The sequence below is a fragment of the Ruditapes philippinarum genome, unplaced genomic scaffold, assembly GCF_026571515.1.
Source record: "Ruditapes philippinarum isolate M1 unplaced genomic scaffold, ASM2657151v2 ctg593_1_1_1_1, whole genome shotgun sequence".
Taxonomy (NCBI): domain Eukaryota; kingdom Metazoa; phylum Mollusca; class Bivalvia; order Venerida; family Veneridae; genus Ruditapes; species Ruditapes philippinarum.
This window is the reverse complement of record NW_026866874.1, coordinates 95806-239984: the sequence shown is the minus strand read 5'-3', so window position 1 is coordinate 239984 and position 144179 is coordinate 95806. Positions and strand designations below refer to the sequence as shown.

General features: G+C 31.5%; 10 protein-coding genes across 13 annotated transcripts in view; 3 read left to right on the top strand and 7 right to left on the bottom strand.

Annotated features, from left to right (window-relative positions):
• Positions 1 to 1255, bottom strand: part of LOC132734089 (uncharacterized) — a 1579-nt gene extending 324 nt beyond the window's left edge. Inside the window, exons 1-2 of the mRNA XM_060720807.1 lie at positions 834 to 1255; positions 1 to 188 (exon numbers count right to left, since the gene is read on the bottom strand). The exon at positions 1 to 188 is cut by the window's left edge and continues 324 nt beyond it. Coding sequence (XP_060576790.1) covers positions 1 to 188; positions 834 to 1125 — 480 coding nt within the window. The 5' untranslated portion in view covers positions 1126 to 1255. The remainder of the gene's footprint in view (positions 189 to 833) is intronic.
• A 9531-nt stretch (positions 1256 to 10786) lies between these two features.
• Positions 10787 to 12832, bottom strand: LOC132734097 (uncharacterized). The gene is made up of 2 exons (XM_060720814.1): positions 12445 to 12832; positions 10787 to 11827 (listed from the first exon to the last, which is right to left on the bottom strand). Exons 1-2 carry the CDS (start codon positions 12734 to 12736, stop codon positions 11400 to 11402), a joined length of 720 nt encoding a protein of 239 aa, XP_060576797.1. The 5' UTR covers positions 12737 to 12832; the 3' UTR covers positions 10787 to 11399.
• A 5978-nt stretch (positions 12833 to 18810) lies between these two features.
• On the bottom strand, positions 18811 to 20813 carry LOC132734098 (uncharacterized). Its single transcript, XM_060720815.1, has 2 exons — positions 20432 to 20813; positions 18811 to 20168 (listed from the first exon to the last, which is right to left on the bottom strand). The coding sequence occupies exons 1-2, from the start codon at positions 20550 to 20552 to the stop codon at positions 19939 to 19941; spliced, it is 351 nt and encodes a 116-aa protein (XP_060576798.1). The 5' UTR covers positions 20553 to 20813; the 3' UTR covers positions 18811 to 19938.
• A 7584-nt stretch (positions 20814 to 28397) lies between these two features.
• On the bottom strand, positions 28398 to 34024 carry LOC132734095 (uncharacterized). Its single transcript, XM_060720811.1, has 2 exons — positions 33577 to 34024; positions 28398 to 31443 (listed from the first exon to the last, which is right to left on the bottom strand). Exons 1-2 carry the CDS (start codon positions 33854 to 33856, stop codon positions 30992 to 30994), a joined length of 732 nt encoding a protein of 243 aa, XP_060576794.1. The 5' UTR covers positions 33857 to 34024; the 3' UTR covers positions 28398 to 30991.
• Positions 34025 to 40814: 6790 nt separating this feature from the next.
• LOC132734088 (uncharacterized) lies at positions 40815 to 42409 on the bottom strand. The gene is made up of 2 exons (XM_060720806.1): positions 41999 to 42409; positions 40815 to 41549 (listed from the first exon to the last, which is right to left on the bottom strand). The coding sequence occupies exons 1-2, from the start codon at positions 42288 to 42290 to the stop codon at positions 41101 to 41103; spliced, it is 741 nt and encodes a 246-aa protein (XP_060576789.1). The 5' UTR covers positions 42291 to 42409; the 3' UTR covers positions 40815 to 41100.
• An 11221-nt stretch (positions 42410 to 53630) lies between these two features.
• Positions 53631 to 55214, bottom strand: LOC132734075 (uncharacterized). Its single transcript, XM_060720792.1, has 2 exons — positions 54791 to 55214; positions 53631 to 54266 (listed from the first exon to the last, which is right to left on the bottom strand). Exons 1-2 carry the CDS (start codon positions 55080 to 55082, stop codon positions 53821 to 53823), a joined length of 738 nt encoding a protein of 245 aa, XP_060576775.1. The 5' UTR covers positions 55083 to 55214; the 3' UTR covers positions 53631 to 53820.
• Positions 55215 to 60078: 4864 nt separating this feature from the next.
• LOC132734082 (uncharacterized) lies at positions 60079 to 65094 on the bottom strand. Its single transcript, XM_060720798.1, has 2 exons — positions 64700 to 65094; positions 60079 to 62819 (listed from the first exon to the last, which is right to left on the bottom strand). The coding sequence occupies exons 1-2, from the start codon at positions 64974 to 64976 to the stop codon at positions 62353 to 62355; spliced, it is 744 nt and encodes a 247-aa protein (XP_060576781.1). The 5' UTR covers positions 64977 to 65094; the 3' UTR covers positions 60079 to 62352.
• Positions 65095 to 75150: 10056 nt separating this feature from the next.
• LOC132734073 (putative methyltransferase NSUN7) lies at positions 75151 to 117665 on the top strand. 3 transcript variants are annotated; one of them, XM_060720787.1, is made up of 13 exons: positions 75238 to 75291; positions 83142 to 83252; positions 83615 to 84220; positions 92485 to 92543; positions 98510 to 98793; positions 101999 to 102182; positions 103545 to 103746; positions 106296 to 106439; positions 108319 to 108420; positions 109019 to 109269; positions 110525 to 110952; positions 113599 to 113620; positions 115138 to 117665. In XM_060720787.1, the coding sequence occupies exons 3-12, from the start codon at positions 83803 to 83805 to the stop codon at positions 113618 to 113620; spliced, it is 2094 nt and encodes a 697-aa protein (XP_060576770.1). In that variant the 5' UTR covers positions 75238 to 75291; positions 83142 to 83252; positions 83615 to 83802; the 3' UTR covers positions 115138 to 117665. The 3 variants fall into 3 exon arrangements, with proteins under 3 accessions (XP_060576768.1, XP_060576770.1, XP_060576769.1); XM_060720785.1 differs by lacking the exon at positions 113599 to 113620 and having other exon boundaries at positions 75151 to 75291; XM_060720786.1 differs by lacking the exons at positions 75238 to 75291; positions 113599 to 113620 and adding an exon at positions 78941 to 78959.
• A 2810-nt stretch (positions 117666 to 120475) lies between these two features.
• LOC132734085 (torsin-1A-like) lies at positions 120476 to 129073 on the top strand. 2 transcript variants are annotated; one of them, XM_060720800.1, is made up of 5 exons: positions 120476 to 120912; positions 121252 to 121514; positions 121723 to 121898; positions 122726 to 122850; positions 128261 to 129073. In XM_060720800.1, the coding sequence occupies exons 1-5, from the start codon at positions 120600 to 120602 to the stop codon at positions 128554 to 128556; spliced, it is 1173 nt and encodes a 390-aa protein (XP_060576783.1). In that variant the 5' UTR covers positions 120476 to 120599; the 3' UTR covers positions 128557 to 129073. The 2 variants fall into 2 exon arrangements, with proteins under 2 accessions (XP_060576783.1, XP_060576784.1); XM_060720801.1 differs by lacking the exon at positions 128261 to 129073 and adding an exon at positions 123307 to 124022 and having other exon boundaries at positions 120481 to 120912.
• A 5589-nt stretch (positions 129074 to 134662) lies between these two features.
• The window catches only part of LOC132734079 (torsin-1A-like), a 17943-nt gene continuing 8426 nt past the window's right edge, over positions 134663 to 144179 (top strand). Inside the window, exons 1-3 of the mRNA XM_060720795.1 lie at positions 134663 to 135111; positions 135419 to 135681; positions 138740 to 138915. Coding sequence (XP_060576778.1) covers positions 134706 to 135111; positions 135419 to 135681; positions 138740 to 138915 — 845 coding nt within the window. The 5' untranslated portion in view covers positions 134663 to 134705. The remainder of the gene's footprint in view (positions 135112 to 135418; positions 135682 to 138739; positions 138916 to 144179) is intronic.

Here is a 144179-nt window from a genome sequence, read left to right as displayed (position 1 = left end):
AAGAGAAACTGCTGAATGCAATACAATAAAACATTTCCTCAATGGTTGAAGTTGTTCTTTGTCATTTACATTTGCGGCTGTTTTCACTGCTTTTGACAACATCGACTTCATAACAGCCTTACATTTTGTTACAATCGCAGTCACTAGATATTCATCAGCTAAGGGAACAATACGCAGCACATTCAGTTCTGAAAAAAAAAAATCAAAAACGTATAGTTAATGTTTATTGTCATATAAGATCATTTTCTGTCAATTGCTTTTGATTGGATTTGTTAAGTATTTATATGTATTTACAGTTTACTGTTATATTACTTAAAATATAAACATGTTGAATTTATGATTGACTAACTGTCAGAACGTACAAAAATAACATGTAAGTAGTTTTAATATTACATTTGCTTTAGCATATATATTTAGCATGTGAAGATAGACTTAACTAATGTATTATGCAGATGACTGTCAAAACATTCAGAAAAAAAAAAAAACGTTTACTCTACAACTAACCTATAAACTAGCTTATACTTTGAGTTTTTATATTTAGACTGTGTAATCCCACATTCTTTGTGTATTAGTTTAAATATATTTATTTAAGCTCGATTGCGAAACAAATTCTTACAACTTATATTAATCACTTTCGAGTCCACTTCCTGGAACCAACCAGTACTGATGTCGTTTGAAGGAACATTGTCATGACCCAAGCAGGGCTCGAACCTATGATCCCTGGGTTGAGAGGAGGCAGACACATTAACGACAAGGACACCTCCCAATTTTACATGTAACTTTGTATATTGACAGGTCTTGCTTCTAGTGAAACTTATCCAAGTTTAACTTACCGTTTACTGCTTTTTGATATCTTGGATGAATACACAGTAGGAAGTCAAGGAAGTCTTCATATGATTTCCCTGTCATCACCACGATTTTCTGTTTCTTCTCTCTAAACTCATTTCTAAACATTGCCTCGAATACTGGGGAGGCTAAACATAAAAGAAATTGAGGGACGTAAAGTTTCTCCTCTCCAAAATCCAAAGTAACTTCGTCATCATGTGACCCTTTCTGTGTGAACGGTTCTGGAGCAGAAGCTGAACTGTCATCCTCAACTTTTAATTTCTTTGACACAGGCTCCATTGTATTAAAAGCAACACTTAGATATCTACCATTCAAACTTTTAAACTACATGTACATATATATCCAAATCTATATATACGTCTACCTTAACGAAAGTTAACGATTCACGCTTTGAAGTTTCGTCATATGACTTGCGAGATTTCACGATACTTTGAACTTCCGGGTACAAACAAATATCAACATCATTGTTTATCTATATCGGGTAATACTTGTATGGCGGTGAGAAAGTAAACTTTACACGGAAAAGCGAAGGATGTGTGAAAATTGGCAGAGCTTTTTTGTTTTGCAGGGGCTGAGCTAGGCCGAAATTGGTGTTACGCATGTTCACGCGGGGGGTTAAGCGGGCCGCTATAGGCCCCCTTACAGGTCCAGGGCAGAGCCCTGGTAGGGGTCCAGGGGGCAAACCCCCCGGAGGCTCCTCGATTTTCACCATTAAGAGATGTTTAAATTATGCATTTCCATGTCCATTTGAGGTCCATAAAATAACAAATTTAAGTCAAGGAATGAAATATGATCATAAATAACTTTTTATGTAATAATATGACTTGTGTTAATATGCGACGTGTTTCAGAGAACGTCTTAAATACAATTGCTACATCATATAATAATATTTCAAGGTATTTGATCAACGTTATATAAGGAAATACATTGCATAAACAGACGAAAACAAATGACGTGTACGCTTTCACTAGTCAGCAAATAAAAGTGACAAACAGCGATTTTTTTGTACAAATGTACGTCAGCCTAGATCACCCTGTTTTCTATGGATTTGCAAAAAGTCCTAAGCCAGAGAATTGAGAGTACCATAAAGTATTTAGCCTTCTCACGCTGATGAATAAACGTTGCTGACACCTGTTTACATTTTGGATATTTTGCAGCACAGATTCGACATAGTGGACGGAGCCTGAAACAGTGAAGTTTCACAACGTGTTATAAATAGACAGAAAATAATGCGTTTCCTTCATTTTTAGATTTTTTCTCAATTTAAATATCGCTACTAACTAAAATCTAAAGATGTTATCAGTTAAAACGTAGCGATGATTAATTGGCGTCCGCGCCGAAGCGCTGCGCCCTTATGGAATGAAATCAGATTTTGTGAAAGGGCGAGACTTTAAAGAGTCGGTCATAATAAAAGCCGATCATTCCAATCGGTATGAGGGTGCTTGATTATTGATTAAGAATGAAATGTCGCAATATTTGAACTGGAAAATTTCGCAATGCAAACATTTTCAAATGAAATAACCTTTTCTGTCAATAACTCGCGCTCTACGGGTTTTTTTTATTTATCATTTTGTAGTACACAGATGGTTATCATGGTATGTTATTGTTGTACATGTATCTGATGACCTAAATATTCCGAAAATCTATTTATAGATATATCTATTTATCACTCCTATCGGTAATTCCCGGTCTCTCCGGTGACCGGCGAATAGTACCACACGTTTATTGTCCGGTCTCTCCCGGTTTTGGAGTAGATGTTTGATATCGTTACAATTAAAAAAAAATAATAATAAAAACAACAAAAGCATGTTTCATTTTAACTATATGTGATAAAAACAATAAATATATGTACAATAAAGAAAAAGGTACATATTTTGAAACATTTTATTTAATTTGTTATCCGTGTTTTGTAAAGATGGCGAGGAATTATTCAAAGTTACAAATTAGATTTTATGAATTATTCAAATGATTGATAATTTAAAAATGATAAAGAAAAATACAAATGTACATGTACATGGTTTAAGAATAAACAATATCATATATTGAAAGATATTCCAAAATTTACTGACTTTTTCCAGTTAAGTTTTGACTTATAATCGTCGGTCAATATGACAATTGAATTCTTAAAATTTATTTTACAATTTTAATAAAATAGTGTAGTAAACATATAATAAACATTAAAATAGCACATGAAACACACAAAAATGAAAAGAAAACAATATTCATTAAATTTATATTTTTTTATTAAAATTAATAGATATTACAATTATTGTATAATAAACAATTATGCTCAACATGATCAACATGGTAATATAACCAGTGTCATATTGTGTGAACAGATACCTTAAGAGGGGGTCTTCGCTAATAGCGATAACATAATAAGGGACAATTACAAAGGTGTGGTACGTGTTGATCATGCGTTATAAATGATTGTATACATGTATATCCGTTGCTATTAATAACCACGATCATAAAGAAATAACAAGTAATATTCTAATCTCTAGCATGCCAATCAAAGTTCATAATGAACAATGTCTTTCGTCCGCTCATTCATAAGTGATATACATTTCTGGTAATTTATAAGAATATCTTGTCATCCTATGTCTACTAGTTCATCTTCACTTGCTGCATTTCTTGCTTGGACGCACTTTGATGCTTTGCATCAATGTTTTCTTGTATTTTAATTGACATGTACTTTTGTTTGCTCAATGTGAACATCTGATATCATCACTGTTTCTTGGTGCTTTTATGAAACCGGTCGTACATGGCTGTCATTTACTTATAATAGGCACGCAGCAAGAAAACTGATTTATTTTGAGCTACATTTTTGATATGCTATATATTACACTGAAAAGTGTGCTTCGCTTTTGTGAAAATATTGCAAATTTTCATTTCTCAGTGTGATATATAGCATATTTAATCAAACATTTATCATATATACAATTTGGTTAAGCAGTAAATTTTCGTTATTTGTTTTTTTAATTCAAAAGAGAGGTGACTTTACATAATGCCATTGTAATAAAACATAATATTGTTTTATTACAGGTTCTATGATATATACATTTATAGGATCTCACATGAGTTGTCATGTGATACAAAATTTGATGTAAAAATACATGTGTATGATGTAAAACGAGTTAAAGAAAGAATTACAAACCTTTGACGAGAATTTAAGAATTTTTTTTTTTAAAATGACAACTAATGTTAGTTTCTTTTTATTACACACCAAATGGCATTCAAATTAGCAAAAATAAATAAAGTTAAATTTAAGTTATATCGCCTGCACAATATAATTTGTTTTTAAAGACTTCAATCAAATATAATAATGATCCCACACGAATATATCTTGAAGATATGATCGTATGGGATTAGATCATTGGCCAATGCGTAACTGATGAAAGAAATTATAAAAGTTAAAAAAGGACATAAAAATAAAAGACTTCTGGAGCATAGTATGATCCTTTAAGGTTATACTTTAGGTGCGTCAATGAAAAAAGTATTAAATACAGTTAAAGGGATTTAGTATTATTTATGGAAGTCAAAATACTACTTTGTTTACATTTTGCTACTCTTTTTATGACAAATATTTTCACATTAAGCGCTACTTTCTTCATGTTAAAAGCATTTTACATGATCTGAAACCATTATATAATGTTTTAAAACTTGATCTCGATTATGTTTCTCCTTTTTACAGAAGAAATAATTTATTTATTTCTGAGCCATAATGTGCCCCTTTTCTCGACAGAAAAAACGTGGTTAAAACAAGCGACGTCGTGTGATTTATCTATGATAATATTATGTTATTTTTGTATGGATATGTTTATTATGACGTTGACAATGTTCAACACATATTTACTTTAGGTATTTAAAATGTGTTTTAACGATGTTCCCACACTCTTATAGTTCACCATAGATTTTACAAAATAAATTACTCAATCATAGTAAATATTGTACTTGGGCAGTCATTTATCTTCCGTATAATTTAGTATAATATGTAAGTATAGGTTATACCCTTGTGTTAAGTGTTTTGAAATCTTCATTATCAGCTTTCAAAGGTTTCATAAATATGTTTTTATGACATAAATAGCTTTGCCTGTTTGCAGCCACATAAGATTAAGACAATTTATACCAATGTATTTGTACATTGAGGTATTATTTACCGGATCGTCGATGTATAGCTATGTTTTCAATACCATTTTTAAATACATCATTTCGGTTTTAGATTTTTGTAGACATAATTCATATCCATCATTGTGTGTGTCATTAACTTTAAAATATCTTAACGATTGTTATTGTTACAACCATTACTAATATCAATCAATAAAGCAATCAAACAATTTTTGCTATTATTATTATATACCACATTTCTATAGCACTCTTTTCATAATAAATGTTCAAGAGTGCTTTACGTAAATCTGATAAAACATAATCATATATATATAAGACATAAGGTACAATATTAATTAAGTAAACCTATTAAACAATAATGATAATCTAAGACAAGTAAAGGATGGTAAGAAATACAGACACATTTAGTTTAAAGTCAAGGCTCAATTATATTATCCTATAAAAGATTTGAACGAAATAAGAGTGTTAAAAAAGTTACAAACAAGAGTAAAAAAGAAACGAATTATAAAGTAAAACCCTTTAGACATAAAATCAAACACACAATTTACACTGATAATATAGCAAATGTAGTACATGTATGTTGTTTTATGAAACTAGCGTCCATAGAACTTTATGAAATAATGTGTTTTGAGAGCTCTCTTAAAAATTGGCTCTAATGCCAGGTGGTAATGCATTCCATAATTTCGCTATGGCTGTCTGGAAGCACCTGTCACCACATCGTACTGTCCGAGATTTAGGCAAAACTAATGTCATTGAGTTATTCTGGGACCTCAAATTCCTGACTGGGATGTACACGTTTATCATGTCTTTTATATAGGCTGGTGATTGATCGATGAGGGATTTATATGTATAAGTCAAAATTTTATATTCGACCCGATACTGTACCGGAAGCCAGTGAAGTTCACGTAAGATAGGTGTTATGTGGTCATATTTGAGTGTTTTGGTCACAATTCTAGCTGCTGTATTTTAACATGTTGTAACTTGGTCATTGACTGCATCATTATCATAATCACAAGTATCATGATCATCAGTTTGTATATCAGTCGCTATCCACCATCTAGCATCATCATTCCCGCAATTTTTATGATTATCATACTGCTATAATATGTTTATCATTTTCAATGACATTTTTAATGAATAAAATCCATTTTGTTTACATGGTACAAAATATTTTTTAAACATTCTAGAGTTGATTAATCAAAAGATATATATTTACACAAAAAAAAAAAAAAATAAAGTTTTAAAATCGAACAAACTTTTATTAAAGAGAATTGGTCTATTATGAAAGTCTTGCCCTGGGGCGTGAGGGATGTTGCACATGTTGAATATCCCTCATGTAGTGACTCAATCATACCGAGTCTACAATTTTCATGTAATTTTGCTGTTTTTAATGCTTTCAAGGGATCACTTTTTTCGAAATATTTATACATCACAACAACGAATTTTAAATGATGTGTGTCAGCCATTAAAAGTTGCCCTGTACTTCACTTAAGTGTTGTTGTATTTTACTGTCTCTTCGGGATCATTGATATGAGCATTTTGTTTTGTATTGAAAATTGAGAACGGCTCAAACCGGTGCTAGGGACGTGAGGGATGTTGCACGTTTTCGTTTACTCAATTACGGATCCAATCCAACTAAGCCTGCAATTTCCTTGTAATTTTGATGGTTTTAATGCTTCACGGATCAAGTTTTTCCAGATATTTGTAATACCATAAATATTATGTAAAATAGACAAATAGTTGAAAATATTTAATATCATACCTGAAAACCACCTACGAAAGAATGTTGTTGATACAAAATCCGATGGCAGGAATAAAGTGTTCTTGAACAAAATATTATTTATCATATGTCAATAATGACCATTGTAGACCAGTTCTCTAACAATCTTTTCATTCATTATGGCCATTGTAATTTATTTTGATAGTCAATGTTACTCATATATGTACTCAGTATATTGTACTCGTATACTTTATGAAAACAGGATTTTGATATAATATTTTTGATCATAGATAATAACGCCGTGTAATTTGGAATTTTAGATAAAATCCTTGTCATTGACTCTCATTAATCTTTCTGACAGAATTTTGTTGCGGACCTCAAGAGAGAAACTTCTGAAGAGAGCATAAAAATCTCTATATAAATCACCGTATGTCGTCTTTTTGTAATGGACTATTTTGCTGTCTAAACTTGAATAAAAATTATAGGATAAATTTTCAGAAGGATCAGCTCCGTTGTACAGACAGTATCCAAACCTAGCAATAGATTTGACAGCTCAATCTATTATGTCTGTGTAATTTAGAGAAGTTGCAGATTGCTATACATTTAAACATTTCTTCAATGGTTCAAGTATGACTGGATCGAACTTATGGTTGGACGCATTTGCAGTATTTGATGCTGTTTCTTCGGCATTTGACAACATGGACTTCATAACAGCCTAACATTTAGTTATAAACGCAGTCACTTGAGACTGCTCAGCTAAAGGGTCAATACGTAGCACATTCAGTATCATCTTGTAAAATCATAAGTCAATAAGTAAAGTGTCTGCCATTCATCGTCATTGTCTTATCTACATAATTAATGTGAAGATTAAAAGCATAAACTTGTCATTAAATATTTACTGATAGGTAATGAAAAAGAAGAAAATAAGCAAAAACTTACCCGACTTTTGCATCAATGGAATTTATATTACTGTAATCTGATTGTGACATTCTAATAATGCCTATACCTATTATTCCAACTGCAGGCAAACATGCTTGGAGGTCAAAGGCCGACATACAACATAAAAATACTGATCTAAGAATTTTAATTAAATTTATCAAGCACAGGTGCACAGGCGCTAGACACTTTCAATATAACTTTACACAATTTATACACGTTTGCACGTATCTATAATATATAAGCGTATAAAAGATATATTGATAGTATGTCTAACATAGGTGCTAAAATAAACAAATGATAAGTAAATAAATGTCTTTTTTGATATTTTTTATTATTGATAGTAATTGTATTTTAAAGAAATTTTCCCGAGAAGAAGCAGCCTTAATTACATACTGCTTTTTGGCATTGGAAACCTTTTTCTTGAAATTGCTATTTTACAGCTGCTTGTAATACAAGAATTTGCATAAAGGAAGCTGGGTAAACAGCTGTTTTATAAGGCAAGGTCGGAAAAGAAATGTATTTTTTCAAACGCTGGCTTCGTTTTAAATTGGATTTGTCTACTAGTTTCAGGACTTTAAATATTAATGTAAACAATGGAAATGTATCGTTTGGATATTCTTATAAAATATATTTTGAAGAATATTTTGGTTCTATTGTAAGTGATTAAGTATGAACATATTTATATAATGAAAAACAATATTGTTATTCTAGAACACTTCACTATTATTTATCTTCTGTATACAGTAATGCAATATCGGATCATGTTCCCGACACTTTACAACAACATGTCACGTATAATCATAAATATACAACTCAATATTTTTCCTTTGTAAAGATATTCCTCTTGTCTGAAATGCATGTATTCACAAACAAAACAGTAAACGCAGTCATGGTTGTGCCTTCAAAATATATAGGATATTTACGATGTTTTTTTTCTATAAATACAGGATTTATTTTCAATGAGTGGTATGAAAGAAAAAATAAAATGAGTTGCGATAGCCACGAGTAGACTAATTTTTATTTCACAATTAGTTATATTGTTTACATTATAAATGGCACTCGTTTAGAAAAGTAAAGTCAAGATATTATGGAGTTTGACCAGCATAGATTGTTAATACTCATTGTCACTGATGATCTTAAGATTCATAGGAATGTCTTAAAGGCTTACTTACACGCTTATATCCTATATAACCTATGATTACACTCTAACAATTGAGATATGAGATTTCATACTCTTATAACCTCAATTGACTTGTTTTACATAAAAAAACTAGTTACAAATAATTCTATATTTATAGTCATTGTTCAACATACCGTTTACTTCAATGAAAATTCTTATGGATACACAACAGGAAATCAAGCCAGCTAGTCTTCTTGTGATTTCCCAGTCAACTGCAGACGTTTCTATTTTTCTCTCTGAACTCATTTTAAACATCACCAAACTTCATCGAGACTATTAAGTCTAACGTTACTTCATCACCGTATACAAAACCGTTCCTGTGTGAACGGTTTTTGAGAAGACAAATTACTGAAATCCCAAGCTTTGAATCTCAGGTTCCATTATCTTTAAAGCAACCTTTTTGTTTTTTTTCCTACCGTTCTAATTCATGAAACTACATGTTTACCCAAACCTATATACACCTGAATTATCGAAAGATTGTATTTTATTATTTCAAATCATTTACATGTATTTGAAATGCTGCAAATATAACCTGTTGATAATGTAAATCTCATAACAGAATGATAAACTTATTTTCAAATCTCATAACAGAATGATAACCTTATTTTCATTTAGTGTTTTAACACGGTATAAATAAGAAGATTTTTTAACCTACTAACCTAAACATTGGAATAGAAACATATTTAAAACGCAAAACGTTTTCCGTTATATAAGTAGCTATTTCTTGAAATTGAAACTTGTGTTTGTAAGACTAGATTTTGAAAGTTTCAGCTAGTGTATTTTATGATACAACGTTGTTAGCTGTTTCTTCTATTTTTCATTTTATCTGTGAGACAGAAAAATAGGGCTCCTTTTAATGGCGTTAGTTATTTCAGTTTTGTACGGAAACGAGCTTCTAGCCTTAATCAAGGGTAGTCAATACATTACAGGACTACTTGGGGCGATTCCTTATCTTATAATTATTACATCACATTTTAACACATCTTACATTAAGTTTACCAACAAAATTTTTAAAAATATTCCCTTATTACATTGACTACCCCAAGTGTTGCAATTCTGCATGACAAAAACCTGCATATTTGATGAATGACATGCAAACAGAATAAACAAACAAGCATGTTCATTGCAAGAATTCCTCTCGAATTTCATCCGTTTACTTTACCATTGTATCTGTTTATTCAACTAAGTTTGAAGATGTTTTTCCCAATTTTCATTTTGAATCTGACATTTCACTGGGTGCAAGATAAACAATGGCCTTTTTAACAATTGGTCCATAGATGAGGTGACGTTTGAAGAAACTGTTTACATACTCACGCACGTTCAAACAGTCAGAAAGACAAAGGATGATCACAAAACGTCATTTCACATGTGAGAATTAATTACACATCATTAATTGATACATTTTCTCGAAGATGAAATTAAAATCCTGGTCATTATCAAAATTGAATCACTTTGACAAAATACAAGGAAGCCAGCGATTATCCGGCATCTTCAGAAAAGGATTGATTTAAAGTAGTTTTTTTTTGCAGAAAAGTATAAGTATAATGTAAACGTTATGTTTACTAACAGGGGAACAATAAGAGATCTTTTAGTCGTATTTTACTCATATAACTACCCAAAAGAGGTGGAAATTTACAAAACTTTGTAGAGATGGTCAAAATGTCCACCTTCTTTGTTGATTTTCACTTTGCTACAGAAGAAATAGCAGTTTTGTATTGCTAGCTGTCAATCAATACGAATAAAAAATACTAACACAGAATGATGCGATACCTTTTCCTATATACATGGTTATTATTTATTAACACAACTATTATAACATTTAAACTATTATAATGTTTCTTTAATTATTATAATAGTTTTGCTGATAGATACTTACAATGTAAAAAGGAAAATAAATCACATTATTCTTTTTTTCCCGTTATATATATATTTAGATAAAATTATAATGTTTAAGAAATAACAAACTCTATGTAAATTCTTTAGCGCTTTCAATGCTTTCTTCGCATATCTTCAGCCGAAACTTTTGATATATATATATTATATGTAATGAAAGACAATGTGTAAAATACAAATTCGTTGTTTCTTGATTTTTACAATTAGCATCAACTATTAGTTAAGACATTTTTGTTCAAATAAAATTTTCTTACTTCTCTGAAGCTTTTTTTCTCATAATCGTTTTACGCTTTATTATCTACACACGTGTAATTATATCACATTACAATGTAAATGTCGTTGTTCTTTTTACTTTGACGATCAAAGTTACTATCATTTCTATGCATTATAAACCGCCTCCGTGGTCGAAGGGTTAGAGTCGATGACTTCTAATCCAGTTACCTTTCTGGCATGGGTTCGATCCCCGGGAGATGCTTTGGTAGTTTAGCGCGGAGGAAGGTAGTCTAGTACCTGGACTCTCCAGGAACGATGGTTAGGAAACTACCCGCCTATATAACTGAAATACTGTTGCGAAAAGGCGTAAAATGATTGAAACAAACAAACAATGTATTATAGTTCAGTGAATTGTTTCTTTAAAATACTCAATTCAACAGTATCGTCACGATGACTGTGTGAAATCTTTTTGGTTACTATCTATGACTTGAAACCATTGTCATTGACTTGCTTTAACCTTTCTGAAAGAATGTTGTAGCGGGTTTCAAGTGGAAGACTTTCAAAAAGAGCTTGACATTCTTTACGGGCTTCTCCTTTGTCCGGCTTGTTTCCACCGTACGTAGTGAATATAACAAACTTATCATAATCAACGTCATTGTACCAACAATATCCAAATTTTGCAATAGATTTTACAGCTAGGGTCGATATATCTGTGAAATTAAAAGAAACCGCGGACTTCAATACATTAAAACATTCACTCAATGGTTCAATTTGTGAGTCTTTATGTGCGCCTGACCCTTTGTTTTCGGCTTTTGACAACATCGACTTCATAACAGCCTTACATTTTGTTACAATCGCAGTCACTTGATACTCCTCAGCTAAGGGAACAATACGAAGCACATTCAGTTCTGCAAAGAAATCAATTACACGTAGTTAATATTCATTTGCTTATAAGAGTATTGCCCGTCAATTGATATTGACTTGATTTATTAAGTACATATATGTACTTACAGTTTACTCTTATATCACTTAAACTATATACATGTTGAATTTATGATTGACTGACAGAATATACAAAATAGCATGTAAATTGTTTTAATATTATATTTGCTTTAGCATATATTTAGCATATGCAAGATAAACTTAACTTATTGTAACCTGCATATGACTGTCAAAACATTTAGAAAATATGAAAAATAAAAACGTTTACTTTTGCATTTATAACCTCTACAACTAAACAATACACCGGCTTATACTTATAAGACTGTGTACTCTCACATTCTGTGCTCATTAGTTTAGACATATTTATTTAAGCTCGATTGCGAAACAAGTTCTTGCAACTTATATTAGTAACTTTCGAGTACGTTTCCTGGAGAAACATAATCGCGACCCAATCACGGCTCAAACCTATAAGCCCTGGGTTGAGAGGCAGACACCTTAACCACTAGGCCATCTCCCCATTTAACATGTAACCTGTATATTGACAGGTCTCGCTTCTAAAGAAATTGGTCCAAGTTTAACTTACTATTTACTTCTTTTTGGTATCTTGGATGAATACACAGCAGGAAGTCAAGGAAGTCTTCATATGATTTCCCAGTCATCGCCACGAGTTTCTCTTTCTTCTCTCTAAACTCATTTCTAAACATCGACTCGAATACTGGTGAGGCTAAACATAAAAAAAATTGCGGGACGTAAAGTTTTTCCTCTCCAAAATCTAATGTAACCTCCTCATCATGTGACCCTTTCTGTGTGAACGGTTCTGGAGAAGAAGTTGAACTGTTATCCTCAACTTTTAATTTCTTTGACACAGGTTCCATGGTTTTTAAAGCAACACTTTGTTCTCTATCATTCAAACTTATAAACTACATGTATACCCAAATCTATATATCCGTCTGCCTTTATTAACGAAATATATCAATCCACTTCACGCTTTAAAATATTGAATTAATTTAAAGACCGATTGTCAATATAAAACAATTAACAGAATGATAAGTGTATTGTAGTGTTTAAAATACGTTGTAGGGCGATAATAGTGATTGTTTGAACGTCAACGTTTTAAATGTATTTTTTTATTCTGAAAATCGAGGTATTATATTTTATGTATACATTGATATATGACCCGGATAAAATATTTGTTACTTTAGCATTCAATATCACATATCAAATATCTCATTCGCTTCTTCTCATATACTAGTATTTAAGTTCATATAAATATGCCACATCATAAGATTGAAATGATGCCCAGTTCTTTTTAAGAATGTTACAATTCAACGATACGAGCAGTCTCCAAATGTCTTTTTACGGTATCTGTATTCATTTCGAATAGGTGAAAACTTTATTATTCATAAACCAGGGTACATGATCTGTATATATAGAATGATAATTGTTTGTCCTTTAGAACGGTTTAGTCTGTTACAGCTTAGCTTATTTCAATACTTATATCTTTATTTCTGTGCTTCTGTGTATGTGATCGTGCGTGCATGCACAAAAGAAGTACAGATCCCGAAACGCTTATTTTGATATGATATACTTTACACAGAGTATTATCCAGAAAGGCAAATAAGTCACTGTACAATTACAGAATATATTTATCCTAAGGAAAATTGATAATATAAAAGCATAGTTTATGATCAGCTCTATTAATGGATGATTATAAGATTTTGGTGGCAGTGACTCTAATGTAGTGACAGACAATTTCACGTGTCATCCTACCAGTGTTCTTTTTTATCAGCGTAGATAAGTCACTGGAGTTTGCAATTTATTTGTTGTCATTTTTCTTTGACGGTCTTTATTTAAACAAATTTCAACATTCACAAAAATTAGTAATAATATATTTATGCGACCGTATTTGATTTATCTCGACGGTGTTTTTCAATGTTATTATTATTTTATAATCCTATTGGATCATTGATTCTAAAAAAATTGCAATTTTGAAATTGAATGTTGCTTGAGTCAGTGGAAGACTTGTATTTATTTGCCCGTTTGCTCTGCTTGATGGCCTGCTGGGCTCCATGACCGTTGTCTTGTGTTGTGGGATGAGTATGTAGGTTAAAACATATTTATTTAAGCTCGATTGCGAAACAATTTCTTACAACTTAAATTAATCACTTGCGAATCCGCTTCCTGGAACCAACCAGTACTGGTGTCATATGAAGAAACATGGTCGTGACCCGAGTAGGGCTCGAACCCATGATCTCTAGGTTGAGAGGCAGACACCTTAATCACTAGGCCACCGCTCCCCTTAAATGCGTTTGTTGAATGCAGCCCTTCCTTTAAGATCTTATTTTTTAATATTTTCTTTTTGTAGTGTTTTTAAAATTATATTCATTTTACTGTTACTAAAAGGTCTCCCAATAACAAAGTATACTGCATTAAGTGTTTGTGGCGGTTGATCTTTTAACTTAATCTCTTTTAAAGAATTATTACCTGTTATGTATTATAAATACACTATCCAGAAAGAACTGACAACATATGAAGTATTTCAATTGTATTAAAACTTAAATTACAAATGTTTACATTTTGGAAACATACAGTTTGAAATAAGGTTATCACATTTTAATATATTGCTTTACAAAATAGCCGACCCTCGATTTTTAAAGATTAAATTCGAAAGAAAATCAACAACAGGAAAACGTATTTTTTAAAGTTTCATCTCCGTCTCCTTCGGAAAAGGGACAACAATAAAAAGGCATGTTACTATTCAAAAGAGGTTAAACACGCATTGTTTATTTTGCCTACGTAGAAACCGCCGTGAACGGTGTCACGCTACATCAGGCAAATGTGGTGGAAGTCTGTATTGAGAAGGTTCATTTTCTGGCGCGATTCGAGGTGATCATATGTTTTTATCTCGTTTTATACTGATGTTAGTCGCTCTTTACACGAGGGCATGTGAACTAAAAGAACACCCTCATAACGGTATCAAAGATGTTTGATTTATTATATTATCAAGTTACGTTTCATAGGGGCGTCCATGGCTTGGTTGTTTAGGTCTTTAACTTCAAACCAAACGTCGACGTTTCTACTCAGGCCGTTTTTCCCTGAAATGATGTACACAGGTGCACCTGGGGTCTTCCTCCGCCATTAAACCTTGAGAGTTGCCATATGATTTATATTTTGGTGCGACGTAAACCCCAACCCACGTTTTATCTATCTTCCGATAGAGCTAACAACAAAATTAATGACCGATAAGAAGGCTGTGGTTGAACACTAATAACATTTGAATCAGGAATCACCGAGCATAAAATCAAATTGTAATGATTACGATTACATGATTTCATGATTATAACTTTTCGTCATCTATAAGAATGAAATCCTTCTCAATAAGCTCTACTCTTCCCTAAAAAGGATCAAAATATCTAAAGAAAAGGTATTATTTGGGTAAATGCTGATCGCAAGATAAGATTTACTTTGTTGAAAACCTACTCAATCTCTACTTGCACAAAATGGTTACTATCCCCATTGGAGGCGAAAATGTTCTTTATTTTTTCCTCTCATTTACATTTGTACAAAGTTCTAATGGCCACCAATATAAGACAGACCCCGTATATCATGACATTTTATGTTTACAAAGTAAAGTACTCGACAGAGGTGTTGTGTCTGCTACAACTTATTTTGGAATATCGACACCATTGTATGTTAATTTGGATTATTTATGCCTGAAAAAGATGTCACAAAAATATAATGGTTAACCGCTTAATTAGCACACTTATTCCAACATATCCATGTCTTCCATCAAGAACGACCTTATCTTCTTATGTTCCATAATTTGTTGAGGTATTAAACAATGTACATTGTATTTGTGTATTGTATTTATTTATATGCAGATCTGCATATATATATATATGTATTGAATAAATTGAATATGCTGTGTTCAATATGTTTCAGTCCTGGGAAGCTGGTCACAGATGAGAAAGTGTGGTGAGCTGTAATTGAAATTCTTGGCTACAACACTTACGTCTCCTTCTACGGTGGATGATTTCGGATACGAAATGGCCATAGAAATCAGTTCTCACCATCTAATGTACATTGTATATAATTGTTAGAATCGAATGAAATTATTTATCTTTATTTTTTATTAAGGCATGTAATTATACCAATAGCCTTCTCAATTGTTATCATATTTCATTTGTAAATAACTTTAGATAAGATTACTGTTTAAGAAAAAAATGCAAACTACTTACAGTGTAGGCTATTTGCAGACTATGCTATATGCAATGAATCTTAATATCGTTTTCGACATAATCCTTTAAATGGAGAGCAATCCGTTCCTGTGACTCTTAGAGTATTAGTCATATATACAAAAGTCTGAATGAGATAAAAACACGGGGTGAAGGGGGGGGGGGGGTAAACCCCATATGGATCCAAAAATTGAGCATATGTTAAAGATATAATCCAAATGGCAATATATAACACCATACATGCAAGAGAAAATGGGTCAGTCATAGGGTAAGCTTTTAACTTTTCAAACATGTATGTAAAATTCAAATCTTTTATTAAAGAATTACAATGTACCCTCGTGACTTTTCTCTATATTTTCCAATTTTGTTTTAGATTTTATGCGGCCTTCGTCGAGATATTCATTCCATGCAATGTGTATGAAGAAAGTGTCAATACACGGATTCATAATTATACAGTTTTTACGAAATTTTACCACCAAACGATGATTAGCATTTAATAAATATTAAAATATTATGAGATTTGGCTCCAAACGTAGGAATTGCCGGTCAAAATTCCAGACGAGCTCCATATATGCTGGAAAGACAGCATAAAAATCCAAATCAAAAAGCGGGTAAATACAAAGAATATATATAGAATCACATTTCGATATTCTTAAAGTAAAATATACTTGTTATCGATGCTTATTTTTGACTTCCATATGAGGTCCAACCCCGGCCCTTGAAATATAACCAGCTCCGCTTACGAATTTATCTTATTGCACATATTTCGTTGCACACTTTGTTCAAGCGAGCAACATGGTTTCAAAATTGTCAAAATTGATAAATATATTTTCTTTTCTGGATCCATTTCAACCATTTTCGTATAAACAATCTGGCTTGCATGGCTTTATTTTATTAAACTTATCATTAAAGCACCAATACGTGTGGTGTTAAAAAATCATTAAAGTATGTTGCGGTTATTGTAGACAATTTAATGTGATGCTGTCATTATGAAATGTTATTTTGAGGTTTTCGCGCTTTTTTTCTTTTGTTGCTGTCGTTTCTTTTTTTCTATAATGATGATTGTAATATTATTATCATTATGCATGTATCAATCATTCCAATTATCCTTTTTATTTCATGAATTAACGGCTACATTTTAATGCTGTCAACATTCTGAGCATTATTTTTCATTAATATACAACAATAAAGAAATGTATACTCAAAAGTGCAATCTCCATTCATTGAAAATAATTAACATACAATAATGATTTTAAAATTTCAGTTGACTGCTATTTTCGTAATATAGTTTCCTTCTAACAAATTTCACAATGTACAATCAATTATTCTTCGTGTCAAATGATCAATAAATAGACGATTTTTACAATGCAAAACTAGTAAAAATAAAGTTATGTTTCACAGAAGCCTTGGTTGCTGATAATATCAGCTTTGTAAGTTAATTAAGAAATATAAATATATGTCGAGACGTACAAAGATGTGTATATCAATATTTAAAAAAAGCAAAAACACTTTTACATGATGATAAATAAAACAAATGGCATCCTTCCACACTCTTAAATTCTAGTGCGACGTATTCATTATTTTACAGAATAATATATACTTAGTAAATCTTTACAAAATTGTACTTGGGCAGTCAATTTTCCTAAAACATGTTCATCATTTTACAGAATAATTTACAATTAGTAAATGCCTACACTATTGTACTTGGGTAGTCACTTCTCCTCCAATATGTTCATCATTTTACAGAATAATTTACACTTAAATCTTCACAATATTTTGGTCTCACTTAAGAATTTAAGATCCTTCTCTTGCATAGATTTTAGTACAAAATATAAGTATGGGTGTTACCAGTAAGTTAAAAATAAATATCAGATTTTAAAAGCTTTCAAAGGTGTCTTTAATATGTTTGTATGACATAAACAGATATGCCTGCTTGCAGCGATGTAAGATTAAGATAATATAGTAGTAAATAGAATACGAAAATATTTGTACTTTGAGGTATTATGTACCGATCGTCGATATATAGCTATTTTCAATATGATCCAAGCGGTCCACCATTTTTAAATACTAGTACAATTATTATAGTTTTAGATTTTTGTAGATATACTTCATATCTTTTATTATGTATGTGAACATCTTTACACAGTATCTTAACGATAGTTATTGTTACAACAACCACCAATATCATTCAATCAATCAATCTATCATTTATCACTATTATCATCATTATCATCATCACAATCATTATAATCGCCAGTTCGTAAAACAGTCGTTATCCACCATCTAGCATCATTATTCCCGCAATTTTTATAATTATCTTACTGTCATAATATGTTTATCATTTTCAATGACATATTTAATGAATCAAATACATTTATTTTTTACTTTTTGTCATTTATCAAAAGAAATTAAGACGTTTGGATTAATGCATACGAGTAGCACACTTCAGATACTCAGATGTGGGTACAGACTATTTTGCAAACATTCTAGAGTTGATTTATTGAAAGATATAATATATTTACAAAAAAAGGACTGAAGTTTTAAAGCAGCACGCCTCCAGATTCAAGTTCATTGTCCTGGAAATTTTGGAAATGTAATTAAAAGTAAAGTTAGGTTAACAAATTAAGGAATTTACATATTGCAATCGACACTTATAATTCAAGAAAATTACTAAAAAGTCGTCAACATATGCAAAAATAGCCTTTACTGCGTTAGTAACTCAGTAGAAATATTGTAATAAAATACTGCAAAGTCAGTCTAAAACCGCACATAACATGAAAAAAAAGTTTGATCTTCTTGAATGTTTTACCTTTCATAATTTAAGTACATTTTTCTCAATATGGATTTTCTTGAAATAGTTTGGCTCATCTGGAGGCGTGCAGCTTTAAACTCGATCAAACTTTTAATTAAAGATAATTGGTCTATAATTTAAGTCTTGCTCTTGGGCGTGAGGGATGTTGCGCATTTTGATTATCCTTCATGTATAGACTCAATCAAACCGAGCCTACATTTTTCATGTAATCTTGCTGCTTTTAATGCTTTCGAGGGATCAGTTTTTTTTCAGAAATTTATACATCACAACTGCTGTGTGTCAGCCGTTAAAAGCTGCCCCGTACTTCACTTAAGTGTTGTTATATTTTTCTGGTTCTTCGGGATCATTGATTCCAGCAATTGTTTTGTGTTGAAAATTGAGAATGGCTCAAACCGGTGCTAGGGACGTGAGGGATGATGCACGTTTTCATTATTTCACATTTACGGACTCAATCAAATCAAGCCTGCAATTTCCATGTAATTTTGCTGGTTTTAATGCTTCCGAGGGATCAGGTTTTTCCAGATGTTTGTAATACCATAAATATTATGTTGAATGGACAGATATTTGAAAATATTTAGTATCATACTTGAAAACCACATGCACATACGAAAGAATAATCATATCTAGATGTTGTTGGTAAGTGTTAGATACATGATCCGATGGCAGGAATAAAGTGTTCTAGAACAAAATATAATTTATCATATGTCAATAATACTAAATGGAAAATGTGACCATTGTAGACCAGTTCTCTAAGATCCATTCATTCATTCATCTTGAATTTGATCACTATAAATTACTTAAAATCTTTGTCATTGACTCTCATTAATCTTTCTGATAGAATTTTGTTGCGGAGCTCAAGTGAGAAACTTTTGAAGAGAACATTACAATTTCTATATAAATCAACGAATGTCGTCTCGTTGGTATAGCTTATTTTGCTGTCTAACCCTGGAACAAAAGGACTGGATACTTTTTGAGAATGATCCACTCCGTTGTACAGACAGTATCCAAACCTGGCAATAGATTGGACAGCTCAATCTATTATGTCTGTGTAATTTACAAAAGTTGCAGATTTCAATACTGTTAAACATTTCTTCAATGGTTCGAGTTGGTATGAATCGATCTTATCCTTGATAAAATATGTACTTGATGCTGCTTTTTCAGCATTTGACAACATCAACTTCATAACAGCCTTACATTTAGTTATAATCGCAGTCACTTGATACTCCTCAGCTAAAGGGACAATACGTAGCACATTCAGTTCTGCAAAGAAATCAAAATAGGTCAGAAGTATATGCCTACATTAGATTATCACTGATATAACTTGTTCAGTCAGTTGACCCTCATACAAGCTAAATTCAGATTACAAGGATGAAATTCACTGGAAACAATGAGAATGTTAACTGCCTATCATATAAATTCAATTTCAAATTAACAAACTATTCTCATATCCTTTTTAAACTATTAAATCGCACATCTTTTCGACCTTTGTCAGTGTTCATATCAAGGTCTACAGTTTAACTTACCGTTTATTTCATTCAGATATCTTGGATGGAAACACAGCAAGAAGTCAGGGAAGTCTTCATAAGATTTCCAAGTCATTGCCACACGTTTCTCTTTCTTCTCTCTAAACTCATTTCTAAACATCGCCTCGAATACTGGGGAGGCTACACATAAAAAATTTTTCGAGACATAAAGTTTTTCCTCTTCAAAATCTAATGTAACTTCGTCATCTTATGACCCTTTCTGTGTGAACGGTTTTAAAATGTTATCCTCAACTTTTAATTTCTTTGACACAGGTTCCATGATTTTTAAACGTTAAAATCTAAATGTACACAAAATTTTACAGTATACGATAATTTATACACGCCTAACTTATCGAAAGAGTACGTGTATTGATAAATATCCATTTACGCTTATTATACAAATAGTGTATTTCTTCAAATCAGTTATTTGATTTAAAACTGTCAATATAACCGTTTGTCAATGTAAATATAATGATAGAATGTTAAGCGTATCATTTAGTGTAAAAAGCTAAAAAACTAATTAAAAGAAATATGGCTATATATAGTGCAATTGAAGGTCAGCTTTTCAAACGGCAAAACTGATCTGTTAATGACACGTAGTCCTGATATTAGATTTTCTGAAAATCAATACAATTTTTTATACAAAGCTTTATTTTAAATACCCTTCGCCCACTTAAAATATATTGCGGATACCGGATTAACCTTTTTAGCATTATATATAGCATATCAAATATCTCATTTCCTTTTTTTATACCTTTAGTTTTTATATAAATATACATAAATCATAGTTTTAAATGGTCTGGTCCAAAGACATAATGTATTAAGTCAACAATTTGATGTTTTCAAATGTCTTTTCAAAGCTTCTGTATTCAATCTGAATAGGAGTTACATACACCTGAGTAATGATCTGTAAAGATAAAATGATATTGTTTTGTGCAAAACTTTCAGTACTTAGGTTATTTCATCACTGATTTCTTTATTTCTATTTTCCCTACAGTACGTATATTTTTCTTATTTCATCTTGTGCTTCTGTGTGTGTGATCGTGTCAATTGAGGGGAGAGTGCTTAAAGGCACAAGAGTAGCTTGTAATCGCATGTCAAACATTTACAAAAAAGCACTTATGCAAAGCATCATAGGGCGTCTTAATATCCAAAATATACCCCTATATGGTTGAGTTTATTTATATTATTATATAGAGGGTATTTTTGGATATTATCATTAATATTTGTTATTTGATAGTTTATTATTTTCTTTGGAACATACAAAATAGTAGTCAAAATGAACAAAGCTGTTAATTGATTTATTGGGAGGCCGATCTACTCTTTTAATGAATTACTTTAAAAACATCATCTGACCCACCAGTGTGTTTACATTCCTATCAATAAACCCATAACAACTCATGTTAAAATTGCAGACGAAGTGAAATGTCACAATATTCGGCAAATGAACATTCCACTCAAACTACCATAAAATCGATTGCCTTCAAACAAAATATAGAACAGTTACCTAAAGAGACTTGACCAGCAATTGGTTTCATAGTACTGTTAACTCTCGCACAACGTCAAGAAAAGCAACATTTAAAGTTATGAACTAGGTCTTTCAAGGTAAAAATGTCATCAGTGCAATCAGGGCCGTAAAAAGAAAACCGGAGACACCTACGAAAAAGACAATTTCAAAATGATAATACAATGATATAACAATTCGTAATAACAACCTTCTTAATTTTTTTCTATTTATGTTTAAAGAGTGCAATTAATTGTTTGAATATTATTTTTCTGCAATTCTCCAGTTCGTTATTTATTACCATAGCGCGACACGAATGATCGTTTCGTTTAACTAAAACTACTTCTATAAATAGATTTTCGGACTTTCACAATATTAATGTCATCATTCTATATATAGGTACAGCAGTAACATACATAATAAGTTAATAACCCACATAATTAACCAATTACTGCATGAGCATTTTGTGAAAAATGGCTGTTTAAAATGGCTATAACACTATAAAAACTGTTTCAATACTAACCAAACTTGGCACAAATGTTATCTGGACCATTGCCTTTGAAACTTCATGGTCAGTCTTAAATTTCCTGTTACCATGGCAACGAGGGGAAATCTCAAAATTGCCAAAAATCACTTTTTTGCGTTGATTTTTCCATCAAAATTGATTTCAAAGTGCTGCAACTTCTAAATGGATTGAGATAGAGTCAAAGGCTTTTCAGCGTTGGTTACACGTTACCATATAATCGATCTGGGCTCATTTTAGCCTCTCACAAGTCCAAAATTTTCTTGGCGATGAGGGAACTGCTGCCCCCTTCAACCCCCCAAAACAGAAGGGAGCACATCCCCCTTCTGACAACCCCTGATGTATCATTTGGTTAGGGGGCGGCCCCGAAAAAGTGGTCACTTTTTAAATAACATTTCTCAAACAAGTGTTGGGGCCTAAATAAGTCATTTTGTAACATTTGAGACAACAAAAAGGGGGGCGGCTGATAAAGGCGTTTAAAGGTGTGTATATCGAGTAATGGGTTAATAAAATATCCGAAGAGCGCTATTAATTGACGGATAAGATAATTTCATTTGAATATGTTTGCATTGCGAAATTCTCCAGTTCGCTATTCATTGTACATATCGCGACATTTCATTTTTCCTCATACCAATCGGAATGATCGGCTCTTATGACAGACGAAAAGGCCCGAGATTTTGTAATTGATCTTCACAAATCTGATTTCATTCCTTAAAGGGCGTCGCGCATCGGCGCGGACGCCTATCATTATCTAGACATGAATTATAGACAAAAATACCTGTACTATAATATTATGTCAGTCTTCTTTGTTGTAGATGTACTGAATGTTGTAATCTTTATTATTGATTGTAATATGTACATTGTTATCTTTATAAAAGGCCGTGTTGTAAATAAGATTTTGTATTATATGTGTTATCTCTAATGCTTTGATGCATTGCCTTAATAAGCTACCTTCGTTAAAAAATAATGACTTTGTTATAGTTATTATTGTTAATATTATTATTTTTATTATTATTATAATTATTATTATTATTATTATTATTATTATCTGATTCGGACCTCAAAATGTCATAAATCATGCTCATTAAGCGCTTATTTATGATAATTTACCTCCACAACTCCACTCTGCAACTTCCACAGAGTTTCAGCCAAAAAGATAAATTGGTCATTGTACAGTGACCGCAAAAACTTAAGTGCTTGGAGGTGTCCTTGATTAGGACTGAACATTGGCGAATGTTCTGCTTTTTTGCTCTCACTTGGTAATTGTTACTTTGTATTATTGTTTGTTGTTTTGTTGTTGTTGAATTTTGTTGTTGCTGTTGTTGTTGATAATTTTGATTCGGATTTAAAGCAACATTAAATGAAATATGTAAACATATTTTTCCGTCGGCTTAAAACCAAGCGTTCTATAGTTTTGTTAATATCTTTAACAGTATTGTTGTAAATCACATTGAAATTTGTTCATAAGTTATGATTTTAAAAGGAAACCCCAAGTTAACAATAAAGTTCGTATACGAATTTTAACATGCAATTGAAGACTTGTATAATTAAGCTTGTGTATGCGCTACGTCACAATGGTAAAATCAATTGTAACCGTGTGGAACACAGCAAACAAGAGACGTTATTGTGCAAACAAACGTGTACCGTTTTAGTTTCACGGTGCATTAGCTCTGTCATTTACATATCACAAAAAGTAGTGAATTCATATTAAAACATCAGTTATATAATGCGGAAATATACCGGTAAATTCGGACTGCTATTGAAAAATGTTTGGTACGGATGACCCAAAGGTGGAGTTTCTCAGGCAAAAAGAAATTGTACTTCCGATTTCAACACAATGAGGTTGTAGATTTATGGCTTATAAAACTCATTTTTGTTGTATGAACACCAAAATAAGAACGGGAGCCGATATGAAACATATTTAATTAACGAGATGTAGCTAATTCATTTTTTATGAAATTTATTTAATCGATGTAGCTTTAAGTCGCACACTGTAACAGTCAAATGGCAAACTCAAGCTTTATTTATGGTGGAAAACAAAAAGTCCGATCTTTGCAATTTTTGAAACTACAAAATATTTGCCAGAAAATACATGAAATTCATTGGTTAAAAAACATTTGAAAATATCTTTTAATTAGTAGATCAGCTCTATTGATGGTTAATATTAAGATTTTGGAAGCAATGACTCCAATGCAGTAACTAACTATCAAAGAAGCAAAGACACTTGATGACTCTGTCTGGTTAGTTTCGTTTTTAAAATGCTACGTTAACTAAATATTTGCTTTGTTTTTATTTCCAGCTTTTCATGTACTCATATTTCACATGACCGTCTTCTAACTATCAGCACAGATAACTCACTGGAGTTTGCAATTTGTTTGTTGTCATTTTTCTCGGACCAACTTTGTATAACAAATTTTGACATTCACAACAAACAGTGGCCGTATTTAGTTTATTTCGATCATGTTTAATTTCCCTACTCCTAAGGGATAAAAGTTTAAACATTTTCATTTCATTGTTATCAAAAGTTCTCCCAATAACTAAATACTGCATCCCGTGTTTGTGGTGGTTGATCCTTATTTTTATATTTTCTGCAATAGAATTGCCAACTTTGATGTATTATAAATAGTTATCTAGAATATTTGACAAAATATGAATTACTTGTATTGAAACGTTCAAATGTTTACATTTTTGAAAAAGGTTATAACTTTAAATACTATTTATATAGGTTTACAAAAAAGCCGACCCTTGTTTTCGAGAAATGAAATTTGAAAGGAAACCGACAACAGGAAAACGTCTTTTTCAAAGTTTCATCTCCGACCGCTACGAAATAGGAACAAAAAATATATTAAAAAAACATATTACTTTAAAAAAAAAAAAGTAAAAATAGTAAACCACGAATTTTTTTGTCTGTATAGAAACCATCGTGGACGTTACGCTACATAGGACAAATGTGATGGAAATCCGTATCGGGAAGGCTCATTTTCCGATTCGATTCGCAGTGAACATTTGTTTCCCCCCTCGTTTATATACTAATGTCAACCGCTGTTTACACGAGAGCATGTGAACTAAAACAATACACCCAATGTTTGATTTGTAATTTAAGTTAAGAAAATTGATTTACATTTCATTGTCGTTGATTTCAACCACTCGCCTCTTTGAGCCAAGCATGCGTCGTCTGATTCTACATGTGAGAAAAATATCCAGCTAGCTTACTGAACGTCTACACAGGCCGTTTTTCCCTAAAATAATATACACAGAGACCTTAGATCTTCCTCCACCATTAAACATTGAGAGTCGTCATATGATTTATACTGTGTTGATGCATTGAAAACCCAATCAAAAACAACACCACGTTTTATCTCTGCAGCTTCGTATAAAGTTAACAACAAATTTTATGACAGATAAGAAGGCCAATATGGTTGAATATTAATATCATTTTGAAACACGAACAACCAAACATAAAACCAAATTGTGATTTCATTATCTATATGAATGAAATCCCGCTCAATGAACTTTGTTCATCTATAAAAACGATCAAAGGATCCAATAAAGAACTGTTATTTGTGTGTATTTTGATTACTATACAAAGGCATCAAGTTTTTTATCAACTGAATTTGATTGATAGTTGCAAGTTCAGCAATTCCTTCCTTGAAAAACCTACTCAACATCAGCTTGCAGCGAATGATTACAATTCCCAAACAGAGGCAGAAACGCCCTTTATTTGATTCTCGCTAAAAAGTCATTTCATATACATTTTTACAAATCTAGATTTCTTAAATCACGACATTGATTTTCAAAAAATAAAGTAGACAGGGTGTGGTGTTTGTTATAAAGCAATTGTGAAGTTCAACACTACTGTATGGGAAATTGCGTTAGCCAGAAAAAATATGTCACCAAAAATGTAATGGTTAACCGTTTAAATGCCACCTTGATCCCAACATAACTATGTCACCCATCAAGAACGACGTTATCTACTTCTTGTCCATAATTGGACGAGTTTTTTTAAAACAATGTATTTGTGTAAAGTATTTATAATGCTAATATCTATTTGTATGAATTGAACATGTTCTGGGATTCTGGTTACGCGCGAGAAAATATGATTAGCTGTAATTGAAATTCTTGGGTACAACTCATACATTTCCTTTCTTGGTGGCTTATTTCTGACACTAAACGGCATAAAACATCCACCAAAGAAATCAGCCACCTTGCCTTCCTACAGTTATCACCATCTAATGTATGTTATTGTTAGAATCAAATTTAATTATTGATCTTTATTCATATTGGTACATGTTATTTTAGCAGTATTCTTTAAGCTTCTCAATTGTTTTCTTTTATTTCATGCTTTCCAGTGTTTTATTGTAATATATCAGATGATTATATTCTGATAAACCACTAGTGAAATTTATAAAATATAATTTTCACTGTAGCCGGACTATATCTGAATGCGGATGAAAAGAAAATCATAACTAAATGGAATAACAGGCAGAAATTAATGCCGTCGTGCGTAAATTTTGCTTCTTTAGGAAAAGAAAGTCGATGTCATCATACATCATGTTAAAAACGTAACAAAATTAAAGAAATTTAACAGAACTATATTTCAAAATTGATTATGTGACGTCATGATGTTATGACGTCACAAAGGAGAATGCGTGACGTTACGCGGCAAAACCAGTAAAAAATACTTAAAATCACTTAAAAAGCATGAAATAAAAAGAAAATTTATTTGTTTTACATATAAGATTGAAAAATATTTCATTCGTGAACACCAGCTATTATATTTTCACTCGTGGCTACGCCACTCGTGAAAATATTGCATCTGGTGTTCACTCAGTGAAATTATATTTCAATCTTACATGCAAAACAAACAAATATCCTCTATATCATATTTCATTTGTTAATAACTTTAATTAGATTACTGATTAAGGAAAAATGCAAACTGCTTACATCGTAGGCCATTTGCATAGTATTGAACATGCAATTAATCTTAATTTTCTTTTCGACATGATGAGAGCAGTCTATGGCATTTAAAGTATATTATTAGTCATATACACAATTGTCTGACGGGATATATGGGAAAATATAGTCTGAATGATGTGTCGAAACCATGTAATGCGTACGAAAGAATATCAATAAAGGGATTCAAGATAATGATTTTTTATGAAATTTTATCAACATTAAAAAGAGATATTGAAAATTTACTGAGATTTGGCTCCAAACGAATGAATGCCGGCCTAAATATAAATTCCAGACGAGCTCCATATATGCTGAAGAGACAGCATAAAAGTCAGGTAAGTAGAATCACATTTCGATTTTCGTAAAGTAAGCTTTAAATTTTACACAACTGTTTAAAAGTTGAAAACTTTGATTGACATGCGTGTATTTTCTCTTCCTATATGGTGTTAAAGTTCAAATCTGAATCAGCGGAAGTTCTCATAGACTTTATCGATGCTCAGTTTTGATATTCGCTGTGAAATAGAACCAGACGCACTAACAAATTTATAATAACGCAAATAACTTGACAATATCGTTACCTTTTCATGAATATTTTTAACGCCCCCACGTATTTTCTCAATGTAAGCTTGTTTGAATGTTATTTTGAATTTTTTTCGAACCCGTTTTCATTATTTCCGTATAAACAAAATCGGCTTGTATGGCTTGATTTTATTAAATTTATCAATAAAGCACCAATACGTGTGGTGTTTAAAAAAAAAACCATTAAAGTATGTTGCGGTAATTGTAGGGTACTTAAAGTTATGTTTACACTGTTAAATGTTATTTTGTGATTTTTTTGTTCTTTCCTTTTGAATTTGTTTTTTACAGATGCTTTGCTATAAAAGGGATACAGCGTACGTTGATTTTGAATAAAAAGGCTAGGACTTAAGTCGTTGCGCCATTGTTAGTCGTATAATTGCAAGTAACTCAAATTAGCTCTATTCAACTCAATATATTTATTTGTAAATCTGAAATACATGTCTACAAACAAAACAGTAATAGCACTAAAAACTCGTAATTATAATTATGCATATATCAGATATACCAATATAAATGTAATTCTTATTACTAACATTTCATGAATCAACATCAATATTTTTAATGAGTTGTTCATTAAATTACAACAATAAAGAAAAATAAACTCATAACTGCCATCTGTCTATCAGAAATCTAAATACATAGAACTCATCTTTGATAAAAGATTGCTCAGTTTCGGCAATGCCAGTACTAGTCTTTTTGCGGTATACCTTAACGGTGGGATACACGTGTGATTAACGCACTATTTTGAATGTTGGTAGATTATATAGACAGAATCTCTAATTTGCCGGATTTAATTTGTACAGGTATATAACCCAAAGACATACGTACATTGTAATTTGTGACTATAACAATAATTTATTTAAAATTCAACATTTGATTTGAAACATTTAGTAGGATTCTGGATTTCTTCCAATAAATTTTACAGGGTACAATCAATTTTTCTTTTTCATTTTAAACAATGCAAAATCAGTAAATATACTGTTATGTTTGACGAGGTTGCTGCTGATATCATAATCTTTAGTTAATTAGGAAATCTATGGTTGTGTACATCAGTATCAAAATCAAAGCATAGAAGGCGCTGAATTTGTTTGGGTCTCAGAATGTCAGAAAGGTGAAGGTTGTGAGATTATAAACCAATTTGTTTTTGTATAGTGCCACCAATGCTTTCCAGTGTTTTAACTGTAGTAAATTGGCTATAAGACTAATTGCAACACTGATATTCAATTCAATAACTTAAACCATTTTTGAAAAAATAGTTGCCTGAACTGGGATTTGAACTCCAAACCTTTCGATTCTTAAGCGAGCGTGCAAACCCCTCGGTCACGGTGAAGTTATGTATTCACGGTCTGAAGAAAAAAATTATTCCTTATTAGGGTTTGTAACTTATTATTTCGACGCTAAAACAGATGTAAATAATCATGGAGCTTACTATAAGCATGTATATCTGTAAAGAATAAAACAATATTAGAAATCTTCGACCATTCGGGAACTATTTTGCTTGAAAATTAATGCGTATGTCATTTGACAATCTTTACACAGTGATCTCCCCTATTTTTCGGCGTTAGTGTACATATAAAGGGAAGTAACCGCTTCAAAAAAGCGGACTACTTTCGGCATTTGCAATTAACAGCATCAGAGTCTGAAATTTCGCTATCATTATTTGTTTTGCCTGACGACTCAAACAAATAAAAACCTTTTCCATGATATCTAATCAATATACAATGACTTCCTTCCATACTTCTTGTGCAAGATGTGTGCATGATTAGTTTACAGAATAATTAACACTTAGCAAGTATTTACAATATTGTAAAAAGTTTTATATGCCAGAATCATTCATAGATTTTAGTGCAATATGTAAGTATGTAATTACCATTTACATGTAGTTAAATATTTTAAAATCATCATATTTTAGAAGCTTTCGTATCTTTCTGGCTTTAATATGCTTGCATGACATGAACATATTTTGCAACGATATGACATTAAGACAATGAAGGAGTTTATTAAGAGGATATTTTTTCGTTTGAGTGAAATATGGAATATATTTTCACGAAACATGATAAAAGGCCACATATTTTCACGAGCCGGGACGGCGAGTGAAAATATGTGGCATTTTATCATGTTGAGTGAAAGTATATACAATATTTCACGAAAAACGAAAAAAATAACCTTTTCATTTAATTTCATTATCAAAGAAAAATGGTTACGAACCCCCTTACTTGCTACGCAACTGCAATAGTACAGCGCGCAGTAATATAATAATTGTCTTGTTGGTTGCACGCGATATTTAGCGCTACATTGTGACGTCACGTAAACAATTCCTTAAACGTCTGTATAGCGTTAATGACTGAGGTAAGGTACTGGTGTTCGGATTTATTTCTTAGTTAGACCATTTTCTATCATTCTAGATAGTTTTCAAAACAAAATTCAACAAAAAGTTGTTTTGTATTTATCAGAATTTTCAAACAAATTGGCGAAAGAAGTCCTATAAAATAGATATGATTTTTGACTCCGCCCACTTTCATATTTATATTTCATATCTATTTTTTTTAAAAATATGAAATATATTTAACTGATATAGCACCATATTCAATAGGTAAAATTAAATAAACCAGTATATTTTTACATGGAGATATTATTTACGGGATCGATGTTGTAGAGCTAGTCTTCATAAAAGCCATTCATATTTTTTTTTCATATTCACCATTTGTAATTACAATTATTTTATTTTAGATTTTTTGTAGTCAAACTTCATGCCCATCACATTATATTTCAATATCTTTAAACATTATCCTAATGATGATGATTATTATTTATACAACCACTACCAATATTCTGCCTATTATTATTATTATTATTATTATTATTATTATTAAAATAATGGTCCGTGTACTTTATTTTGATTGTCAACGTCACTCATACATGTACTCAGTGTATTGTGTACGTTATAAAAAATCAACTCCTTTTGAAAGTAGAAAATGAAGCCGTGTCTGATCACTATAAATTACTTAAAATTATTGTCACTGACTTTTATTAATCTTTCTGACAGAATTTTGAAGCGGATATCAAGCGAGAGACCTTTGAAGAGAACACCACACTCTCTATATAAATCACCGTATGTCGTCTCCTTGGTATAATCTATTTTGTTGTCTAACGCTGGATAAGTACGACTGAAAAAATCTTTAGACTGATCAAGTCCGTCGTACAGACAGTATCCAAACCTGGCAATAGATTTGATAGCTAAAGCTGTTATGTCTGTGTAATTTAGAGAAATTGCGGATTGCAATATATTTAAACACTTCTTCAATGGTTTTAGTTGCGTTACACTTATACAAACGTTTGATGCATTCTTTTCGGCCTTTAATAACATCGACTTTATTACAGCCTTACATTTTGTTACAATCGATGTCACTTGATATTCCTCAGCAAAGGGAACAATGCGAAGCACAATCAGTTCTGAAAAGATATCAAATAAACGTAGTTTAAAATTATTTGCATATTAAGTTATTCCTGACCGTCAGTTGCTATTGATTTGACTTATTATGTACTTATATTATACAGTGTATATTATCAACTGTGTACTCTTATTTCTTTTAAAGCATATACATGTTGAATTTATAATGGACCAACTGACAAAACGTACACTAGCATGCACGTAGTTTTCTTGCATCTCAGACAGGATTATCTACCGTTTACACCGGTGCTAGAAAACTCTGTCTTACACCCCCATGTAAGACAAGTCGCGTGCTTTAAATGAAGTCATTGACGCGCGCCTTTTATGAATGAATCGCGTTCTTAGGATGACGTCATTTTTCCGTTATGAATGAAGTTGTAAGTTCATACGCTACTATAAAAAAAGTGCGTAATGAGAATATCAGTTTTCATAATTTCTGTTCCGAAAATTATTGACATGTAATATGCAAGAAAAAGAATCAAACACCGGCTGTTGATACAGACGGGAATATCTAGCTCTCGGGTAACTGTTTAGCGGAAACTCGGCAGAGCCTCGTTACCGCCGTAAACAGTTACCCTCGAGCTAGATATTCCGGTCTGTACCGGCAGCCGGTGTAAGATTCTTTTAATAATATAATCTTAGCTTAGGATATATAAGCACATGCAAGATAGACTTAACTTCATATGAGTGTCAAAACATTTAGAAACAATAAGTGTCTTAAAAAGGATGTTGGCCAAAGTAAAACTAGTTAACTTGATAAATGTTATTTCTAAGTTTTCAATACATATAGAAATGTAAACAATGATTTCATAACAATGACATAATTACTTGTTTGTAGCTAAGAGAAAAAAAAACCCATTTTGTAAACAAAGAAATTAAATTATAAGCATATTGATATTGGTGTCTCTTCAAAGTGGGACGACTTTTACCTATTACTTGTTTTTTTTTACGTTTTTTTTTTTCTGAATAACTTTGTTATCATATACAATATTAACAGTACTATTAAAATAAGAAATTTAACCGACCTTGATTTCAGAAACAAAAACAGTTGTGAATAGACTTTAAAACGGTTCATAACCGGTAAACGGAAAAAGGGATCGAGTGAGAGTACACTTTGCATATTTAGCCCCGCCTATAAATTAAGAACGAATTTCTGATAAAGCGTCATCATCCTGATTAAAATAGACTTTATCTATGGAAATCATCAGCGTCACTGTGAAATAATGCATATGCTTAATCCTCCTAATAAATATATGCATATGTCTAAAAAAATGGAAACAGGCTTTAAACTTCAGGACATATAATTCTACAATAACGGTTTTTCATTCATATGCCTAATAATTTAATCAGCATATGAGCCTGTGTTAGGATATCAAGTAAGATGATTATAGGATCATCTGAATGCACATGTACACAATGTATACTTATGTTCATTAAGAAGATATATGAGGAATCACATTATAAGAGTACCAAGAGATCATCTACACGAAAATATACTCTAGTTTTGATAGAAGATGCACGAGAGGTTAATGTAAGATGAGCAGGGAATCATCTAGTTGTAAATATACATTAGTAGTGATGGAATATATTTGAAGAAGGGTCATCTGGTCTTTAAGGTGCATAAACACTGTAGTTCTTAAAGAACATATATGAGGGAAATACATATAAACATCTTTATTATGGAACAGATATAAGGGTATCTCGTTAGATGACCAGGGAATTACTGTATTCCTAGAAATGTTTGCGGATACAATATTTCGCGTTTTTCACAACGTCGGCATTTTCGCGGAGACAAAAGGACCAATAAAAATTCTTCTTATATTGATTTCTTACTTGTAAATTTTACAGGAAGTCAAACTAATTTTAGATGGCATTCGGCCAAAAAAACATCCTTACTTATGCATTCATTACCTATATATACACGCAATTTAAACATCTGTTTATAATATAAACTTTGTCAATGTAGACATTAGATGTTTTCTCTTACACCATTCATGTATTGACAATATGATAAACAAGATCAACAAGGAAAGGCGGCGTTCAATGAACGCAACCCCCACACGACCCAGCAACAAGTTTCGCATCAAAATGATCACCTCTAACTAACTTTTATTGATATCCGATGTTTCACTTACCGTTTACTTCTTTCAGAATTCTTGGATGAATACACAGCAGGAAGTCAATGAAGTCTTCATATGATTTACCAATCATCTGCACGAGTTTCTCTTTCTTCTCTCTACACTCATTTCTAAACATCGCCTCAAATACTGGGGAGGCTAAACATAGAAAATTCTTCGAGACATAAAGTTTCTCCTTTCCAAAAGCTAATGTAACTTCGTCATCGTGTGACCCTTTCTGTGTAAACGGTTCTGAACAGTTATCCTCAACTTTTAATTTCTTTGACACAGGTTCCATGATTTTTAAACGTTAAAATTTATATGCACACATAAATTTACAGTGTATCATAATCTATATACGTATAACTTATCGAAAGATTGTATTGATAAATAAATATCCCTTTACGATTATTATACAAATAGTGTATTTCTTCAAATCAGTTATTTGATTTAAAACTGTCAATATAACCGGCATCGTCGGATACCCACGATTGATAAACATGTCACATAACATGCAATCAACCGTGGGTAAAATGAATCGATTTGCGTCGATATACAGCAACAGGTGCGTAAAATATCTACCAATGACATCGCGTTTAACAAATCTATATTCTTCAGCAGCGGAGGTAAAAAACAATAAGAAACAAAATGGCAGCGCCCACGGTTAAATACTGTTGCACGTGTTTTGCTAAAATCAATGTCAAAAACTATCGCCAAATCAGTTCTTCTGCAAGCAGATATCAATCAGAAAGGAAAACATCAAAGTAAATTATCTATACTTTCTTGCTGAAATCGTTTAATTTTTCGATGTTGAACTTTTCACGTCGTCTATGGGTGTCGCAATATTGTTTGTAATACCGAACGTCGTACAGAACGAGCGTTTTGATTGGTTTTAATCGCCTCATGAAATCGTGAGGCATCCAATGAAATAGCTGCCTTTGACACACCCCTAATCGACTGAATATCGGCAAAAAATCCCACGGTAGATAAATGTTAATGGTTCGGCCGTGGGTATCCGACGATGTATAACCGGTTGTCAATGTAAATATAATGATAGAATTATAAGCGTATCATTCAGTGTAAAAAGCTAAAGTACTTAAAAAATATATAGCTATATGCAGGGCGACGAATATTTATTGCTTGAAGGTCAGCTTTTCAAACGCAGAAAAATGATTTGTAAATGACACGAAGTCCTGATATTAGACTTTCTGAAAATCAATACAATTATTGTATACATTGCTTTATTATGAATACCCTTCGCCCACTTAAAATATATTGTGGATATCGGATTATCCTATTAGCATTATATATAGTATATCAAATATCTCATTCCTTCCTTTTTATATCTTTAGTTTTCATATAAATTTGCCCATATCATAGTATTAAATGGTACAAAAATCTTGCCAAGGTCATGATGTAACTAGTCAACAATTTGACGTCTACAAATACCTTTTTAAAGCTAAGTACTGTATTCAATCTGAATAAGAGTCAACTTTATTTTCATAAACCAGAGTAATGATCTGTAAAGATTAAATGATATTGTTCTGTCCTAAGCTTTCAGTACTTAAGTTATTTCATCACTTTCTTCTTTATTTCTATTTCCCTACAGTATGTATATTTTTCTTATTTTTTCTTGTGCTTCTGTGTATGTGATCGTGAAATAAGATTTTGCGTTATATGTGTTATCTCTAATGTTTTGATGAATTGTCTTAAGAAGCTTCCTTCATTAAGAAAATAAAGACTTTAATATTATTATTATTATTATTATTGTTTTTATCATTATTATTATTATTATTATTATTATTATTGTTGTATGAAGGAGGTGGCATTGATTAGGGCTGAACCATGGCGAATAGCCTCTCTTGCAAGCCCTACCTGTGATGTTGTTTGTTTTTTTGGTTTATTTTATTTATTTTTTTGTCATTTATCATTGGGATTTAACTCGCCCATATAGATCAAATGACAATTTCCAGCTTAACTTATGGTGGGAACAAAACTCCGATTTTTGCAATTATTGAAACTACAAAATATTTTTCTTAAGACATGAAAATCGATAATTTAAAAACATTTGAAAACATTTTTTAATTAGTAGATCAACTATATATAATGGTTAATATTAAGATTTTGGTAGCAATGACTCTAATGCAATTACTATTAAAGAAGCAAAGAAACGTGAAGACTTTATGTGTTTCGTTTGGTTTTGAAAATTTTACGTCACTACCTAAATATTTTATGTGTTATGTTTGCTTGTTTTTTTTTTTTAGGTTTCCGTCACAATCCGTGTACTCAAATTTCACGTGACAGTCTTCTAACTATTAGCATAGGTAACTCACTGTTATTCATTTTTCTTGGACGAGCTTTGTGTAAACACATTTCGACATTCACAACAAACAGTGATAAGTGACAATATCTAGTTTTACTCGATCTTATCTAATTTCCCTAGTCCTGCGGGATAATTTGTTAAAGCTGAATGTTGCTTGAGTCATTGGTAGACGTGTATTTGTAAGTGCTTACCATATTTAGTTCACTGTTATCAAAAGCTCTCCCAATTACAATACATACTGCATTACGTGTTTGTACTGGTTGATCTTTATTCTAATATTTTCTCACAAAGAATTAGTAGCTTTGACTTATTCTAAATACATTACCTAGAATCAACTGACAAAATATGAAGAACTTGTATTGAAACAAAATACTATTTTTTCCAAATGTTTACATTTATGATACATACAATTTAAAACAAGGTTATAACTTTTTAATATATTGGTTTACAAAAAAGCCTTGAATTTTGGGCAATGAAGTTCGAAATGAAAACAACAAAAGGAAAATGTCCTTTTCAAAGTTTCATCTCCGACCGCTTCGGAATAGGGAAAAAACAATAAAAAACGTTTATCTTTAAATAGTAAAACTCTCATGGTTTTGCCTTAGTAGTACCGCAATGCATAGAAACTATCGCGTACGTTGTCATGCTACATCAGACAAATGTGGTGGAAATCAGTATCGAGAAGGCTCATTTTCAGCTGTGATTCGCGGTGACCACTTGTTTTCACAAAGACATGCGATGTCAAAAATGTTTTATTTAATATATTGTCAAGTACACAAATGTACACAGGAGCACCTTAGGTCTTCCTCCACCATATGATTTATACTGTGTTGGTTCGACATAAAACCCAACCAAAAAAACATCCCTACGTTTTATCCAGCGTCCGATAAAGTCAACAACAAAATTCATGACCGATAAGAAGGCCATTTTGAATCAGGAACAACCGACCATGAAATCAAATTGTTATGATTTCAATTACATGATTTCATGATATTAACCTTTCGTCATCTATTAGAATGAAATACTTTTCAACAAACTTTGTTCATCAGTTGAAAGGATCGCAATATCTAGAGAAAAAGTATTATATGGGTGTATGCTGATCACTATGCAAAGGCATGATTTGTTTATCAACTGGATCACAGATTTATGGTTGCATGTTCCAAAATTTACACACTTCTTTGAAACCTACTAAATCTTTACTTGAAGCAAATGGTTACTATTCCCATTAGAGGCAACAATGTCCTTAATTTCATCCTCACTAAAATGTACATTTGTACAAAGTTCTAATATGTGCCTTTATAATATCCTTATATCACGACATTGTTTATCACAAAATAAATTAAACAGGAGTAAGGCGTCTGCTACAGTCAAATTTGGAAATTCAACATTACTCTTTGACACATTAGGATAGCCTGAAAAAAAATGTCACCAAAATGCAATGGTTAACCCTTTAATTCGAACACTGATTAAAAATTATCTAGTTCTATTCCATAATTGGATGAATTAATAAACATCGTATGTGTGTATGGTATTTATTATGAAGATCAAAATATCATTTTGAATTGTATGAATTGAATATGTTGTGTTCATTGTGTTACTGTCCTGGGAATCTGGTCACGTGCACGTGAGAAAGTGTGTTGATGTGTAATTGAAATTCTCAGGTACGACAAAAACATCTCCTTTTTGCGTTGGCTGATTTCTGACACGAAATGGCAGAAATCAGTCACCATAGAAATTAGCCACTATACCTTCTTACAGTTATAACCTTCTAATGTATATAATTGTTAGAATCGAATGAAATTATTGATCTTTTTTGATTAGTGCATGTTATTTTAAAATAGCACTCTCAATTGTTTTCTTTTCATATTTCATTACTTTAATTTCATATTTCATTTGTAAATAACTTTAGTTAAGATTACTAATTATTATAAGAAAAATGCAAATTACTTACAGTGTAGGCCATTTGCAGACTATTGAATATGCAATAATAATATTATTTATATTCAATGTCACTGATGATCTTTAAAGACCCATTAGGCCTCATAAATTAGTTTCAAAATAGCTTAAGATGCATAGGAATGTCTAAACATTTAGAAAGGCTTACTTATACGGTCATATCCTATATAACCTTTGATTACATTCTATTAATTGATATATGATATTTCATGCTCTTATAACCTTTCTGAATTAAATAGTTTTACATCAAAATAATTACTACAATTAATTCTATATTGATAGCTGATAATGATAGGTAATGTGCTGACGTCAATAACAGGCAAGAAGTCTGGAGAATAGTGAAAAAAGTACCGTCAGTATTTCTACTCTTGTCCTTTATTCACGATGATTTTAATCCCGTTTCTTGATTGACATTGTTCGTAGCATACATTAGCAATATAAAACTATATGGAATTTTGCAGGAAGTCTCTTTTTCATTGTCAAAATGAACAAAGAAGGTGGAAATTTTGACCTACTTCACAAATCTTAATAAATTTTCTACCACCTTTGAGGTTGTTATGTGAAGAAATTATAACTACATTTTGCATCTGATACTTTTTAGTTCCTCGGTTGTTTAACAATCACATTATGGTAAAACTGTCTAAGTGAGATGGATAATCGCTTGCTTCTGCTGGCTTTTTATCATTAGCTTTAAGTCGCACATTTTATTTCCTTCAAGTATCCATCTATGATCTATGGAAGCGACCTTCATATTTATATTTTTTCAGGACCTCAAGTATATAAAAATGATATCTAAAAAAAACAGCATACTCAAACATAATAAAATATATAAATTTTCTAATAAGAATATTCTCTCTGTGCCTACTAACCTGAACATTACAAAAGTAACCTATTTAAAACACAAATCGTTTTCTGTTATATATTAGTAGCTATTTGTTTAACTTGTGTTTGTAAGACTAGATTTTGACAGTGTTATTTTTATGATTCAACTTTGTCAGCTGTTGTTTCTATCTTTCATTTTATCCATCAGACAGAAAAAGGGCTCCTCTTAAATGCGTTTGTTATATAAGTTTCGTACGGAGTCGAGTTAATTCTTTTTACATCTAACCTTATACGAGGAATTGTCAATATATTACAGGACTACTTGTGACGATTCCTTGTCATATAATTATCACATCACATTTAACATATCTTACCTGAATATTTACCAACATAACTATAACAAATTCTCTAAGTACATTGATACCCAAGTGTTGCAATTCTGCATGTGAAAAATGAACTACTTTCATATTTGATGAATAACATGCAAAAAGAATAAACAGGCATCATGTTCATTACGATAATTTCTCAAGAATTTCATGGGAACTTAATGGTTGTTCGTTTACTGTATCATTTCATCTGTTTAGGTTTTAAGGTAGTTCCCCACACCAATACGCTCATTTCCGTTTCACTTTAAATATAACATTTCTATTGGTTTAAATATATACAATGTTTACATTAGGTCCGTAGATGAGGTGGCGTTTGAAGAAATTGTTGACATATTCACGCACGTTCAAATAGACAGACAGACAAAGGATTATCACAGACCGTCATTTCACAAATAAGAATCAATTAAAAAAATCATTAATTGATACATTTTGTTGAAATGAAATTAAAATCCTGGTCATTATCAAAATTGAGCCACTTATTATCTTTGACAAAATTCAAGGAAGCCAGCGATTATCCGGCATCTTCAGAAAAAGATTGATTTAAAGTAGTTTTTTGCAGAAAAGTGTAAGCATAGTGTTATGTTTACTAACAGGGGGACCATAAGATATCTTATAGTTGTATTTTACTCATATAACTAGTATTAACTACCTAAAGGGGTGGAAATGTACAAAACTTTCTAGAGTTGGTCAAAATTTCCACCTTGGTCGAGGGGTTAGAGTCGATAACTTCTAATCCAGTTACCTCTATGGCGTGGGTTCGATCCCCGGGATATGCTTTGGTAGTTTAGCGCGGAAGAGGGTATTCTAGTACTGTTGTAACTCTCCAGGAACGATGGTTAGGAAACTACCCGCCTATATGACTGAAATACTGTTGGAAAAGGGCGAAAAATGAAACAAACAAACAAACAAAACCTTCTTTGTTGATTTTCACTTTGCTGCAAAACCAATAGCAGTTTTGTTTTGCTAGCTGTCAATCAATACGAATAAAAATACGAAAAAGGAATGATGTGATGCCTTTTTTATTTACATTGTAATTGCTTATAACAATTTAACTACACTCAGCAAAATAAAAAAAATTAATGGACTTAAAATAGGCATATTTCAATTACTTTTTTGTGTTTCCAGATAAATCTAATAACATTTTATTTATTTGAGTTTTTGCTTCGATTTATTCACATTTTTGCCGATCTAACCAAAAGAAACAGTTTTTATAAACTAACAAACTCTGACCTAGGAACCCAAATAAAAAATCAAGGAATGGGAGGCGATAGTAAACGAGACTTTTGAGATTCTGAATCTTTGAAGTAACGCCAATAATGTTTATCAGAACAACTCAGTAACGATAATGTTGTTTCTTTTTTCGAAGTTGTGAATGAGTGTTAAAAGTTTTACTCAATATTGACATAAGATTATTTGAGACGTGCTCTGTGTAAAAACCGGAAATCGGCGTTTAGGTCGCCCGTGCATGACACAACTGTACGAGATTATCAGGTCTGTGCAGTGTATCAATGAGGTAGACTTGCTTATTACACGCATGATGAGTACGCGCTGAAATTCAGGTTTACATAATGTAAAGTGTCTTATTATATTAATTTTCTTGAATTGTTATAATAGTTTTGTAAATGAATAATTACAATGTAAATCGGAAAATAAATCATTTCATCATTTTCCCCTTTATATATATTATATGAATATAATAAAAGACAATATATAAAATACAAATTTATGGTTTTCAAAAAGAATAATAGGAATATCTGGAAGACCTGAAGTCTTGTTTCTTTCTTTATTCTTACAATTCGCGCCAGCTACTAGGTAAAACATTTTTGTTCAAATCAAATTTTCTAAATTTACTGAAGCTTCTTTTAAATAATTTTTGTTCGCCTTTATAATCTACACCCATGTATTTATATCAGTACTGGTCATTGTTCGTTTGGCTTTGACTATCAAAGATATATAAATTTATATACCTTGTTGTTCAGTGAATTGTTTCTTTGAAATACTCATTTCAACAGTTCAATCACTACGACTGTGTGAAATCTTTATTTTGGTTACTATCTAATACTTAAAATCATTGTTATTGACTTTCTTTAATCTTTCTGAAAGAATCTTGCAGCGAATATCATCTGGCAGACTTTTAAATAAAGCTTGACATTCTTTTCGGACTTCTCCGTATGTCGTCACGTTGTTTATTTTGCCATCTAAGGTATTATTACGGAATACATCATTCTTACTATAATCAGTGTCATTGTACAGACAATATCCAAATTGGGCAATATAATTGACAGCTAAAACCGATATGTCTGTGTAATTAAGAGAAACTGCTGAATGCAATACAGTAAAACATTTCTTCAATGGTTGAAGTTGTAATTCTATGATAAATGCGCCTCCTTTGGCTGTTTCCTCTGCTTTTGACAACATCCACTTCATAGCAGCCTTACATTTTGTTACCATCGCAGTCACTTGATACTCCTCAGCTAAGGGAACAATACGAAGCACATTCAGTTCTGAAAAAAATCAAATGCACGTAGTTAATATTTATTTGCATATTGATTATTGCCCGTCAAATGCTATTGATTTGATTTATTAAGTACTTATATGTACTTACAGTTTACTCTTATATCACTTAAAATATACATATTGAATTTATGATTGACTAACTGTCAGAACGTACAAAAATAACATGTAAGTAGTTTTAATATTACATTTCCTTTAGCATGTGCAAGATATACTTAACTTAATTAATATATTATGCATATGTGTCAAAACATTCAGAAAAAAACGTTTACTCTTAAACTAACCTATACACTAGCTTATACTTTATCAATTGAGCTAATTCTCACATTCTTTGTATCTTAGTTTAAATATAAACCACAAGGCCACTTCCCCATTTAACATGTAACTTTGTATATTGACAGGTCTTGCTTCTAGAGAAACTTATTCATGTTTAACTTACCGTGTACTGCTTTTTGATATCTTGGATGAATACACATCAGGAAGTCAAGGAAGTTTTCATATGATTTCCAAGTCATCGCCACACGTTTCTCTTTCTTCTCTCTAAACTCATTTCTAAACATTGCCTCGAATACTGGGGAGGCTAAACATAAAAAAATTTGCGGGACGTAAAGTTTCTCCTCTCCAAAATCCAATGTAACTTCGTCATCATGTGACCCTTTCTGTGTGAACGGTTTTGGGGCAGAAGCTGAACTGTCATCCTCAACTTTTAATTTCTTTGACACAGGTTCCATTGTATTAAAAGCAACACTTAGATATCTACCATTCAAACTTTTAAACTACATGTGCATGTATACCCAAATCTATATATATATACGTCTACCTTAACGAAAGATATCGATTCACGCTTTGAAGTTTCGTCATGTGACTTGCGAGATTTCACGGTAATTTGAACTTCCGGGTACAAACAAATATCAACATCCTTGTTTATCTATATCGGGTAATACTTGTATGCCGGTGGGAAAGTAAAACTTTACACGGAAAAGCGAAGGATGTGTGAAAATTGGCAGAGCTTTTTTGTTTTGCAGGGGCGTAGCTAGGCCGAAATTGATTTTACGCATGTTCACGCGGGGGGTTAAGCGGGCCGCTATAGGCAGGTGCAGAGCCCTGGTAGGGGTCCAGGGGGCACCCCTCCCCCGGAGGCTCCTCGATTTTCATCATTAAGAGATGTTTAAATTATGCATTTGAGGTCAATAAAATAACAAATTTTAGTCACGGAATGAAATATGATCATAAATAATTTTTTATGTCATAATATGACTTGTGTTAATATGCGGCTTGATTTAGAGAACGTCTTAAATATAATTGCTAGATTGTATGATAATATTTCAAGGTATTTGATCAACGTTATATAAGGAAAAACATTGCATAAACAGACGCAAACAAATGACGTGTACGCTTTCAATAGTCAGCAAATAAAAGTGACAAACGGCGATTTTTGTTTGTACAAATGTACGTCAGCCTAGATCACCCTGTTTTCTATGGATTTGCAAAAGTCCTAAGCCAGAGAATTGAGAGCGCCATAAAGTATTTAGCCTTCTCACGCTGATGAATAAACGTTGCTGACACCTGTTTACATTTTGGATATTTTGCAGCACAGATTCTACATAGTGGACGGAGTCTGAAACAGTGAAGTTTCACAACGTATTATAAATTGACAGAAAATAATGCGTTTCCTTCATTTTTAGATTTTTTTCTCAATTTAAATATCGTTACTAACTAAAATCTAAAGATGTTATCAGTTAAAACGTAGCGATGATTAATATCTTAAATGACATGTACTTTTGTTTGCTCAATGTTCGCGTAGCATTCGAACATCTGATATCATCTCTGTTTCTTGGTGCTTTGATGAAAACGGTTGTACATGGCTGTCATTTACTTATTAATATAGGCACACAGCAAGAAAACTGTTTTATTTTGAGCTACATTTTTAATATGCCATATATCACACTGAAAAGTGTGCTTCGCTTTTGTGAAAATATTGCAATTTTTCATTTCTCAGTGTGATATATAGCATATTCAATCAAACATTTATCATAGTTAAGCAGTAAATTTTCGTTATTTGTTTTTTTAATTCATAAGAGAGGTGACTTTACATAATGCCATTATAATAAAACACGTTATTAATTGTTTTATTACAGGTACTATGATATATACATTTATAGGATCTCACATGAGTTGTCATGTGATACAAAATTTGATGTAAAAATATGATGTAAAACGAGTTAATGAAAGAGTTACGAACCTTTGACGAGAGTTTAAGAATTTTTTTTTAATAATGGCAACTAATGTTAGATTCTTTTTATTACACACCAAATCGCATTCAAATTAGCAAAAATAAATAAAGTTAAATAAAAGTTATATCGCCAGCACAATATAATTTGTTTTTAAAGACTTCAATCAAATGTAATAATGATCCCACACGAATATATCTTGAAGATATGATCGTATGGGATTAGATTATTGGCCAATGCGTAACTGATGAAAGAAATTATAAAAGTTACAAAAAGCTTTTGAGACATAAAAATAAAAGAATTCTGGAGCATAGTATGATCCTTTAAGGTTATACTTTAGGTGCGTCAATGAAAAAAAAAGAAAACAAAAACAACAAAAACACAAGAAAAACGTTTAAATTACAGTTATATAGGTACATATTTTTCTTCTGTTGCATTTTAGCAATTATTAAATACTCTTTTTATGACAAATATTTTCACATAAAGCGCTACTTTCTTCATGTTAGAAGCATTTAACATGATCTGAAACCATTATATAATGTTTTAAAACTCGATCTCGATTATGTTTCTCCTTTTTACAGAAGAAATAATATATTTATTTCTGAGCCATAATATGCCCTCTTTCTCGACAGGAAAAAAACGTGCTTATAAAAAGCGACGTCGTGTGATTTATCTATGATAATATTATGTTATTTTTGTATGGATAGGTTTATAATGACGTTGACAATGTTCAGCACATATTTACTTTAGGTATTTAAAATGTGTTTTAACGATGTTCCCACACTCTTATAGTGCAACATAGATTTTACAAAATAAATTACTCATAGTAAATATTGTACTTGGGCAGTCATTTATCTTCCATAAATTTAGTATAATATGTAAGTATAGGTTATACCCTTGTGTTAAGTGTTTTGAAATCTTCATTATCAGCTTTCAAAGGTTTCTTTAACATGTTTGATATGTTTTTATGACATAAACAGCTTTGCCTGTTTGCAGTGACATAAGATTATACAATTTAGGAGTAAATTTAATACCAATGTATTTGTACATTGAGGTATTATGTACTGTACAGATCGTCGATGTATAGCTATGTTTTCAATACAATTTTTAAATACAATCATTTTAGTTTTAGATTTTTATAGACATACTTCATATCCATCATTGTGTGTGTCATTAACTTTAAAAGTATCTTAACGATAGTTATTGTTACAACCGTCACTAATATCAATCAATAAAGCAATCAAACAAATTTTGCTATTATCATCATTATCATCATCACAAGTATCATGATCATCAGTTTGTATCCACCATCTAGCATCATCATTTTCGCAATTATTATGATTATCATACTGCTATAATATGTTTATCATTTTCAATGACATTTTAATGAATCAAATCCATTTTGTTTACATGGTACAAAATATTTTTTAAACATTCTAGAGTTGATTTATCAAAAGATATATATTTACACAAAAAAAAAGAAATAAAGTTTTAAAATCGAACAAACTTTTTATTAAAGAGAATATGTCTATTATGGAAGTCTTGCCCTGGGGCGTGAGGGATGTTTCACATTTTGAATACCCCTCATGTACAGACTCAATCATACCGAGTCTACAATTTTCATGTAATTTTGCTGTTTTTAATGCTTTCGATGGATCACTTTTTTTCGAGATGTTTATACATCACAACAACGAATTTCAAATGATGTGTGTCAGCCATTAAAAGTTGCCCCGTACTTCACTTAAGTGTTGTTGTATTTTACTGGCACTTCGGGATCATTGATATTAGCATTTTGTTTTGTGTTGAAAATTGAGAACGGCTCAAACCGGTGCTAGGGACGTGAGGGATGTTGCACGTTTTCGTTTTCTCAATTACGGACCAAATCCAACCAAGCGTGCAATTTCCATGTAATTTTGATGGTTTTAATGCTTCACGGATCAAGTTTTTCCAGATATTTGTAATACCATAAATATTATGTTGAATAGACAAATAGTTGAAAATATTTTATATCATACCTGAAAACCACCTACGAAAGAATGTTGTTGGTAAGTGTAAGATACATGATCCGATGGCAGGAATAAAGTGTTCTAGAACAAAATATTATTTATCATATGTCAATAATACTTAATGGAAAATGTGACCATTGTAGGCCAATTCTCTTCAGTCTAACAATCCATTCATTCATTATGACCATTGTAATTTATATTGATAGTCAATGTTACTCATACATGTATTAAGTATATTGTATACTTTACGAAGACAGGATCTTGATATACTCTTTTTTATAATAGATAATAAAGCCGTGTAATCTGGAATTTGATCACTATAAATTACTTAAAATCCTTGCCATTGACTCTCATTAATCTTTCTGACAGAATTTTGTTGCGGAACTCAAGTGAGAAACTTCTGAAGAGAGCATCACAATCTCTATATAAATCACTGTATGTCGTCTTTTTGTAATGAACTATTTTGCTGTCTAAGCTGGATAAAAATTGACGGATACAAGTTTAGGAGGATCAGCTCCGTACAGACAGTAGCGAAACCTGGCAATAGATTTGTCAGCTAAATATTTTATGTCTGTGTAATTTAGAGAAGTTGCAGATTGCAATACATTTAAACATTTCTTCAATGGTTCGAGTATTACTGGATCGATCTTATGGTTGGACGGATATGTAATATTTGATGCTGTTTCTTCGGCATTTGACAACATGGACTTCATAACAGCAAAGTAAAATTTCTGCCATTCATTGTCATTGTCTTATCTAGATAATTTATGTGAAGAAGTTCAAAAGCATAAACTTGTCATTAAACATTTACTGATAGTTAATGAAACAGAAGAAAATAAGCAAAAACCTACCAGACTTTTGCATCAATAGAATTTATAGAACTGTAATCTGATTGTGACATTCTAATAATACCTATACCTATAATTCCAACAGCAGGCAAACATGCTTGGAGGTCAAAGGCGAACATACAGCATAAAAATACTGATCTAAGAATTTTAATTAAATTTATCAAGCACAGGTGCACAGGCGCTAGACACTTTCAATATAACTTTACACAATTTATACACGTTTGCACGTATCTATAATATATAAGCGTATAAAGATATATTGATAGTATGTCAACATACGGTGCCCTAAAATAAACAAATGATAAGTAAATAAATGTCTTTTTTGATTAATTTTATTATTGATAGTAAATTGTATTTTAAAGAAATTTTCCCGAGAAGAAGCAGTCTTATTTACATACTGCTTTTTTGGCATTGGAAACTTTTTTCTTTAAAATTGCTATTTTACAGCTGCTTTGTAATACAAGAATTTGCATAAAGGAAGCTGGTAAACAGCTGTTTTAATAAGGCAATGTCGGAAAAAGAAATGTATTTTTTGAGTCAAAACGCTTGCTTCGTTTTTAATTGGATTTGTCTACTAGTTTCAGGACTTTAAATATTAATGTAAACAATGAAATGTATCATTTGGATATTCTTATAAAATATATTTTGAAGAATATTTTGGTTCTATTGTAAGTGATTAAGTATGAACATATTTATATAATAAAAAATAATATTTTATTCAAGAACACTTCATTATTATTTATCGTCTGTATAAAGTAATGTAATATCGGATCATGTACCCCACACTTTACAACAACATGTCACGTATGATCATAAATACTGTCAATATAACTATCATTCTTAACAGTTCTTTCACATTATGTCATTACATAATTGTTTGTTTCATAATCACACAGTCACTCATAACAACTCAACTCAACCCAACTCAACTCTATTCAACTCAATATGTTTTCCTTTGTAAAGATATTCCTCTTGTCTGAAATGCATGTACTTACAAACAAAACAGTAAAAGCAGTCAAGGTTGTGCCTTCAAAATATATAGCATATTTACGATGTTTTTTTCTATAAATACAGGATTTATTTTCAATGAGTGGTATGAAAGAAAACATATAATGAGTTGCGGTAGCCACGATTAGACTTATTTTTATTTCACAATTAGTTATATTGTTTACATTATAAATGGCACTCGTTTAAAAACGTAAAGTCAAGATATTATGGAGTTTGACCAGCATAGATTGTTAATACTCATTGTCAGTGATGATCTTAAGATTCACAGGAATGTCTTTAAGGCTTACTTACACGCTCATATCCTATATAACCTATGATTACACTCTAACATTTGAGATATGAGATTTCATACTTTTATAACCTTTCTCAATTGACTTGTTTTACATAAAAAACTAGTTACAAATAATTCTATATTTATAGTCATTGTTCAACTTACCGTTTACTTCAATGAAAATTCTTATGGATACACAACAGGAAATCAAGCCAGCTAGTCTTCTTGTGATTTCCCAGTCAACTGCAGTCTTCTTGTGATTTCCCAGTCAACTGCAGACGTTTCTATTTTTCTATATGAACTCATTTTAAACATCGCCTCAAAAACACATTTCAAACTTCTTCGAGACTATTAAGTCTAACGTTACTTCATCACCGTATACAAGACCGTTCCTGTGTGAACGGTTTTGGAGAAGACAAATTACTGAAATCCCAAGCTTTGAATCTCAGGTTCCATTATCTTTAAAGCAACCTTTTTGTTTTATTTCCTACCGTTCTAATTCATGAAACTACATGTTTACCCAAACCTATATACACCTGCCTTATCGAAAGATTGTATTTTATTATTTCAAATCATTTACATGTATTTGAAATGCTGCAAATATAACCGGTTGATAATGTAAATCTCATAACAGAATGATAAACTTATTTTCAAATCTCATAACAGAATGATAAACTTGTTTTCATTTAGTGTTTTAACACGGTATAAATAAGAAGATTTTTTAACCTAGTAACCTAGACATTGGAATAGAAACATATTTAAAACGCCAAACGTTTTCCGTTGCTATTCTTGAAATTGAAACTTGTGTTTGTAAGACTAGATTTTGAAAGTTTTATGATGCAACGTTGTTAGCTGTTACTTCTATTTTTCATTTTATCTGTGAGACAGAAAAATAGGGCTCCTTTTAATGGCGTAAGTTATTTCAGTTTTGTACGGAAACGAGATTCTAGCCTTATACGAGGGGTAGTCGATACATTACAGGACTACTTGGGGCGATTCCTTATCTTATAATTATTACATCACATTTTAACATATCTAACATTAAATTTACCAACAAATTTTTTAAAAATATTCTCTTATTACATTGACTACCCCAAGTGTTACAATTCTGCATGTCAAAAACCTGCATATTTGATGAATGACATGCAAACAGAATAAACAAACAAGCATATTCATTGCAACAATTTCTCTTGAATTTCATTGGAACTAAATGGTTGTTCGTTTACCTTATCATTGAATCTGTTCAATCAACTAAGTTTTAAGGTGTTTTTCCCAATTTTCATTTTGAATCTGACATTTTACTGGGTGCAAGATAAACAATGGCCTTTTTCACAATTGGTCCATAGATGAGGTGGCGTTTGAAGAAACTGCTGACATACTCACGCATGTTGAAACAGACAGAAAAACAAAGGATGATCACAAAAACGTCATTTCACAAGTGAGAATTAATTACACATCATTAATTGATACATTTTCTTGAAGATGAAATTAAAATCCTGGTCATTATCAAAATTGAGCCACTTATTATCTTTGACAAAATTCAAGGAAGCCGGCGATTATCCGGCATCTTCAGAATAGGATTGATTTAAAGTAGGTTTTTTTTGCAGAAAAGTATAAACATAATGTAAACGTAATGTTTACTAACAGGGGAACAATATGAGATCTTTTAGTCGTATTTTACTCATATAACTACCCAAAAGAGGTGGAAATTTACAAAACTTTGTAGAGCTGGTCAAAATTTCCACCTTCTTTGTTGATTTTCACTTTGCTGCAACATCAATAGCGGTTTAATATTGCTAGCTGTCAATCAATACGAGTAAAAATACAAAAATGAAATGATGTGATGCCTTTTTCTTTTTACATTGTAATAATTCATTAGCAAAGTTTTCTAACATTTTAATACACCTAGCAAAATAAAAAAAAGTACATGGACTTAGAATTGGCATATATCAATAACTTATTGGTGTTTCCAGATAAATCTAATTACATTTTATTTATTTAAGATTTTGCTTCGATTTATTCACATTTTTGTCGATTTAACAGAAAAGAAACAGTTTTTATAAATTAACAAATTCTGATTTAGGAATCCAAATAAAAAATCAAGGAAAGAAAGGCGATAGTAAACGAGACTTGAGATTCTTAATCTTTAAATTAAAGCTAATACTGTTTATCAGAACAACTCAGTAACGTATGGTGGCTGATTTGTGCCATTTCGAGTTTTCGCCCAGCGACCCCGCCAAGCGAAAAGTCGAGAATTAACAAGTTAAAATGGTGGGGGCGCGGAGCGAAAACAGGCTAATTAGCGAAGTCGCGGGGCGAAAAGCGAAACATATTATTGTTATAGGGCGCTAATTATCGTGCTGTTGTTCGCGCTCCCGCCAAATTAATCTTAAAAACCTCGACCCCCGCTAATTAGCGTGTTTTTGCTCCGCGCCCCCGCCGATTTTTGAAGTAAAAATCTCGTCTTTTCGCCCCGCGCCCCCGCTAATTAGCTAATCCGCACCCCCGCCGTTTAATAAAGTTATTAAACCTGGTTTGGCGCCCCCGATAATTAGCGTGTTTTCGATCCGCGTCCCCGCCGTTTTATTTCTTTAATCTCGCCCGCGCCCCCGCTAATAAGCGTGTTTTGCCCCGCAACCACCGCCGTTTTATTTCTTAAATCTCGCCCTGCGACCCCGCGGGGCGAAGTTTTTTTTCTTAATTTTCGTCTTCCGGTTTTTGGTGGGACATGCGTAGTTTGTTTTACACAGTGTGTTAACACAGGCATGAATGCATTCTATCTGTAAACTTGTGACATTTTAACAGGTAAAACAAAAATTCAATACAGTATAAATACCAATTCACTTTTGATTTAGAGATATTTTCTTCTATTATTCTGTGGAAGACGAAAACACGAAAATTAAAAATTAAAAACTTCGGCCCGCGTGGGCGCGGATCGAAATTTAAGGAATTAAACGGCGGAGTCGCGGGGCGAAAACACACTTATTAGCGGGGGCGCGGGGCGAAATTTAAGAAATAAAACTTCGCTCCGCGGGGTCGCGGTACGAGATTTAAGAGATAAAAAGGCGGGGTCGCGGGCGAAAACACTCTAATTAGCGGGGGCGCTGGGCGAGATTAAAAAATAAAACTTCGCCCCGCGGGGTCGCGGAGCGAGATTTAAGAAATAAATCTTCGCTCTGCGGGGTCGCGGTTCGAGATTTAAGAGATAAAACGGCGGGGTCGTTGGCGAAAACACTCTAATTAGCGGGGGTGCGGGGCGAGATTTGAGAAATTAAACTTCGCCCGCGGGGTCGCGGAGCGAGATTAAAGAAATTAAACGGCGGGGGCGCTGGGCGCAAACACACTAATTAGCTCAGGCGCAAAACGAGGTTCAAAGAATAAATAAAACCGCGGGGGCGCGGAGCGAAAAGACGAGATTTTAACTACAAAAACGGCGGGGCCGCGGAGCAAAAACACCCTTATTCGCAGGGGCGCGGAGCGAAAAGTCGAGTTTTTAAAGAATAATTTGGCGGGGGCGCGAACAACAGCACACTTATTAGGACCTATGACAATAAATATTTCGCTTCGCAGCCCCGCGGTTTTACAATAAAATCTCGACTTTTCGCCCCGCGACCCCGCTTATTAGCGTGTTTTCGCTCCGTGCCCCCACCATTTTAACTTGTTAATTCTCGACTTTTCGCTTGGCGGGGTCGTGGGCGAAAACACTCTAATTAGCGGGGGTGCGGGGCGAGATTTGAGAAATAAAACTTCCCCAAGCGGGGTCGCGGATCGAGATTTAAGAAATTAAACGGCGGGGGCGTTGGGCGAAAACACACTAATTAGCTCAGGCGCAAAACGAGGTTCAAAGAATAAATAAAACCGCGGGGGCGCGGAGCGAAAAGACGAGATTTTAACTACAAAAACGGCGGGGCCGCGGAGCAAAAACACGCTAATTCGCGGGGGCGCGGAGCGAAAAGTCGAGTTTTTAAAGCTGTACAGTGACAAATTAGGCTAATTAGGCCCTATGACAATAAATATTTCGCTTCGCAGCCCCGCGGTTTTACAATAAAATCTCGACTTTTCGCCCCGCGACCCCGCTTATTAGCGTGTTTTCGCTCCGTGCCCCCGCCATTTTAACTTGTTAATTCTCGACTTTTCGCTTGGCGGGGTCGCGGGGCGAAAACACGAATGGCACAAATCAGCCACCATAGTAACGTGTGCGCTCCCCCCACCCCCCGGAACTGGTAATACACGCTCAATTCTCCTCCTAATGAAGTTAACGTAGTGCCTGATTAAGACGTTAGACAGGGTCCGCCATTCCATCTGCAGTACCCGGGCGAGTTAGTTCACGTTATCTATCTGGTGATTTGTCTTCACTTTTCATCCCAGATATGTTCAATGGGATTCATATCCATGAAGAATGCGAACCAGGACAATAAGTTAATGTGGTTGCGAGCTAGAAAATTGGCTGTTCAATGGGGGCAGTGTGTGGTCTTGAATTGTCTTGTTTGAAAGTTAATCCAGGACCATGAGCCTTCATGAATGGTAAAAGAGTGTTTGCCAGATTATGCATATAACCTTGTGCTGTAAGGCTGAAGCACACAACCGCAAGCTCTGTCTTTCGGTCCCCCATAATTCCTCCCAATACAATCACACTTCCCCCACTTAACATATCCCGTCCCGGACAACATTGTGCGAAGCGTTCATTTCTGCGAATTTCTGTTAGATTCGCACACTGTCGTAAGCATGACTTTTGTCGCTGAAAATAACCGGACCCCACTGATTTCGTGTCCAGCGTAAGTGACGCTGTGTCCAGGCCAACCTGCCGACCCTATGGTGGGGTCTCAGTATCTAGCCAGTATATGGTCGTCGGGCACGAATTGAAATGTAGAATTGCATAAGGCGATTGCGGATAGATTTGGCACTGGCATGTAGCTGCTGAGCAGTAGCTGTAACAGCGAAAATCGTTTGCGATGGTGATTCAGCCTAATGACGTGGTCTTTCCTTAGTGACGTCACACGAAGTGCACCAGATGTTGGACGATGATGAACGAATCCAGTACTACCGAACCGTGTACTAAGATTATAATTATGAATTGTTTGCCTAGAACAGCCAAAATGCTGTGCAACGTCCAAAACCCTAGCACCCGCTTGCAGCATCCCAATAGCCTGATGACGTTGATTTTCAGAGAGCATGGCATGGCTGCTGAAAGCACTACGATTTAACAATAATATGTTTCTTTTGTTTTGAAGTTGTGAATTAGAGCGAAAGTTTCTGTGTAAGAATTTTTACTCAATATTGACATAAGGTTATTTGAGACGTGCTCTATGTAAAAAAAACCGGAAAGCGGCGTTTCGGTTGCCCGTGCATGACACAACTGTACGAGATCATCGGGTCTGTGTAGTGTATCAATGAGGTAGACTTGCTTATTACGCATGACAAGTACGCGCTGAAATTCAGGTTTACAAATTGTAAAATGTCTTATTATATTATTTTTTCTTTAATTATTATAATAGTTTTGTATATAAGTAAATGCAATGTAAATCGGAAAATAAATCACTTCATCATTTTCCTCATTATACATAAAATACAAATTTATGGTTTTCAAAAGGTATATTATATGATAGGAATATCTAGAAGACATGAAGTCTTATTTCTTTTTATTTCTTTCAATTCGAACCAGAAACTAGTTAAAACATTTTGTTCAAAATCAACTTTACTAAAGCTTCTTTTCCATAATCTTTATTTGCCTTTATAATCTACACATATATATTTATAAAATGTATCAGTAATGGTCATTGTTCTTTTAACTTTGACTATAAAAGATATATCAATTTATATGCATGCTTGTTCAGTGAATTGTTTCTCTCAACAGTACCATCACAGCGACTGTGTGAAATCTTTATCGTGGTTACTATCTATGGCTTAAAATTATTGTTATTGACTTTCTTTAATCTTTCTGAAAGAATCTTGCAGCGAATATCATCTGGCAGACTTTTGAATAAAGTTTGACATTCTTTATGGACATTTCCGTATGTCGCCACGTTGTTTATATTCTGATCAAATCTAGGGTAACGGAATTCATCATTCTCACTATAATCAATGTCATTGTACAGGCAATATCCAAATTTTGCAATATAATTGACAGCTAAATCCGATATGTCTGTGTAATCAAGAGAAACTGCTGAATGCAATACAGTAAAACATTTCTTCAATGGTTGAAGTTGTTCTTCTTTGTAATTTACATTTGCGGCTGTTTTCACTGCGTTTGACAACATCCACTTCATAACAGCCTTACACTTTGTTACAATCGCAGTCACTTGATATTCATCAGCTAAGGGAACAATACGAAGCACATTCAGTTCTGAAAAAAAATCAAATACACATTGTAAATGTTTATTGTCATATAAGATCATTTTCTGTCAATTGCTTTTGATTGGATTTATTAAGTATTTATATGTATTTACAGTTTACTGTTATATTACTTATATAATCAGTTCAATAAAAACAAACGCTTTTCTTCAAATATCTGGAAGACCTGAAGTATTATTTCTTTTTAATTCTTTCAATGCATCAGCTTCTAGTTAAAACATTTTGTTCAAATCAAATTTTCTAAAGCTTCTTTTCCATAATCTTTATTTGTCTTACAAATTCTCAAATTCTTACAACTTATATTAATAACTTTCGAGTCCACTTCCTGGAACCAACCAGTACTGATGTCGTATGAAGAATTATTGTCGCGACCCAAGCCGAGCTCGAACTAAACTAATGATTCCTGGGTTGAGAGGAGGCAGACACATTAACCACACGGCCACCTCCCCATTTTACATGTAACTTTGTATATTGACAGGTCTTGCTTCTAAAGAAACTTATCCAAGTTTAACTTACCGTTTACTGCTTTTTGATATCTTGGATGAATACACAGCAGGAAGTCAAGGAAGTCTTCATAAGATTTCCCAGTCATTTGCACGAGTTTCTCTTTCTTCTCTCTAAACGGATTTCTAAACATTGCCTCGAATACTGGGGAGGCTAAACATAAAAAAATTTGCGGGACGTAAAGTTTTTCCTCTTCAAAATTTAATGTACCTTCGTTATCATGAGACCCTTTTTGTGTGAACGGTTCTGGAGAAAAAGCTGAACTATAATCCTCAACTTTTAATTTCTTTGACACAGGTTCCATGACTGTTTATAGTTCTTTTTATTTCCAATCGTTTCAATTATAAAACTTTGTTTAGTATACCTAAATCTTTATATACGTCTGTTTTAACGAAATATATCCATTAATGCTTTAAAATATGTTATTTCTTTAAAGACCAATCAATATAAATCAATCAATAGAATGACAGTGATTTTGTTCTTTCGTAAATTACACAAAAGGTTGTTAGATTTTCTGAAAATCGAGTTATAATAGTCTTAGCGTTCAATAAAGCATACCAAATATCTCATTTCTTTCTATTCATATTTTTAGTTTCATATTAATATGTATATATTAGTTGGCAATGGTGCACATTTCTTGTCAAGGTCATATAAAGATATGACGTTACAATTCGTCTTCAAATGTCGTTTTACGGCTTGTGTAATCATTTTATGTATATTATTCATAAACCAGAGAACATGAGATTTGTAAAGATAATATAGAGTGATATTTTTGTGTCCTTTAGAACGGTTTAAACGTTCAGTACTTAGTTTATTTCATTACTTATTTCTTTATTTCTATTTTCCTTATAGTATGTTGATTTTTCTTAATATTTCTTGTGCTTCTGTGCATGTGATCGTGCGTGTGCGCGCGTGTAAATGGGGGTGACTAAAGGCACAAGAGTAGCTTGAAACCTCATTTAAACATTTATTATTATCTAAAGAAATGTCACAAATCATGCCCATTAAGCGCGTTTTTCTTAAATCGCAATGCTTTGGTAATTTACCTCAAAGTATCAGCCAAAAAGGTAAATTGGTCACTGTACAGCTAGCTGTCAATGACCGCAAAAACCTAAGTAGCATGTAACAATAATGATGGATGTGGCAACATTGGCGCATGAGCTCTCTTTCAATCCCTTACTGTGTTGTGTTGTTTTTTGTTTGTCGCCTTTTTTAGTCATTATTTAATTTATTTCAGTCAAACACTGTATAGGTCAAATGGCAATTTCCAGCTTTTCTTATGGTAGAAATGAGCAGTCCGATCTTTGCATATTTTTAAACTACAAAATATTTGTCCTAAGACAGGAAAATCAATAATTTAAAAACATTTGAAAATATCTTTAGTAGATCAGCTAAATTGATGGATAATATTGAGATTTTGAAAGCAATGACTTTAATGCAGCTACTAACATTTCAAAGAAACAAAGACACGCGATGAGTCTTTGTAGTTCGTTTGGTTTTGGAAATGCCACTTTAACATACATTTTATGTTTTCTTGTTGTTTTTGTTTACATGATTCCGTCATAACTCGCGTGTACTCATATTTCACGTGACAGTTTTCTAACTATCAGCATAGATAACTCACTGTTTGTTGTCATTTTTCTTGGAAGAGATTTGTATAAACAAATGTCAACATTCAAAACAAACAGTGATAAGTGACCGTATTTTTTTTAATTTCGGTCTTGTTTAATTTCCCTATGCCTACGTATGGTGGCTGATTTACGCCATATCGTATTTTCGCATCTTCACCTCAAAATGCGAAAATGCGATACAAGAAGGGAAACAATAAACTAATGATACAAAAACTGTCATTAGCTGTAACATTTAGTTATTTCAGATTGATGTCTCCATGCGAATGTACAACCGGAATGCGAAAATGTATCAATCCGAAGAAGCGAAAATGCAACAATGCTAAAACGCAACAATGCGAAAATGTAACATTGCGAAAAGCGTACATACGACAGAAGAAATGCGAATATATTTTATGTGTCGTATTCTCGCCCTCCTCCTTTGGTATTTTGGCTTTGTTGCCTCGAAAATGCGAAAAAAGCGAAAAATAAGGAGAGACGACAAAATCCAATTTTGTCGTTCCTTCGTGTTTTCGCATTTTCAGACGAAGAAGAAAAAATAAGACATGTCGTAAACCAGCCACCATACCTACAGGGTAAATTTTGAAAACTGAATGTTGCTTGAGATATTGGTAGACTTGTATTTATATATATATTTATGTACCATTTTTATTTCACTGTTATCAAAAGCTGTCCCAATTACAAAACATACTGCATCGGTTGATCTTTATTCTCATATTTTCTCCCAAAGAATTACTAACTTTGACGTATTCTAAATACACTGACAAAATATGAAGTACTTGTATTGAAACCTTGCACTATTATTTTCAAACGTTTACATTTTTGATACATACAATTGAAAATAAGGTGATTACTTTTTAATATATTGGTTTACAAAAAGGTGACCCTTGATTTTGGGAAGTTAAATCCTCATTGTTTATTTTGCCCTCGTAGTACTTCAATGCATAGAAACCATCGCGTACGTTGTCACGCTACATCAGACAAATGTGATGGAAGTCAGTATCGAGAAGGCTCATTAAATTTATATTTTCGGCCGTGATTCGTGGTGACCACTTGTTTTTCCCTCAATTTTTTACTGATTTCAGTCGCCCTTTTTTACGAAGACATGCGGTATCAAAAATGTTTGTTTTAATACATTATCAAGTTACGTTTTATCATATGGGCGTACGTGGCCGGGTGGTTAATGTCGTTGACTTAAAACCATTTGCCTCTTACCGCTGTAGGCTTGAGTCCACCTTGCGTCGTCTGATTCTACATATGAGAAAAATATCCAGCTAGCTTATGGAACGTCGGTGTTTCTACTCAGGCCGTTTTTGCCTGAATGCAATGTACACAGGAGCACCTGAGGTCTTCCTCCACCATATGATTTATACTGTGTTGGTGCGACGTAAAACCCATCCAAAAATCCTTACGTTTTATTCAGCTTCCGATAAAGTCAACAAAATTTATGAATGATAAGAAGGCCTTTTTGAATCAGGAACAACTCAACTCAAATTGTAATGATTTCAAATAATACATGATTTTATGATATTAACCTTTCGTCATCTATAAGAATGAATTACTTCTCAACAAACTCTCTGTTCATCAGTTAAAAGGATCACAATATCGAAAGAAAAAGTATTTTATTGGTGTATGCTAATCACTATGCACAGATATGATTTGTTTATCAACTCGGCCACTGATTTACGGTTGCATGTTCCAAAATTTACGCAGTTACTTCACTGAAACCAACTCAATCTTAACTTGCAGCAAATGGTTATTATTCCCATTAGAGGCAGCAATGTCCTTAATTTCATCCTCGCTAAACTGTCATTCCATGTACATTCGTACAAAGTTCTAATATGCACCAATATTATATCTTGTTTCTCACAAAATAAAGCAAACATGAGTATGGCGTCTGCTCCAGTCAAATTTGAAAACTCAACATTACTCTATGACGCATTGGGATAGCCTGAAAAAGATGTCACAAAAATGCAATGGTTAACCGTTTAATTCGCACACTGATTAAAACACAACCCTTTCTTCCATCAAGAACGACCTTATCTTTTTCTGTTCCATAATTGCATGCATGAGTTTATAAACAATGTATGGTATTTATTATGAAGATCAAACTAGCTCTTTGAATTGTATGAATTGAATATGTTGTGTTCATTGTGTTACTGTACTGGGTATCTGGTCACGTGCACGTGAGAAAGTGTGGTGATGTGTAATTGAAATTCTCGGGTAAGACAAAAACTTCTCCTTTTTGTGTTTGCTGATTTCTGACACGAAATGACAGAAATCAGCCACCATAGAAATTAGCCACCATACCCTCATACAGTTATCACCATGTAATGTATATAATTGTTAGAATCGAAGGAAATTATTGATCTTTATTCTCATTAGGGCATGTTATTTTAACAATAGCCTTCTCAATTGTTTTCTTGTCGTATTTCACTTGTAAATAACGTTAGATAAGATTACTGTTTAAGAAAAAATGCAAACTACTGACAGTGTAGGCATATGCAGACTATATGCTATATGCAATGAATCTTAATTTCGTTTTCGACATGGTCCTTTAAATGGAGAGCAATTCGTTCCTATGACCCTCAGAGTATTAGTCACATATACAAAAGTCTGGATGAGATAAATACCCAGGGGAGTGGGGTAAACCCCATATGGATCTAAAAATTGAGCATTGGTTAAAGATATAATCCAAATGTGCAATATATAACACCATACATGAAAGAGAAAATGGATCAGTCATAGGGAAATCTTGAAACTTTTCAAACAATTTATGTAAAATTCAAATCTTTAATTAAAGAATTAGAGTATACACTCGTGACATTTCTCTATATTTACCAATTTTGTTTTGGATTTATGCGGTCTTCGTCGAGATATTCATTCAGTTTTAGTATGTCCAAAACATGCGACGCATATGAAGAAAATTCAATAAACGGACTCATAATACAGTTTTTACAAAATTTTACCACCGAACGATGATTAACATTTAATAAATATTGAAAACTTATTGAGAGCATAAAATCCAAAACAAAAATGGGTAAACATAAAAAATATATATAGAATCACATTTCGATATTCTTAATGTAAAATATACTTTTTATCGATGCTCAGTTTTGACTTCCATATGAGGTCCAGCCCCGCCCCTTGAAATATAACCAGCTACGCTAACGAACTTATCCTATCGCAAATATTTCGTTGCACACTTTGTTCAAGGGAGCAACATGGTTGCAAACTAGTCAAAATTGATAAATATATTTATAACAGCCGCACGTATTTTCTCCATGTGAGCGGGTTTGAATGTTATTTTGATTTTTTTTCTGAACCCATTTTCACCATTTCTGTATATAAAGAATTTGGCTTGCATGGCTTTATTTTATTAAATTTATCAAAAAAGCACCAATTCGTGTGGTGTTAAAAAATCATTAAAGTATGTTGCGGTTATTGTAGACAATTTAATGTGATGCTGACACCGAGACATGTTATTTTGAGGTTTTCGCGCCTTCTGTCTTTTGTTGTTGTTTCTGGCTGTTGTCGTTTCTTTTTTTCTATAATGATGGTTGTAATAAAAAGGATACTGTGTAAACCTATTTTTAATAAAACAGCTAGGGTAGTATGTCTTAGGTCGCTGCACCATTGTTTGTCGTATAATCATCAGACAGTTAAGTGACCCAGTTCAAATCAACATATTTATTTGTAAGTCTGAAATGCATGTCTACAAACACAAGAGAAATAGCACCAAACACTCATTATTATTATTATGTATATATCAATCATACCAATACTCGTAATTATTGCATGAATTAACGGCTACATTTTAATGCTGTCAACATTCTGAGTATTATTTTTCAATAATAAATATACAACAATTAAGAAATGTATACTCAAAAGTGCAATCTTCATTCATTGAAAATAATAAACATACAATAATAATTTTAGATTTGCTGTTGACTTCTATTTTCGTACCTTAGATTCCATCTAACAAATTTCACAATGTACAAACAATTATTTTTTATGACAAAATGATTAATAAATAGACGATTTTAAACAATGCAAAACTAGTAAAAATACAGTTATGTTTCACAGAAGAAGCCTAGGTTGCTGCTAAAATCAGCTTTGTAAGTTAATTAAGTAATATATGTCAAGACGTACAAAGATGTGTTTATCAATATTTTTAAAAACAAACTTATACATGATGATAAATAAAAAAATGGCATCCTTCCACATTCGTAAATTTAAGTGCAACATGTTCATTATTTTACAGAATAATTTATACTTAGTAAATCTTTACAATATTGTACTTGGGCAGTCACTTCTCCTCATACATGTTCATCATTTGACAGAATAATTTACGCTTAAATCTTTACAATATTTTGGGCTCACTTAAGAATTTAAGATCCTTCTCTTGCATAGATTTTAGTACAAAATATAAGTATGGGTCTTACCAGTCAGTTAAAACAATTTAAATTATTAATTTTTAAAAGCTTTCAAAGGTTTCTTTAATATGCTTGTATGACATAAACAGCTAGATATGCCTACTTGTAGCGATGTAAGATTAAGACAATTTAGGAGTAAAAAGAATACTTATACATTTATACATTGAGGTATTATGATCGTCGATGTATAGCTGTTTTCCATATACATGATCTCTAAGCGGTCCACTATTTTAGATACTAGTACAGTTATAATAGTTTTAGATATGTTTAGACATACTTCATATCCATCATTATGTAAGTGGCAATCTTTAAACAGTATCTTAACGATAATTATTGTCACAACCACCACCAATATCATTATCAATCAATCAATCAATCAATCAATTAATAAATCGATCAATCAATCAATCAATTATCACTATCAGTATCATTATCATCATCTCAAGTATCATAATCATCAGTTTGTATATCAGTCGTTATCCACCATCTAGCATCATCATTCCCACAATTATTATTATTATCATACTGTCATAATATGTTAATCATTTTCAATGACATGTTAAATGAATCAAATCCATTTTTTTACTTTTCGTCATTTATTAATAAAAAATAAAGCTGTCAGGATTAGTGCATACAAGTAGCACACTACTCAGATGAAGGTATAAAATATTTTGTAAACATTCTAGAGTTGATGCATCAAAATATTAATATTTACAAAAAAAATAAAGTTTTAAAATCGAGCAAATCTTTTATTAAAGTGAATTGGTCTATAATAAAAGTCTTGCCAGGGAGCGTGCAGGAGAATGTAATTCTGCTGGTTTTAATGCTTTAAAGGGATCACTTTTTTCCAGCCAAATATTCATACATCACAACAGCGAGTGTCGAGTGATGTGTGTCAGCCGTAAAATGTTGTTCTGTACTTCACTTTAGTGATGTTATATGTTTCTGGTTCGTCGGTATCATGGATTTCAGCACTTTTTTGTTGAAAATTGAGAGGCTCAAACCTGTGATAGGAGTCGTAAGGGATGTAGCACTTTTTCATTATCTCTAGTGTACGGACTCAATCAAAACGAGTCTGCAATTTCTATGTAATTTTCGATGGTTCTAATGCTTCCGAGGGATCAATTTTTTCCAGATATTTGTAACAAAACCACAAAAAGTTATGTTGATAGTTGAAAGTATTTAGTATCATACTTGAAAACAATTTATGAAAGAATAATTATATCTGGATGTTGTTGGTAAGTGTAGGATACATGATACGATGGCAGGAATAAAGTGTTCTGAAACAAAATATTATTTATCATATGTCCATAATACTTAATGGAAAATGTGATCAATTCGAATTCACTTTAGTCTACCAATCAATTCATTCATTATGAGCATAGTACATTTTTTATCATACATGCACTCAGTATATTGTATACTTTTTTAAAAAAGATACTCTTTTTTCATATACTCTTTTTGATGATAGATAATAAGACCATGTAATATGCAGTTTGATCACTATAAATTACTTAAAATCTTTGTCATAGACTCTCATTAATCTTTCTGATAGAATTTTGTTGCGGAGTTCAAGTGAGAAACTTTGGAAGAGAACATTACAATCTCTATATAAATCAACGAATGTCGTCTCGTTGTTTAGGCCTATTTTGCTGTCTAACCCTGGACAAAAAGGACTGGATACTTTTTTAGAATGATCCACTCCGTTGTACAGGCAGTATCCAAACCTGACAACAGATTTGACAGCTAAATCTATTATGTCTGTGTAATTTAGAGAAGTTGCGGATGTCAATACTGTTAAACAATTTTTCAATGGTTCGAGTTGGCGTGAATCGATCTTATCCTTGGAGGCATATAAACTTGATGCTGTTTTTTCGGCATTTGACAACATCCATTTCATAAGAGCCTTACATTTAGTTATAATCGATGTCACTTGGTATTTCTCAGCTAAGGGAACAATACGAAGCACATTCAGTTCTGAAAAAGAAATCAAATAAACTTAGTTTGAATTTATTTGCATATTTGATTGTTCTTGACCGTCAATTGCTATTGATTTGACTTATCAAGTACTTATATTGTACAGTGTATATTATCAACTGTGTACTCTTATTTCTTTTAAAGCATATATATGTTGAATTTAAACTGAACCAACTGACAAAACGTACACTAGCATACACGTAGTTTTATTATAATCTTAGCTTAGGATATTTAAGCACATGCAAGATAGATTAACTTCATATGAGTGTCAAAACATTTAGAAACAACAAGTGTCTTAAAAAAGATACTTGGCCAAAGTAAAACTGGTTAACTTGCATATATGTTATTTCTAAGCTTCAGTACATATAGAAATGTAAGCAGGGTTTGCATAACAGACATAATAATTTCTTGTAGCTAAGAAAAAATAACCCATTTTGTAAACAAAGAAATTAAATTAGGTATAAGTATATTCAAAGTGGTACGACTTCTATTTAACAGTATTTATTAAGATGCCCCTATCACTTGTTTTATTTACGTTTTATTTAATAATTCACAAAACAAAACCAGTTTTGATAACTAAAGATAAACCTTAAAGCGGTTCATAACCCCACCCACCACATTGTGTGAAATTTTTGGGTTTGAAGCCAAATTTAAACTCCACATAAATGAACAAATAGAACAATTTATTCATATAAGATTATTTTGTTACAGTCATTTAAACTCTATATGTGAATTGTTTATTTTTATATACTGAATGTCATTTGAAAAGAATTACTTAAACAATTAAACAAGTTAAATAAAAACGAAATTTGAAAAATAAGTTTGTAAATGAGAAAGTTTCCTTGGTATAATAAATCCAGGGATTTGCAACATGTACGTACTTAAAAATACTAAAAATATATTTAAAAAAAAAAGCAAATCGTCAGTAACATTTCTGATGTAAATTACTTATGTTACAATTGACCGAATAATCAATGGTGTTATTAATCATTAAAAATGGAACACTATAAGATATATGTACAAAAGACCGATGGGGACATTTTAACTTCGCGAATACACCGATATTCACAATAATTTTCTGAATGCACGTTTTTAACATATGGATGTCACGAATTCACGATTTCTACTGTATGAATTCAAGATTTCAACTTCAAGAATTCACGACTTCAAGTTTATGAATTCAAGATTTCAACTTCAAGAATTCACGATTTCCACTTTATGAATTCAACGTAATGAATTCATGTTTAATTTGAACTTTACGATTTCAACTTAAAAATGTGATGGGATCAAAAAGCAGTTAAAAATGTGAAGGAAAAAAGTAAGAACAAAAATAAAAAGGGAAGGTGTCGTTCACAGAACGCAAATTAAGTATGATTAAACGGAACTTAAATATCTCAGCAATTTTATTAGAACGTTATAGAACTATTCTGTTTATTTTATTTTAGAATTATCCTTTTCATTTTATTTAACAATGACAAGAAGTATCCTAAAGTTACATTCTATTTTAGAATAGCCAATGAAAATCGCAGATTTCTGTTCGTTAATTTAAAAAGACATTTTTTTTAATTCAGTTCTTCCCTGTAAATTTTACAGGAAGTCAAACTAATTTTAGATGGCATTCGGCCAAATAAACATCCTTACTTATGCATTCATTACCTATATATACACGCAATTTAAACATCTGTTTATAATAAAAACTATATCAATGTAGACATAAGATGTGTTCTCTTACACCCTTCATGCATTGACAATATGATAAATAAGATCAACAAGGAAAGGCGGCGTTCAATGAACGCAACCCCCATACGACCCAGCAACAAGTTTTGCATCAAAATGATAACCTCAAACTAACCTATATTGATATCCGATGTTTTACCTACCGTTTACTTCTTTCAGAATTCTTGGATGAATACACAGCAGGAATTCAATGAAGTCTTCATATGTTCCTGTCATCTGCACGAGTTTCTCTTTCTTCTCTCTACACTCATTTCTAAACATTGCCTCAAATACTGGGGAGGCTAAACATAGAAAATTCCTCGAGACATAAAGTTTATTCTTTCCAAAAGCTAATGTAACTTCGTCATCATGTGACCCTTTCTGTGTAAACGGTTCTGAACAGTTATCCTCAACTTCTAATTTCTTTGACACAGGTTCCATGGTTTTAAAGCAACACTTATGTTCCTACCTTTAAACTAACTAAATACACGTATACCCAATCTATATACGCCTGTCTTATCGAAAGATTTTATTGATATAGTTATATACATTGACGCTTTAAAACTCATTTTATTACTGACATTGTGGCCGGTTGCCAATGTAAATATGAGTGATAAGCGTGTGTTATGCGTTTTTCAATAAAGTGCACTATATCTTCGGACAAAATGGCGGTGCGCTTAAAAGTTTAACGGAAGCGAAGGAATTTTTTTACTATGAATATAACGGTTATTTCTAACTGTATTTTATTGTAACTGACCTTGAACTTGGATAGATGACCTGTCAGTCGAATAACACTAAATATTCGTCTTGGAATTGACCGGTAGAGGGTTTGAATGTATGCCGGAGTTATATCTGTCCATATGCCCTCTATTTCCTGGAAAAGATCTTCTCTACTTCATATTCGTCCTACTCGTCCCCGTACCAGGTTAGCACCCCTAGGTTCGTAGCATGGCTTGACGCGTCGAGTTTCAGCCAGGTCTGGTCTTGATCACCCTCGCCCCTTTTTCTCCAGATATATGTCCGAGAATCTTTCCCAACAGCAATTTGACAAAAAACAGAGAATATTACTTTCATCCAATGACCTTCAACAATAAGTTTCCTCTTTTCTCGGCACCATGACAACCGTTTCCTTCGATTAACCCCCCGAATAGTCAGTTTCTTCCTTGCTACTCGTCGCTTAAATTCATTCTTGTTTAAATAAAATTGCAATGTATTTTCAGCTTGTCTCTCTGTTTTCATTAAGTCGTTATATCTTGTAAACTCTTTCTTCTATTACTTTCAACTAATCTTTCTAGCCTCCTATACTCCCTTGCTGTCACTGTTGGTCAACTACCACTTCTTGGAATAATTTCTATAGAATCTCTTTACTCAATTAGCTTCCTTAAACTCCTAACTGTCGATCTGGGCACATTTAAAGTATTAGATACAAAACCAATTGTTTTACCTTCTTCAAACATTTTTGAGCTATTTGTTTTACCTCCGGCGTTAATTCTTTTCCTTTTCGCCCTATGTCTTATGTTCGTTCTTTAGCTTTTCTTAAACGCAACAGACGCGTCAAATCACATGATATAATCTTGAAACAAACGAAAATTTGAATTGGGAACAAAAACTCCGATCTTTGCGATTGTTGAAACTAGAAAATATTTCGCCTAAGACAGGAAAATCGATAATCTAAAATCATCTGAAAATGTCATCAGTGCATAATCAGCTATATTGATGGTTAATTTTTAGATTTTGATAGCAATGACACTAATACAGTTACTTAAAATAAAAAAAGCAAAGATACGTAAAGACTCTTTTATGCGGTTCGTTCGGTTCTGAAAGAGCTATATTTACATGTGTAATGTTTTCTTGTTTTTGCCAGGTGTCCGTGAGCTTTCATGTGGCAGTCTTCTAACCAGCGTTCACTTTTATCTGCACAGATAACTCACTTTAGTTTGCAATTTGTTTGTTGTCATTTTTCTTGGATGTAAACAAATTTCGACATTCACAACAAGCACTGATAAGTGACCGTATTTAGTTTATTTCTATCTTATTTTATTTCCCAAGTCCTACGGGATAATTGATTCCACAAAGAGTCATTGGTAGACTTGTATGGTAGACTTGTATATATTTTCGATCCTTGAAGATCGTTCAGCACGACATTTTGTTGTGTATACATGTTATGTGGTATTTTTAATTTCTTCTATTTTGGCCTTTTCAAACTTGGGTGGTTCCAGTATTCCTGCTTGAATACTGTTTAATCACCCTTAGGATATTTTTATGCTGCCTTCTTTTTAAATTTGTCTTTTGACATTCTGTCTGTGAAATGCAGACTTCATAACCTCCGATCCTTTTTCAAATTCCATTCAATTTAGTTCCGAGCAATGTTTTCTTGTTTAGGGCACACGCATTCTTTTACTTGGGGACCATACGCCGCTTTCCATGGAATGGCACTATTGTGTCACATTAAAGGCTCCATGATAACCGCCGTATGAACACATCTGTGGATGTTTCTTTACTCAAACTTTCACCATTACCATAATAAATGTTGAAATCTGCATTAGCCTGTGCTAGGTGGCGTGGACGGTAACTTGCAATTTCCATTACCGTCCATGAACATGCTCAGTCAAACCGAGTCTGCAATAGTTTCAGTTTTGCCGTGTTCAGCTTTCTTTAGGGTTTCTGTTGTTGTTTTTTTTGTTTGTTTGTTTGTTTTCCCGATAACAAAATTACTATATCACGTGTTTGTGACAGCTGATTTTTATCCTCATATTTTCTCGTAGAGAATTACCATATTTGATGTTTTATAAATGCACTATACATCTAGAATCAACCGACAAAATATGAATTACTTGTATTGAAACTTTTGCACGTTTACATTTTTTAAACATACAATTTGAAATAAGGTTATAACTTTTAAATATTATATTTGGTTTTCAAGGTAGCCGACCCTTGATTTTGGGAAAAAGAAGTCGAAAGGAAACCAACAACAAGAAAACGTCCAAAGTTTCATTTCCGACCTATTCGAACTAGGAACAAAAACAATAAATAAATAAAAAAATGTAACTTTAAAAAAAGTAAAACTCGCATTGTTTATTTTTCTTATGTAGAAACCACCCTGGGCGGTGTCTCGCTACATCGAGTCCGTATCGAGAAAGCTCATTTTCCGCCGCGATTCGCGGTGACCATTTGTTTTCTCTCGTTTTTTTTAGCTGATGTCAGTTGCCCTTTACACGATGGCATGCGAACTAAAACTACACCCCGATAATATTATCAAAGATGTCCGATTTATAATATTATTAAGTTACGAAAGGGCAAGTGGTTAAGGTCGTTGACTTAAAACCACTTGCCTCTTACCGCTGTAGGTTGGGGGCTTGGGGCCAAGCATGCGTCTTTTGTTTGTACATCTGAGAAAAATATCCATATCTGGCCTTTTTTGCCTGAGATAATGTACACAGGTGGCACCTGAGGTCTTCCTCCACCATTTAACCGGGAGAGTCACCATTTGATCTATACTGTACGTGTTGGTGCGACGTAAACCCCAATCAAAACAAATCCCAAAGTTTTATCCAGCTTCCGATAAAATTAACAATAAAATTTATGACCGATAAGAATGCCAATATGGTTAAACTCTGATACCACTTTGAGTCATGAAAAACCGAGCATTAAATCAAATTGTAATTACCTGTTGTCATCTATAAGAATGATATCCTTCTCCATGAACTCTGTTCATCCATAAAACGGATCAAAATATCTAAAGAAAACGTATTATTTAGGTGTATGGTAATCACTATGCAAAGGCATCATTGGTAATGCACCCCTTCGAAGAAGAGTGGGTATACTGTTTTGCTAATGTCGGTCTGTTGGTGTGTCTGTTGGTCTGTCTGTCGGTCTGTCAGCCGGTAGACCACATGGTCTCCGCTGATTATCTTGAAAACAATCACAAAGTCTTCATATTTCACATACTGATTGGTCATGACTATAGTAGATGACCCCTATTTTTTCTGGGTTACTAGGTCAAAGGTCAATGTCACAGGAGCCTTAAATGTCAAAATGATTTCCGCTGATTCTCTTGAAAACTATGCATTACAAAGTCTTCATGTTTCACATAGTGATTGGACATAACTAGTAGATGACCCTTATTGATTTTTGGGTCACGATGTCAGAGGTAGATTTCATAGGGGTATTTAATGTCAAAATGGTTTCCGGGTTACTTAGTCAAAGGTCGAGGGCACAGGGGCCGTAAATGTCAGAATGTTATCCGATCATTATCGTGGTTACTATTTATCATAAAGTCTTTATATTTCACATATTGATTGGTCATAACCAGTAAACAAATTGGGGTTATTAGGTCAAAGGTCAAGGTCACAGGGCCATAAATGGTAGTATGATTTCCGCTGATTATCTTAGTTACTATTTATCACAAAGTCTTCATATTTCACATATTGATTGGTTATAACTAGTAAATGACCCCTCTTAATTTTGGAGTCACCAGGTCAAAGGTCAAGTTCACAGGGGCAATAATTGTTGGAATGCTATCCGCTCATTTTCTTGGTAACTATTTATCACAAAGTCTTTATATTTCACATATTGATTGGTCATAACCAGCAAACCAGTTGGGGTTACAAGGTCAAAGGTCAAGGTCACAGGGGCATTGAATGGTAGTATGATTTCCGCTGATTATCTTAGTTACTATTTATCACAAAGTCTTCATAGTTCACATATTGATTGGTTATAACTAGTTAATGACCCCTATTAATTTTGGAGTCACCAGGTCAAAGGTCAAGTTCACAGGGGCCATAAATGTTGGAATGCTATCCGCTCATTTTCTTGGTTACTATTTATCACAAAGTCTTCATATTTCACATATTGATTGGTCATAACTAGTAGATAACCCTTATTGCTTACGGGGTCACTAGTTTAAAGGTCAAGGTCACAGGGGCCTTAAATATCAGAATGATTTCCGCTTATTATCTGGAAAACTATTCATTACAAAGTTTTCATAATTTACATACCGATTGGTCATAACTAGAAAGTGACCCCTATTAATTTGGGGTCACTAGGTCAAAGGTCAAGCTCACAGGGGCATTGAATGTTAGTATGGTTTCTGCTCATTATCTTGAAAGCTATTTATCACAAAGTCTTCATATTTCTAATATGAAATGGTCATAACTTTTAGATGACCCCTATTGATTTTTGGTCACTAGTTCAAAGGTCAAGATCATAACTAGAATGGTTTCCGCTCCTTATCTTGAGAGCTATCACAAAATCTTCATTATTTTTTTCCATAACTTAACACTTCCATGTACCCATTTATGGCAAGTTACTATAACAAAATAACCAATAATGTGAGTAAAGGGCTAGAAAGGGGAGTATATGTGTCGTTCGACATTTCTTGTGGATTTATGGTTGCTAGTTCCGAAATTTACACACTTACTAGCTACCTTGAGAACCTACTCAATCTCAACTTGCAGCAAACCGTTACTACCGGTATTTCTATTAAAGGCAACAGTGTCATGTATTTGTTTCCCTTTAAAATGTCATTTCATGTACATTTGTTCAAAGTTCTAATATCCACCAATATAAGACACCAAGTATATCACGTCATTGTTTTTCGCACAATAAAGTAGACAGCGGTGCGGCGTCTGCAACAACCAAATTGGAACAGTCAACACTACTCTAAGGCTACAGTATGGCAAATTGGGATAGCCTGAAAAAGATGTCAACAAAAATGCAATGGTATTTTTTACCGTTAATTATCGGCTGATTTCTGACACGAAACTGGTTATGTACATATTTTGAGATTTGACAAGTGACTTTTCAAGCTTGATTTTCTAATCATTTATTCACATCTTTAAGTTTTGAAGTTCATCAAACAAGACAATATATGTTTCTATCAATACTCTCACTTGGTAGTCATCTTGCAATTATTTCGCTGGCGCAACCGCGCCATGTCCTGTTCTTGAGTATATCTTGTCCAAACTTGAAGTAAGATGTACTTTATGCATGCATATTAAAACTTCATCCACAGGTGCCTGACATATAAATACGTACACGCACCACAATCTTAATCTACCTAAATATATCGATATATAAATAATATAATGTTTATTATAGATATAAGAAGGTATGAGGGGATATAAGACCCCAGGATCCCGTGATTTTCAAAGTATGTAGACAATAAGGCAAATTTATAATACTATAATCTCCAGATATTCAGCAAAATTTCCACTTGAATTTTGAATTTTACCGTCAAGTAAACTTTCCTAGTGACGTCATTCGGGATTCAAAATGGCGTAGAATTACGGAAAAATGACAAAAAAAACGAATATTTATCGTAAATAACATTGGAATACGGTTATAAATAGGATAAGAAATATTATATGATAGTTAATAATATTGATTGTATTTGTTCGAACTTTATTATACCGTAAAGTTTCGTTAAGTGCACTAGCAGAAATGACAAAATGGATAGAAATCTAGATCTTTAGAACGTTTGGTTTGTATTTTATTAAAGCATGAATGCAGGGCCTTTTTCAAAGGTTTGGGAAGCAGCCCAGCCCTTAATTTTGGGGGAAAATTACACTGTATATTTCAGAAGGGGAAGGAAAAATTTGATGTAAATTCAATTATTGGGGAAAACTGCCTAATTTTAAAGAATTTTCTTTGGGGAAGCAGCTTTATTATGGCTTATACTGGCCCCTGCTATCAAAGGTAAAAAAGCCCTGGAATGATTAGACAAATTTTAACTAAGTTTAATGTAAAACTAGATCTGAAAGAAGTATAAATGATAATCTATAGGGAAGCTGTTCCGTTATGAATATACACGGGTCTAATTAAATTGAATTGGAATATCTTACTTGGACTAGAGTTATGGCCCTTGAATAAAAAAGTGTTTTGTGGGTTGCCTAAGCTTAGTGTTGCCTTAGCTACACACGAGCTCAGAATTCAGACTACTCCTCAGAAACTACCGTGTAAATCAGCCAAATCAATTAAAGACCCGACTTCAACTATTTCAACAGCTAATGTATTATTTCATAATATTTTACGGAAAGGGCTTGTATTCAAGCTACATGTGAGGCGAGTTACAAATGAATAATTTTATATAACTATGTAAAAAAAGAATTTAGTACATTATAATTAGGGCCTTTCTATTTGAAAGGCCCTGTTATAATCAAAAACAAGAAATTGCATACATTGCGTAAGTTCACTGCAGGCCGGATAGCACTAGTTTTTAAGCCATTTTTCACATTGAAATGATTTTCAAATTTTTTACCTCCCAAAATGAATTGTGAGTTTTTGGCGTATAGGCAGTATTAGCAATTGGAAACTGAAAAGCAGGTATTCTGATGTAATAGTGGCAGTTTTAAATGAGATTCTTTCGGACATATAGCGATCACAATTTGGCCGTAATAAGGAACATGTATTCTATGGATTTGTTGTTGGGATACAAATAACAACTAAGTAAATTTAAATAAACAATAATCTTTTAATCAAGTCCCAATTGTTTATATAATATAATGAAAGTTTATTATATAATTTTAAAGTAAATTTAAGATTCCTATTTATGATCAGACTTCCTGAAAGTTGAAAAAAACTGGGACATTCGGTCTGACAAACCATGAAAATCTGTCGGACCGATCGAAATCTGTCAGACCGAATAAAATTGATCAAAATCAAAGAAAAACTTGTGTTAGGACACTTTTGGTTTTAATTTTTTTGCCGTAAAAATCGGCACATTCTGTACAGCGCATTTTCATCTCCTCCCTGTCATACAACAACAATTCATGATCCTGCTTCCATTTTTCATTGAATTTTGTCTCAGGTCTATTCTTTTCATCCTAATTTATTGCTGTTCTGCGCGCTCCTCTGACGTAGATTTTCGAATTTTCCCATGTTTGGCACCTTGGATAAAAGCCGGACAGTCGGACCGATTCAGAATAAAAAATCGTCGGACCTGATCAAAATTTATCGGACATGTCCGTCGCACCGACGTATTTCAGGAAGTCTGTATGATTAGTACAGCTTTATGAATAAATTGATAGAAACAGTTGATTTAAATTAACACTTGAAAGTGTTTACTCTAAGACTGAAGTCTTTATTTAAAGTCAAGGCTTGAGCCTTGTTGTACTGACCTAGACGGTAAAGCACCGAACTAACTATCAATGACAAGTTTCGGCTATTTATTTGCTTCCAGACAATAAACAAACAATTGATTGGTTATTCATAAAGATAATCTAAAAATCGATTTGTTTATTATAATTGATAAGAGCCAATCACTTAATCACTTCTTATATAATGCACTTGGAAAGGCAATCAAAATGGATGCCTCCATGAAATAAAGCATTGTGGAAAGTAAACAAATTATATTTTTTGTAAGTTAATTTAAATCCATCTGTTACACTGATTTCATGATATTGTGGAACATTTATATCATTCAGATGTTTACCAGTCTGCGAAATAAGGCACACGCCCGAAGCGTATAAAATCCCATTCGGGCCTGTAGAAATCCAAAGATCGTAAGCCCGGCAGACCTTTGAATTTAGAATGTGTTTTTATATAAAATCAGTTTCAGTTTCAATATTTTTCTGAAATTATTGTGTAAAACATCATCAGCCTATGTACATCAAGTAAGATTTGTGTAATACGTCATTCAATTATGCATATTCTATATGTATTGTCTTCAGCGATTGGTTAGCGTAAATCATGATACAAAGAATGCCCAAGTATAATTATCAATGTTTGCTGTTTAAAAGAACAAGTAATCTTAAATTTCCGTTAGAATATATTTATTTTTAGCTTGACCTGTTTAGATTTGTGAACCAGCTACGTATAAATTACACATCTGAAGTGAAAACCGGGAGTTAAACTGTGTGGTTGTGTTTAATTAGGGGATGCCTTCATTGAATGCAACCCTTCCTTTGTTGATATAAATTTTGTGTTTATATTTTAAACAAATTAAGTGGAAAGCAGATACTAAATTGACAAGTAATGTTGAGTATATAAAGAACAGAAAAAGAGAATTTCATTGAAAAGTGGCTGACTGAATTTCTGTCCCTTTGTGCTTAAATTGAACCTTGTTGATGTGATAAACCGTTGTCTTTATTTTGCATAATAAATTTTTTAGGCCTGTGATAATCTGTCCGGGCCTCATGATACTTTCGCCTTGGTTGAAGGCCCAAATGGCCTATGATCTAGAAAAGTTTCGCAGACTGTATTGTCTACTTGCTGACAAAAAGAAAAGGTTTTAGGAATGATCTCATTTTAAATCATTATAAATTATTTTACTTTTGTACAGAATAGCACCTTAATGTTAAAGACATTCAGGGGAGGCAAGATTTGATGCCTGTTTTAAAAATTCTGATATTCATTGTCTCCCTTTGCAGTCTATTTTTTATGTAAAACAAACTTAACAAGCCAACGTAACAAAAAGCTGTTTTAGTTTAATTCATTGTCTGAAGGAAATTAATTGAAGTTTTTATAACTTCTGAAGTCAATGGTAATTTTCCAGCTGCAGACTGTTGATAGAACCCGTTTCAGGTTCACTTTGTTACTATTTCGATCTTCAGCATGTCAGGGTGGGGAACCAACCTGACTTTCTAGGCAAAACCTGCAGCATAAAATGCAAAATATTACAGTGATTCAGTTGTTTTTCGAGAACATCTACCAAATATTTTTTCCTCAAACCTCTACATAGAAAGCTCCTAAAGGCACATTATGCCTCAGAAATCATACATTCATTGCCAACAGAGCTAATGAGCAATTTTAAGATTGTAAAATGAGTATTATTTTTGAAGATATCCAAAAAATGTTTTTGAGAGATAGAAATAAAGATTATAGCATTCTTGAGGCATAATGGGCCTTTAACTTCCTTGGCTGTTACTTACTTTCAGTAAAGTTCTTCCCATTCTTTAGGATCTTTTTCCAACTTTTTAAGTTCATATGCAATGTTTTAAACAACTTGTAGGATTAATAAATTGAATCAGTTGGAAAAAGATTGAAAATCAGAAGACTTTACAGCAGAACAAATTGCTTTAATGTAGAGGTTTATGTTTTATTCGAAAACAATCCATTGAATATTTAATTATGAAAATATATCAACAAAAACATATATATCTGAGTAACAGAGTGTTATTATTAGAATGTTCTACTGTGTGTGACTTGGCCAACAGTCATGTGGGTTTGACACCCTGATCCACCCCAGTTTAGAAATACCAATAGTCCTTCTGTAAGCTAGGTAGCTGACTCTCAGAATTATGAAGGAATTCAAGCCCCATGATGTATTTGCCATCTTTGACTTGATGCAAGAAAATAGAATAAAACTTTTCTATAAAATGTCTGTAAAACATGGTCAGATTTCTAAGATGGTTTGAATTATCAAATGAATTCTCTTTTAATAATTGTAAAGTAATAAACTGTGAACACAAAAACTGTATTTTCTTAGTCCTCCTGCACTGAAAACCTTAATGCCAATGAACCCTCAATTTAGCAATACCAATTCAAGGGAAACATTTTTTCTATTCAAATCTATTTGATTGTGTATAATGCAGGGATATGAACTTTAAATTCCCATTTCAGAAATTATTTTTTCATTGTGTCTTCTTTTACTTTGTAATGTTAACTTTATATTTTTTTCTGAATATTTTTCAGATGTAGTCTTAAAGATGATTAAGTTATTGACAGGCAGTTTGGATACAGTAGAATTTCAGAAGGAAATGAAAGACGTTCTGCATGTTTTCTTGCAATAAATACCTGTGTTACTGACTTTGATAAGGTAATAAATATTTAATTACATTGCTAGACACCTTCATTAAAGCATCTTTTCAGGTTTATGCCAGAGGAAAGTGCTTCTTGTAAACAAGAAAACAATTGATTTTCTCTGAAAAGAGGTAATGATTTATTGATAGTGGAAATCTTTACAGTTAAATCTTTATGTTCTGGGAAAGAGCATATTTGATACAATGTGCCTTACAGAAAAATAAGACAAAGTATTTTCAGACATACAATATAGGATAGAGGGTTGATCAATATTAACAGATTTAATTTAACATTAAGGTAGTTAAACTTAAAAATATGTACAGTTTGTATATTATATTTGAATGAAGCCTGGCCTTATTTAAGTCAGATTTTGTGACCCCTTGTGATAGCATCATGCAGTTCATTTAAACAGTGAAATGTTGGACAAAACCATGAAGTCCATAATGAACAAATCATTTCTTGTTTATTTGGTTTTACATACATGTGCAATTGAAATATTCTTTATTATAAAATTGTCTTTTTGTTCTGTCAATAGTATAATGAGGAATGATTTGAAAACAGTTCAGATTATTTCATTTCATTTTTTTAGCTTGTCTGTTTTGAAAAAAAAAGTCGAGCTTATTATATAATGATCACTGTGGCATGTCATTGTCATTGTACAACAACTTTAAATGTAGCCAATTATACAAAGATTTTTAAAGGTACCAACATGAAATTGTATACTTCCTTAATTATCATGACAAGATGCTGTTGTAAGATAGTAAGGGGCGTAATGCGTAAAGCTTTATTTTCGTAGTTATGTCCCTTCTTAATTTAGATTACTAGTTTTCTTTTTTGGGTCAAAATTTGCAATTAAATGAATGGTTTTAAAACTAAATCAAAATGACTGTAAACTTGAAATACTAAAATTGTTCATCATAACAAGGCACAGGAATGTTTGACATGTGGAATATTTCTGAAAAATTTATTTTGAGAGTTTATGTCCCTTTTCAACTTAGATTTTTTGTCAAAATTGCTTATTAAGTTGAATTATTTGATAACCATAAAGATATCAACATGAATTTAAACTTAGAATATTTGATTATCATTACAATGCACAAACTAAGGGCATTATCCTTAATAATAAAAGCAATATTTTAAGGAGTCATGTACCTTTTTAACTTGAATAATAGTGATAAAAATTGGTTATTTAATCAGCACTTCATGTATTTTAAACATATCCAATTTTAGTTAGGCGATAATGATAATAATAAAGGAATATTGTACAAAAATAGCATATGTCAAACAGTTTGTTTAATCAGGTTTTTACAGAGGTGCTTTCAATTAAGGAAGTATAAGCATCTGCTGATTAAAATCATTAAAAACTTGAGCAGCTTAAATTGTAAAAATATTGCAAATCAATTGTACTTTTGTTCTTTGCAAACATAAATAACAAAAGAACTAATTTTTAATAAAAGGTGATTTAATAGTGGTTACGTCAATGACGGATATTAATTCTTATACTGTAATAGAATTATTGATGGTAAGTCAAATAGAAGTAATGGACATATTGATTGACCCTTTTGTAGAATATAATATTGAAACTCTTGCACATCGCTTGTTATTTAATTTGCTGACTCATCAAAAACGTAGTACATTATACACCGAAGCAGGGACCTTTTTTTCTAAAGTTGTTTAATTTTCAATTTCTACTTTTTACCAAATTAATATTTAGAGAAATTGAGCCAAGTTTTTTTATATGCCCCGGAAGAATTTCAGGGCTGCAGGAAGTCAAATTTTAGGACTAACTTAAGACCGTTTCAATACATATTTTCATTGGAACGAATATTGTTTCAGTTTTGATCTTAAGGCATATTTTAGACTTAGGACTTTTCTGAAACACAACCAAGATGTGTAATTACATGCCCCTTGTCAAGGCTGTTCACTTGGCAGCAATTTCGTGTCTGCTCTATATCTTTTAGACCAATGAAAAGAAAATGGAACTTAAATGTTAAGTATAATCAAATGATTTGCAGAGTACAGGTATAGGCTTTTTGGGATTAAGTTTAAGGTCACACCTATATAGTCATTATGTGCAGGTAGACCTTTGGAAATGCGTCAGGCCATCAGACATGACCAACCAAAATTTTCTTGGTGTGATGAATTTAGGTCCAGGTGTCCGGCAACTTTTAATCTGAGTGAAACTACTTTATTTTTCTGTTGCAACATAATTATTAGTTAAATAGTTAGCACAGTGAGATTCTAAATTTCATATCTGTTAGCTCTTGTGGAAGTAACTTTTTGGCAGAAATGTTGGTTGTTACTTAAGAGTTGGCTTTTAAAATATTGCCATCAAAGAGTCCACATTAGAACTCAAAACAAATGATGCCGCCCTTAAAGCTCAGCATGCCTCCAGATGAACCAATATATTTCAAGAAATTAAAGCTTGAGAAAAATTTACTTTGATTTTTGAGAACAGTAAAAATATTCAAGATAAAGTAATAATTACCATGAAATGGTCCATTTATGAACGTTTTTGCAGTGTTTTTAACCATATTTCTACTGTGTTACTAAATTAACACACTGAGTAAGGGCTTTTTCTTCACATTAAAATTTTGGCCTAGCTCTTTTTGGTATTTTTTATAAATTTACATGGGTTGTAAGTGCTGTTTGGAAATTGTGAAGATTATTTTCTTTGTTCACTTGACAATATTTTACTTTTTAATTAATACATTTTCAAAATTTTCATGAAAATAAGCATGAATCTGGGGGTGTGCTGATTTAATACACTTTTACTAATTACAGTAATTAATGTGGCATAAGCTCGAAACACCTTAGAATCCAAATAAATTTTAGTTTTGTTAACACCAGTAAAACTTAATAATTTAGCTGCTTTGAAAAAAACATATATTTCATTGTCTGAAATAGACTTCACATCCTAAGTGTCTGTGTTACTTAATAGGTCACTGCTTGACATGCTGTTCTTTTTATCCTAAACTGGGTTGATGCATGATTTTATGTCATTTAAAGCAAACATAACAGTACAGTCAGTCTGGTCGAAGACTCGGCGGTGATGTGCCGCAGTGCTGGCTCTATACCTATTGACACAGACAAATCATTGTCGCCACCAATATATCCTGGATTGAATAAAACACAATATTTATTTATTGATGAATATTTATGTCATAAATTCACCATTGTATTCAAGGAAGAAAGTCAAGTATTGAATCACTGTTGGTTATTCCCCAGTATATAGTGGTTCAATATTATATTCAATTGTAATCCGCTGGTATTAAAATTATCCCCGTATTAAAAAGGAGTGTAGAGAGTAAGCTGTTTTAATAATAGAATGTATACCTAACATTTAAAGTGAGCATAAAGCCATGTTAGTCAACTGTAATCATAAACACGGCAAAATACGGTAAAATCCCCTGTTACTACTTATATAAACAATGTGTCATCTTCGCATAAATATTGAGAATCAGTGATATATAAACAAGTTAATGTGCTATGATAAAAGCATTCAAGAAGTCCTTGTATATGAAATAACACAATTGATAATAAAAAGGTAAGAATTTTGCTGAAATTTGTCAAATTTAAACTTTTTTTTTGTATCTAATTAAAAGATTTTTAAACAAGTTTATGTGCTATGATAAAAACATTCAACAAGTCCTTGTATATGAAATTACACATTTGATAAGAAAGGTAAGAATTTTGAATGAATTTTTTTTCTAATTAAAACTTTTTTTTTTTGTATCTGAAAGATTTTAAAGGCCCATCATGTCACATAAATTATCAAATATTTTAAATATTTCTCAGGAGCTCTCTATTTTTAGTTTCTTGTTCTATATAGCTTCCAAAATGACACTCATTGGTCAATCATAAATAAGAACCATCTTCTGCTTCAGTTGCATTCTGGGAATTAATATAACAGTTGTAATTATTTAGTATTTTGCATGGAAGTAAAAATACTGCCTTAATTGTGTACATATTGCTACTTTTATGACAAATAATTTCATATTCAGTGGAACTTTCTTGTCAGATAATAGACATCTAACATGTCTAAAACCATTATCTAAATGTTACATAAACCTCACGTTTGCCAAAAAAAATCATTTCTGAGGCATATGGTAATGTACCTATAAGAATTATTAAGAAATGTGTCCTTTTTTCTAAATTAAGTTTATCTTTTAATTGAAAGTAACTCATTAAGTATGTAATAATTATAGACAAAACAGTAAACCTTTTTCTTAGAAGTCATTTATTATTTAGAAATTGTTCTTTTAATTATTATTAACAAAACAGACAAAAATAAATATCAATAAATTAAGATGACACTTGATTCTTTTCCATTACTGTGTGTAAACTACAATTTATTTTGCAACAAAGCTGAGGGCCTCAATTATTCCTTCTATAGCAGTGGCCATTTAAGGGCAGCTTCCCCTGAAAGAAAAAATCTTTAAAATCATGCAGTTTTCCCCAAAAAATTGATTTATATCAAGTTTTTTCTTCCCCTTTGCAAAAATATTGCATAATTTTCCCCAAAGTTAAGGGCCAGGCCGCTTCTTATACCTGTGGGGGGAAAAAGCCCTGCAAAGGTATTTCAGGTGTGTCCAGTCATAGTGTCTTAAAACTGTTGATTTAAGAATGTTACTGAACTAGCAATAAGGTTTATCGTTTCGTCCAATCAACTCTTCAATTTTGAAGAGTCCACTTATGTGGACATTCACATGTTTTGTGTAAATGGAAAACATAGTTCACAGACCCTATACCTTTTGTTGATAACTTTGAAACCCACAATTTGAAAAGTTTCTGTGTAAATAGATATTTTATTGTTACAAATTGATATATGAGATCAGTTATAACAAATGTACATATATGTTTTAAATCTATCATTTAGAAGATGTTTTAGCACTTTTGATGATTCTTTCAAACAGTTTATTGGCTGGGGGATTATTTACACACCCTAACATCTTGTTTTGAATATACTTGAAAATAAGAAAATATGTTAGATAAGACACTTGAGTATTTACTCGGGGATTTTCTTGGATTTAAAGAGTCAGTAAACATCCAGGTTATTGCTCTTCATGACTTGGTCACTTCTTCAAATGATTTACATTGTAATTTCATTTTGTGAAAGGGGCAGATAACTCTTGTATTTTTCTATCTAAATGGACTTTTTTTTAACTGACAGTAACTGTGGTCAAATGGTAATGCTTTTAAATAATGTGGAGTTGATTTTTTAATCATTAAAATATGTGTAAAGTTATAATTATTTAAAGGAAAAAAATACTAAGCTGAATGTCTTAAATAGACTGATCCAACTTCCAATCTTAGGATTGGGGGAACTTCCAGGGGCGGTGGTGATCACAGTAATATATATTTATTATGGGAAAATCTCAGCAGATGTGATTATTTTATTCAAAATAATTTGCACAGTGGTAGCATAGAATGATGTTGCTGCAACTGGTTAAAACTCCCTTATAATTTTGCTTAAAATTTTTCATACTTGGCAGAAAGTCACTACATAAATTATCTGTTTTTTTATTATTATTATTTAATGAAAAATTATTTTGAAATGCAATAAAATGTTCTCTCAATAAAGCAGCTAGTTAATCAATAATGTGGGAAATTTATGACCGAATATAAAATTAACATTTCCATTCAAAATTATCTTTAACATGACTGTCTTAGTCATATTTGGCAATTAAATTATGATAACCAGAAAGCAATAGGAATTAGACCATCATAGATCTTTGATTGGAAAAAATGTGTGATTTTGACCAAAAAACTCAGTTGTAATTAGTTTGGTTAAGAAAGATTTTTATTTCTCGAACTAAAATTCTCCTGTGTGCAACTAATCTTTAATTCTGAGTTTTAACACACCAGAAGCAAATTTTTTGGCCTTGATATTGCATTGAAAATACAGCCTTTTCTATACAAGTAAACTTTATTGATCTTGCATGGTTACAAACAAAATATTACTTTCTCTTTTATCAAACTGCTATGAATAAGAAATGATTTCAAATATATTGAATGGTTCTCCTGACATGTTCATTTGTGCAAGTGAAGGGAAAGAATATAATGCTTAAATAATACTTTAAATTGTTAAAAAGGTACAAAAATGAAAAGAATATTTTTTTTAAAAAATCACCCGGATTTAGATTAAACAGAATGTTTGGTTTATGTAATGATTTAACATAGTTATCTACAAGGTAATGGAAAAAAAAGGTTATCATGATACCTTTTACATCTTTGACTGTCAAATATCTTTTACATCTTTTACTGTCAGTAATTATCTTTAAATGTCAATAATGATACTTGAAAGTTGCTAAAGATCAAGTACATGAATTTTTAAGTCTCTTGTTTAAAATAAAGTAACAGTCTAATGTGCAACCTACCGTATATACCGTAAAATTCCTAATAAATGCCCCGCCCCTAATAAAAGCCCCCCCCCCAAGGCTTTTTGATTTGGAAAAAAAATTTGTTCATCAGTGGTGAACTCTTTAATTAATCCATAATTTTATTCAAATCCTTCAGAATCCATTTTATTTCATAGTAAACACAAAAATGTATCACATGAACTTTAAAATCATTATATTTTAATGTTATAACCAACACTTGTTAACACTAAGTGTATTTTAAATGATGTTTGGATTTAGGAAAAAACGTGTTGTAATAATAGCCCCCTTTTGGAAAATGTTCAGCCCCCGGGGGCATTTAATAGGAATTTTACGGTTATTGGATAGACCTGGACGCGTAATGCACCTGGTTATTTATTTTTCCTTGATAAAGAAAATGGCTATTTTATACACAATAAATTGCTTGTTAAAAATAATGATGTGAATAAGATTTGATAAAACAATGACAGGTTACTAAATAGTTATCATGCATATCACACTATTTTAACTTAAATCATTGAACTTATTGACTCTTATCTAATTTAAGATTGCCATTTAGATTATTTTTGACTATATCTTTCAATTAAAATCCATAAATATCCGCTGTTTACATCCGGATGGCTATTTTTACCTCGGATGAATAGATCAATTAGTCTATTGTTTAATCTAGTTATTAAGATTAAAGTAACAATTATTAACCAATTTTCAGCACCATTTCACATAATTCTTTTGCCGATGAAATCAATGATTTGTCATTGGTCATAAAACACGCAAGTCATTGCTTCGTATCGTAATAAAAACTAAAGAGGAAAAAAAAAATATGTTTGTTCTTTAAAGCAGTATGATATTCAGATTCAGGAAATTTTTTTTTGCAAAATATATTATATAATGTTCATCCAAGTTGTCAAAGAAGTAAAACAATTGTTGATAATATTCAACGTCTAGGAGCCATATATTATCCATTATAGCTTATAAAAATTTCTTTGATGTCATTATGAAATACTGCTCTCATAACATTAGACATTTACCAAAGGTTTCTATGAAAGAAAACTGTTGTACACAAAAAAAGTTTTTTATAAATTACGTGTACTTGTAAATTCAGTATTATAATAGATTTTGATAGCGTTTTCAAGTTAGAATCGATTATGATGTTGAACCTTAAATGTTAAAGTTGTCAGTGTAAGGAAAAAAATTATCGCCTTGAAAAGATGACCAGAAATTGAACTCTGGTCTATAATACGAATTCAATAATGCCAATAAAAGGGGAAATTATAAATTAATTCAGCATCAAAGTGTATTGCAGTGCCCTTGTTTTAATTTACGCTCGTGATTCTTTTGTTTTGTGTAGACAAGCCTGGGTACAATCAAGTGCTGTTTATTGTTAATAAAGGGTTACATAGTACCGTAAAGGGTATGTTTACTAAATACACATAAGGTCGATGATTATTAACTCCGTCATTAGATTACCATGTTTACTTTATTACAGTTAATCTCCTCGAATAGCAGAGTGAAAGAGTCGCCGATATAAGACGCGACATTCAACTAAAATTGGTATTAAAGAATCACAACTGTATCAAAACAGACGCATAAACTGAAGGTAGGGTTTAAGTTTTTTTTTCTACAGAAAGTATATACAATAGTCGGAACGGATATTGGAAAGTTTTAGCGAAAGCCTTTTTAAAACTGTTAACCAACTGGTAGTCTATGGAGTATTGAAATAGAAAATTTTATTTGGCTTGATCGGTAAACAGTCAATAATTGGTCTTTTGCTATGATTAGAAAGGATATTTAATATTTTAATGTGGTATACTAAATGCTTAATTATATTAACATTTAAATTGGAAAGAGTGGAAATTGGTTGGTTTAATAAATACAAAATATTTTCATATCTATTCAACAATTTGTTCACTGTATTTATTAGATAGATGACTTTAACAAGATCTTGTTTAATTTTCACAGGAATATATATAGGTACATAGGAAAGTGTTAAAAAAGTGATTGTAGTGGAACAAGACATCTATCCAATCAGAGGGAAGCTCATTTGCATAATTGTGTAGTAACCAGTCAGATCTGTGGGAGGCTTGTTGACTTTGAGAAAATAGCGACCAGTCTGATAATTTGTCTGAGTGTGAGGGTTATCTCAAGGGATGCCACCTACGGCTGATAATTCGATAGTTGGACTTCGTACACAAGTGTCTTTAACTTCACAAAGTAGCCAATTGATCCATGGGACTATGAAAGATATTGCTGCCATGTCTGGAGATGCGAGCCAACATAACGGCTTTCCGTCTTCAGAAAACTGTTCTCATGAAAGAAAATCCTCAAAATATGACTTCTTTTACAAGGAACCGTGTTTATATTCACAAAGAATTTACTCAAATGCCGCTAAAGTGTTCAGCAGTTTGAAGCACGAGAGTCGTGAGGAATTAGAAAATCCTTACAAAAGGCGACAACAGGAACTGAACGGTGTGCAAAAATCGTCAAAAACTGCAATAACAGACTTGGAATTTGATGATGATAATGAGAAACGACTGACGTTTGAGTTGGCTTTTGAAACTCTGAAATGTAAGTTTGATTTTTTTTTCGAATTTGTTTCATTGTTTTTTTTTCTGATTTATAAATTATAACATGTACTTTATTAAAAATTAAAGGTAGGATGATGGAAATATTCAGTCATTTTGTAATTTTAAAAACAAATTTTGAGATGATAGTAAATATAAAAAATTGCAATCTAAATGATAATTACAAAAATTATTACAAACTCTGGTTTACATAAAAATTAAAGTTGTTCTTACTTATGATTTACTGAGTTTTTAATACAAAAGTTTTTTATTGAATTTTTAAATTACCTGCGGCTTTAATGCATATCAAAATGGAATAAAAAGTCAAACATTTTGCCAATTGTTATGATAAAAGTATCATTAGATAGCTAAATTTTGAGATTTAGATTTAAGGAATATAAATATTTGAGTTTTAACTAACTACACAAATTTATCTAATCAAAAATATATGTGCACTTAATTGGTTTGATAAAGAACATTAAATGTTAAATGTACTGTAATATCAATGTCATATGTATTACGCTGCAGATGTAATATCAATATCTTCCTTTAATAGATTTGACCGCTGCCATACCACATAATGTTACACATACAAATGATCACTGATCAGAAGCTTTGCTATAACTTAATATGATTCGTCATTATGTTATAGTGAAAATAATTTAATTTATGATTATGATTAAAATTTTAGATTATTCAATCTATGACTAATCGTCTTTAGGTTTTAGATTGACAGACTCTTTCCTCTGAATGCATCCAATTTCATATGATCATCTTTATTTATGAAAAAAAAAAATTCTCTAAGCAAACATTGGCTACGTCTTGCTGATTAATATATTTTTCGTAATTTCAATTACTGGCCAAGTTGTCTTTCACTAATATTTAAAGAAGTTTAGCAGATTTTGTGGACCCATAAACAACTTATTGAATTGTAACAATTAATAACTTTTAGAAATAAAAAAAAAGAAGAAATCATTTTGGAACTTGTCCTAATTGAGTTCTTTCTTACAGGGCTTCTTTAAAAGTTTTCTATCAAAATTTTTAATCTTCCAATTTGAATATTTGATAACTTAACTTCAAGATAACCTTTCTTTAAGGAATTCAAAATTCATTTATGAATTAATCTTTTGTAAGTTTTCATTTCTTTAGTGCACACTTGAAAATCATGCTAACAGATTTGTTTTTCAAAGCCTACCAGGACAGCTTTTGAAGAAGGCCTTTTGATACATCCTATTGAAGGTTATTTAAATTTCAATTTATATTTGCTCCATACCTATAATGATTTACCATCTAAAATATTTAATGTTCACTTCAAATTATTGATACTGTGGTAAATATTAACAAAATAGGGGGAAATTTCAAGTACCGACCATAAAATGACTGTAAGAGGTCAGCGAAACTATAATAAAACTTATAATGTTAATATATCAGATAGGATAAAACCAGTTAAATACAAAATCTAATTCTGCTGGTGTTTAAAATGACAGATATCCTGTATAAATTGGTTGTAAAATGTGCAATATATTCTCTAATGAATATTTTCTCAGATTTAGAAGAAAATCGAATTTGAAGCTTGTGATATATTTAGTAAATTCTTTAAAGACGCATGAAGCCTCAGAAATTAATTTCGACATTTTTGATACTGTAAAGGGGCACAAAAGCAGTTAAGGGTTTTTGAGAAATAAAAAGTAACAGCATTTTTAGGCTTACTGGGCCTTTAATTTAAATACTCGGATAATACCTTAGTGCAAGAAGCATTTTACAACTTAATAAATAATTTCAATATGAATGTATCAAACTATAATGTACTGTCTTGTACAGTATATAAAAAAATTTCAGACCTAAGAGAAAAGTTATAGAAAAAATATACAATATTTATGTAAAAATGAGACTTAAAGTAATTGGTAAACTTCTTAAAGCTAAGTTATCATTATGCCGAAAGATATTCTGAACAAACATTTGAGTGAATTAATGACTTATAAGACCTTACAATAACTTAGATTTTGTGCATTTCAGCATCAAATTTGGCAATGAAATCAAAGTTTTCTTGGTTTCCGTCAAGTAAATCAAATACTTAGTTAAGACTTTAAAAGTATTTTACAGATTTCATTGAATTAATATTGGCCTGTATGTTAAACGTTATAGAGTTCAGCTATTTTTAAAACCTAACAAAAGATAGAGAGAAAAATTGGTCAGACAAATAAGTTATATCAACAAATTAGGCGGGACCTATAGACTATATAAACTGACCTATAAATCTTGTGTCAATTTTATAACATTATCCCTTTATATTGTTAAGCCTCAGTTCCTAAGATTTTGTTATCAAATACTAAAATACCTCACAAAATATTGATACAGTGTTAAGTAGTGATTAAAACTGTGCTTTGACCTTGACTTAATTGCATCAAATAAACAGAAAATCTGTTTTTGAATGGTCAAGCACTATAATAAACAATATTACTCACAAGGCAACACAATTAACATAATTTATAACTTACGTTAATTCAGACCTTTTTCAGTCCCAAAATTATTGTCACAGATTTTTTTAAGTTCAAAAACTCGGGATTGTGGTTATTATCAACATAGTGTTACTAATTAAGCAATCAACAAAAAAGAACCAGAAAGTTAAGACTTGCAAAGATATGCCAAGCAAACCTGGTTCTATACTGATGCCATCTATTCGGGTCCAGGTCACGGTTCAATTTAATGTTTTGAGTCATAGAATTTCTGAGTTATCATTAATTTTGCTCTTTATTGTTTGTTTGATTCCGTTTTTAATGCCACACCAACACAGTATAGATCATTCTCTCTATATATCCTAGAATAATTTTTAAGTTGTGTCAGTCTTTTAGCTTGTGGGATATTGATGGTACCAGAGGGTCATTTTATAATCAAAACACAGGTCACTTCGGTTTTTGTTGTCAGACTAAAAGTCACTTATGTGCAACTAATTGTGTATTTTTGCAGATTTTTAAGACAGAAAAAAAAAAAAACATTAATGATTATTAATTTTACAAAGATTTATTATCTATAATATTAACCAATGATTCATCAGAATTTTGCCTGTACATGAGCATTTATTATCAGTTTAACTTTCCATATTATTTAATTTTTCAGTACTTCATACAATGTATATAGGGAATAATAGTTTGATCTCTAAATATTTTTCACCTTTTTCCTGATTTTGCAGCATTAATATAAACTGATACTTTGGTCTAAATATCAGCCGAATTAACCGATTACATTTATTACAATAAGCATGCAAAATGCGCAAAACACTTTTCGGTATTACGATACTTTTAAAAGTTCATTGGTGCGTTTAACGAACATACCTTGGTGTCGAAACACTTGATACTTTCAGTAGAAATTAATACAGAATGGGATTATTGTTTTCAATAGAATGTAACACCCTAGGTTTTACTTAATTGATATTATTGACTTGAGTAGGTATTGAATTTGCCAAATTAATAATCTAAGTATTGTTTTATTGTCAAACTTGACTGACCCATACAGCTTAAAAGAAAAATCAGTTTAGGGAACTACATAATTATTTTATTGAAAGATTAAGATTTAACTATATCTGATTAAAATCTTGTGTGATTTAAACTTTAATAAAAAAACAAAAATATATGGTCATGTTAAATTTTAACTATTATTTTTACTACCATCGAAAAATTTATTTTCCTGTTATTAATATCATGTATGTTGTTATGACCCATTCAATTAATTTACATTATAATTTTGACTTTTTTGCATAGATTAATTTACAAAATATTGTTTCAAAAAATATGATTTCATTATACACATACTTTCATTTTAAAACGTACATGTTGTAATTTGTATTGAATTATATTAACTAAAGTATTATCTTTAATCTGAGTTTTGAATTTAATTGGGATAATTGTTTGTTAAATAGATCAATTATCAAAAGAATGAATATCAATTGATTTTCATTTTACTTCAATTTTTTTTTTTTTAAATAAAAAGCATTTATATACATGTATTATACTCAGCAGACACTTTCACTAACCCTTTGATAGCTATAGATTGGCGATCAGTGCTCGCATACACTGTTCAGTGCTGACAATTTCAAGACTAAACTTTTACAGGATTCTTCCAAATTCATAATAGGGCAAGTCACTTTCATTAACTCATCAAGGCTTTAAATGATTAATCTGTTGAGCCATACACAAATTAACTTGGAAACAGAAATAACATGTTGTGGTATAATGAATAGGTCAAACAGCAGCCAGATTGATCTCTTACCTCTTTTTTTTTCTATAAATATTAAATGAGCTGTAACAATCGGGTATTCAAGTTCCTGTAATTTCACAGAATGATGATGATTACTGGGATAATATTGCTGTTATTTTTGTTGGGGGGGGGGGGGGGGGGGGGGGGGGTTGATGAGCTCTCCAGCTTTGCCTGTATGAGAATGCTTTTGAAACATACATTGAAAAGAATAGTATTAAGATAATGAGATGATTATAAATGAATAATGATGAGCTCTCCAGCTTTGCCTGTATGAGAATGCTTTTGAAACATACATTGAAAAGAATAGTATTAAGATAATGAGATGATTATAAATGAATAATGAGCTTGTGATGGCATGACGGCACTGTTTTGGATAGATTTAATGAAACATGCTATTAAGCTGTAGGTCTTTTAAATTGTCATATTAACTTCCCAAACCACTGGGGGACCACCTATAGAACACTGGCATAATTAAGAACTTGGTGCAACAAATTTATCCTACCTGTAGAACACTACTGGCTTAATTAAGAACTTGGTCCAACTGTAGAACACTGGCTTAATTAAGAACTTGGTGCAAAAAAAAATTTCTTCACCTGTATAAAACTTAATTAAGAACTTAATTGGTGCAACAAATTTACCCCACCTGTACAAAACTGGCTTAATTAAGAACTGGGTGCAAAAAATTTACCCCACCTGTAGAACACTGGCTTAAATTTATTAATAACTTGGTCCACCTGTAGAACACTGGCTTTATTAAAAACTTGGTGCAACAAATTTACCCCACCTGTAGAACACTGGCTTAATTAAGAACTTGGTGCAACAAATTTACCCCACCTGTAGAACACTGGCTTAATTAATAACTTGGTGCAACAAATTTACCCCACTTTTAGAACACTGACTTAATTAATAACTTGGTGCAACAAATTTACCCCACCTGTAAAAAACTGGCTGAATTAAGAACTTGGTGCAAAAAATTTACCCCACCTGTAGAACACTGGCTTAATTAATAACTTGGTGCAACAAGTTTAATTACCCCACATGTAGAACACTGGCTTAATTCATAACTTGGTGCAAAAAATTTACCCCACCTGTAGAACACTGGCTTAATTAATAACTTGGTGCAACAAGTTTAATTACCCCACATGTAGAACACTGGCTTAATTAATAACTTGGTGCAAAAAATTTACCCCACCTGTAGAACACTGGCTTAATTAATAACTTGGTGCAACAAGTTTAATTACCCCACATGTAGAACACTGGCTTAATTAATAACTTGGTGCAACAAATTCACCGCACTTTTAGAATACTGGCTTAATTGCTTAATTAATAACTTGGTGCAACAAATTTACCCCACCTGTACAAAACTGGCTGAATTAAGAACTTGGTGCAACAAATTTACCCCACCTGTACAAAACTGGCTGAATTCAGAACTTGGTGCAACAAATGTTAACTGTGGGTGAAATTTCACTTGATTTCATATTATATTATTGTTCAATAAAGGTATTTCACCTGATTTTTATAATATATTGAAGTGGTTTAAAAAATTATTAATGGAAAATATTGTTTAATGTGCTTTCTGTATACTAATTATCAAGCAAGTTCTTGGATTTCTTTACTCCACGAAATAATTGATTTAATTTGTGTCATGAGTTTTTGAAATGACTGTCCCTTTGTTTATGATGTTTAAATTTTAAAAAGGTAAATTTATACTAGAAACATCAACTCTTATAAATAAGCTAATTATTAATAAAATAAAATCACCTAATTTGTACCATGAAGATTTTAAAATTTTACTAAAATAGTTTAACATTGGCACTTATTTTTCATTATTATAATTATTTTTATTAATTATTTATATAATTAAGATAAAGTTAGTAAAAATTAATATCTCATGCAGTTTAATGTGTTTTTTGAAGTGTTTTTGTATACTTAAGCTTAATTTTCTGTCTTTGAACATTAATGGCTAAATTACATGTTCATTTTAGATAAATCACTCAAACATTTACATTTCTTACATCAATTTTAATATTGTAATGCCCTCGCCTATACAAACAATGTATACCTTTGTCCCTAACAAAATTCATAATTGATGACAAACTTTCTAAAACTAAAATTGAAAATCGAAAAAAACCATTCATGGGCAAAGTAATGTAAAAACAGGGCATTAAGTTTATGCATTGGATCTAATTTATGATATTTGCCCTTTTATGTATATATTTGAAACCGCTTTTATTCTCATTCAATGTTGATATTCAGGAAACTGAAAGAAGATGACAATCTTTCTATAGAAAATTGATTTTTGAATACATCTAAAATACAAAGAAGCCCATTTTTTTTTTCATATAATCTATATATATAATCTTATACCCATGCGAAATGTCTACGCTAAAATGAAAAGCTTGTCACTAGTCAATTTAATTATTGTATAACAAACCTATTTACTGATAAAGTACATAGATTCCGGCATCCTTTCAGTGTTTGAAAGTCGCCAATGGGCGATATTTGAGATTGTAAACATTGGTTATATTATAATTGTTAGCGCAGAAGCATTACGAAAATGGTGATGGAATTTTATTGTACTCTGTGTGATAGGTCATTCGTATAGTACATTTTGTAATGAATTTTACTCTTACAATCGGTCATTTTCGTAAAAGAAACAAAGAGCTCATCAGTATATGTTTGTTTTACGATAGGGTCCAAATATTTTCGTAATAACTACATTGAGACTTGACTTCATGGTTGAAGGTCTGTAAATATTGATATCACTAAACATATAGCCAGCAGAATATTTCATTCATTTCCGCCTACCGTTGAGTGATAGCTGGAGAAAAGAAAATGTTTTCCGAATGCCACATACATGATGTCAGCATAACCACGCGTAAACTGTTTTTGTTAATGAATTAAATGATTTCGTTAACAGTAAATACAAAAAATCCGGTCAGTGACAAAGCACTTGATTATTGTTTAGTTTCTGTCTTTAATCAAATTATTTATTCTTGAAAAGAAATGGTACCAGGTATCGGAACATGTTTAAGTTGTGAAATATTTATGAGACAATTTTTGCAAATCATTTAGGTCCTAATGCAATAACAAAGTTGTAATGAAAGAATGTTAGAAAATGAATACAGGTGTTTAATATTTTTCTGAATATTTAATACTAATACATGTATATGTATAGTACGTATGCCCTCACTGATCTTGAAATTTTTTTTAGAGTAATTATATCTGTCATATTTTGCTGTTCGGATCAGAATATCCGTCCCGAGGTGACCCGCCATGGGCGGGTGACCGAGGGACAGATATTCCGATCCGAACTGCAAACATATGTCAGATATTTTTTCTTGCATATTATACCATATATATTCCATTATATTTAAATTTCTTTATCTTTATTTTCAATGGAAATTTAATATATCATTCAACCGTAACTACTTTCTTACAACAGCATAAGAATTACAACTTTATACATTACGGTAAAATGACGTCATTGTACAGCATGCGACTCATCTGGCACCCCCTATGCAAGATGAAATTTCCGACATGGGTAAAACTCAAGGAAACGCCAGTCTGATATGCAAGAAAGCTCTTTGCTGATACTTTTTGTTATTATAATGTAGCCCATTTCTCAAAACAATTTTATGAAACTAATGGAATGTTTACTTATCATGACGAGGCAAAATTGTTTGACATTGGACATCATTGTGAAATCTTTATTTTTAATTTAGAATTTTTAAACAGACGAGCAATTTTGCATTGCTCTTCTTGAAATTTGCGATCATTATCATGTTAGACAAACCATAAGCATCCAATGATCTTGATCTTAGAGCTTGATTAGGTTAAATAGCAAACTTTGAGTTCTTTTTATTTTCCATATAAAGATGGGAAATCTTGTTTCGACATCTGAAAATATTTTGTCACATTTTTAAGTTTCTACCTTCAAAGTAAACAGCAGAAAGTGTAGTGGGTTTTTTAAATGTTGCATGATTTTGATTTATTTTCTTTTGTTTGTTTCAGATCAAAGAGTGTTCGAAGATTTATTACAAGAGTGTTCATTTTTCACACATTTTCCTGAGGTAAGTTACAGAAATAGCATCTCATATATCATTGTATTTTGCAATTTATTTGATTCATAAATTAAGAAAAGGAATAAAGATTTTAAGTAAAAGTCTGGATAAAGAACTTGATTGTCAAACGTATTGTAAACACTCATATGGTTTCACTGTGATGCAATTTTTTATTGTGAATTAATAATGAACAGTAAGTTATATAGGTGAGAGTAACAGGTGTGAATCTTATTAACTCTGTTTTTGTAAGTGGTGAATATAGGCAATAATTATTAGACTGTGTCAGCAAAGGCAATGACAGCAAAGTCAAGCAAATGTTAAATGCATAGATTCATATTTCTACAAGATTTATAATTTGTTGAATGTCTTGAACGTATAATAACCATAAAAGATGTTACCAATATCTGAGCATTGAAAAAAAACAGTACCATATTTTTCCTACAATCATCACTTTAAATGCCCCTCATGGAGAGCAAGGGGGGGATGGAGGTATAAAGATTTTTCCTTGTCCGTCTGTCTCCCGCCATCATTTTGTCATGCTGTAGGACATTAGAAGTCCTGTGATTTGTATATGGAGGCATCCATGTCCTATCCACGGACAATTATTACTAGTTGATATTTAACTTACTACACTGTGGAATGAAATATAATGTTTCTTCAAGTGTTGCATCATTAGTTTAACCTCATAATTTTGTTATAGCACCTTTTTGATCAAAACCAAAACGAGAACATTTTTCATGGACATATTTACGGAGGTTTATCTGGTGTCACAGATTGCACTATTTGTCTTACAATTGTAATATGATTTATACTTCAAACCACTTCAGTGAAATCTGCCCCCATAAATACTCCATGCTGATAAAAACCTTATAGAGCTCCACATGATTAATGGTCTTAGCGGTCTTAATGATTCTTTATTTGTAAGCTGATTAGTGAAAATATTTTTACTACCTTCAACAAATTAGGATAGAATTAAAATATAATAAGTTAAAACTGCACTTTTGACACTACACTTAATTACAATAAGAAATAAGAAGCCAAATTAAAGAATATACTTTATTAAGCATTAATATTTATAATCATTTTATCCATGTTCATGGACTTAAGTTAAATGGAGGTAAGGAGATCATAGGGGGTCACGATCATGTTTCCTCAAATGACATCAGTTCTGCTCCAGGGACAGGACTCATAGAGTCCAGATTTCAAATAATCTCTTAAGTATTTAAGTAAGTTAATTAAGCTAAGTAAGTAAAGTTTCTTGAGCTAACATTATCAACTTCCATACGTGTGGCCTCTAAAAGCTTCTTAGTAATTATAAGTTGTAATTTGTACAATATTGCGCCTTTATAGCTGTGTAAAAGCTAGAGCACAGAGCAAGAATTGAAAGATTTTAGGATGAGAAAAAAGGTGCATAATTTAAAAGCGCTATTCTTGCAAAATAAAGTATGTGTTATTCAGCATTTTGTATTTCTTATAAAGAAACCATTGCTTGTAATATACTTAAGTGCGACATCATTTTATTTGACAGTTATGCTTTGATAGTAAACTACCGGGGCCGTCATTATTTTTCACTGCTCCCTGAGTCAAGCATATTAATAAAAAAATGGCGTGGTCATGTTAATAATTATTAGGAAATGCATGTAAATGTATACCTGCGTACCAAATTTTCGTACAAGAATTACATAGTACTAGGGAGCCTAAAGTTTTTTGTTCTTCTATTTCGAGCGCATCATGTTTTCATAATGCATAATATTTCAATTACAAATGAACACTGTGTATTTAAATGTTTTCGCCACAGAGTTTTTGTAACTTTTAAACATTTGGCTGTGTTGACATACACTGCGGTTTTTTAAATATATACAAAGATATAGAAGATTTTTAAATATATACAAATACTCAATAATTCTAACATTTGGATTGATATCAGATGGATTTCCAAACTAATCAAAATAATTTAGTTAATTTATTTTTCATAAATATTTATCATAATGTATAACTAAAGTATGTTCCACCAAATGTATAATGAAATTTTACCTTGACCGCCTTTTAAAAGGGCTTTGAAATATTGTAATTTGATATTATAAAAATAGCAATTATGTACAAATTGTCGTAAGTCTGTAATCATATTTGATATTTTTAATATACATATTGAATAAAGAGTTTGTCCTGTGAACATACTTGAAGGTCAGAAGTGAGATTTTAATGTGACAGAATTTTTATACCTTTATTGAAAAATGTCATCCTAATATGATTTACTAAACTCAAGACGTGATGATTTGACTATGATTGTAGACATTTACCTGTATTTTGAACGAATATGGGACTTGAAATAAATTTCAGGGGTATTGTATTAAAGAGCAATGATAGACTGTTGGGTTTTGGTATTTTTTATATATTTATTGACTTTTGGGGAAAGGGAAAGGATTTAGCACATATATTTTAACTTTTAACAATAGCCAAATAGAGTGGCATCAGCAAGAAAGTCTATGTGTATTGTTCTGAGATATTACCGATTTATTTTTCTACCTCCATACCTCCATGGCCGAGTGTTATTAAGGGTTGCTGACTTCAAATCAATAATGACCTTTGCAATGTTGGTGTGACTTAAAGTCATATGCCAACATAATGTTGACTAAACCTCAGTCGTGAATAATTCTACAATATAATCTATATTCTATAAGCCATGACTTTCCTCGATATCTGTTTGTACTCAAATGACCAGTCCCCTATCCCATGTTATTTTATCATAGAAACACTTTTATCTTAATGTAGCTGTCATTTTGCTTTAAGACGCACCAGCACACAAAAGGCCGTTTCCAGTTTTCCAATAACATATTGCTAATTGTACTCATTTTTAGATCAAAGATAACAGATTCAAAACTGTTTAAATCATGGCTTTTCCTGCTCAAATGGTTAGTTTGTAACAAGAAAAGTTTGGATAATAATGAAATTTATTCCGTTTTAAAGTAAATTGTACTCAATGACCTTTCTTTCATCTCGAGGCTTCAAGACCATTCTGGGGGTAAATTTACACTCCCTAAACATAATCCTGTCTTAATTTGTTTATAAGATTTGAAAGTTTAATCAGGTCTTTGACTTCAGCAAGACTTGTGTAAGAGAATCCGCAGACGTCTATAATTGATATTGTTTGTTATTCATGAAAGTGCGTTGGTTTGTTAAAAATATTTACACACTTATCATAATTTCGTAAACTGTTGACCGGAAGAATCTTTCTCATATCTTTGATATAATCCTTAAATAACAAGACTTACGTTTGGCATCCTTTCACGAGTTTATTCAATTCAAGAAATGTTGGTAATGGTTTCTAATCAGTTAAGTAGTTCGTTGACAAATGCATCAATCGGAAAACCTATTTGTAAAGATACATTTCAAAATGTTTTTCATAAGTTAAAATTTGTTCGATGACTCTGGCTTATGATACAGATATCATAACATTGATAAGATTGACTTTTACATTATCCCGGCTTTTACATTATACTTAAAATTGAATAGTTCTAAATGGATGATTCTAATACGCAAATGTATTTATTGAATGGTACAGTTTGACCTAAGTCTTAACTAGCTTTTATGTTCATTCAAGTTTGCTTTATTACGTTATGGGTACTGGTTATTAGATGATTGAAAAATCTATTTACGTCCTATAAATTATTATAAGCTTCAGTTATAATGTTACGTCAAACTTGTTTAATGCATATTGATTCATATATTCATAATGATATTTATTGAAAAGTTAGATTCTACAATAAAGAAACATGACGTGATAGGAGACGTAAAGTATTTGTCATTCTACTCTAGAGCGTCGGGTGCACGAGTTAATATTATTTATACAAACATTGAACATTAAGTTTGTAAACATTATAGGAAATGTTTGCTAAACATTTATGATATATTGGGAAAGTTGTTCTAAACAACAGGCAAGTTATGATAAGACATGTTAATGCCTTTGCACTGATTTTTTTTCCCTTTTAATCTAAGTGCCACTGCAATTTAATAAAATGGTTCCAAGTATATTAGTTCAAGGAGTTGACATCCATAAAATCTTATAGAGTACATTCTGAAGACGTCATAATATAATAAATACTGAAAATAGATCAAAATATCAATATATTTATACTTGATCAAAACTCTGATTAACATAAAAATCTGTTTGTAAACTTATAATCCATTTCTGGGAGCTTAATATTCATGTATAATTAGAAACCTTTGAAAATTTTCTCACCTTTCTACTCCCTTTCATCCATCCAATCTGAGCTTTTACCATACAACTTATGATGAGAATCAAAGCATAGTTTATGTAATGAAGAGCATTGAAATAGTTTTTAGCTCGACTATTCGAAGAATATGAGAGCTATTGTAGTCGCCCCGGCGTCGGCGTCCGCGTCGGCGTCTGCGTTGGTTAAAGTTTTTTGTAAAGTCAAATATCTCAATTATTGCTTGAGATATTCAATTGAAACTTACAATACTTATTTATAGTAACTAGGTACATCAGATTGACAAGTTGGATAACTCTACCTACAATATTGACAGAATTATGCCCCTTTTTAACTTAGAAATTTTAGTTAAAGTTTTTTGTAAAGTCAATTATCTCAATTATTGCTTGAGATATTCAATTGAAACTTACAATACTTATTTATAGTAACAAGGTACATCAGATTGACAAGTTGGATAACTCTGCCTACAATATTGACAGAATTATGCCCCTTTTTAACTTAGAAATTTTACTTAAAGTTTTTTGTAAAGTCAATTATCTCAATTATTGCTTGAGATATTCAATTGAAACTTACAATACTTATTTATAGTAACAAGGTACATCAGATTGACAAGTTGGATAACTCTGCCTACAATATTGACAGAATTATGCCCCTTTTTGACTTAGAATTTATGTTAAAGTTTTTGTATTATCTCAAATATTTTCAAAGTCCATTGACATATGGCTTTGAAACTTTGCACACATGTTCACCATCATGACCCCAACCTGTAGACAGGAGGAGGTAACTGTATCCAGCATTTTGACAGAATTATGCCCCTTTTTCGTCTTAGAATTTATGTTTTAAGTTTTTGTAATACCTCAAATATTTTCAAAGTCCATTGACATATGGCTTTGAAACTTTGCACACTTGTTCACCATTATAACCCCAACCTGTAGACAGGAGGAGGTAACTGTATCAAGCATTTTGACAGAATTATACCCCTTTTTCAACTTAGAATTTACTTTTAGGTTTGCATTCCACCTCAGATATTTTCATATTCTATTGAAACAAGTTGATATTTTATACTTTGAGAACATAATAGGACTCTGTCCAAGGCCTTTAACTTTAACATGGATTTAAAGAAAAATTTTGTCCTTTTGTTATTAACTCTGAAAATTTTACATTATCAAGGCTCTTTTACTATCAAGCACTTAGAATAGTCGAGCGTTGCTGTCCTACTGACAGCTCTTGTTTTTTATCAACTTCATACTAATCAAATGAATGTATAGTTCGCCTGCTTGTAGCCTATACAAATTGCATTGGATGAGTAATCCAGGGCTGCATGCTCAGGACTGGTTTGATCCTCTGAGGAGACATGTAATTTCTCTTTGACGATTTGTCTCGTCCATTGAGTCTAATGGTCATTATTTTGTCTTAATAAGCTCACTCATGATTCTGAAATCTTCTCTCTCACATATGACTTAGAAATGGTCCACTCAGATATGACCAAAAAAAGCATGTGTTATAATTTACGTAAAAACAATTAAACCCCCCAAAAATAAGACTCCATGTGGTAAGTGGTAGGAAAAATTCTGTTAACTATTATTGGGAAGTTACCAGTCCAAAGCTGGGCATGTTTGTTCTTAAACCAAGTGTATAAACTTCTAAACCCCAAAACTACTTTTTCTTCATGTTCCTTCTTATAGAAATTCTTAAAATCTAACAAATTATGTAAAAAAACAAACATTGCATCATATATTTCAGTGCCAGGAAGATGAATCACTTGTATTTGTTGTTGTCTGGGACTATCAGAGTCGCAAGTTCCAGCAGCGAACCCCATTCAAGGAAGAACAACTTAACCCTATTGTGCAATCCGTGGAAGAGGCAATTATAGAATATAAAACAAAGCTGAATGCATCCCTCGCGAGGCATCGGATAAAAGCTATGGCCCCGTCCATCGAGTATTTGTTACCAGACAAAGTGAGAAGTAAAGAAGAAATTCGCTCAAAGCTGCCAGTATATGTGTGGGTGAATCAGCTTAAAACAACGTAAGTATTTGAAATATAATAATATGGATGTCAGGGATAAGGTTACTCTTGTGTAAAATTCAGATTCTGTTCTGTATGATTGATTTATGTTATGATACCAGTTTTTAGAAAACTTGATGCATTTTTTACTTGAAATTTTATATCATCATTAACTAAATGGAAATTAAAGTTAAGTAGAATTAATTTGCAGTCTGAATTTGTTTTATTAGAATAATTGTTATGGGTTTTGGAAATCAGCTTTTCAAAATGCACCATTGTTATGAGCGAGTACGTAGATTAAAGCAAGTTTGACAAGTTCTTTGATGTAAAATTGATGAAAGAGTCAAAGTACCTCTTTGATAATGTATGCAATAACGAATTATCCAAACCAACATCGATTCATCATTGTAACATTTGAGCAATACATGTAATTTAAAGGTCCATTTCTCAATGTAATAATGCAGATGGCTTTAACAGTGGTAATTCACCATCAAATATTTCGCAATCATTTCGGTTTTATTAAAAGCGAGATTTCATTGAAGTTACGTAAATGCTATGTAACAAGTCATTTTTTGCATTCAATTATCATGCATATTTTGATGTGAACGAAATCTCCTCAGAGACCTCGATAACTGTTAAGCATTTAATGAAGCAGATGATTTAGCTGAAAATCTTGTCGTTGATAAATCGCCACTTGTTGCCGGGGACGAAGGAATGTTACGCCTGCACTGACAGCTAAAAATGAACTGCCGACAGTGATTTAACTGTAATTATCTCTTTTAAAAGCTGTCGAAAGTTTGTTTTTCGCCCGGTGAAAGTTTGTTTTTCAAACAACTTGTTGGTAAACAGTCTCTGCATGGTAGCAATGCAATTAAAGTTCCCGGCTTACTGAAATAGAACATAGGCATTTTAAAAGCAGTTTATTGCATTATAAATTACTGTTTAAATATTTGCATAATTTTGATATATTGTGATTAAATATTTTAATAGATTTATTTTTTAATTTTGCATATTTCACTTCCTACATAAATAAATGTCAAGGGAAGATTCAGGTATTTAAAAAAAAGAAAAAAGTTATGAAAATAATTTTTACCAGATGATCATAGTTAAAGGCCAATTATGCCTCAGAAATTCTTTTTATTTTTATTTTGCAAAAGCTTTTTTTAATTTTGATGTTGTTTTATAGTATCTAAAAAGTTAATCAATTTAGCCTGAATTACTTGAGCCATTTTTTCAACTGTTGCCTTTTTGGCAATAAGTATAGTTATAGTGATTTAGTATTTTGTATGGAAGTCAAAATATTACTTTGTTCAATTTTTGCTACTTAAAATAATAACAAAATATTTTACATTTATCGCTACTTTCTTCAGGTTACAAGCACCTAACATTCTTCAAAACCATTATTTTAAGGTTATAAAATTAATGTTTGACCTTTCTAAAGAAGTATAATTTATTTGTTTTTGAGGCATCATGTGCCTTTAATATTCTTTTTCCATTCCAATCTCATGCTGAGGTCATTTTAGTTAGTCCAAAACAACCATTATAATGAGGGGAGATGTCAATTTCATTGCATTAGTAAGGTCAGAGCTCCAACAGCTATCTAGTACTTACATACAATAAAATGACTCTTCTGAGACCTGTTTATTGGTTTGTGAATGCCAATAGATTTTCAACTTATTATCCCCCGCCGAAAAATTTCAGCGGAGGATATAGAAATAGTCTCCGTCCGTCCGACCTTCCGTCCGTCCGTCCTTCCGTCCGTCCGTCCTTCCGTCCGACATTTTTGTCCGGAGCATATCTCTATAAGTATTTGAGGTATCAACTTGAAACTTCATAGGTGGATAGACGTCATTGAGGAGGAGTGCAGTGCACAAGAATGATAACTCTACCTTGCATGATTTTTGAGTTATTGCCCTTTGTTATTTTTCAAAATTGATTTTTGTCCAGAGCATAACTCCAAAAGCTTATGAGATATTAACATGAAACTTCATAGGTGCATAGATCTCACTCAGGAGGTGTGCAGTGCACAAGAATGATAACTCTACCTTTCATAATTTTTGAGTTATTGCCCTTTGTTATTTTTCATTCCTAATTTTTCACCTGAGTGGAGCATAACTCGAAAAGTGTTTGAGATATCAACATGAAATGTCATAGGTGGATAGATCTTATTGAGGAGGAGTGTTGTGTGCAAGAATGATAACTCTTCCCTTTACAATTTTTGAGTTATTGCCCTTTGTTTTTTTTATGTTATTTTGTCCAGAGCTTATCTCAAAAAGTATTTGAGGTATCAACTTGAAACTTCAAAGGTAGATGGATCTCATTGAGGAGGAGTGCAGTGCTTAAGAATGATAACTCTACCCTGCATTATTTTTGAGTTATTGCCCTTTGTTATTTTTCAAAATTAATTTTTGTCCAGAGCATAACTCAAAAAGCCTTTGAGATATCAAAATGAAACTTCATAGGTGCATAGATCTCACTCAGGAGGTGTGCACTGCACAAGAATGATAAATCTACCTTTTATAATTTTTGAGTTATTGCCCTTTGTTCTTTTTCATACTTAATTTTTCAATTCAATTTTTTTCTCAAAAAGTATTTGAGGTATCAACTTGAAACTTCATAGGTGGATAGATTTTACTGAGGAGGGATGCAGCACACAAGAATGATAACCTACCCTGCATTATTTTTCAGTAATTGCCCTTTGTTATTTTCAGCCATCAGTATTCACATAGGTTTCAAATCTGTAATCATTATAGCCATCAGTTTTCATTACCAAAAGACCTCTTAAAATGGAATTATTCCGCTCTACTACATATACATTCTTCCAATGAGCAAACACATTCGGCGGGGGATGGCCATGTTGACATGGCTCTTGTTATCTTAAATAAAAGAAAATGATTGATGCATAGACTGATGTTTTGTAAAACAGTAAATTTTAAAATGGTCTTCACTAATTTGGCATGGCAATAATGACATACTTGTGCCCTCAATAACATTGTCTGTACTAGTTCTTTAAGTTTTTTTTTTGCAAAACATTGGATGGTCAATCAGAATCCTTCCAATTTATTGCCTTGGCTTTCCTTATACTATGACATTCCAAGTATCTTATTTTGATTCCTAATTATGAAATAGTCAGCATAATAATTATAAGCAAGTACTCTTAGAGGTCTATGATACAATTTGTAACCTATGTTCCCTGATTATTAATTGTTTTTGTTGTTTTTCACAGAATGGAGACTGTTATAAGTCAGTTTAAAGATGACCATTACACTTTAATCAACGATGATGATAATTTCGATGGGAAAGTTCTGTATGTTGATCATCATTGTTCGGACATGATTGTGCTCCCCGCTGACAGCAGAGAATATATTCTAGATCACGATCTCTTACAGTCAGGACATATTGTAATGCAGGTAGGATTTTTTTGTAATTTTGACTCTAACCATGCTTCACGTATTTAGGTCTGTTTAGATGGTAGAAATCTTCATGGTCAAGGATAATGTTTGCAGGCCAATAGAATCAGATTAAGTTGACCTTTAACCCTTAACCTAAATTGGTGTAATGGATTTGCCCATCTTAATAATTTGGAACAGTCCATTCAGAGGTAAAGGGTCATTTTAATATGAAATAAAAAAATTGGAGCCACCGAATTTTGGGCCCGGGGTCGAGCATGGATTCCCAGCGGATTAGGGGTTATTTAAAGAGGTCATTTTGGATGCTATCACTTAAATTTATTTAGTTTCTTTTTGATGGTTTTTTTTTTTTTAATTGAAAAATTTTTTAAACACTTGAAATAGAAGTTTTACTATTATTTGATTTTGGTCAGAGTAAAAAATGGTCAGGTTTTATTGATGATTTAAAATATCTCTTGTAATATGATCAAAAGACAATAGGCTAAATGAGTGGATTGCTTTGTTTGTATTGAAGTTATCAAATCATTTTGAATAATTTATTACAAGTATCTATTTTCTTGCAAATCTGCTGAGTTATTGACTTGTTGTTTTATGCTTAAAATCACCAAGAGATGAAATTATTTGTTTACTGGTATATTGAGCATTTTTCATGATTTTCTTAAAATTTTATCATACTAGCTCAGAGTATTGAAATGCTTTTTATCAAATTTGTCCAAATTGCATTAAATTCTTAATCTTTTGCATGTTTTTCAAATAGTGAAACTGACCAATAGTGAAGTACTTAAATAACCTTAAATACCAGTATCGATGACCACTTATATATATAATTCATTAGATTTAGTTTATTTTTGGTCATTTTATGCATTTTAATTTCACAAATAGTAAAATAAAACCTGCTACGTTACTAACTATCAAGTGTAATTTCGACCTGAGAGCATCTGAATTGTAATCCACTGGGGTCACTCGTGTGATCTATTGGTCTTGATGAAATTTCTCTGAGTGCCAAATGATCTCAGACATTTAGTCTAATGGTCATTTGTTTCACATCACTAATTTATAAATCATGTTGGATTACTTGTTGAGAAATTGGTAATTACTGGTTAGTTTTTCAGGAAGTCTGGTTCTTTGGACCAGAGACTGTGTGTGATACTTGACCCAAAAAATTAGTTGAATTCCGCATAAAAAAAACAAATAAAGCAAACAAATGAAGAGATATGAAAAAATCATTGTTAAATTGTTGTCTTAACTTTAGCTAATGATAAATGTTTCATCAGATATTATAAACAACACTAAAATTAAAAGGACCTATCTTTTTATATCATAATTAAAAGTTTATAACAAATCTTGTATATTTATTTTCAGGATAAATCCAGCTGTATAGCTCCACAGTCCGTAAAGTATTTAATTGGTGATGATGATGATGTCATACATGTAAATGTAGGGTCAGGGGTCACGACAGCTCATATAGCTAGTTTAATGAACAACTCGTCAGGACATATTCTGGCATTTGGTGCAATTGAGGGATCAGCAGTTCAGCATACAATGGAACGATTTGGTGCTAAAAGTATCCTTTCATTGAATTTTCATGTGGTTCAAATATTTGGTCTATATCATGGCTGTTCAATTTTACATATTTGTCTTCCATTCAACAATCAGCTAAAACTAAGACATTTACACACATTTATTGCAGAAATGATTGAAAATGTATTTTTTTTTAGATTTTGTACCTTTTCTGTATAATTTATTTTCTTTAAATAATTCAATCTGGTTGAGCTACAATAAAACACAATTGAATACACCTAAAATATTTGTTTATTAATGCAAAATGTACAAAATTGAACTGGTAACATATATTGATTTTGAAACCTGCGTTTTCCCTTATGTTAATCTTCTTAAAATATTTACTGTCATTTATTTGTATAATTTACAGCCTCAATTCAGAGCACAAAAAAGGTTGAAATTAGCCCTAAAGAAACTTATTGATCTGTTTTTATTCTGAAATTTGATAGTGTAGAAAACGTTTGATTTCATATCAACCTGTGAAATCCAGAAGTTTCAATTTGCCCCATGCAAGGAATAAAAACAATCATTTATTCTTTGAAAATCAACAAAAGCCCTTTGTGATACATCAATTAGAAAGTGATTACTGATTAGTGTATTTGATTATGTAAACCATTTTATGAATGAAACGCTGGATAAATATTTGAGGAAAACAACTTCTAGTAGCCTTGAGATAAAAGTTAAAATAGTTTGTACAATAAAGTCGGCTGTTAAACCCTTGCCATAATGAAATTGTGGAGTCTTCAAGAAGAGGACTTGCCAAAAGTATACTTTTGAATTGCCCATAACGTGTGCTTTGACACTTCAAAGAATCCAAATGAAGTTGAGATCTAAAGTTGTCTTGCCTATCAATCAAAGTTGCATTAAAGGAATACAAATCAAACTGTGACTTAATCCAAGAAACAAAAAATTTCATTTCTAGTTAAATGACATCATACAACTGCAATATGATTTTACCATTATGTTTTTCAATGCAGCCCACAATAATAAATTCTCTTTAAAAACCATTATGAAGTCATGCAAGCCTTCAAAACTATACATTCTTATCAGATATTTAACATGCACTAAAATTAGCTAAAGTAAAGCAGGACATGTTCATAATTTGCAAAAGAGATGATGCTGCAATAGCTTTTCTTTTCAATTTACACCTTCTGTTGCAAATATTTAAAACAGCATATTGCCTTGAAATTTATGCTAATTTTCATGAAAATGTTGAAAATGTAATTAAAAGTAAAAATTCTGAAGGGAACGTAGAAAATAATTTACACATTGCAAATGGCACTATGCAATCAATGTGAATTATAATTCAAAAAGATGTTAATTATGCAAAAATAGCCCTTACTGTGTTTGACACAGTCAGTATAAATATGGTTATAGATACTGTAAAATCATTAATGGCACCTAACAATTAAATCATTACTTGGATCTTGAATCTTTTTACTTTTCTTAAAATCTTATTACATATTTCTCAAGTTTGATTTTCATGAAATATTTTGGCCCTTCTTATGAGGCATGCAGCTTTAAACTTTAAAAAACTTCTGTAGTTTTTATTTGATCTGTACATCTATATTGATTTGTGGAAAGCAATAAATTGCATGTAAACTGTGCCAGCTGAAAATATTTGCGGTCTTGCTGTTCAAATACGACCTTCTGCTGTATATTTAAGATCAGCTTCTGTCCCGTCAAGATAGTGTTTCATAATGCCATTACGAAAAACATATCTTTTCTTTACCTGTCCGTCTGCTGCACCATTAAACGTTCCTCCGATCAAACCGATATTTACAGTTCGTGCTTTTAAATTGATAACGAGCGAACAAAAAGTCACTACTATCGCGATGTTATTGGAAAAAGGCTGCGGTCCGATTTCAATTTACTTTATGTTTTATTAGTTTCTGTATTTGATAAGGTGATATTTGATGATTAAACGTTGACATGGGACAAATACGGTTGCTGATTGATGGATGATGTAAGGTTAGAATCAATACAAGAGAAGCTGATTAGGTTGATCGAGGAGACAATTAAGATGTTTATTTGGTGTTTTGTAATTGAATGACCGACAAGGTGATATTAGAGAGTCTGGGAATATTCCGATGAGAATTATGTTGTAACTTTTCCCTTAGTGCTGTAAATATTTGGCCTTGGTTTTTTGTTTGTACTTGTATGATCTTACATCAGGGTATTAATCTTTGTATTGAAACAGTTGCCAAGGTAATAAAGTGACTTATGTTATCATTATTATAGGTACCGAAATATGAGAATCAAATATGAGGATCAGGGGTTCCATTCCAAGGTATACATTCTGACTTATTTTAAAGAGTACATTATTAATGGAGACGTTTTTGAAATTTTGCCTTGCTTTGACAAAAGATGTTACAAAAAAGAAGGGTTAAATGAATGTTGAATCATTGTTCTTTTTGTAATTCATTCTAGGTTGCTTTTGTACTCTGGGAGGATCAGGCGTGGTAAGAGGAGGAATTGTTAACAAAATTTGAAATTTCCATCGTCCCAATTAATTTTATAACTAACAAATATGATCCTTAACATAATGTTTAGATATAAAGATTCAGACAGAGTCGTTCCTGGATATTGATACAGACGACAACAAATATAAGAATGTTAAAGTGGTGTTGGTTACTGCAGATTGTAGTAAGTCTGGGATAGCTAATCCCATAGACTTTGTGGTCAATGAAGGAGAAGGTAAGTCTTGCCTTAATGTTTCATTGTGAATTTGCCCATTCAATTTCATTAATATGAGTTGATGAAATATAAATATTAGGAGCATTCAGTAACTTCATGGTCATTTTTCTATGACCTTTTCTTGTTTGCCTGCTTTAGCTCAATAGGGAGATGCAATTTGTAAACAAGGGATCGCTCCGGTTCGATCCTGGGGGTGGGGCGAAAAATTTGATTATATTTGATCTTGTACATTGATTCTTATGGTTGGTAGATTCAGAAATCATGGGGGAGTTGGTAATGAAAATTGTAAATTAGTAATTACTGGTTAGTTATCCAGCACAGTCTGTTAGGTCAGGACCGACAGTGGTAATATTGTTAAAATTTTAATCAGTGAAAAAATTGCAACAAACAAGCAAACTATTACTGTTAATTTCACAGCTGGTATAAAAGTATTGCTTTATTATAAAAATAATGAAATGTAGTAAAGATTTATGTACTGAGTACTCTTTTGAGTGTTAAAAAAATAATGTAAAAAGAGATTAGCTGTGCACATTTAATAAGCATTTTATAATATTGGTTATTATATTATTTTCTTCTAATATAATTATTTTGAATAAGTTGTTGTCAAACATATTTGAACGACTTATTAAAAGACCTTGTACCAAATCCTACATGATCTACCATGACACTTTAATGAATACCTGGCTTTCAGTTACTGTAGAGAGTTTTATGACAGTTTTAACAGCCCGTGATTAGACCCTATTGAGTTGTCAAGGATTTCTTTCACGTAGAAGATCAAAAGTGTATCTTCGAGGCTTTGAAAGGATTTTTTTTATATATATGTTTTATGTAAATGGTATTGCGTTAGGTGTACATTAAATTAACATAATGAAATTGGGCTTAAAATAGATTCTGATTATGTTATTAAATGAATATTTTATGAGAAAATATTACGTGTGAACTTTTGAGCCTGGTTTTAGTCCATAGTCTTTTTGGCTTTTCACAGTTTATGTAAATATAAGGAAACATTTTTTATTTACTTTAATTCAGGCTAGCTGCACTTTAAAAATGCTTAGAAATTTTTATAATGTTTATGTTTGTTTGTTTAAACTTGTTTTAGTATTATTTACTGAGCAACATAAATAACTTTTAATTAAAATGCTATGACATCATCACATTTTGGAAGCTGCCAACAAATTTAGAAAAGTTAATTTTGACTATTTGTGAAAGTAATTAACATGTAAATGAAGAAATTAATATTATTTGACAATATTTACAAGAGCCATTTAAAAAGTGACCTTTTGTCTGCAATTTTATATTTGAGAAACGGAATGTTACATTGTATATTTAATATACATGTATTTGAAACAAGATTATAATTATGTATCACTTAAAGGAACTCCACTGAGGTCCACAAGCCTAAAAACTAAAATTTGAATTTCTTACATAGATCAGCTGGGGCACTTAAAACACTGACATCTAATACAAAAGATTATTAAAAAATATATATTTTCAAAATCATATTTTTGTGCTATTTTTTGCCCATTTGAATGAAAAGTGTTGCAATGCTTTTTAATTTTTTTTGTCATTTTTCACAATAAGAATAATTATTCTAGAACATGTAGAAAAACAGAATAAGCAAATGATCTGAAATTTTGCACACAATTAAGTGGTCAAGATCTACATTAAATGGAACAATTATTTAATCTTGAAAAACTATTCCCCGTCCTGCCATGTCAAAACCCTCAGTGGAGTCCCTTTAAAGCATATACCTATCATGCACCATGCACCTTGCTAGCCACAAAGCTGAAGGTCTAGCTTTTCATGTTTTCTAGTATTTGGATGGAGGGGAGGGTATTCTTTCCTTTAATCTATTATTGAAAACTGTATATAATTTCAGATATGAAGATATTAAAGTACCTGTCACTAGGGGAGACAGACGATACCAAACTTGGAGAAATGATTGCTAACCATGGAAAAGTTCTACGGCAGGCCATGAAATGTGGGTTTGACTATCATAAAAAGTTTTACATATATTTTTTGGTGAATTTTTCACGTTTTGATTGTAAATACAATTGAAAAAGTTGGACTTTTAATAAAGACCCAAAAGAGAACGTATGGTTTGACTGTACTTGAATAATTCTAACATAAACACCCGTGATTATAAATTATTTTGATAAATTTAGCATAATTGAAGTGTAAATTTTATTTTAAAAACCACAATAAAATCATTCAAAATAATTCTTTAAGGTCAAGTATTATAGAAATACATGCAAAAGTTTATAAAATGAGATAAGAATTCCATTTAAACTGCCTTCAATTTTTGTTATATATTTTTCAATGCTTTTATTTATCTTAGGGTTTATTATAATATTTCATAGTGCTATTTTAACCTTGAAAAATTGTAGAAGTGCAAATAACAGAACTTTTATTACACAAATTTGATTTGAAAATACCGATATGCAAGTTAGTTTGATGAATTTAAAGATTTTAGATTTACTCCAAGTAACTGCTTATCTCAAAAGTAGTCATTTTATTTCAGTTGTTTAATAATTCTGAAATATCTTTAATTTATTATCATCTTTTCTTTTCATTTCCAGTAAGCAAAGTACAGGCTGTTGTTTATATGACCAGATCTGTGAACGAGTCAGAGAATGAAAATGTTGTCACTAAAGCTGTAGAGCAGACAAATATGATACAGCAACGCAAGTTCCCTTACAGAGTTGTTCCCCCTGTTTTACCATTCACAGGAAGTGATATTGAGAAAGGCATTGGTATTTGTGGGAAGTTCATAAAGTTTCAACCATCAGAGAAAAACAGTGGATGCTTTGTTGCTGTCATTACAAGAGAGGTATACATATATATATGTATTATAATTATAATTTTTTTGACAAATTCTGCATATTTTGTCAATTTTAAGCCATTTTGTTTACTGATGTATTTTACTTAAACTTCTTGGCCCGAGTTGACAATTCTTTCTTTTCTTTCTTTCTTTCTTTCATTCTTTCTTTCATTCTTTCTTTCTTTCTTTCTTTCTTATTTTACCAGAAGTAAGTTAAGATCTTAAGTTACACTTAAACTTACACTTATATTTTCCTTTTGTTAGTTTTTCAAGAATGCTATTAACTTGTGGAAGAAATTTCAGTTCATAAACATATGGGAATTTAAATGCAATTCATATTTCATTATGTATAAAATTTCAAACTTATCTCTTTTCAAGGCCTAAAAGTATAATTTTATCTTTTTTCATATAACAATTTAATTGTGATGATTAACTTGTAGTACGTAAGTATATATTATACCTAGGTCACTGTTAATTTGCAATTTTCTCTTAACATATAGATCTATTTTTCTCAATTTTTTTTTTTAAATTCCATGCGAAGTTAATTGAGACGTAAAGCCATAAGGTTACTGGAGATTGTATATATAAGATACTGTCTATTTATTGTATTATTGTCATATTTGTCATTGATTATATGACCCTGTGCCATAAATTTGAATTTATTATATTCATTATGTTTATTTTGTAACAAGGAATAGTGTGACATTTTTTTAAACTTTAATTTTTTCATAATTTTTGAGATGAGCTTAACAATTTTGAAAGTAAAAAAAATAATCCTTAAAAGAATCTGCCTATTAGTTTCATTATATAACCATTTAGCCTGCTAAAGAGAAGTGATTCTAGCCATGCAAACAGGGCAGGTTAATATTAAGCTGGAACTTCTGTGCCATCTAATGGTCTACACTGTTTACTAATCAGTCAGTACTAATATGAAAATTTTCCTATGGTTTTGTCCATGAAAGCTAGATAAGACATTTACAGTATTAAGGTGTGGTGATGGTTAAAAGAATGACAAGCAATTTTCATAGAAAAGCTAAAATACTCATTTTTTTGCTTAGTATGTAAGTGTGCCAAATATTTTCAAACAAATTTTCTGTGGACAGTATGGACTTCTAACAGAAAATTCTGATCCTCAAATTTTAGAATGACACTCATTCATGTATTTGATGTAGCAATGTTAAACTTTGAAATTTGTACTTTGAACAGATAGGAAAATTAAAGGTGAATATAAAATGAACTGGGTTTTTTTTTTTTCATTTTTTAGCCTGAAGATATCAAAGAGGCAAATAAAGATATCTTAGAACGAGCACGTGCCAAAGGTCTGTTAGGTGGCAAGAAGAAACAGAAGAAAGCTGTTGAACCAGAGGTTATCGCCAACGGTGATGCTGAGGAAGGTGACGATGAGAAGCTTTTAGAAAGACGTGTTAAACGTTCACCTAGGAAGTTGCGCCCCACGCAGTCTTACCCAGCAGATTTCAATTATTCCAAACCATCAGCAGTGAGCATCGTTAAAGCTCAGATCAACAGTGCTAATCCTATACAAGGCCACAGAGCAACCAAGTCTTCAGCTGCAATTGGGGCACGGCCAAGAGTGCCTCGTCTTAGACCTCTTGCGGAACCAATTGAAAAGAAAGATAAACCACTGAAAGTTTCTGAGCATGTTAAAGTTGTGAAACATCCCGCTCCGTTCAGGTGAATATTGAATGATGCGAAACAGTGTAACCACGAAATCCCAGATGCAATAATTACATCTTTACTCTTTTCATTACGCAGCTGTACTCTCATTTCACTCCTGATATCAGCAAAAATTACTTTCATCTATTTATTTAAAAAAATATTTTGTTAAGCATGTAAAAAAGTACAGATAAAAAAACAACAGAAAACTCTTTTTTTTTCAAACTCAGTATGTTTCAAGATATGATCAATCTAGTTTTAAAGTAGAGTAAGTCTTTCTTGAACTCCTAAATGTCATTGGGAAAACCCCCCAAAAAATGTGATCTTACAAAATTAATGTATTATGTTCCAGATAAATTCAATATGTAAATGTAGAGAGATTATTTTCATCCAGGGTTATTTGTTCAAAGCTTTTTTAGTATTACAGTACTGGGATAAATGTTACCAGTATTAACCAGTCTTGTATTTAAGACCGACATGTAGCAATCTAGTCATTTTAATGTTTTTCAATTAGTTCTCATTAGGTGCTAAAATCTACACTCCACCCACAGTCCATCCATTTATCAACATTCAGTCGTACCCGCAATTTAACCCCTCCCACATTCCGCCCATTGATGTAAATACTCATTTTATTCACCTTGACATTAAGAAAACTTCTATTATAATGATGTACCTTGTGATAATATATTTCAGTTTTAAACTATAAAGCAGTGTCAAAGACATTTTCATAGGTATATTTTTATTTCAGTTATAATATATATTTATTTATTTTCTAAATTTCCAAAGTTTTATCCATTTTTTTAACCTATAAGAAACATATATATAACAGTTATATGACATTTTTTACCCCATATATAAACCATACCATTTCTACCATTTTTGAACTGATAAATTTCCTTTTACACTCATTTTTATCATTCAAAAGTTATTATTTAACATTAATGTATTCACATTATTTAAAGCATTAATATATATAGGAAAGCAACCGTTTTATATAATATTTTGGTAAACTAAAAGAGAGTACAGGCTGTCTTATATAATGCATTCTTGAACTCACTTGTGCATGATACATTATTTGTATATACATCAGATGCTTGACTGATACAAAAAGACAAAGAGTGCATACTTCCAATTATATTGAATTCACGTAAAGGGACTCCACTGAGTATTTTTTATTTTTTTTTAATTGACTTGACAGGAATTTTTTTTTCCGGATTTATATACCATTTGATTAGGTTTATATCTAACTGCTAACTCCAATTTTTCCAAAATTATCTTTTTTATTGTGCAAATTGACCAAAGAAAATGAAAAGCGTTTAAATACTTTGAACTCAAATACGGCTAAGAATGGCACATGATATTAAATTTCAAGTACATTTGTATTAAGTTTGAGTAAGTGACTACTTCTTTAACAACGTTTTTATATTTTCCTGTTTTAATTGCCCTAGTTGATCTATGTAAGGTCTATTTTGGACCTCAGTGGAGCTCCTTAAAGCATGGAAAGTGAATTTGACAAATGCTTTTTTCTTTTCTTTGAATGCTGTTGTCTTAAGGTTAGATAAGCTGGATATCACATGCATTGTGTGGACCATTATTTTTACAATCAAAGAAATCAATGGGTCTCTGTACTTGATTTATTGATAACATTAAAAATAAGAAGAAACTGGAGATCAGTGTTAAATTCAAGTCACTGATTGGTTGATTTCATATACGTTTTGTACTTTATTTGAAATTGACCAATAAAATTCAAGACTCAAAGGTCTCAACTTCTTAATATTTTTAGATGTAGATTTTGTAGAAAATTACATGAAAACATTGCCTTTTCAATGAAAATTACATTGCTTTTCCAATGAAAATTACATGAAAATATTGCTTTTGCAATAGAAATTAATGTAAACATTGCTTTCTCAATGAAAATTACATGAAAACTTTGCTTTTTCAATGAAAATTACATAAAAACTTTGCCTTTTCAATGAAAATTACATGAAAACTTTGCCTTTTCAATGAAAATAACATGAAAACTTTGCCTTTTCAATGAAAATTACATGAAAAATTTGCCTTTTCATTGCCTCTTGATGTGATTACAAGGACAACTGCAGTATATTTCAAAGCTATTTTCTCTCAAGACAGAAATGCTTTTGTTTACCCCATTCCTGCATGGCCTCTTTAAAGAACAGTTACTGTACTACTGTATGACTGCATTTAACTGCCAGTATTTTGTTACAATGATAATTATTACTGATATTATGTTTTTTTTAACCCAAACTTTGTCTTTGCTTGTTGCAGTTTTTCTGCACTTTCAGGTTTACCATTTCAGTGAAAGTACATTGGAATGCCAAAATTGCTAAAATTCTTTTCATTTTAGGACTTAGAATTTTTTATTGACACACTTGTCATAAGAATGATAAGATAGCCAGATTTTGATTGAATATGTCACCTCATCACAAAAGTGTTTTGTTTTTTATGAGTTATTAATATTCTCACACTAGGTTGGTGATTTGTCCACATTTTACACAGTAAGGGTATATAAATGTGCCTTTTTTAAGGAACCAAAGATATGAATAGGTTTGTTACAGTTTACATAAATATATGTGCCTTTTACCCTGCATACACCAGTTAGCATTATCACATTCATGTATTTATATATTTTACTTGCATGTTCAGTATTTCAGTGAAGGAAGCCTAGGTAATTTTTATTTCTTCACATTTTCTGATTTCATTATTAAGCTGCCATATTCTTGGAGGAATTTTTCTCATCCAGTGCTGAACAAATGCATGACAAATGCACAGTTGATTTGTTTATATGTATTTATGTGTTTTGGCATAGAAATTTTATGTAAAAGCCATGTTAAATTGCAAGAAAAATAAACCATGGACGTTTCATGCCAAGACAATGCCTTTATAGTGCTTTTATGTGTAGATTTGATATTGAAATTTTCTAGATGTCTGAATGATAGGATGAATGAATGGATGAATGATTGATTGATTGAATGGTTGTTTTTTTTGGTTGGTTGATTGGTTTTTTGGTTGATTGATTGATTGATTTTGTTGCCATGATCGTATTGTAAACGTTAAGGTTAACAACAATGTAAAAAAGAGGGGCTCGCTCTTAAATGATAGAAAGCCGTCCTAGTAATTGTGCCAGCAGGTCACAAAAAAATTAAACTACAACCAGATGTATCAAGTCGATTAATTAAATGTTTTCATCAAGTTTAAGTCAAGGTATTTTTTATGTATAAAAGCTATATTTTATTCATGTTTCTATTGAAATTTATGTATCATGACTGAAATGTAATGACTTCATTTTGCATTGTGTAATGTATTTGTATCTATGCATGCATGTTTTACAAATGCTTTTGTTCCCAGTGCATTTTTTCCTTATATGTACATGCTGTGCTTAAATTTCCCTGAATGTACCGTTTCTTATTTATATTATTATTGTTGATTGAATTTATATGTTTATATTTTTGGTTTTATTACACAGATGTATTAAACTGGTAGTAATTTTAAAGAAGTCAAAATGTGCCCGAAAATATAATTTAAAAACAAAACGTATAAAAAATATTAAAATGATTTACATCGATAAAGAAAGAGAAGAAAATATTGTGTAAATTTTGATTTGAAATTAGCAAAGCATATTGTTTTATTTAGATTATATACCTTCCATTATTAGGTAACTGCATTTCAAAATCTTTTAAATATCTAAATCAGGGGCTGTTGTAGCCATTTCAACTGTATAAAATTTGTGATTAGTCAAAATGCCTGATAACTAGAAATATATGTTATATTATACACCTGCTTAATACATTTTAACTGTGTAAAAAATCCATTTTTTGTTAAAAAAATTTTTCATGATAAAGCATGCACTTTAATTTTCATTTTCATTTATTAGAATTTATCATTCATTTAGTTTCATTCATAAATTTTAAATGAATTGGAATAAAATATGTTAAGATTAAATGGTGCTTTTATATTTAATTATGTCAGATTAGTAAAGAAACTTGATAAGGGTAAATGAATTTTGTTGTTTTAACCATTTACCTGCAGAAGCTGAAAGTTTAAGCTTTGAGATATACAGACTATTTTAAAGCTGGAATATTTTAATTTTGTCCATTCATGTCTTATAAGTTTCAGACTATACAATATGTTCTAAATATGACTTATAATAAAAATGTTATGTGAACTTTTTTGTCCTGTTTCAAGCTTCAAGAATTCCCGTTCAAAGCCTTACAAATAAAATCTACTAGAAGGGGCCACAACTGCGATTATCCTGTTATGTACAGAAACCAAACTGTGCCTTATTGCCTCCCTTGTGATATATAAACAAATACGATCTCTTATTTGTAGAAAAAGGAAAAAGAAAAAACCAAAGACACTTGTGGGATAGGTAAAACTGGTATTGTTTTCACCTATGAATTGAAATACATAAAAGTCACTTTTATAGTATCTGTTCACAAAATGGCTACCTGCTAAAAAAACAAAAAAGCTCAAAATATGCCTACCTGGCAATTCAATGAACATGCACTGAAATTAATGGCATAAACAAGCATCAATGATGTGTACAATTACTCTATGTATCTGTAACATTTTGTTCTACAAGCTACAAAACAATTTTTGCATTAACATTGTTTTCTGTTACAGCTATGATTTTGTACTGGAGACATGAAAATAAAAACTTTTGCCAATCAAAATATGTACTTGAAAATCCATCTGTTTTAGCAAGAGCCTATTAAGCATGAATTGTCAATTTTACACACACACAAATAATTTTCATTTTTTATATTTTCAATGAAGGAAGCATGATAATTACATAAGAATGGCAAAAAAAAATCACTAGATTAATTTCTATTTTTTTTATATACGAGTATCAGTGTGTGACTTCTGTATTTCAAAATTGCGTGTTAGCTTAAAATATTTAGTCTAACTTACATCCAGTCTGTCAAAATTTGTATGAAGACCAAATTTGTAATGGTTACTTCTTTCAGAAATATAATTTATGTGGCCTAAGGGAAAAAAATCAATACTTTTACATAAATAAATGACATATTAGAACGCAATCAGTAAATATGTAATATAAGCTATACATTATAGCGAATAGGAAGAAAGAAAGCATTGTTAGTTTGTTACCTTAATTGTTAATAATATATTGACTTCACTTCTATTGCTTTTTAAGAATAATCACAACTTTGGCATGTATGGAATGAATACATAAACAAGGCATGAAAATATATGATTGCAGTTATATTGTTGTTGTTGTTTTTGTTTTTTCAAACGTGTATGCATGCATATTTGATTATTATTATCAATGTTTTATGTAAGAATGGGTATGCCATATAAAAATGTATATCAAATATTGAACTAACATGAACTGTAAGACTGAAATACTGGTGTAATAATGGTGCGACATGTTTTTCCTTCGTTGTGAAGAATTTTCAGACATACTGTTTTCATGTTAAACAATTGCTATAAAACTTAAATTTTATTGTGAATAACTCGATCTGTTTCAGTTCTTATTTGCATTTGCAAGGTCTCAAAAAATAATATTCTGAAGTCAAATTCAGTTGTACATGTAATTTTTTTGTAATATAACAATACATGAATATGTTTGCAGTTAATCTGCTATAAAAGTTCGCAGTTTATCTGCCCTCAAAATTATTTTTTATATTTTTTTTCTCTTGACTTTTGATTAGGAATTTCACAGGTGGATTGTTTAGATGTTTAGACAAAACTTAAATTAAAAAGTATGTGGAATAAGTAAAAAATATTTGGAAATTAAGTATATTTTGCCACTTTCAGAGATATTTTCGCAGATGAAATAAAATAATATGATATTAATTGTAATTTTCTTCATTATTTCAATGACCATGTATATTTGTAGAAGTCAAAAATAGATTTTATCTGTTCTGTTTAGATAATAACAGTATTTCTTTTTGTCAATGCACCACTTACATAGAGAATGTTGACAAATTAATGAAATGTATATAATGGTATGTGGTTAACATACATTGTAGATCAATTTAAGCAAATGCCTCTAGATTAATGCTTATTTTCTTGAACATTTTGAAAATATATCTAAAAATGAACTATTTTGAAGTGAACAAAGAAAGAAATTTAAAAAAATTGAAAACAGCATTTACAATCCATGAAAATTGCCAAAAAGAGGTCAAAATATACAAAAATAGTTCTTACTACGTAATGCATGTAATAGAAATGTGGTGATAAATACTGCAAAGTCGGTCATTAATGGCACATAGCATGTAAATTATTTCTTGAATTCTTAATCTTTTATTCTTTTCTTAAAATCTTAGAACATTTTTAGTTTGATTTTCTTCAAATATAGTGGCTTATCTGGAGGCATACAGCTTTAAGACTATTTGTCAAGGGATATCATTTTTAGGAAAGATTGTAATACTATTTTAAAATGCGAGATATGTATACATATATTATTATTTTTCACATGTTAAGTTACACTACATACACATAGACTTGTTTTTGTTTCTATTGTATAAAAAATGTTTTTTTATTATATGGTAGGAGACATTTTATTGACGATGTATATTCAGTGTATGTTCCTAGTTGTTTGTTTTGTTGTTTTTGAAATGTTCTAGAACCCTGTGATGTCACTACTGTTGAAAATATAAGTATAAATATATATTTCTTCGTATATTTATTCATATTAATTTATTTAAAAAAAAATTGAACAGTTATTCAATAAAAATTGAAAATTTGAAGACTTTTTCATTTCTTTGAGGTACCCATGGTGTTGTTTTTACTGGTAGTTTTCTTTATGATTTCAAACTCTGACATGCATACTAGTATAATGTAAATAATAAATTGATCTCTAAATTTCTACGGCTTATTTCCCTTGTTTCAAGTCCTATGAACCTCTCAGTCCTGTGATATGCAATGTTAGAAGTCTTGATAAAAGGAGCTCCACTGATGTCTAAAAGCCTATGAACATAGAATTTGATATTATAACATAGATTAACTAGGGCACTTAACTCATAACTTCATATCCCCCTTTTTGAAGCCTCAAATAGTGAAAAAATGCCCTATTTAGACCCTAAACACTTGTTTTCGTTAGAGAAATGGTGCAAAAAAAGTGATCACTTTTCCGGCGCCATCCCCTATCAAATAGATAAAATCAAAGGGGTGCCAGATGGGGGATGTGCGCCCTTCTGTTTCGGGGGTTGAAGGGGCTCGACAGACCCTCCCATCTTCAAGAAAATTTTGGACTTGTTTTGGAGTCTAAAGATGGCCCCAGGTCGACCTTAAGGTAACATATAACCATCGTGGAAAAGCCTTTGACGCTTTCTCAATCCATTGAGAAGTTGTTGCACTTTGTAATCATTTTTCATGGAAAAAAATCAAGGCAAAATAGTGATTTTGAGATGTCCCCTCGTTGCCATGGCAACAGGAAATTTAAGATGCGGGGTCAAAGCCTATGGCCCAGTCAACATTTGTGCCAAGTTTGATTAGTATTGACACCTTTTTATAATTTCATAATAATTTGCATGAACTTGTAACAGGAGGCTTTTCAATGAAAATAGCCATTTTTCACAAAATGCCCATGAAGTAATAGACTAAAACAGAAGATATATAAAAGTCAACAAGAAATACACTAAACTCATTTTGTGCAATTCTTAGCCTGCAAAAGTCATTCTAACGTTTAACATTCTTGGTCATTATGCACAATAAAATGATTATTGTAGGAAATAGGATTGAGCAGATGTGGCACATAAGTCATTGGTCCGGAACTTCATCAAATGATGCAAATACCTCGAAAATATATCTCCAAAAATGTTGTCAGAAAACCTCAGTGGAGTCCCTGTGAGTTGGTCTTAGAGCAACAGAAAATGACAGTTTTAAGTTGAAGCAGGGACAACAATTCCCTTGATGAATAATGAAATGTCCCTGCTTCTCTATCCTACCCAATAAAAATCAATTATTTTCTAAAACAGTTTTGTTTGGCCGATTGTTTTCTCCTCCTTTTTTAAAAAATCTAAAATATAGTACAATGAATAAAACAATAATGTAAAAGCATTTTGAAATTAATTTGTCACCTTGCCATTTAAACATATTCTTATATAGTCATAAAGCAGTAAGCTCTTCCAACGTTTTACTTTTATATTTTAAAATGACAAGGTAATCCAATTTGGCATCCATTGGCAATGAGCATAAATATACAAAAACTAAGATTTGAGACAATCGAAAAATAATCGAGATTAGAAGAAAAATATCCTTAAAATACGACATTCGATCTTGTAAAAAGACACTTATTTTATGAAACGGCAATATTTTATTCAGTGCCATGGAATATTTAAAACAGTTTATGTACTACATGTATCTAGGTTTTAAAGAAATCTGTACGATGTTACTCTTTATAAACAAATTTGTCCAAATGGCACGGTAGTCTCCACATTCTTCTGTCTTGTCACAAAAATCAAATACATTCATTGGTGCGTAGTACCACAGCAATAACACTCAGTTCCTTGAAGTATTAACACAAAAACAGTCCTATTTGATAGATTTTGAATTGTTTAAAATGTAATTTGCAAGAAATAGTGTATACCTTTTCCAGTATAAGTCAATCTTCTCAATAACACGTTTAAAACCAATTTTTATTTAAAAAACAACAACTTTTTCTGTTCGAAAAAAAAAATCATGTCTCGCTTGCAATTCGTAATCGCATTTTCTCGGCCCTTTCCTACAAGTTTTCATTGCAATTGAAGAAAATGAATATAGATTTTTTGAAAGTTAATTTTGCACATTTTTTATATTCAAATATGTTCCCATCTTAACATAATAAACATATAGATAAATAAATGTAAAACAAATTCTGAAGAAAATTTTAAGTTAAATTGTCGTTAAATACTAAATGTGCCGCACATAAAATTATATTAATGAGGAAAACACTTTTATATAATATAATTGGGAAAAGCACTTTTACAATACGCATTTATGTCATAATATAAAAGCCAGAGAAGCTCTGATTCCTTGTTTTGTGCCCGACTCACCGGTAACCAATAATACATAATAAGCTTAAAAGAAGTCTATAAAACCCAAATTATCGACCAAAGAATGGAGTCAAAGAAACACCGTGGACCTAAAACAAGGATTGTTAAAAAATCTTCATATGGGTAAGTCGATCAATTTTATGAGTCTTGTTGATTTTAATTACATGTACATTAAATATATTTGCATTCCTTTATGTGACTCTCACTATGTAAATTGTTGAATACTCTACATGTTCTGCAGTAAAAAAAAAAAGTGTATACTTCGGGGTTTATGTGTAACTATTAATATTTAAAATTTATCTTAGCTTCTAATTTGGCTCGATTATTTCATAGAGATATTGATAAAACTCGCGATCTTGCCCTGGTTTTAGTTGACACATACCCGCAGACTAATAACGATTATTCTATTATTCATAGGCCTATAACACAATCTATATTCAATCGCAATAGAGTTTAATATTTTCCGAAAATGCAATTTCAATTACGTGATATAAATGGTATTGACATAAAGGTAGACCGATATCAAATAAAATACATTCATATATTCTTTCGCATTATTGAAGATAAGCATTTTTTAAAAATTGGTTTAAGAGATCTGATGTCAGTAAGGAAACTTCTTCAATCGACTCGTATAATAATCTGCTGAGAATGCCTGTTTGTGTTTGTAATACATTGTGGACATTGACATGTATTGTAGCAGTAACTGTGTTGTATCATTTTACAACAATATTTGTTTGGACAGTAACAACTGGATTAGTTGTGCTAATCTTATTTCTCGTAATAAGTGAAGATAACCATGGTAGCGATTGTTTAAAAGCTGGAATATTTGGATCATTGCTGGCTGTTGTTTTTGTGGTTGTGTTACCCATGTTGGCAAAGGGTTTACACTATGGATACACTTCCACAACATGTTACTTCAATGAATGTTGCGACGACAATTGGATCTCTCCAAATATAAGTGGTAACACTTTGTAAATATAATAATAATAATAATAATAATAATAATAATAATAATAATAATAATAATGAAAATAAAATAATGATAATAATAAAGACTTTATTTAACGACAGAACTCATTTAAATATCATATATCTATATGCTCTAACTATATTGAAGGGACCGTTAAATTGTAAAGTTTAAATAGTTAACAAAATTATTCAATACTATATATTCAGCATTATAGTTTTCATTTAGACTATAAGCAAAGTATTCAAAAATATACATTTATTTTCTTATTTCGAAAAGCTTTATACAATGGGAACTACCATTTTAAATGATGTAACAATGCGTTTCTTTTAGGCCTTTCCTTCCAACTTAACAAAAAATTGTACGGTCAACACCTAGTGATTGGTCCTTTGGTGAAACATCTTAGAGGTCATGTTGAAGGGCAACATCAAAAAGCAACAATACTTTCTTTACATGGTCTGCCTGGAACGGGGAAAAACTTCGTGAGTCGCATGGTGGCAGAAAACATGTATGTCAAGGGAATGGAGAGCAAATACGTTCATCTCCTTTCAGCAACGAAAGATTTTCCTCATGAAAGTATGCTAGAAGAATACAAGGTATGTTTAAAAGAAATGCTTAAAGTTCTAGTACTTAACATTTTAAAGCTTTTACAAATTTAAACAACTTTAACATTGATAAAAAAGAAAATGTACGAGATAAAGAACAGATTCAGGTGCAAATATTTGTATCTCCATGTAGTTACATAACTACTTGATCAGTTCGATAATAATCCAAGATCAATTCGTAAATTCCTTTGTCACACAGGAAACCCTGAAAATGAAGATAGAAACAGCTGGTAAAGAATGTTCAAGGTCACTCTTTATCATTGATGAAATGGATAAATTACTTCCTGGTTTGATTGACACTATCCGCCCTTACGTTGACTACTACGACCACGTGGAAGGAACATACTTTAAGAAACTCCTATTTCTCTTCTTAAGGTAAAATGCTTTCCTGTTCATGAATCCATTTATATCATTAAATTGAAGAGAGTCACTTGTAAAAACAAATAGCAGTATTTTCGTTACGTGTAGTATTTCACGAGAAGAGAATGTTTCTAAAATGAACTTCATGACGAGTAGGAGCTTGAAGATCATATCCCAGGAAGGAACTTCCTGTACTGTATTTATTAGTTCAATGTTTGCGGGGTTTATATCATCATGTAGCCAGTTACATACTACAACATGTAAGAACGTCAAATAGCAGTGTAGTTCATTTCCTGCAATTTCTTAATCAGACAGTACAGTATATTAGTCAGTAGTGATACAACGGAAAACGTTTTATAATAGCGAGCTCGAAGAAAAGATCCGAAGGGCCTGCTCGCAAGCGACATTTACGGTAATGCGAGTACTTGCTAGATAATGTTGGCTTTTAAAACTTTCGCCGGAAGTACTGAATAATCATGGGTAATTGACCAATCGAATTTATTCGAATTACAAGGTTACTATAAAAGTCGAGGATTTTTTATTGAAAACGGATGTGTAGACTGGTCTCCTGCGTACTTCTTTTGAAACAATAATTGGAAAGGAAACCAGAATAAACGAAAGCAGTGCATAACATGCCGAATATTTTAAAACGAAAAATGTAATTTATCGTGTTGAGTGAATTGTTTGGCCGATAGTGTGCAGTTCTTACTGTATTTAAGACCTAAAATGTGTAGCCGCCGATGACTTTAAATTAAAATGTACTATAATTTCTGTCAAAAGCTCGCTTTGAGGTTCTGCTTTATTCATGTTAGAAGCCTTAATTACATAAATACTTTTTTCAGTAACACGGGCGGAGACAGTCTTGCTAAACATGCTCAAGAAAATCATGCTCGTGGAAACAGTAGAAAAGAACTGAGACTAAAGGAAATGGAAGAAATTGTACGGACGTCATTGTTAAATGAACCAAGTAAGTTGATTAAACATTGTGTTTAAATAATTATAGAACTAGCATGTGGTTCATACCCTTGTTATAATGGATTAAGGACATGTAAGGTGCAAAATCAAAATCAAATTAAGAATAAACACTGAAAGTGAAATAAAGTTAGCACAATATCAACAAAGTATAACAATGCTAATTGCCCAACACGCAAACATAGGAAAAGATGACATTTTTTGTTGTGATTTTACTTTCCGAGGGAACTGTATGGCTGAGGAGTATTTTTTGGAAACTGTATCAGAACACAAAAATAAAAATGAAAATAACGTCAGTTTAAGACTTAATGGGCTTTTAAACGCTATGCGTTATTTATAATCAAAGACTAAAGTGTCACTCACTAGTACTTTTATTTGTCATTTCTTAGAGACTTAGAATAAATGCATGCATAAAATCTCTAATCTCTATAAATCTCTCTTTCTCATACAGATGGTATGGTGAACAGTAGCATCGTCAAGAATAGCCTTATTACCGCTTATATCCCATTTCTACCATTGGAAAGGAAACATGTGGAAAAATGCATTGTAAACGGACTATTTGCAAGAGGATTTTATGCGTATGAATACCAAGTAGATTATGAATTAGTGAAATCAATTGCAGAGGAAATGTTGTACTTTCCAGAATTTAATAAGTTATTTTCAACAACTGGTTGCAAACGTGTTATGGAGAAAATTGATTTGATTATGTTGGAAGAGGCATAAGATTGGACATTTTCATGTGACTGTTTTGTTAGATGTGACATTCATTTAGTTTAAACATATCATTTTTTTATTTCTCAGAATATATATATTCTCTTGTAATTCTTTTAAAATGGCTTTCCATGTATCTTCTGTTTGTGTTTTATGTTTGATATATAATGTTAAGTATACATGTAAAGATGAGACTGACATAAATAAAGAAACTCACAACAGGTGACATGTTCAGTTACCAAGTAATGGTCACATGCATTCTATCTTACAGGTGTGAAAACACAGTGTGTGTTAATTTCTTTTTGGCAATTAAATTATAGCTCTTTCATCATAATTGTGTCTTTCCCTGTACATAAATGTTATAATTTGTTGTTTTTTATATAAAATGTTGAAAAGAATTGGAATTTTTTGTTAAATGATTCCTGTTTTGGTTAACATTTTGATCTTGAAGTTAACTTTATCTATACAATAATGTTATGTAAAAAGATATAGGTCCAGTACTTTCATAATTATTTCAAAAGACAATTAAAAATTATCTTTCAGCCAAAGGTTGTCTTATTTTCTAATTTTCTGAATTATATTTATGAATTTGCATAATAAAGTTACTCAAGACATTTATTGCAAAAAGAAATTAAAATATGACTTAGACAAAAGCGTTGAAAAGTAAAAAAAATTATTTAAACAAAGTCAATGTATAAACACATAATAATTATCAATAAAAATATAAAACATCTGAAAACCGGAATCGTCTGAAAACAGGACGTTTGGTCAAGTCCGGACAGGGTCTGGATTTCAGAGTTTTTACTGAACCTTGTAGTCTTAAGTCAGTATATTATTTCTATGTTAGTAACATTCATTCATCTTATATTCATTTCAAATTATGTAAAATAGTTTGGGCCCTATAAGCGAACCATTGCACACATCTTTCGTCACAAACTATGCATAACTTTGCTCATTTGACCGTAAATAAGAATATTTACATAATTTATCACTAAAAAAGTTATTTCTACTGTCTTATTTTTATTGAGTATAGAAATTAATTGCACACTTCTGCAAACAATGACACATATTCTTCATTGTACGTAGTTTCATCTTTACATATAAAACATAGATAAATATATAGAGGGACCAATGTATAGCCATATTATACACGTCATGTCGCAAGTCTTTTAAGAGGCTTAAGATGACGAGTTGGTGAGTTTGTTTGTACCAACATGCTATTATGTGCGTGAGGCATTTAAATTCGTAATGAAATAACTTAAATATTTCGAGTGAAAATTGAAAGAGTAGAGCTGAGAAAAAGAAATGTTGAAGACAATGATAATGTTCTTCATTGACATATAATACGCATAAGAAAATATTTTTAGGGACCTAAATGATCGCGCAATACTACATTTTACTTGTGAATACAATTACTTATTGTTACACTTAATCATTCAAGCTTTTCTGTTTGTATTATCGTCATACAGATCATTTTAAGCATATTTTCCTTGATCATATATCATGTAAATCTATGGTGAAATAAAAGAAAATAACAAAGAAAAAAGAACATGTTGAAAAAGGGAAATAATTTAAAGTCAGTCTTGATTATAGTAGAGACACCTAGCTATGTTTTGTTTTTCTAATAGTAAAATCTTTTGAACTATTTAAACAATGTGCACGTGCATTTTCTCTTTTATTCAGTACATGTACCTGATGTTATTTTCACAACTATAGACAATAATAGTACAATTAAATGACATTTCATCGCTTAGATAGCCCCTAAATCCCTGGTTAAAGCACACATATATATTTTATATAAGTCACTGGCGACCCTTCAGCCAAAGACCTGAACTCAGAGTATACTCAATTTAAGCTGAGGTACGCACCCGGGTAAGTCAATTATCTGGGTCGGTTTGATTTATGATATATTAATGAATACACTACATGTTCTGCAGTAAACAAAGGCATATATTTCGGGGTTTATGTGTAACTTTTAATATGTAAAATTTATTTACGCTTCTAAAGTGGCTCAACCATTTCATAGAGATATTTATATAACTATTGCCCCAGTTTTAATTGACAAATACCAACATACATGTACTAATAACGATTTTTGTTTACTTCATAGGCCTACAACACAATCAATATTCAACCGACATAGAGTTTAACATTTATCAATATTCAACCGACATAGAGTTTAACATTTTTCGAATGTACAATTTTAGTTAGAATGTCAATTTTATGAAGGGAAATTACAAAAAAGGTAGCCCGGGATATCAAAAAAAAAATTTAATTAAATTCCAAATTATTAATGATTAGCTTTTTTCAAAAAAAAATTTGGGTTTAAGAAAATCAAATTTGGTCGTAAGGAAATTTTTTAAATCGATTGAAAAAAAAATTTTGAGAATCCGTTTTTTTTTGTAATAAAAATTTGGGGAACATTGACATTATTGAAAACATTAATTTTTTTTATAAATTTTAAAACCCAAATATTTTTGGACATAAAAAGGGAAAATTTTAGTGTTTTCTTTTTTACTCGCAAAGGTATAACAGTATCCCCAGAAGCCCCCAGTTTTTTTAAATGAGGAAATTTTTGTGTTTTGGGTGTTTTTGTTAGGGCCCAGTAGAGCCATTTTGGAAACGGTTTTTCAATAGGGGATGTATTTTCAAAATACCCTTATTTTTTTTGACGGAACATCATTTTCCTTATACCATTTTCATTTTTGAAAGGAAGAGTCAAAATTTTAATATCTGTTAGTTTACAAAAAGTAAAACTTTAATTTTCAAAAAACTAAATTTTTCCCCAGTTTTTTTTAACTTAAGATTTTGGACAAAGTATTAAAAATTGTACATTTAATTTTCAAATTTTTAAAATAATTTTCCCAAGAGAATTTTTTGTTTTAAAATGTTTTTTTAAAATCGTTTTTTTGGGCCTTTTAAATTTCCCCTTTTAAACCAAAAATTTTTACGGACAGCACTATGTTTGGCCCTTTTGGGGAACCCCCCATATAAAAGGGAGGTCATTTAAAAGGTCAATTTTAAAAAGGGGCAATCTTCTTTAAATGACGGGTTTTGGGAAAAGGGAAACAACTTTTTTGAGTTCCCTTTCGAGGCAGAAAAAAGGTTTTGTCACAAAGGGGAAAGAAAAAATTTTATCTTCGTCAGTTTACGAAAAGTTTTCCTGAAAGTTTTGCAAGAAAAATTACAAGGTTTTTTTAAAAAAGATGTTAAATCCTAGACCTTAACATTTTAAATTTTTTTAAAAAAAAATTTAACCCACTTTTAAAATTGATAAAAAAAAAAATTGAAGAAAAAAAATAAAAAGTTTTGGGTGAAAATTTTTGTATCTCCATGAAAAATCTGAGTTACATAACTACTTCATCACTTTGCTTTGATAATGATCCTAGATCAATTCTTAAATTCTTTAGTTACACCTTTTTGACAGGAGACGCTGAAATAGAAACTTGATTACTTCGATAGTTATCCAAGATTAATTCGTAAATTCCTTTGTCACACAGGAGACGCTGAAAATGAAGATAGGAACACTGGTAAAGAATGTTCAAGGTCACTCTTTATCATTGATGAAATGGATAAATTACTTCCTGGTTTGATTAACACTATCGCCTTTAAGTTGACTACAACGACCATGTGGAAGAAAGTATAAGAAGCTACTTTTTCTCTTCTCAAGGTAATCTGCTTTCCCGTTCATGAATCCATTTATATCATTAAATTGAAGAGAGTCACTTGTAAAAGTAAATAGCAGTATTCTCGTTAAGTGTAGTATTTCCTGAAAAATTTGAATGTTGCAAAAACGAATTTCCCTTTGAAATTAAAATGAGAGGACTCGGACAAAAAATCCCATGTGGGAAGAATTACTGCACGGCATTTTATCCAAAAATTTTTTATCGTCTGCAGTTAATACTAAAGCATGTAAGAAATTTTATATAGAATTAAGATTTTCCTTCAATTCGAAATAAAGTACCCGTTACAAGGGAAAAACTTTTATCATAGAAAAAATCCCTTAAGCAAAAATATTTTTTTTTCCGGGAACCAGGGAACCTGAGATACCTAGCTAAAATTTGTAAAAAAATTTTATCTGAAATGACAGAAAAATTTGAGACAAAAGGATAAGGAAGAAATGGTAGGGACTCATCTTTAAATAAACCCAAAGGTAAGTTGGGTTTATACATTTTTTTTAAAAATTTAAAGAATTTAAAACATGGATTCTTTCCCCTTGTCATATTTAAAATTTTAAACATGAAGGGATTTAAATCAAATTACGAATAAGCACTTAATGTGAACAAATTGTAATAAAGGTAGCAAAATATTAACAAAGAAAATTATTGGCTTCCACACAAAATACTTATTTACTATTATTTTCATATATAACGGTACTACTTGCTTAAACGACGCAAAAACAGCAAAAGAGGGATCACTCTTTTTCCAGATTTTCTTTAGCTATATTGACGAGGAGTAATATTTTGGAAACTGCATAGACTCGAATATAAAACGCTTTTGAAAACAAAATGAAAATAACGTCAGTTTAAGACTTAATGGACTTTTAAGCACTGCGAGTTTTTCATAATCGAAGACAAAAAGTCACTTACTAGTATTTCATATGTTCTTTTATTTGCGATTCCTTAGGGACTATGGAATACATGCATACATAAACAATTAATCTCTAATGACATTATTTTGTCCTTTTCATACAGATGGTATGGTAAACAGTAGCATCGTCAAGAATAGCCTTATTACCGCTTATATCCCATTCCTGCCATTGGAAAGGAAACATGTGGAAAAATGCATTGTAGACGGACTATTTGCAAGAGGATTTTATGCGTATGAATACCAAGATAATAAATTAGTGAAATCAATTGCAGAGGAAATGTTGTACTTTCCTGAATTTAATAAGTTATTTTCAACAACTGGTTGCAAACGTGTTATGGAGAAAATTGATTTATATTGGAAGAGGATAAAATTTGACATTTTCGTGCGATTGTTTCGTTAGATTTGACATGCATTTATTTTAAAGATCCTGGATGTTGTGATCAAAGTGGTAAACCATACAAAGTGAAATTATATAGATGTACATAATTATGCAAATAAAACAATTTTCAAACATGGAGTAATATGTAAAATATGTACTGCAAATAATTTTGCATATTATATGTAATCATTAAAATATATGCATTCATTTCGTATTGCAAAATTTGACTTAAACTTTATATAGAAAATAAAGTTTTTATTACCTCCCTTTATTTACATGAAATGTTAAATTCGGTAACATCTTTATAAATAATGCCTTTTGGAACCTACGATATTGATAAATCTTAATTTCAGCATCATATTTATGATTTAAAACCATAAAAAATTGTATTATAGGATCTTTAAACAAATTTTATTTCTCAGAATATATACGATATACATGTTTCAATTTGCAATATACACAAAGCATTTCAAATAATCGTACAAAATAGGATTATAATAGAAGACCAAGTGTCTTGCCATATTCTTCTCCATATTGAGTAGTTACATAAATGGGCCTTTAAAATTCATAAAAATTAAATAACTGGGAAAAATTTAAAAAATAAAAAACGAATCAGTTTTTATATTGGTATTTTTGTAAATATACATTTTTAATCACCGTAAAAAAAATTATGGCCTTATATTTTAATCTTTCTTTATATTTTTCGTTTGGTATTTTTTAAATTTGGAAATTTATTTAAACATTTTTACCCAAATAATAGTTACATCCAAAAGAAGGCATCATAATGTAAAAAAACCCAAAAATATTGCAAAAATTTAAAAAAAATTTAAAATGTATCTGATTTTCCTGGGGTTAAAGAAACAAAAAAGCAAAATAGGGCCTTTGGGGTATTTTTTATACAATTTTTTAAAAATTTATTAAAACCAGCACGACAATTTTTTCTCTATTTAAAAATAAATTTCCCTTGGGGGTTTGCATGGTTTTAAAAGGATTTACCATTGTCACCTATTTGATCTTGAGGAACCAATCTTTTAAAAAATTTAAAAATGTTGATTGACTTGATCTAGATTTTCCCCTTTCGCAAAAACTTTACAATTTCCAAAGACCCATATTTAGACCTACGTTTTACATGAGGGCAAAGGTTTAAGAAATTTCAAATAATGACTTTAAAATTTAAACAAGTTTTTCTTATTGTCCTGGTTTGTACCAACCAGCAAACAATTTTTTTTGATAATTATTTCGGCGTTTTCTTTTCAAATATATACTAAATCCCATCAACAAATTATTTATGGTTATTACAGACCTTCCCTAATTAACTTTTATCTAAAACTTTAAACAAATGACATTAATGTTTATAAACCGCCATCCGTTTTGTGTGTTAGAGTCGTGACTTCTGATCTAGTTACCCTCTGCTTGGTTCATCCCCGGGGAATGCTTTGGTAGTTGCGCGCGGAGGAAGGTAGTCAAGTACTGGTGTAACTCTCCAGGAACGATGGTTAGGAAACTACCCGCCTATATGACTGAGATACTGTTGGAAAAAGCGTAAAATGACACAAACAAACAAACAAACATTAATGTTTATAGAATTTGTGCTATCAATAGCGTTTACTTGCATTCATATCATTTTGAACAGTCAAGATATTTTACAATTATTTTCTAAAAAAGTTCTGAATTGCAAAGTAGATGTATTCGTAAATGAATGTAAAATTGCCATTATTTGTTAAAAAGATGAATTCTTTCGTTCCGATATTTCGAACGTGTCGAACGTGTAACCAATATCAGAGGGCAGTGATGACCTTTTTTTTTGCTCACAAGAAACAAATTGGTCATTTCTTTTAATTAAAATGAAAGGAAAACTGTGACTTCTAAATAATTGCAGGAGTTTACATATATTCGATATTTTGACCATATTCGGATTCAAGGTAAGCAAAATATCTTGTCAAAATTATAGTGAGACAAAATTCGAACAAATAAAGAAAAGCGTGATTTAGCATTTTTCTCACAAACTTTTGTCTTAAGAATACTCATGTGTGAACCTGGTCAATATTTCACGGAAAAAAAGTATGTTTGATGAAGATCTAAAAACTTCTTCGAGAATATACTTTGAAAAAGCACTATGCTCTTGTGTAATGCAGTGATGTATAGTTAGAGACAAAACCTCTATGGAAGCTTTTTATCTTGATTCTTAAATAATATGGATCAGAACAGAAACTTTGTTCAAAGTACATTACCATACCTATTTCAAACATAGGTCACATTAAGTTACTACTTGTATTGACCAATACAAATCAGCATTGATATCATCTATGACTGGTGCAAAGGAAACTCTATCTTACCAAATCTACAGACGACAAAAGCAATGATTTTTCCACTGAAGTATTTTTTAACAATTCACAAAATTTAAAGGCAAGGGGACGTTTTTTTGAAAATGAAACAAAGGGAACAGGGAAATTTTTTTTAAACAAAAACTGCCCAAAAGCCCTGTAAAATTCAAAAAATCAGGGAAATTTTCCAAATAAAATTTGTTTGAAAAATGATTCCAAAAAAAACCAAAAATTTACTCCAAACGAAATAAAACCAAAAATCGAAATAAACAAAGGGACAAAGTTTAATTAATACATAAAATATTTTCCTAAAATAATGTTTTGACAAATTTGTGGAAAATTTTAAAAAAAATGAAATACAAAACAAAAGACAATTTAAATAAAAAAAATGTGTGCTTTCCCGTATAAATTCTAGGCAAAATATAATTTGAACACCTTTTCAAAATATAAAGTTTCAATGATTGAATTGGCTGTAAAGATATGACTGTATTCACTTTAAAAAGGTAAATCCCTCAACAATGTTATGTCAGATTATATGTCAGATTATATGTCAGAATTATTTTCCTATAATAGCCACACCATACGCTCTAAGATCATTCATCCCACAGACACCTTAAATACCCAAACCTAGATAAGAATTTCACAGAAAAGCCCTTGCACTTTTTTGGGCCTAAAATGACACATACATCCGGCCGACCGACAGTTTTACTTATACTTATTCTGATTGCTCCCTGGTGGATACCTCGATTTATATGCTTAGTAGATATTTTATAAACATAGTATATATTGGTTGAATATATTTGTTTTGTGTATATATTTTGTTTTTAATGTTTATCTCTTTGATACCAGTGTTGGATGTATGCATTTATTAGTAATTTCTTTCCCTTTAGTCTTGTTTTAAAAGTTTTCCGTTTTAAAAAATTAAAGTCTACAACCCACTCACTAAACTCACTCAATTAAAAAGGAGAAAAATTTATTTATTTATGAAAAATTTTGAATTTTTTAAAATTTGATTTTACCTAAAACATTTTTTTAATCATTTCTTTCGATGAGTAAAGGGTATTGACAACGTGTTTATAGAAAATTAAACGTTTTAAAATTTTTTGAATTAAAATACTGAATTATGTTTTTGGTCAAATTTTTTAAATAAAAATTAAATGTGTTTTTTACGAATACAAATACCACTTTTGAATAGTTTTCCCAATTGGGTAGAATTTAAATAAAAACTGATTTTAAAAAAACGGGAAAAAACAAAAAATTGAAAAAAAATTCAAAAAAAAAATAAAAAAAATTTAGTCAAAAGAATTTTGGTGTTTACTGATAGATGAACGAGAAAGAACGCTACATAAATTGGAAAGACTCATTTTTAACATGAATGCTGAATTCATTTTGTAATCTAAGTAAAAATGTTTCACTCATCAATTCCGTTTTCATTCAGCTTTTGTTACTTGTGTTTTTAGTCCTAGACCAAGTTTATTTTGGTAATGAAATGATAAAAAGAATTATAGTAGATACATTGGTACAAAATTAATTTTCATAAAATACCAAATAAATGAAGAAAAAGAGAAATATTCGACTGTTTTTGCGTCACAGTTCGAAATAACCACTTTGAAAATTTCCTTTGATTTTTAATTTTCATACGTTTTGTAAAACCAATTATTAACGAGAATCTTTCGTTTTATTTGACAATAAAATCTTGAAAAATGTCCAAGATATAACTTTTTATGTACATAGTTCCATGTGTTGTTTATCGTTAAACGTATTAAAGAACGTCTTAAGGTTTTTGAAAGACATAAGAATATATTTCGTAAAAACAAATAGACAGTAAGTTCAAGTCAATTTATTTTCAGTTCTATGATATAACAATCTTAAAAATCATGATAAATACAAAACGCAAATGCAGAAGAAATCATTTTAAAATGATGGGCACAAACGCGCGTAGTATAATGTTAACTGGTGCACTAATGATACGTGCGTGAAATATAGTAACTTAACTAATAAATATCTGCATCATTCTTATATCAATTAAAATATAACATACCAATATGAAATCTCATAAGGAGATAACACACAGTCAAAGATCATACAATCATGTGTATCGTAAATTGAATGTTTCTCTTCCCGAGGCGTAACATCACGGTATGCCTGACGTTCAAAAGGTCGTACGTTATTTAAATTTTTTGGTTTCCCTTCACGGCAAAACCCAACCCAAAGAAATTACAAACAAGGAGAATGTTCCGGTACTGGTTTCCTTTTCAGGATTTTTGACCACCTCCCCTCTCTAATTTAGGTGAGCGCTTTTTGAATTTTTTAAAAATTTTTTTCGTAAAAAGGGAAAAAGGTATACCACTGTAACCCCCTTAAATGGAAACTTTAAAGGGGCCGGGAAATGCCCTTCCCCATTTCCATACCTTAAAAATATTTTGCCCCATTTTTGATAAATGTTACTCAAAATTACTTGATTTTTAAAGCATGACAAGCAATTAAAGTTATACGCTTTTCCCAGTATTATGGCGGGCGCTCAGCCAAAAGCCAAATCAAGCTTTTTTTTTAATGTTTTAGGTTAAAATCTTTTCAAAATTTACAAACTTGCTTGAATGGGAAGTAACTTATAGAAATTGAAATACTTGTATAGAATACCGAGTACAATTCCGACATCCGTCTTTGTGAAAGAGCATGGGACGATTATATAACTTGCAGCAGACTTGTTTTCAATGGTTGCCACCTGTGAAAATAAAGCAGCGAAATACTCACAATCCGTGCGTCTAAATAGATTTTAGATGTGTCATAACCGTCCATCCATAAGACACCTGAAATCGAATAAAAGCTATATCCACGGTATGTTATCGTTCCGGGCTGATTTGAATATTTCCCCGTTCACGATCTGATATGGATTGATGGCATCGGATTGATTAAGATAAAATAGATTTTTAGCTTGACGACGTTAGTTTCCGAATACAGGTATTCTATTTATTCTTCCAAATCAGCCCGGAACTATTACATACTGTCATATCGATGGCTCCTTATTTATAGTTCACGTTGGTGTGTTTTACTTAAATGAAAATTTAACGACTGCATGTACGTGTGTTCCCCTTATTTGTATAGGAATGTAGCGATTGCAAATGAAATTTTTCTCCTCATTTGTACAGGAATATAACGATTGCAAGTAGAATTATTCCCCTTATTTGAATAGGAACGTACCAATTGCAAGTAGATTTGTTCTACAGTGATCACTTAATTTGACAGTTAATTTTGAACTAATTGCCGGTTTGTCTGTTCTAAACATTGTTCTATATCATGCATGAAACACGCTCGCTGGCATTCATGTACGTTTATTCACATGTTTGAAAGCATACAAAAAAGCAACTGCTCAATTAGTGCAGATCAGAATCATTTTGGTGTGCTCTGTTTTTAACGTACGTAATTAGAAAATTAATAATATACGGATATAAAACATAATCTAGTTAAAAACAGAGATCAGTTAAAAGAGATCTGATTTTAGTAAGGAAACTTCTTGAACATCTCTAATCAACTCATTTAGTCTTGTCAATATGCCCGTTAGTGTTTGTTATATATTGTGGACATTGACATGTATTGTAACGTAATTGTGTTGTATCATTTTACAACAATATTTGTTTGGACAGTAACAACTTGATTAGTGATAATCTTGTTTTTGATAATTATAAGTGATAACAGACACAGTGACGCTCGTTTAAAAGTTTGGATATTTGGGTCATGACTGATAACTTCGTGTATTATCTTCTTCTTAGATAATAATAGGCCTACAACACAATCAAATTCAATCGACATAAAGTTTTTCGAAATACAATTTTAGTTACGTGAACCATGAACGGAATTGATAGAAAGGTAGTTAAAAAATACACTCGTTCGCATTGTTTAACTTCTTCAATCGACTCATATAATCATCTGCTTAGAATGCCTGTTTGTGTTTGTTATACATTGTTCACATTGACATGTATTGTAGCAGTAATTTTGTTGTTTCATTTTACAACAATATTTGTTTGGACAGTAACAACTGGATTAGTTGTACTAATCTTATTTGTCCTATTTAGTCAAAATATTAACCATGATAAAGATTGTTTATTCGCTGTAATTTTTGGATCATTGCTGATTGTTGTTTTTGTGGTTGTGGTAGCCATGTTGGCAAAGGGTTTACAATATGGATACACTTTCACAACATGTTACTTCAATGAATGTTGCGACGACAACTGGATCTCTCCCAATATCAGTGGTAACACTTTGTTAATATAATAATAATAATAATAATAATAATAATAATAATAATAATAAATATTTTATTTAATGAATAAACACATTTGACCAGCATCATGTCTTTATACCGTATCTTTATAGCAGAGACCGTTTCATTGTTATTATAAGTTAGGAAAGTTAACAATTTATATTATTCAAAATTATACATTCAGCAATGTATTTTTCATTTAGACTAGAAGTTAAATACAATTGAACGTCTTATTTTGAAAGCATTATATACATTGGGAAAAACTATTTTAAAATGATATTCAAAGCGTTTCTTTTAGTCCTTTCATTCCAACTAAACAAAAAGTTGTACGGTCAACACCTAGTGATTGGTCCTTTGGTGAAACATCTAAGAAGTCACGTTGAAGTTCAACATAAACAAGCAACAGTGCTTTCACTAAATGGTTTGCCTGGAACCGGGAAAAACGTCGTGAGTCGCATGGTGGCAGATAACATGTATGTCAAGGGTATGGAGAGCAAATACGTTCATCTTCTTTCAGCAACGAAAGATTTTCCTCATGAAAGTATGCTAGAACAATACAAGGTATGTTTAAAAGAGATGCTTTAAATTCTAGTAGTTAAACTTTAACAGTTCAAAGCTTTTACAGATTTAACCAACTGAACCTTTATTTTTCTATTTTTTTTCTTCAAGCTTCAAACATTCATGAATATGTTAGAACTATGCATTTAACATCTTATATTGTTAGAAGTATACAAGAATAGTATCTGTCTGCTTGGGTTCATGTAGATAATTCTAAGATTTAAATTGACCCTTTAATGCATATGTTTTTTTTTCATATTTTAGATAACTCTTTTGTATATAAAAAAATCAATCTGGAATTACAGGCAAATCATTATAACAAGGTATATATACTATAATAATTTAAACAAAGACATTAGTCATTATTCATGACTGTTCAGAAGGCATATTATTGTTGTTGTTTTTATTCTTTTCCAGTAAATGGATGTAATATTTTCTCTCTAGCCATCTTTGTTTTCTTAGTTCTGTTTAAGTAATAGATATATATCCAAATATCAACTTTTGTTTAATGTCTTTTATAATGACTAAGAATTTTATATGATTATAATATATTGTATGTACTTGTGAATTTGTAACAAGGTCTCAGACCATGTTAAATTATCTATATATTCAGAAAAGGTTATGTTGAATATTCATTCGAACTTATATAGACTTAGACTGTAACAATTTCAGAGAATGGTTTGTTTACAGGAAAATCAATGTTCATTTTTGATTTTACGGGCTCAAAAAAACATTACTATATCCATTTATGGCGCTTTTGACATAAATTACATCTTTCGTAATAAGGAAAGAGTGATACCACTGTATACTCCTTAATGGTAAACGATTAAGCGGCAGAAATGTCTTCCAGTCATACCTATAACATATTTTGACGAAGTTGATAATATGTTACTCATAAATTACTTGATGTTTAAGCATGACAAGCAATTACAAGTTATACACGTACCAGTATTATGGCAGCGTCTCAGCCGAAGCCGAATCAAGCTCTATCTTTAATGTTTTATGGTTAATAATCTTTATCAAAATGTTACAAACTTGCTTGAATGGGATGTAACTTATAGAAATTGAAATACTTGTATAGAATACCGAGTGCAATTCCGACATCCGTCTTTGAGAAAGAGCATGGGACGATTATTTAACTTACAGCAGATTTGTTTTCAACGGTTGCCACCTGCGAAATATAGCAGCGAAATACTCAAAATCCGTGCGTCTAAATATATTTTAGATGTGTCATAACCCTCCATCCACAAGACACCTGAAATTGAATAAAAATATATCCACGGTATGTTATCGTTCCGGGCTGATTTGAAATATTTCCCCCTTGCCGAACTGATTTGGATTGATGGCATCGAATTGATTAAGATAATACAGAGATTTAGCTTGACGAGGTAAGAAGATATAAAAAAATAAACACATTTACATCTGTTAGTCTTCGAATTTTTTATCTTTTCTTCTAAATCAGCCCGGAACGATTACATATTGTCATATCGATGGCTGATTATTTATAGTTCACGCTGGTGTGTTTTACTTAAATAAAACATGACGATTACAAGTACGTCTGTTCCCCTTATTTGTATAGGAATATAACGATTGCACTTTTTTTCTCTCCTAATTTGTAAAGTAATATAACGATTGCAAGTAGAATGATTCCCCTTATTTGTATAGGAACGTACCAATTTCAAGTAGATTTGTTCTAGAGTAATCGATTAATTCGTTAGTTAATTTTGAACTAAATGCCGGTTTGTTTGTACTAAACATTGTTCTATAACATGCGCTGACATTCATGTACGTTTGTACATGTGTTTGAAAGCATACAAAAAAGCAACTGCTCAATTAGTGCAGATCAGAATCATTTTAGTGTGTTCTGTTTTAGCGTAATTAGAAAATTCATATTATACGAATATAAAATAAAATCTAAAGATTTTCCTCATAAAAGTATGCTAGAACAATACAAGGTATGTTTAAAAGAAATGCTTTAAATTCTAGTAGTTAAACTTTAACAGTTCAAAGCTTTTACAAATTTAACCAACTGAACCTTTACTTTTCTAATGTTTTTCTTCAAGCTTCAAACATTCATGAATATGTTAGAACTATGCATTTAACATCTTATATTGTTAGACCTATACAAGAAAAGTATCTGTCTGCTTTAGTTTATGTAGATAATTCTAAGATTTAAATTGACCCCATTAATGCATATGTTTTTTCATATTTTAGATAACTCTTTTGTATATAAAAATTCAATCTGGAATTACAGGCAAATCATTATAACAAGGTATAATATATACTATAATAATTTAAACAAAGACATTAGTCATTATTCATGACTGTTCAGAAGGCATATTATTGTTGTTGTTTTTTTTCCCAGTAAATGGATGTAAATAACTCTCTAGCCATCTATGTCTTCTTAGTTCTGTATAAGTAATAGATATATATCCAAATATCAACTTTTGCTTAATGTCTTTTATAATGACTAAGAATTTTATATGATTATAATATATTGTATGTACTTGTGAATTTGTAACAAGGTCTCAGACCATGTTAAATTATCTATATATTCAGAAAAGGTTATATTGAATATTCATTCGAACTTAGACTGTAACAATTTCAGAGAATGGTTTGTTTACAGGAAAATCAATGTTCATTTTTGATTTTACGAGCTCAAAAAAAAACATTACTATATCCATTTATGGTTATAATAGAGAAAAGGTCAAATATTAACTATAAATTATAAAGAAGTTTCTGAAAATGTCTAATGGTTTGTTTATACATTTAGAAAATATCATAATTATGTAATGTCCTCGTAAACTTATATGAATTTATATACTATTGTATGTTTTTGTGAATTTCAATGTTATAATGTTTGTATGTGAAATCAGAAAATATAGTTACAAATTAAAAACAAAATTTAACCAACTTGATAAAACTTGATAAAAAAAGAAAATATAAGAGACAAAGGACACATTTAGGTGCAGATATTTGTATATCCAAGAAAGAGTTACATAACTACTTTATCACTATCATAAGGATCCAATATCAATTTGTAGTTTCCTTTCTTACGCAGAAGATGCTGAATATGATGTTAGAAAGAGCTGTTAAAGAATGTTCAAGGTCACTTTTTATCATTGATGAAATGGACAAATTACCTCCTGGTTTGATTGACACTATCCGCCCTTACGTTGATGACTACGAACACGAGGAAGGAACATACTTTAATAAATTTCTTTTTCTCTTCTTAAGGTAAATGTTTTCCTGTTCATGAATCCATTTACATCATAAAAATGAAGAGAGTCATTTGTACAAAAAAACAAAAACAAATAGAGTATTCTTGTTACGTGCAGTATTTCACGAGAAAATGAAGAAAGTTCATCCTGAGCTGTTACTTCATATACCAGGTAGTAAAGAACTTCTTGTACCGTGTTTATTGGTTCTATGTTTGCGGTGTTCATATCATCATGCAACTTCATACAACACATGTAAGACAGTTATATAGAATAAGGTAATTCCCTGCAGTTTCGAAATCAGTAATGTCAGGTAGTAGCTTTACGACAGAAAATATTTAATCATAGAAGCCCTACATAAATTTTTTTCACGGGCGGAGACAGTCTTGCTAAACATGTTGTGCAAAGTTATACTCGTGGAAATGACAGAAGAGAATTGAGACTAAAGGATATGGAAGAAATTGTACGGATGTCATCGTTAAATGAACCAAGTAAGTTGATTATTAATTGTATTTAAATACTTACAGAACTTACCCTTGTGTTTTATACCCTTGTCATAATGGATTTAGAACATAAGGTGCAAAAAAATAAGCACTGAATGTGAAATAAATTGTCATAAAGGCAGCAACATATCAACTAAGTAGATATTTGGCTTCCATACGCAAATACTAAATCACTGTAACGGTACTAATTTCCAAACGCTTAAATAGCTAAAGATGGATTTTTCGTCGTGATTTTATTTCCGAGGTAACAATTTTAAAGGTTTCTCAGCTAAAGGACAGAGGAGTAACTTTTTTTTGGAAACAGGACACAAAATATAAAGCTTTAAAAAACAAAATGAATATAACGTCAGTTTATGACGTAATGGGTCTTTAAATGTTTTGCCATATTTATAACTAAAGATAAAAGTGTCATTAACTAGTATTTCATATTTACTTTTATTTGCAATTCTTTAGGGAATTCATAAACAATTGATCTCTTATGACATTATTTTGTCTTTCTCATATAGATGGTTTGTCGAAAAGTAGCATCGTCAAGAATAGCCTTATTACCGCTTTTATCCCATTCCTACCACTGGAAAGAAAAGATGTTGAAAAATGCATTATAGACGGACTATTTACAAGAGGATTGTATGCGTATGAATACCAAATAGATAATGAATAAGTGAAATCAATTGCAGATGAAATGCTGTATTTTCCAAAATTTATTAAATTATTTTCAACAACTGGCTGCAAGCGTGTTATGGAGAAAATTGATTTGGTAATGTTGGAAGAGGCATAAAATTTGACATTTACGTGTGATTGTTTTGTTAAATTTATTTTAAACATATTTTATTTCCCAGAATATGTTTCAATTTACAATATACACAAAGAATTTCAAATATTGTAACAAAATAGGATTTTAATGAAAGACAAAGTGTCTTGTGATATTGTTCTCCTTTGTGAGTAGTTGACATATAACAGGCGCTTAAATCATAACAAACTGAATAATCTGAAAAGAATATATATTAACAAATCAAAATTAGTTAATATTGGTATGCATTTGTCAATGACTGAATTATTATCATGATATGTTATATAATAACTGTAAATAACGAATCCGTATACCTTACATACCTTTCTTTATGTATATTATTCAATTGGACATATATTTGGGGGAAAAGTGATTTAGAAATGTTTTATCGCCATAATGCAAAGCAGGAGTTACAATAATAGTAAGGTACAAATATCAAAATATACATGTATATGGCATGTAAAAAATTTGTTTGTGGCTTTCGCGGGATAGGAAGAATTTTTTTGACTGTATGAAATTAACGGTTACTGCGTGGTTTTGAATGGATTTATCATTGCCACCTATTTTGATGAGAGGTAACCAATCGTAAAATTATAAACGAGATACAATTTAGGGAAAATGTTGATGAACAAGTAAAGAAAACCGTGACCCAGGTGTTCCTCTTAGTATGACTTTACTAATTTGGAGACTCTATGATGGACAGTTCTTAAAGCCCTTTGGGACTGAATTGTCTTAATGTTCGTCTTCTGTCTTGCTTCGTCGGGCCCTTGTAGGTGATTTTCTTGTTGCTCTGCCTTCCTTTAAGGCATCGAGTACTTCTGTAATGGTCATTAGGTTGTACCTTTTTCTACATATTTACATAATTTTGTATGTGTTTTATTTATTTCGTCTAATGTAACCATGACCATTGTTAGAATTTCACTTGGCGGGGATTATTTTTATTTACACTTTAATGTCATTCAGGAACATATTGGGGCTAAGAGTGAGGTTTGGCGCGCCTAAAACCGGTTTAAACTCCCCAGTGGTTTAACTACCACAGATCGTTTTGGGGCGGTACCCCTCTGTGTTCCTTCACGTGTTTTTCATGTCTGTTTTGTTACTTTTTTTGGATGTTTACATGCTTTGTGATGTCTGTTAGATTGTCGTTGGCGGTAAGTATTTTTCTCAATCCCCCCTTCACCAATGTTTACCCCCCCCCCCCACTTTTCACCCTTACAGCCCTTATCCCTTAAATTCCCTTATGGGCCCGTTTTAGTTGATATTATTTCACATTACATGTCCCACTCCTTTCACCCTTATGTCCGCTCTAGGTTTTTTTGAGTGTGTCGGGGGCCGCGTCCTGTGAACGTTGGCTTTGCCTTGTTGATCTTTATTCTTGTTTTTTTATTACCTACTTTAGTTTTTTCAAGATGACCCATATTCTAACCAGACCAATGTACATGAAGATAAACAAAGCTTTAGGAAGATCAGTGGAAATATGTCTTTTAAACATTAACAAGGTTTGTTCTTGATTTGTCGATCTTGTGATCCAGATTTTGACATCAGATTGCACATATTACAATTCAGTCAAGATAACATTAGTATGAACATTTTATCAAGGCTTGCCTGCCCGTGCTCTGCCTTGTGTCCTGTCCTGTTTTTCTTTGGGGTCCTCCTGGGCTCCTTACCGATGGCGCTTGTTGCTGGGTCGGGTGGGGGCTGCGTTCATTGAGCGCCGCCTTTCCTTGTCAATCTTGTTCATCATATTTGATGAAGTTCAAACCACATGTGAGTCATCTAGACTGTTAGCAAGAGTTTTATTCACCTCTATAGTGTGTTAACAAGATTGTATTCCATCTCTATATCTATATAGTGTTAACAAGATTTTTCTTCACTTCTATAGTGCTTACAAGATATTTTTCTTCATCTTTATGGTGTTTACAAAATTGTCCTTTATATGACATGATAACCTATCGCCATAATACAATGTAGGAGATCCAATTATGGTTAGGTACAAGTAACAAAATATACATGTATATGGCATGTATAAAAAAGCTGTATGTGGCTTTCGCGGGATAGAAAGAACAATGAAAGATATACCTTGTGGTACGTGTTGTCCATTTTTGAAAGGTATTGAACAATTGCACACTAACTATATATATTTTCTCTATTTTTGACTGTATAAAATCTAGTGGCAATGAATCGTTTTGAATGGATTCCCTATAGTCCTCTTTTTTTTGGTCCGAGGTATTCTTGTCAAAAATATATTCCGAAAATGTTGATGAAGAAGAAAAGAAAACTGTAACCTAGATATTCTTTCATTATTTATTTATTGATTCAAAATGACCCATATTCTAACCTGACCAATGTAACATGAAGACAAACAAAGCTTGATGAAGATCGATAAAATATGTCTGTTAGAATATAAATTAACATGGTTTGTTCTTGATTTGTCCTTGTGATCTAGATTATTACCTTAAGGGCCAGTTACACAGACGGTCGGTCCCCAATCAGTCATTTTATTTTAAATTTACACTCGCTGTTATGATCAGTTGTCATGCGTGATTTTATTTCTGGTTTTCTGTCTAAACGGCCATCGGTGACAGAAAGCAACCTCAAACAGGGTTGGATCGGTGATAAAAATGCTGAAATACTATCGGTTTTTATCGTTTGTAAATCGGAGCTAAAATCGGGCGTAACGCTGATTAATCGGTGTTTGATAGCTCGTCATCGTGGTTAAACACTTTCCGTCAGATATGGCCGGTGATTCATATTTGGTTATCTTTGTCCGATCGGCGATATCGGTGATTAAGAGCTTGCATATCTCGTGATTTAGGTTGCTGTCGGTTATTTGTAAAATATTTTCACCGATCGAGAATTTTAAACATGTTTAAAAATCCCAAGCGTTATTTTTTCACCGATAAAACTTATTTTTCCCCAACATGGAAAACAGGTGACCAATAGGTAATATCGGTGTTAAATACGTTGTCATCGGTTCACTCCATAATTTGGCTAAAAAATACCGATCTATCACCGATGGCTCTGTGTAACTGGGGTGTTAGATGGCACATTTTCAAATTCATTCAATATAACATTAGTATGAACATTCTACCAAAGTTTGGTGAAGTGAGGCGTCTAGAATGTTAGCAAGATTTTTCTTTACCTCTATATAATGTTAACAACACTTTCCTTTGACTATATAGAGTGCTAAAAAAAGTTTCCCTTTACATCTATACTGTGTGGTTTCTTTAATATTTGTGTATAATAGTGTTAGAAATATTTTCATTTACCTCTATAGTGTGAACAAATTTTTTTTACTTCTTAAGTGTTAACAAATTTTCTTTTAATATGACATTATAACCTTGTTTGTACTTCAGTTGATCCATCTACAAACTTATCAAAGATATCATTTATAATAATTCTGACAAATATTAAAGAAACCACACCAAATGTTTAGCAGCTAGAATGGTTAAGTTTTACTTTTGATTAATCTGGTGACTGAGTGTTTAATCCTGATGACTCATAGACATGTATTAAAACTCATACGAATTATTTAGATAAACCTTTCCGCCAAAGTTGGCCAATATTAAAACTTATTTGAGGAACTACTTAAATGAACATTCTGACAAAGACAAGAATAAAGATCAACAAGGCAAAGGCAACGTTCACAACACGCAGCCCCCGACACACCAAAGTAGGGCACCCAGAAGGCACCAAACCAAAATCCGGAGTGGACACAAGGGCGGCAAAAGAAGAGGGACATGTAATGTGTGAAATAATATAAACTAAAACGGGCCCACATGGGAACCAAAGGGACAAGGGCCGCAAGGGCGAAAAGGGGAGGGGGTCAAAAAATGGGATGGGGTGTGAGAAAATACCTACCGTTAACGACAATCCAATAAGGCAGACATCACAAAACATGTAAACATTCAAAAACAAGTAAACAACACAGACACGAAAAACACGTGAAGGAACACAGAGGGGCACCGCCCCAGAACGGCCAGCGGCAGC

Excerpts from the sequence above, each read along its gene's own strand:
- LOC132734097 (XM_060720814.1), bottom strand. The coding sequence starts at position 12,736 with ATGGAACCTGTGTCAAAGAAATTAAAAGTTGAGGATAACAGTTCAACT. Across the intron at positions 11,828-12,444 it reads ATACCAAAAAGAAGTAAATA|AACTGAATGTGCTTCGTATT; the intron begins GTAAGTTAAACT and ends ATTTCTTTGCAG.
- LOC132734098 (XM_060720815.1), bottom strand. The coding sequence starts at position 20,552 with ATGTTTAGAAATGAGTTTAGAGAGAAGAAAGAGAAACGTGTGGCAATG. Across the intron at positions 20,169-20,431 it reads ATATCTGAATGAAATAAACG|AACTGAATGTGCTACGTATT; the intron begins GTAAGTTAAACT and ends ATTTCTTTGCAG.
- LOC132734095 (XM_060720811.1), bottom strand. The coding sequence starts at position 33,856 with ATGGAACCTGTGTCAAAGAAATTAAAAGTTGAGGATAACTGTTCAGAA. Across the intron at positions 31,444-33,576 it reads AATTCTGAAAGAAGTAAACG|AACTGATTGTGCTTCGCATT; the intron begins GTAAGTGAAACA and ends ATATCTTTTCAG.
- LOC132734088 (XM_060720806.1), bottom strand. The coding sequence starts at position 42,290 with ATGGAACCTGTGTCAAAGAAATTAAAAGTTGAGGATGACAGTTCAGCT. Across the intron at positions 41,550-41,998 it reads ATATCAAAAAGCAGTACACG|AACTGAATGTGCTTCGTATT; the intron begins GTAAGTTAAACA and ends GATTTTTTTCAG.
- LOC132734075 (XM_060720792.1), bottom strand. The coding sequence starts at position 55,082 with ATGGAACCTGTGTCAAAGAAATTAAAAGTTGAGGATTATAGTTCAGCT. Across the intron at positions 54,267-54,790 it reads ATATCAAAAAGCAGTAAACG|AACTGAATGTGCTTCGTATT; the intron begins GTAAGTTAAACT and ends ATTTTTTTTCAG.
- LOC132734082 (XM_060720798.1), bottom strand. The coding sequence starts at position 64,976 with ATGGAACCTGTGTCAAAGAAATTAGAAGTTGAGGATAACTGTTCAGAA. Across the intron at positions 62,820-64,699 it reads AATTCTGAAAGAAGTAAACG|AACTGAATGTGCTTCGTATT; the intron begins GTAGGTAAAACA and ends TTTCTTTTTCAG.
- LOC132734073 (XM_060720785.1), top strand. The coding sequence starts at position 83,803 with ATGCCACCTACGGCTGATAATTCGATAGTTGGACTTCGTACACAAGTG. Across the intron at positions 92,544-98,509 it reads TTTTCACACATTTTCCTGAG|TGCCAGGAAGATGAATCACT; the intron begins GTAAGTTACAGA and ends CATATATTTCAG. Across the intron at positions 106,440-108,318 it reads TGTGGTCAATGAAGGAGAAG|ATATGAAGATATTAAAGTAC; the intron begins GTAAGTCTTGCC and ends ATATAATTTCAG.
- LOC132734085 (XM_060720800.1), top strand. The coding sequence starts at position 120,600 with ATGCCTGTTTGTGTTTGTAATACATTGTGGACATTGACATGTATTGTA. Across the intron at positions 120,913-121,251 it reads GATCTCTCCAAATATAAGTG|GCCTTTCCTTCCAACTTAAC; the intron begins GTAACACTTTGT and ends CGTTTCTTTTAG. Across the intron at positions 122,851-128,260 it reads GTCATTGTTAAATGAACCAA|ATGGTATGGTAAACAGTAGC; the intron begins GTAAGTTGATTA and ends CTTTTCATACAG.